The sequence below is a fragment of the Lichenostomus cassidix genome, chromosome Z, assembly GCF_008360975.1.
Source record: "Lichenostomus cassidix isolate B80296 chromosome Z, HeHo_3.0, whole genome shotgun sequence".
Lineage (NCBI taxonomy): Eukaryota > Metazoa > Chordata > Aves > Passeriformes > Meliphagidae > Lichenostomus > Lichenostomus cassidix.
Window position 1 is genome coordinate 48,833,263 of NC_139511.1, and position 130,125 is coordinate 48,963,387.

The window sequence follows — 130,125 nt, forward strand, 5'->3', positions numbered from 1 at the left end:
GGCTATCACATTAGCAGCAGCCTCAACAGAAAGGCCAAAGCCTGGAAGGGCAGAGGAAATGAACTAAGCTCTTGCCCTCCACAAGTAATCTTTCCAGACCATGGTGGAGGTACAGAGGCTGCAGATGCTGTGGGAAGGTTTAAAGAGCCACTCTGAGTTGTGTTCCGGCAATGAATACCAGACTGCAGTCTCTGATCTGTTGTGTTAACATTATATTTATCTTTTGCAAGCATGGAATTCAATTCACTGCACTTTCAAAAATGTGTCTTTTAGATAACTCAACCCTAGAAATGTACATGTTCTCATAGTTTCATATCAGCTTTTTGCATGGCTGCCAAAAGCCTTCACACCCCCTTGCCTAGCCCACCTGTGTAAACACTAAGAAAGTTTCTCTTTGTGAAGCACAGGTAGAGTCTTGAGGCTTGATAATGAGCAAAAAAAGAGACAGAGAAGTTCTTTGCAATAGATGTGAGAAGGCTCTGCCCCAACCATGTTGCTGTGCTTTACAGGGTAGCTTTTGCACTTCTCTTTCAAATAATATTTGTTTCAAAGTATTGTATGGGACATGTTCGACATTTCTGACCTAACTGAAGTTTTTAGAGCCTCTTTAAATGCTTTCTGATTCAATGGCATTGAAGAAGGCAGTGGGTATGCAACAAATACTGCCATTCATCTTATTGGCCTTATTCTGTGTTCCTGAACTGTGCTGAACAACACATTTGTGTACAAATGCTCCTGTCGATTTCAACCATACAAGAACATACGTTTAACCATACGAGAACATACTCAACACAAATCCAGACCATTCCTCCTATTTTTTCTTTCTAGGTTAAATGAGAGAATGGACATGAATGCAGTGAAATTGGAAAAAGCATTAAGCTTCTGGGAGAGGCTTTGTGGGCATGATCTGAAAGATGGTCTGAGGAACATCCAAGTATAAGGTCTCCTAATCAGTGCTTCCAGGATGGGCTCTCAAATTTACCGGTTAGTGTTACACACTGCAGATTTACCAGCCTTATGTGCTATGAACTGGCCTATTGAAGAAGAACAGTATGTTTCTTGTAGAAATTTAAATCACCAAGCACATCAGTAAAAGTGTGACTGCCTCAGAAAGCAGAAAGACAAATAATAAGTCACTTTCATGACACCCCACAGCAGAAATCCCTTCCATAACAACTTGTCACAAAAATTATGATGAGAACTCACTGTCCTTTCACCTCGGTACTTATTCTTTTTTCAGAGAAGTCTGGTTCAACAACCATTTTCTGAAGTAAAACGTCTCTGGAGTCACACCACAGACCCATTAAGAGCTTTTTGGCAGAGAGTTTATGCACCAACTTTGGCCTGTGTACAGTGGCCTTACCAGGATTTTCATGCCCAGGCTTGCTCATGCTTGGCAATGAGAAGACAAATAACTGACCCAAGGAAGAGCTACTATTCAGCTCCTGTTCCACTTCAAACCCAACCCAGCACTCAAATCTCTCATGCCTGGCAAGCAAGAGAAGTTCCTCTCTATATCACCTGTGGGCTGTACATGGCCAAGGGGTGCTCAGGCCCTGATCTGGAAGCGAAAGAATGTCTATGCAACTTGCTTCCTGTGTTACATGACTGAATTCAAGCTTTTAAAAGAGGTTTATTACTATCCACCTCTATTCTAGACACCACCTTGAGAGCAAGAAATTCAACTTTTCTCTTTAGCCAGAGGCAAAAATACTTCAAATGCTATTGCAGAAGAATGTAAAAAAAAATTAATTATGGAGAAAATCATGTCTACCAGGCTTTCTTGTAGGTCTTGTTTAACCAAAGAAAGCAAGCTGTGTCAAGCAATGTACTAGAGAGCATGTTTTAACAACTGCAGACTGGAATGTTACTTTGCCCATGTCATGTTCCAGGACAGTGAGCACAAGGAGGGCAGGTTAATACATCTCATTCATTTCTATCCATTTTCTCCCCAGCTAAGGGGAAAGAAAAGCATTTCAGACCATAGTCTAGACATCGCCTCCCCTTTTATGAATCCCTAGAATCATTGGGGCCTTTTTGCAGAGAAAGGTATATAGCACTGTTTAGAAGAGAAGTTTTTCAGACAGATCTGAGGAGTGACAAGTCAGAGCTTGCCTACACTGTGAATGCAAGGGTATTGTGATATTTTACCATACTCAGAAGGTATAAAGTGATGCAGTTACCTGAGCTGCTTGGATGCATTTGTGGAAGGGAAAGAATGCATGGACATGCACCCATTTTTACTTCTTCCTGATGCACAGGGAAGTCCTGAACACTTTCGCCACTTGGAGAGATGTAGGGCAATTTGCCTGCTTGGTACTGTTTCCACTTTAAGAAACAGCTTTGTGCATTACAGAAGAGGTTGTAAACAGCAACAGAAGTCCTGATTAGCAGCAATAATCGGTAGCATATAGGGTTGAACTGGGTTAATCTGAAACTCTCTAGGCATTTTTAACATTATTCACACATATGAAAAAGAAAAGATATCTAGGTAATGGAACAGCACCGTTGTTCCTTCAGTTGCTGGCCAGCAGTGGTTCTAACTGACATCTCTGAAGTTCTCAAGAAAATTGACAATGAAATCAAGGCAGGAATCATTTGGCAGTCTCAATAGTCCCAGGTTAAGAAAAGAAAAGCCATGGAATGTCAATCTGTAGAGTTTCGGTTTCTCCTAACATATTTGAAAGAAATATCTTTCAGTAAATATCTTTGACACAATGGTACATGTGACTGCTTATTGCATCTAGCATCATGATTGTTTACTTCCTCCTAATTTGAGCCCACCTTTTCTCTCTGTGTGCTCTTTTTGAAGCACTGCAGGGGCTGCAGGTCTGGCAGAGCAAACAGCCACTCTCCACTTGTGCTTTGTTTCTCACTGCAGAGTCCTCCCATGGCCAGCACACACTTCAATTTTCAAGTGACAGGATTTCACCCTCAGCCTTTGGGAAACCAAAGGTTGTAGTGTCCAAAGATAAGAACATGTTGCTGCATAAGATCTTTAATTTTCCCCACCCACATGTGCAATGTCGCTTGCAGGCTAGAAATGACAAAATGAAGCAGGAGCACCTGCTCCTAGAGAAAGAAGTTGTAATTGCCTGTTATAAACCAATCAAGATAATTTAAATGAATGAACTTGTTGTAACTAGTAACAATAACTACTCAATCTATTTTTATGGTCTTACGACACAGTAAGTCTTAACTGCACAGTGTAACTTTAAAATAAAATCCCATCTTGATTTTATAGACTGAAATATAGTTATGCTAAACAGGCAGGTAGGTGAAAAGGAGTGTCCTTTGCTACTTTTTACCTAGGGCATTGGCTTAGATCTGCTGCAGGCATTTCTGATGCATATCAGCAGGTAGAAGACTTTGGCAACAGATAAATTCATTGTCTCTTTCTTTTTTTCCTGCACATATCCATAAGGTATACAATACAACACAGAGTACCAGTAATGTACCTGTTTGCTGACGCTGTTGCTGGTTTTCAATACTCTTTTTGAGTTTGGTCTCAGGTCGCACATGTCAACAGTATTGTATTTGCAGTGGGTTATTTAACAACGTCCCTTTACAATCTGGTATTCCACAAGCCAGGAAGAGAGAGGATGTGAAAGTACAAAATGCATCTCTGTTCCCTCAGAGTCCTTGAAAATATACACCAGTGAATATGTTTTCCTGTCTTACTTGATCTCGAGTCTTCTTTGAGTCACACACACATGCACATACACAGAATGTGGAAAATTACGAGCGAAGCTGCAAAATCATCCACTCTTGCGGTTAGGAGCTCCTGTTAAAATCGGAGGCGTCATCTAGTGGGCACTGGGAGAAATGGGGATGAGGCTGGTGGATGCTTCAGGAAGGCGTGAGCAGAGGGTCGGAGCAGGGATGCCGGCAGTACCGCTCCGCGGTCAGCGGAGGAGAGCAGCGAAGACAGAGGGTCCGAGAGCTGCGCTGCAGCCCTGTCACATCCATCCCAAACACCCGGGAGCTGCGGCAAAAAGGACTCGAGTCTCTGATTTGAGCTGTGCGGGTGATAAGGAGTCAGCCCTAATTCACGCTTGATACGAGACTGAGAACACATGAGCTTGGGAAAAAAAATCAAATTTGTATGGTGTCTTCAAAAGGAATGTAAGAGAGGAAACCACTCTTCTTCCCTCTCCACAGTTGCTGAGAATGAATAGTTTGGTTTTTTACAAATCCACAAATGGCAAGGGGATGCAGAGAAAGCAATGCTTCTGAGGGTGGATCATCACCTAAAAGAACTACTTATGTTTGAAAGAAAAGTCATCCATTTTTTCAGTGTTGGTATTTGTGCACATTAAAGGGTGACTTCATTTGCAGTTATTTAATTATTGTCTTTCAAATCTGTGTCCCCTCAAGCATCACGGCATCATTATTCATAATATAGGTGTTATATTGGATGGCAATAGCAAAAAACATTTTAAGACCTAGCCAAAGATCATCCTAAGATTCAGATGGCTATGCCTTCAGCTCTCAGCTATCACCAGAGGGAAGCACAGCCTGTCTGTTCACAAATTTGAGCTTTATTACAGCAGCAAGCAAAGCTGATAGCGAGTATTAATCACCATGAGAAAATGCCACAGTAGAGAAGGGGGTGTGGGCTGTAAACTGGCTCTACACATGTAATAACTGTGCCCCTGCATAAAATATGTGTTTTAAGCAGCCATGTGAATGCCATCAGGCTGGGAATGTGTCTGCAGTGCTCACAGTGGCCAGTCCATCCAGACTGCGACCTCCTGGCACACAGCAGCAGCTGTAAAGGGTAAGGGCAATTTCACTGGGCAAGAACACAAGAGCAGATGCAGAGCTAGCAACACCAGGCTGAAAATCATACCTTGTGTATCCTCATGACCCATGCCCGTCCACATGGAAACACTCTATCTGCTAAAGTCAGATTACTTGTGATATATAGGAGGCTCACCCATATCTAGCATGAAAAGCTCACAGGAGGATGATAGCACAATGATACAACGAACTCAAGTCCTACAGCCTTAGTTATAAAAGACACACATTGTCAAACTTGAATCAGAGTAATATTACCAAATAGAAAATAGTGTAGCTCAGGGAATAGGATGGATCTTTTAGTGGTCTTAAGGCTCGGTTACAGCTCAGTTGAGCACAACTTGCTGAGTTGAGAAGAGGTAGAAGCAGCCTTTGAGAGAGTAAATACCTTATGAGGAGTGTCACAAAGGAGTAGGATAGGTCACTTGAAGTATCGCTGTCAGAGGTATTAGCAATAATGGTTTAATATGAATTTATAAAAATGCAACTTATCAAAGTTTGATGGCAATGTCCTTTCTATTACTTACTATGTGGATGAAACATACAAAGGCACGTTGAATTAGAATCAATTTAGAATTATTTACACCAGAGACAGAAAAGGGTTAAGGAGACCCTTCCACTGAGTCATGAAGTTCAGAGTGGACTGCCTAACATTCTAAACTGCTGATGGAACTTAGGTGTTGCTAGGTCCAGTCTTAGTCTCAGACTTCATCAATGGATTGCTTCTAAAGAATGCTGTGTGCATACATCATAGGGGGAAATAAAAAGAGCTGTTAGGGAGAGTATTAGTCAAGCAGCCTACAGACAGCACACAAGCATGTAGAGAAGAATCTTTTACCACAGCACAGAAGCCCTTGCACTAGGAACCCCTATAAAAGGTGGGTTTAAGATGTCTGTGATGAAGGAGCTTGATGCATGAAATATATGGATGTGACAAAATATGCCTGAGGAGAACTGGAAGGCTATATAGTTCTGGACAGTGGGCACAGCTTAGGAAGGAGTGGCTGCAGGACTAGAAAGGCAACAGAAATTTTATGGTAGTAGCAACTAAGGGAATGCATGGTGCCTCAACCATTTACTGGCAGAAAAAATGCTCAGAAGCAAGGAACTCCTCCTCATCAACTGCCATCAAAGCAATTCCTCAGGCCCATCTAAATTGTCAGGGAATACAGCTCTTGGGAAGGTGGTTGTGCTCCTTTGTCTCTCATTGACCAGCAGCACTAGCCTCGTGTTGTACAGCTGGTTTCAAGTTTGCCTAAGAGGTCAGCTGTACACACCCCATCTCTGGCTGCTTGGCATTTCCCTGTTGTGTCAGCCAAGGCAGTGTGAGTACTGAGATCAGGGGGAGAACCTGAGAGACAGATCTTGCTCTGGTGCTGACTGCCTGCAGAACGCAGAAGAGTCAGAGGCTCATCAGCCCTGCTGTGATTTATTAGCTGCCAGGGCCATATCCACAGGTGCCAACGACAAGCCCAAATTATAATTTATATGTCAGTTCCTTTGCCCAATTTGCTGCTGTTCACTCTAAAGAGAACCACTAAAGTGTTTGTTTCAGCTAGAGGAACCTGAGAATTTGTTTGCCTCTAGCAAGGAACCTGTGAATATTTCAGGTGGGAGAGGGAAGCAGCAGGCTTAGATAGTCTCTGAAAACATGCAAAAGAGACTTTCAGCACCAGGAAGATGTCAAAGGAGAAGCCATGAGGAGTTTACATATAACTCCTTATCTGGGCAGTAATAGGGCAGGAGCAGCAGGGATGCTCTCCTATGTTATCCCTACAGCTTAGTTTAAAAGTTTGCTGCACTTCAGACCTGTTTAACTTTTTCTCCCTTTAGCTATCTAGTCACAAAGCACAGTTTGTATATACTGTAGAAGAAATGACGCAAGTAATCACAGCCCACAACCTGATATTTGTGCTAACAGGCATCAAAAGGTTAAATTCCTAGCGCAGACATTAAACTTGTGACTATCTAATCTTATTATAGAGAGATTATTTGCTACTCTCCTACTGCTGGCCATCTCACACAGGGAAGCGTGATGAGGGTGCCCTTTGTGCCTTGATAGTGTATGTGTGCACACAGCTTTCTCAGTAGTGCTTTTAAACACCTCCCAGTCTTTCACCCAGAAGGCCACCTCTTGTACCACCTCCCTCAAGAACCCTTCAGAGTTACTTGAGGGCACGAGATATTAGAGCAGCCTCTAGCCCCATCTCCATACTTTGGTTGTAACCATATTTTGAGCAACTAACCTGTTTCTGGTAATGTAACTCTGTAATAAAGAATTTTCAGAGTTTACCCATCTCTGTTAAGGCTAACACAGCTGTACAAAGTGGAGCACAAAAGTGGGATTTGTCTTGTCAGATTCTTCCAACAAATGTAGGAGGCTATAGAAAGCAAAGTGGCTTCAGCAATTCCTGTATCCTAGGAGAAAAAAATATTCAGGAAAGTGAGTAGGGAGCTGAGAGCAGAAAGGAGTTGCTCTGCATACTGAAAAAGAGCCCATAAATCAATACCTAGACTTTTCAAATTTAGTTTTAAAAGTAAGCGTCTATACACCCTTCCTGTTGTCACACTAAGTCTTCCATGAGACAGTAAGACTTCTGCTGAGATGTTCAAGTTCCCCACAGAAGAAGTCAAATGCTTTCTGACTGACTGCAGAATCAGGAGGAACTGTGAGGTGTTGTAAAAATGTGAAACTCATTAAAATCATGTCCGTCTCTGAAACTGGTAGAAGGAGGTTGGATTTAACTGAAATGCTTTTTTAGCTAAACTAAGCCACTGGAGGAAGGTTAACACTATCATTTTCAATGAAGTGTTGCCCAACAAGACATAAATATTTGTGTGCTCTTATATAGTAAGGATCTGTTATGGGTACAGATAAATGCCACATTTGAACACCTTCTGGGGTGGGAACATAAACAGTGGGAAGCCCCTGCACCCTGCTAGCAAGGACCCTTGCCAAAGATAGACATGGAAAATGTAAATTGTTTTCTTGGGAGCTCTTGAAAAATTTATTTTCTTTCACTCTGTGAGATTGCACAAACTCTGAATGCTGTCCTGTGGTCAGCTACATTTCCCTCTAGACAACAAATGATAATAGAAATATTTCTTTGGAGCAGGTGTATGCTCACGTGTAGCATGAACATATACATGTGTAGGATGCAGTATGTTCATGTAGCTGGATTTCCCAGCTCCAGCTGGGGCACGCTTGAAAACTTTCATCAAAGCAAGGACTGATAGTATACTCAATAACAGTTATTTCACAAATCTGTTCTTTTGGAAGTTTTGACATGCTGATACACTGCAGTTAATTTAAATTTATTTTGTTGATAATATCTTCAAATAACATTTCCCCATTCTAAAACCCAAGCCTTTTGTGATTAAAGCTATTTGATAACAACGTTGCCTCGTAAGTGGGAAGGTAAAATAATCTGGGAATGAAACATTGTATAGGGCTCAAGGAGGCTGACATCTGAATGTACTTAGTGGACAGGAAACTTTTTTTTACTTTCATTTCTTGCTTCTTTTATCCTTAAGCTCAGCAATAAACTAGCACTCTATGGTTAAAAAGTCAGGAGAACAGATGTATGGTATGACTGTATCAGGATCTGTATTTCACCTATGGGGTGTAAATTATAAGAAAGTCCTTCGAAGAAGCTTTGAGAGTATCTAGCTAGATTTCATTGCAATTATATTGCAACAGTAAAGTTGATTATTATAATTATTATAATTCCAGTCACTTGATTGCACTGAAGTAAACACTTCAGTCAAAGTTCATTCACAGTTCACTATTCAGCTTGTTGCTTTTAAGGTGAGTCCTGAAGAAATTTCGCTGAGCACTGCACATGTTCCAGTCAGCTCCAAGCCATGCTTCTTATCAGAGGCCTGGCTGGACTGTGCTAACTCTGCAAAGCATTTGAAGGCCAAACTACACCACCAAGCATCATGAAATACATGTTGAGGATTTTGGTGTTAGCAGCCACATGCTAAAGTAATTTTACAAGGCTCTTTTCTTATCCCTGGCTTGTCCTCCACTCTTTTCATGTCCCTTTTGAGAAGGAACACATCTAGCTATTACAGCATGTGGAAGCTTGTTTTTGTTATGTTTGGTTAAGGTTATTTTGGCACAGAGGGTTTCGGATTAGCAGTGAGAGTTGAAATGTTTCTGTTGGGTGTCTGGATGTGGCTCTGCCCTGTGGTGTGGTGCTGGGCAGACTGTAAGACAAATCTCCACACCTCACTGAAGCCTCTGGTGAGGCATTTGTGACACCAGTTGAGAACAACTTAGGTTGAGGGATCTATTCTAGACCCTGCTACTGCCTGCTTCACCTTGTTGTCCCAATAAGGCACCTAGAAGTCTCTGCTCTCCCCTCAAACTGCTGAAGAACCCTCTCATGGGATGGAACTTCCTACTGTCCTTAAGAGGTATTTTGAGTTGTCAGAGCAAAAAAAAGGATACTGTGTGTTTGTCCCTGAAGTCTGTCAATCTCCATGCTCTATGCTCAGTAGGAGATGGTAGACAAGAGAGTAAAATGGTGAACAAGCTTTCCCAAAGCACAGGGATGTCTCTCCTGTTAGGCAGGACACAGCGCACCGTGCTGCCTCTGCCTAGGAGTAATATCAGTGCTCTGGAAATTGGTATATGTGCTGGGTGAACTGTGAGGGTCTTGCATCACTTTGTTAATACAGTGATCCATACAGACAGAGGTGAGGATGCCCATTTTTAAGAATTTATTTGTCTGAGCGTGCTTCTTCTCAGCAGGAAGAAGTAGCACATCAGGCTGCTAGTCTGGCAAGCTGATACAGCAGCTGCATTCTCAGATTTATGCTTTCCTTTCCACACCCGAAGCCAGTGCATTTACTAGGCCTTGGGTAAATGTTTCATGGCACCAAGGCTTCTTATCCCAGAGCATTGTCCCACCAAACTGTCCTTGTTTGTGGAGTGCTCTTCTCCCACCTTGCAGGTAAGGGTTGGAGAGACAGGTTTCACCAGCAGCTTTGGAGGGAACCGAACTGAGCATTCAGGTCATTCCAGACCCACATACATTGATTCAGATCTCTGGAAGCTCTTGCCTTTTTTTCCAAATGCCCCATGGCAAAAAGCCAAAGGACCAGCACACAAACTCACCATGGAGTTGTCTGAATCAGAGACAGGAATCCTGCTTGCACAGGATGTTGTCCTCCTGCAGCCTGTGAAAACAGAGCTGAAATATGGTAGCCATCTCTTTGTTGTCTAAACCAAGTTTTACAGTCTACCCAGATCTGGAATGGCTAGCAAGAGATCACCAGATGTTGACCCTGGATGGCTTTCTAAGATGCAACCCTTCTTGAGGGTAAAAGTTTTTCTTAAGGAAATGGAACACATCTTGGTGCTTCCATATATTATCATACTAGTTTTTCCTGTCTCCTGGGTCCATGAATTTGAGCTATTCAACTGGCAGAGACCAAAGGAAAGGCCAGAACTATTCTGAACTCTTTCAGAATTGTTCAGCCCTTTTCTTAGGAGCAGATGGCCTGTATTTACTTCTCACTCAGTCTAAATACTCACCAGTCTCCCTGTCAAAGTGAGGAGTTGCCAAACAGTGCTGGAAAATATGGTAGTTTCCACACCACCATCATGCTTTGTTCAGCAATTTAAACTCTAGAAGAATTTAACAGGCAGATATTTCCAGTATCAATGCTCTCTTATGATGACTTGGCAGAAGCTAGCTAACTTCATCTTACGTGCAAGTAGTGTCACCTGGATTTGCTGAACACAGGATTTCTGCCCTTCCTGGAGGTCCAAACACCAGTCCCATTATTCACTGTGTCTTCTTTTAGCAGACATTTTTAGCATTAAGATGCAGTGCATGGCACAGCAGATGGCCTTCATTTTCTTTGAACTTCAAGTCCAAGATTCTGCACGTACCTCAGCTTTTTGCCCCGTGGTTTTAATCACCCAAACACTGTAGTTGTATTTGCTTAACACAAGAACACATTTCCTCCATATAAAACAACAGCAAGGAGAGAATGGTTCAGAATAAATGTAGGAAGGAATTAATCACAGCAGCTGCTTAATAAAATATCAGACATAGGACTTAGGGTTTTTTGGGGTTTTTTTTTTTGCTTTGAAAATTTAAGCCACATTTGGAAGCTCTTGAGCAAACAAATGGCACAACAGTTTGAAGATAACCATTTCCATTTAAGCAAGCACAATAAGCAACTGCAGAATGCACCATACAAGCATTTTGGAAACGTGCCTTCTGGGCTCAGCTGTTAAGTCCAAACAAGCACTGGAAAGCACAGTATTTCAGAAAACCTCGAAAAGGCTTCTGCTGAAAACCTTCATTATGTCAGAATACCAAGGTCTTCTAACAAGTGGCTGAGTGAAGATAAATATCTCTGTTTCATCTTTGACAGCAATGGCAATTGGGACAATTATGACTGCAGGTTGAAAGACTGAACCCTATATTTCATTCTACTCTCATGGTGTTTTCTGAAATAACATGTCAGAGGAACATTCACAATTGCAATATATTCCATACATTTTCTTGTATAATCAGTACAAAAGAGACTCTTTGGATGTACAGTCACTAGGGACTAGTACCTACCCTGTTTTGACACAGATACAGTATGATCTTTACCCTTTGCTGTAAATTGGCTCAGAGCACATCTTTATGTGTCAGCTTTGCCTTCTCGCTTTCAGATGTTACCAGCTTCCAGCACTATGGAGCTGCTTTGCAGTACATGTGATTTTCATTTTACACATTTTTGAGTTTCTTCATATGCCCAAATGAAAAAGCCAGCATTCAGAGACATCACATGGTTTTATAATACTCTCTGGTGGAACTTGGGGTTCAGAACCTAATGAAGGGATTATCCTCATCCACATGTGGTATTTTGCAGCTGTAGGAGATATGTCATTATTCCTTGTTTGTTTTGCAGCTTCTGCACAAGCATGCTGACCTGGTTGCTTTATAGAAAGCCTTTACAAGTCACTCTGGAGCAGGCTGTCTTGCAGCACAGGAGCCAAGTCCTAAGAACTAGTAGTGCCGGTAATCAACTGCTGACAATAATAAAGGGAAGCAAGGAACCAAGCATTTATGTTGGAGGAGTCATTGGTATGTCCTAGACAGAAGGAAATATCACGTGTGACAGGAAAGGAAGCAGCTAAGGAAGGTACCTCGGACTAACAGCATGGGATTGACATGAGAACAAATGTGGTTTTAACACAGTTTCTCAAAACATTCTACTTTACTTCCCTTTGGAAACTATTCCAGTTCATTTGCATGTAGCAGCATTCTCAAGGACAGCAAGTTCAACAAGTTTCACATATACAGTATGTTGGATAAAGGAGATACACCACACAGGTGTCTCCATGCCTAGAGAATAAAAGATGGGAAGGAGCCCTACTTTTACGAGTTGTGTTACAGAGAATCCAGCTCAAAGACAGCCTTCTGCTGGGACCCTGGTTTCAACCAATGTGTCTTGAAGAAAGGCTTGATTTGCAAGTGTCAGAGTGAGTGTCAAGCAAAAACTAAAGCAAAAACAGCTAAGAAAACACCTGCAAATCTCCTACTTCTTCTGTGTCTGCTAGAATGGTATTAAGCCATATCAACTCATGCTTAATGCTGAAGTGTGAGCTGCTCTGCAGTGAGCAGTAAGAGGTAGCAGAGTGCAAAGATTAGTTGTCTTTTATTATTGCATTGCAGGGGTTCCCCCTTCCCCTTCCCATCTTGCTCCCACAAACAAGACACCTCTGAGCACACTGCTTAGGAGTAACACCAGAAGCTGAATTAAGACACTGCTATAAGGACCCTGTTGTTAACATATGTATGCTTTCCTTTCTGTAAGCCTGGACTTGTTACAGGTTGCCATAAATTACAGAAGATCGTGCACTCAGCATAACCTCCTGCTCATATCCTCTGTTAGACACAAACCCCTTTATGGTTAGCTACACCATCATGGCTTTGAGGTTAAATTATTACAAATAATGCTCACTGCCCCATGGATTCACTCTCAATTTTTCTTAGTTCAAAATCTCTTAGGCTCTGTCCTTTAATTCTGAGCAGGTAATTTAATGGATTGAAGAAGAGTTTTATCCCAAAAACCTTTTTCCTCTCTGTTCTTTGCATCATGGAGCCTCTGACTAAAGCCTCCATATCCAGCAGGGCATGCTCCCTCACTGCTACCTCCACAAGTTGTCAGTCCAGAATTGCTGCTCACACAGGGCATAGCATTAGCAATTTGTAAGCAAGTGGTTTGGATGGAGGGGATAATCCAATGTCTGAAAATCTTAAAGATTTTTGACTGAAATAGCTTCATCAGCATGCTCCAAAACTGGCTGCCACCCACGCACTGGCTGTGGCAGCAGCTGGCTGTCCCCCTGCAGCCAGGCTGGAACTTAAGTTGTGGCTGTGCTCTCCCTGCCCAGCTGGGCCAAGCACTGTGAGAAGTGTGTGGGTGCTGGACAGCTAGCAGGGCCCTATTGCCATTCCCCACCTTCTCAAATGCCAGGAAGAAGGTGGAAGCCTGGTAGGGTCACCCATCAGCCACTAGGGAAAGTCCCTCTTGTCAGTTTTGATCTGTTTTCTCCAGTACCTTTATGCCATACAAAGACAGTTTCCAAAGTGACCAAGTTATCATATCTCTTTCTGCATATCCCAGAGGCTGACTGATGGCAAAGCAATTTCAATGCAAAGGCCTCTCTTCCTCGACTTAAATCCTAGACCAGTTTGCCAGAGAGAGAATGGATATCATTTTAAACTATGACTCCTGTTTTCTCCATCCATTTATTAAAGAGTAATATGGAAAGACACAGTGAGAGATGACATGGACATTGTTTGAAGCTAAGGGAACTTCCTAGCAGAGAGTTTTTCAGTTGTGCTCTAACTACTTGAACTTGAGCCCAAAATTAAGCTTTTGCATCACTTTAAACCTCTCAGGTTTGCTTCAGTGTACAGTATGGTTGAGGATATGTTTTTAGAATTTCACAATTCCTTTTTTTATTTTCTTTTCAGACCTTGCAGTATTAGAGTCACAGAAAGTAGCTTCCTCTTGCTCTTGCAAGAATCAATCCTCATCTTGAATGTAGTATGCAATGATTTAAGGAGAATTTCTTTAATTACAGTGAAAATGGCAGACATATTGGAAAATGCAAATCCTTCATGACATGTCCTGAGTCAGGGTGGCTTGATGGACACTGAGTTGACCAGAAAGAAGCAGTGTGTTCTTTGGAAATTATGTCCAAGGGCATCCTGGTCTGCATTTGGCAGTGTTGCCAGCACATGGAGGGAACCGACCCCTCCTGTCTACTCAGCCCTGTGAGACACATCTGGAATACTGTGTTCAGTGCTGGATTCATCAGTACAAAAAACACACTGGAGTGAGTTCAGCAAAGGTGCCTTGAAGATTGTTAAGGCACTGGAGCATATCTCATATCAGAAAAGGATGATAGAACTGGGCCTGTCCAATCTAGAGAAAAGAGAGCTCAGGCGACCTCATCACCGTATATGTATGGTGGAAGCAAAGAAGACAGATCTTACAGTGGTGTCCAGGACCACTGTTCCAGGACAGGAATAGGGACAATGGGCACACACTGGTATACAGGAAATTTCACCTAAACCAAAAAATCTTTTTTCTTATGCAGGTGCTTGAACACTGGAACAGGCTGCCCAGGGAGGCTGTGGAGTCTCCATCCTTAAAGACAACTTTGATCCAATATGAATGTAGCCCTGAGCAACCTGCTATGGGCAGGAGTGGCACTGGGCTCCAGAGCTGTCATCCAGCCTCAGTACCACCACAGTTGCCTCAGTACCGCCACAGTTCTACCTGCAGTTCCATCACACAGCACTAAGTTCCAACTTCTAAATGTATTTGAGAATATACTAGAGGAGCTAGTACTGCTTTATAGGATGAGGACAGTTGAAATTATAATAAGTGTAAGTAAAGTTTTGAATTAAATGAAAGATTAAATAAAATGTGGTTTTGCACATGGGTTAAAGTGTAAAGCTCCTGTACACTTGTAATCTCCAAGATGCTTACTAAGCTCTGACAATTTTTTTTTTTCAGTTCTCCATTCATGCATATTGCTGCTTTCTAAAATTTCCTGAAAGGGGTTGGATTTACCTATATATATTCTCTCTGTATCCATAGTTCTGGTCTTTCTAAATCTATGTTCCAACAGTTCTATGACTACTTGCATCATCCTCCCACAGAAGACCAACTCCTGGTGTGATTTTCAAAACCCAGAAGCAAGCCAGCTCTGAAGGTGGACAGTTCACCCATGTCTTCTGTCTGACTTTAAAAAGGGGAGACTGGCCATGGCCAACTCATGGAGGAGATTGTATGGGTAGATGAAAATCAGGAAGGGTCTCATGTGTGACACTATCAGCTCTTGAGACACAAATAAAAGAACTGTAGGGCATACATGGTAGTAGTTCAATGTACCTGTCTCCCGCCCAGCTGAAATTACAAGGAATGAGTAAAAAATCTTGTAACTAGTTTAAACCCAGATTTGACCAAATGTGGTAAGGTATAGATGCAGAGGCTGTCAGCCAGATAATGAGACTGTAAAATGTAACGTTCCTAAAACCTTTGTATCTCTTCTAAAATTATTTCTAGATTCCATCCTGCGTGGATAAGTGTATGTCTTACTGGGCTTCTGTTGGTGTACATATCAGTAGGCTTTCCTAGGCAGATTTTTGCTTTTCCTTAGGTGGAAATTATTATTTATGAAAATGGGAAAAGAGCCATTGCCTTTTTCCAATGTAAATTTTCATTCTTCCAATTCTTCCAACATCATATCTCAACGTAACTGAATACAAGGAACCACTCCTTTTTTTGCTGTTGGGTCACTGTGGAAGTTTTATTTATCAAGAGGGATGCTTCCTCCCATAAAACACCAACAGGTTCCTGTCCCTCCAGTCACGCTGACATTCCTGTCACTGGTTTCCACCTGCCCACACATGATTCCCCAGCAGGCTTTCTTACACAACCCACAGTCTGTCCAGGTTTCAATGCAAGCAAACAGAAAATGGCTGATCACTACTATCTGAGCTAAAGGAGGCATTATGTGACTTTATGCTGTTCAGCTGGCAGAAATTCAGAGGAGAAACTCAGTGATACAGTGAGGATCTCATACATCATAGGCAATGATGCTAGTGCTAGCTTTCACATCAAGGTCAGCTGAATGGGACGTGTTTGGTACAGAAACTGAAAGGCTTGGTCATGCTGACAAGCTGTCAAATTAAAATGAGAGCATACCTCCTAGTTTTACACCCAAAACAAAGAAAGTGAGCCAGTGTCAAAGTCTCTAATTCCAGAACAATAACAGCAGGGATCTGGTTTATGTTCAGGCTCCAGAGCTGTTAACTATACAAGGACTTGCTCCTTCACAGTTGGCCAAAAATTGACTTGCTGTTAGGACACCAACAGGATGAGGAGCTCAGACTGCGACACACAGAGAGGTCTTCGTCATAGCAAAAGGACAAGCAGACAGCACAGGGTTATCTTATTCTCAGGCCAGAATGCAAAGGCATTCCAGATGATTTCACAGGTTTTGAGTCTTGACACCAGCTGAGTGACTTGTGTCTGGTTATCCAGTCATCTTTCCTTGATATTCCACAAGCCAAGCATCTCAACTGGCTGCTTCAAAGACAACTAAGACAAAAAACAATTTTAAGGCAGACTTTGTGTGAGGTACCAGTGCATGTGCAGTCACCTCTGAGAAACCAGCAATGGAGAGAGCTAGCAAACCACCCTATAGAGCAGGGACTCTCCCCCTACCTTCCACAGCCCCCATCTCAATTTTCATGCTCTCAGTTTTTATGAGGGACAAGCACAGTCACTGCACCAGCTGCCAATAATCTACCTCTTCTCCAACTGGACCCATTCCTGTCAAAGCACTACCGAAAGCTGTTGCTTCATCTTTACTTCCTAACACTGCATCACCAACACTGAGGTTAAGTGTTTTCCTTGCCAAGGAAGGGTACTAGCATCCACTTTCAAGAGCCCACTTCCAAAATTTGGAGTCAAGCTCCAGAATTCCATATGTTTAGGGATTACTCTTACATAAAAGATGCCAGGATAGAAAGCTGTTGCTTTGTCCTGGGCCAGGGGAATAAGTCCAGGCAATAAGCCAAGCACTGCGTGGGGTGCTATTAACTCTGAGTTCCTCTAGTTGTCTATATTTATACACTTCTATTCACCTGTAAAAAATTTTGTCTCAGCATGCATATGGAGGGCCCGTACTTGCAACAAGTTACTGGTTGTCTCTGACTATGCCATGACCCAGGCATGCTGTTTTGCAGACCTAGAGAATAACTGTTCTTCATACTACTTTCCACAACTGTTTTGTGCTCCTCAGCCAGCAGATGTTCTTGGCCTCCTGTCCAAACTCCAAAAGTTGAACTTCCTAAGAGGCATGTTCCACCATCACATGAAAAAACTGTGGTCAGAAGGGGATCAGAAGAGAAATGTAACCTGACACCCATAACTTAGTTACAGCACAAATGTGAATCTCATACTCAAACAAGTTGCACTATACAGGAGATACAGGCATCCACACACCCAAAAAATGTCACAGAAATTGTGTTTAAGAAGCAGAGAGCATAGGAGAGCACAAGATACTTTAACAGCTGACTTACTGCCAGCAAGACAGTGGCTTGCAGTAAGCACTGGACAGTTTAAGAGAAATGGCTTCTCCTCTTTTCCATGAGTTTGCACAGCTGCACCAGCAGATGCAGACAATTGGCTACTTCTGCTCTAGAGAAGCTTACGGCTTAAAGAGGAAAGAGTGCTATACAAGCACTGCAAAACTGTGGGAGGAAAACCATATGCTGTCTGAGAATACACTATCTTGCTTGAGCTACTAATCGTCCTCTCAATGAGTACTTTATACTTTATACTTTTAATAAAGGAAAGGAAAAAAATCTGGATTCAACAAGCTTTCAAGGTGAATGAGAAGTGGGGCTCAGGGTCTGTGAAAGAAAAGGAAGCTAAGTACAGGGTGATGTAAAGGAACTGAAGCAAGACACGAGCAAGTGACAGTAAGAAAGGGTGGCCAAATGCTGACTCCAGTGACACTTGATTTTTATCAAAGCAAAAATTTGTCCAAGTCTCATCTCAGTTTTTTTCCAAAAGTAATAGAAATACCACTTTTCTTCTGATGAGTAGGATTTGAGTAAAAAATCTGGGAGATAAATATATTATATATAAGACTGTGTTGTCCTGGGTTTGGCTGAGGGAATAGAGTTAATTTTCTTCTCAGTAGCTGGTACAGTGCTCTGTTTTGATTTTAGTATAAGAATAATAATGATAACACACCAATGTTTTAGTTTCTGTTCAGTAGTTCCTCCCCTAAATCAAGGACTTTTCATGCCCTGGCATTGAGCAGGTTCACCAGAATCCATGAGGGTGCATGGCCTAGAGAAAGGATCCAAACTGCCAAAGAGCCATTCCACACCACAGAATGTCATGCCCAGTAGATGATTTTTGCTGGTGGACAGGCTGGGCAATGGTCAGTGGGTGTAAGTAATTGTATTGTGCATCACTTGTTCCTCTTCAGTTTTATTCCTCTGTCTCTCTTCTTTTCATTACTATGACAACTTTTACAGAATAGTTGTTGTTGTTGTTGTTACAGTTATTATATTTTATTTTGTTTCAATTATTAAATTGTTCTTACCAATCCATGAATTTTACTTTTTTTTTTTTTTCTGATTCTCCTCTCCACCGTGGAGATGGTGGGGGAGTGACTGAGCAGCTGCCTGGCACTTACTTGCTAGCTGGGGTTAAACCATGATGTGTATATATAAATATCAATCTATACATATATCTATATATAAATGCTTGAATTTTTTCAGTTCAATTTTTTCTTAAAAAGCTCAGGTACCAGCCTGTCAGAAGGCTTTGGTTTTCTGGTCTTTTTTATTAGGAGATGAATAAAGACAAGTGATTTCCTGGAAAAATATTTCAGATGTAAAATTGAACAATGTTAGATGCACACACTGTCAGAAAAAGAATTAAAAAATGAAGGTCTAATTCCAGTATCTGGTATTGGTTCAGTACATAGATTGTTGAACTTTCTTTCATCTGTGATCCTAGTTTATACCAGCAGCTTGAAAAACAAAACAAATCATACTTTTAAAAACAAAGAAAGCCCTACTTAAATTAAATTCCCTTGTTAACATTTAATGTTCAACTAAGCCAAAGAAGGAAACAGTGGTGAAAGCAAACAAATATGAAGTACGAAGAATTTCTCTCCATTTATTCCGGGGAAAAGCTGCTTAACTTGGTCTGACTGCTAAACAGATTAGCAAGCAGATTCAGCTCAAGCAAGTTAAAACTCCCTCTAATGGCAACTGGATAAAGGACAGACTTCCAAAAAATGAGAAGCATCTCACTGTATTTTAAACCTATTTTTCACTAAGAAAATATTGACATGCATTCTTTTGAAAAGCAAAGCTTTAGCCAGTGCCCAACATGCTTTTAAATTACAAGTTTGTTACATTCCTGACAAAATTTTTATTTGTTTTGTAAGATGTGTTATGTGAAAATGCACACATTATGTAAAACGTGTTTTCTCCAACCTGTTGCTTTACCAAAGCAGCATAGAAAAACACTCAGGAGATGACTCCTCCCATAAATGAAAAGGGTCCTGCTATTCTGCAACACCATTCCCAATGGAAACACTAAACACTTAGATCACTCAGTTTCAGAATGAGGAATTCACAGGCAAAATAAGCATTTCACCTGTGCAGGGCATTTATTAAAGTTAGAAAATATTACATGCCACTCAAAAATAACAAATAGAAACTGTCCCTAGAAAACCATGAAAATTAAGAACAAACATCAACTGCTTTCAACTCGATGAGTACTGTCTGCAGGATTAAGATGATAAGGAAGCAAAGTAACTAAGGGACTGCCAATTAGCACTACATGTGCTAGCAGAGACATATAGGGAGAACTTACAAAGTCACTAATTTAGAAAGCTGCAAGCTCTGTCATAATGAGATCTGGTAATGCCTTTTTCTATAATCCTGAGGCCATTTCAGTTCTCAGGTAAATTTTATTGGTTATTTTCCTTTATTTCTGTCATCCTTGCACACAGACATGGGATTATAAAACTGAGAGACCACTACTTGATTTTTCATTAGCAGTGATGATTTTGTGCATCTTTTCTACAGCCTGAAGGTCATTTCAATTACTACAAAACAACAATCTCAGCTTCTTGCTGCTCAGAAGTGAAATGTTCTCAGAAGGGAAGTATTTGATGGGTTGGAAATTGAAAGTAAAGTGAATGTAACATTAAAAAAAAAAATTAAACTGATTTTAAAAAGCAGAATTTTTATTCAAAAACTGAACTTTAAAAAATGCTGGCTTTTTAGTAACAGAAGCTTTTATAGAGATGTGTGGAATAGACTAGTCTTTTATGCTACCATGCACTATCCCTCCAGAATGAGAAAGGCACATGGACTTTGATCCAAACCTCACTTAAGTAAATAAAAAGTCTTGTGAATTCACACCAGCCTACATGCACCATTGTTACTTCTTCTCATAGTTACTGGAGGTTCAAAGTAGAAATGACTGTTAAACCTAGCAACCTAAGTAGTAAGTACATTTATAATGGCAGATAGAATAAAAAGTGTATTTTGAAAGTAGGGCAGACTTGCCTGCAAGATGCTGGAGACAAGAGAGAGATGAGTCTATGGCTGTAAGCAAACTCATTTTATTGAATGGTTTGAAGTGGCACTTAAAATAACAACACTTTACAGTCTGTACATGTGGTTTCCATTTTAAAAAATTAATTTTTTTCAGAAAACATGCATATTTTTGTACATCATTTTGAAATAAAAGAATGCATTACCATTTACTGCAGAAAGTCCTCTTTAAAAATCTTTTAAGATATAAGGCAGGCAGGAGCAATTCTGCAGAAGGCAAAGCTTAGAAACTCTTTACTCTGAAGGTAAAATTTATTCATTCAGAGACATTAGTAGCTGCAGAAGAAGGTCGTTTAAGGATGGATTCAACTGAAAATGACAGTGGCTCAGTTGCTGAAAGTTTTGTTGTGGCCTGTTTGACCCTAAAGAAGTCTTTTGCACATTTGTCTACAGTAAACTTGTATTTTTGGTTCTCTTTAACAGCATACTCTCTGTATTTCTTAGAAGTATCTTCAAAAGTCTCCTTCACAAATGACATTTTTAACTCTGCTGTTGGAGTGTCAGGAAATGTCTGATGGAACAGTGTTTCAAATGCACTGTACTTAAGTGGTGCAGGGGGTTTGGTACCATTTTTGCTGATCTTGCTTAATGCCTGTTCCTGAGTAGACAGAGAACCCTTATCAGAAATCTGGGAGAAAGTCCTTTTTGGTGGAGAGAAAGCCCTTTTTGGTGGAGAGAAAGCTGACCTCTCACGAGCTTCCTGATGAAGGCACATTATCTCATTACGTGACTGCTGAATGTCTCGCGTGTGAGTCAGAACAAATGAATTTTCCAGTTTTGAAGCCATGATGTCATGCTCAGTGTTTGGACAGTCCTGACTTTGTGAGACCTTGGCATCCCAACCTGCCCCAGGTTTGAGCGCTTGGACAGCAGTAGCATTTAACAGGCATTGCTGGTAGAGGAGAGCATCACTAATGGGGCCACATTTTGGCCACACTAAGAACCTAGAAGACAGGGGATACTGCCTGTAGGTAGTAGCTACACTGACATTTGAAGAAATTAGTTCCATGTTGCTAGGTCCTGAATATTGCATCGTTACATCAAGGCAGGTTGGTAAAAAATTGGAAAATTCCTTGTTTGGATTATCAACTTGAGCAGTGTTGTAGGCTGTTTTATACAAATTGTATTCAGCTCCACGCACCATACGGTTAGGGAGAAAAAGGGCAGCTGCTTGTGTAGCTTCCATCATCTCTCTCTCTTTATACTCTCTCTCTAGCATAATGTTCTCCAACTCTTTATCAGCAAAAGCCCGTCTCTTTCTCATCCTGTCACTTACAGGAGGTGGCAAGGGCGAATTCCCTCCCAGGTAAGAGTCTGTTGGAATAGGACGGTAACCTAAAAGAACAAAGCAGCATTAGGAATGAAACCATTTAGGAAAGACATTAAAGCTGGGTTAGTACAACAGCTCCATGAGCCAGTCCCATCAACCACTGAGCACTTGCCTCAGACCCTGGTCACCATCAGCTCCTACAGAAGTCACCATGGCACAGATGCTTAGCAATCAGGCACATTCAGTTCCTCAGCACAGATGAACAAGCCCTGCTTTTTTGGCATATGTAGTACCCTTCAAAGCTAGCTGATCAGTAACTTTTTATAAAAGCAGTTCCAAACAAACAGATCAATGAGGGAGGGAAAAAAAAAGAAAAAAAAAAAAAAAGGCAAAGCTCTGCTGTGTATTATGACTGGTATTCCATCATGAAGCTTAAGGAGAGAGATAACTTTTCATTTTTAGCACGTATGGGAAACAAAAAAGTTTATTTCTTCTGAACTAGAATTTCAATAAAAATTGAGTTCCCAGTTATTCAATAACCAAGTTACCTGGCTTAATTTAAGATAACATATACGATCCAATCCCACTTGCTCTACCCAGACAAGTAATTCCATTAAATTAATGGAACTATTTACAGGAGTCAGGAGAACAGGGCTTTACCTGTTTTAACCCCCATTTCTCTCACACAGGTCTCCCCTTTTCCAAGGAAGATACCTATATCTACAGCTGGTGTCTCTCCTATTTTCTAAAGATGAATTGCTACGCACACATTGCTAGAGATGGTAGAAAATCACGAGGAGAACTAGGAGAAAAGAAAAGAGACAGTTAAGATAAATTAGAGGAAAGAATACAGAAGAGTTTTCAAAAGAGTGAACTCTAGATGTAAATTAGAGGTTTCCAAAAGGACCAAATATTAAGCTTACACAGGCAAAGAAAAGAGCTTTCTGTTTCAGAAAAAAAAATAGAATTGAGAAGTAAAATGATTTATAGGGAAACAGTTTGGAAAGTAACTACAGTAGACATAGGAATAAATATGTGCACGATCCCAAGAGGAAGTGGGGAACAAAATACACCCTTTCACTAAAATACCTATCTTTAAAATGTCATTCTTCTACAGTTAATATTTTAGACAGTGAAAAGATTGAGCACCCTAATATGCAGCTCGTACTATTGATAATGTCGCAAATGGTACTGCTGTGTTAGGCATTCAGATAAAAAGAGAAAATTAACTAATGCATTCGTTTGCTGATAAAAATACTCGCGAATAAATTACCCTGCGAATAAACTACCCTGCACTGAAAAACGCTGCTGGGTAGCCATGCAAAAAGACTACCAGCTTGTAACAGTAACTCTCAAATTTCAAACTACCGTTGCTAGCATTTCAGGCATTGTTTTGGACGGAGAGGGCAAGGAATTGAAATTCTGCCACATCGATTCAAGCCTCGAAGGGCAGGAGCCTCGGTCGCCCGGCGCTGGCAGCGAGGCGCGCTTTAGCGCTTGTTTCGGGATAAAACGCTGCATTTCATGCGCGATCCCCAGCAGACGCACCTCGGACGGGCGGTCAGGGTCTTCCTGGGGCAGAGCAGGGTTTCCCCGCTGCCAGCGGTGCGCCAGGGCAGAGGACAGCCGTGGAGGGGCAGGCGATGCGCTTACCTTCCAGGATGCTCTTGGCCAAGAGGCTGGGCGTTCGGACGTGCCTCTGGTAGACGGCTTTGCGCTCCAGACTTGGCTGCTTCCCCGTCAGCCCCTTCTTGTCCTAAGACAGGATCGGACGGCGCCGTCAGACCGGGGCCGCCCTTCCCGGCCAGTCCCTTCCCGGCCAGTCCCGTCCCGTCCCGTCCCGTCCCCCTCACCTCGGTGGCCTGTTGCCGTCGGAGCGCCACCTGGGCGGCCATGACGCGCTGCCGCTCCACCACCAGCAGGCAGTTGGCGCACTGGCAGTCGCGCCAGCGGCAGAACCGCTTGTGTCCCTTCAGGCACGACACCACGCCGTGGTTGCGGCACCGGGCGCACTTGGGCGTGCGGCTCAGCTTCCGCGGTTCGCCCCGCCGAGGAGCGGCCGCCGCCTCCTCGCCTTCTTCCTCCTCCTCTTCCTCCTCTGGGCCGGTGCTGCCGCGCGGCGCGCCGGGTGCCTCGTCCGGCTCCCCTTCCAGGCTCTCCACGTCGATCTCCCAGTCGACAGCGGCGCGTTCTTCAGCCATGGCTCCTCGGTGGCGCAGCTGCAAGAGAGGGGTCAGGCCGCCCGCCCCCGCGGCGGAACGGCAGCCGGAGCGCGCCCGGCTTCCGAGGTGCCCGCCTGCAGCCCCGCCGAGATGCACCCCCGTCGGAAATCACGGCAGAGCCCGCCTGGGATGTCGTCTTCTCCCTTACTGTCAGCTTGGGTCTCTTACGCACGACCCACGCGGGGCTCAGTTTAGCCACGACAGACGCCTTCCCCCCTCCCTGCCACCCCGGCTTGCGAGGAATTGTGATCGCCCGCCGTAGGCAGGAGCGCGTCTCCTGCAGCAAAGGATGCGGGAGGAACAGTCCCAGGGCAATGCCTAGCGCTGCAGCACTGCGAGTGTCAGGTCTCCACAGGGTCCTGCTTATTACAGGAGCCTGAAAATCCTCCTGCCAGCTGCGTTCAGACTTGGGAGACAGGCAGAAGACAGCTGGACTTCACACATCGCCCCTGTCCGCTCCAGCAACCAGGGGCAGCATGGGCTCCTAGAGCTCTTTGCGGAAGCTGCATCTTCAAATCCCCACCTGCTCCCACACGACCTCCCCTTGTTCCTCGTCCTTGCTCTTGCACACTGCACTTACCAAAGGCAGGTGGTGCAGGAAGCACGCAGCCCACAGCTCCCCGCAGTTCGCAAGGCGCCCTTCCCAAGACCGGCCGGAGACAAGGGACTCCCGATTCCCGCACCTGGGGCTGGACAGGACCCCTGGCAGCCGGGACGCCGCACCGTCGGGGGAAAGGCTGTTTGGCGGGCCCGTGCGGTGTGCCGCTAAGGGAGAGCGCTGTCCGCGCCGGGGATGGCACCGAGCTGAGCCCGCCGCGCCCGCCCGAGGAGCAGCGCCCGCCGCCGCCGCCCCGCCGCGATATCAGCGCCCGCCGCCGCCGCCCGCGCCGCCCATTGGCCGCCCGCCTCGCGGCCGCCGCTCCCATTGGCCCGCGCGGCGGCAGCCCCGCCCCCCGCGCGTGTGCCGGCCGCCGCTCGTGGGTGCGGGCGGGCGCGGGGCGGAAACGGGAGCGGCGCACGGTGCGGTGGTGAGCTTTCATTTCGGGGCGAAAAAGGAGAGAGAAAGGAAAGCGAGGAAGAAAAAGTAGAGCCCCTGATTATGGCAGCTAAGAAACACGCTCCGCAGGCGAGCGGCGTCCCCCTACTGGAGGAGCTGGCCGGGGGCGCAGTTTTAAGAGTCTCAAACAGCCACCGGGTTTTTCGTTTGCGGTCGTTGCCGTTGCTTCACCCGGGAGTAGAAGGTACGCGTCGCAATGGCCTTTTTTCCCGAGCCCGAAAATGCTGCGAAATCCTTTCCTTTCGGGAATTAAGGCGAGGAAAAATACTCGTATATTTTTTAACATTCCCTCCCTTCATTGGGAACGTTTTCCACCGACCACCTATCTGCAAAGTAACTTTCTTCCCGCCCCTCCCGGACGGACGCTGCTCTTTGGGAGCTGTGTAATGTCCGTTTTTTCCCAAATCAGAGAGCGATCGAAATTGTGACCCACAAAGTCTCAGTCGTGCCATTGAGAGGCTACAGTTCCGTGCTTCCACCGCTGAAAATGGCAATTCCCAAGATGCAGAAATAGACAGAATACACCACAGCCACGTTCAGCACTGGGCAGGGGAAAAACTGGTGAATCTAAACGGATTTTGCCCAGGAAAAAAAAAGTAAAGACATGTGGGAGAGCACTAGTTTCCCACCAGTGTGTACTGATTGAAATCTAACGATATGCAGAATATATGGCCGCAACTCGTTTCCTGAAAAGGGAAAATATTTCATCCTTTCCCTGAGAAGCGCATGTGTGTAATAAATACTGACAATATTCATGTATATAATAAACGCGGGCATCCACTCACGGTAAGCACACGGACCAGCTGCCGGACACCGGTTCGGCACGGAAAAACCCTGCTCTTGCAGCCCTTCGGGACAGAGGCCACAGCGCGAGTGGCGGGCAGCTCCGTGACGCGGCGAGGGCCCGGCGCCCGGAGCTTCCAGCTCCGCTGCAACCCGGACAGGGCACCAGCCCTCCCCTTCGCCCAGAGGTATGCGGGCACCCGCGAGGAGGGCGGATTTGTCACCAGGGAGGTTTGTCCTCCTCGGGCGGCACCGCCGGGAGAGCGGGGAGAAGGAAACGCATCCCCCGACGGCAGGTATTATTATTCATCTCAAAAGAGAGCCCGGCTACTGTTTGACTTACAAGCATGACTAAAAGGCAAATACCCAAGGAATTCCACTTTCCCCCTTGGGGTCCCTCTTAAAAGGCACAAGCATGACAAAGGACCTGCTAGGTTAGGAAACAGAAGTCGCCTTTGTCTGTAAACCGACACCAAATTACAAAGTACGATTCTGCGGTCCGCTGGAGTAAATTACAAAACAGTTCGCCTCCTGTTTACTTTATCCACAGGGAGCTGTGAAACCCAGCCACGATTTTAAAACTTGTTTGTATAACTTTCTTCTACTCCCGTTGTTTGCGCTTGGCTCCGCAGCGCTTTTGAGCTCCCCTCCAGCCACTCCTCTCTCTCCCGCTTGGACGAAGAGGTGCCTCTGCCGTCCTCCGGCGGGACGCACCCGCGGGAGAAGGCGGAAAGCGATCTACGGCACTGCCGCTCCCACCCTCCTGGGACCTCCTCTCCCATTCAGTCCTCCGTTTTGGGCCGCGGTGTCAGCCGTGCCCGCTGTGAGCTGACATGGGCAGGTGCGGCGCCGTGCCGTGCTGGGAAGGACGCTGATTTCCACGCGAGGGGAGGCTTTGAAGCCCGCGATGTGCAGCTGTGCATCCACCTGCCCCGCATAGCGCTCCCAAGCTCAGCGTTCCGCCATCGCGTCAGCCCTGGTGCCTGCGGGTCCCCGTGCCTGGCGCCGAGACCTGGGCCCAGGGTGGCTGAGGTGTTCCGGGGCTCCTTCAGAGCCTCCGCCGCGCACCTTCACCCTTGCCTCCCCCCGCCCCGAGCGCTGCCACGGGGATCCCCCCGGGAGCCTCGCTGCCCGAGGCGGATGGGCATGTGCCAGACCCCGAAGGGGACCGAGGATGGGTCCTCAGGCCTCGCAGGCGGCGGCGGGGCTGTGTCACTTGCAGCAGCGCCCTTTCCCGAGGGGCGGAGGAGCAGCCCCGGGGCACTGTAAGGGCTGCACCCTCGCCTCGCCCAAAGACTAGCGGCCCCGGGGCGGCCAGCGCTAGGCCCTGCTTTGCATCATGGCTCTGTGGGCAGGTGCAGGTGCAAGTGCCGCAGTCCCTCGGCCTTCCCAGCCCTCCCTTCCTCCAGGGAAATTTATTAGCGAGGTTAGGGCAGGCTAACCAAACGGCAGCTCCGGGCGCAATTTACCAGGAGGAATGCTTTGATCCTGCCCTCTCTCCGCAGTGTCGAGGGCAGATTGCGATGACAAATGCGGAGGATCCCAGCCGCTTGTTGGGTCAGAGATGTTACCGTTTAATCTGAAACAAATTGCTCCTGCCTGCGCCCGGCCCGCCGGCCCCTTCCTTGCCTTCCCCGGGTCCCGGTGCCCGAGAGGAGCTCCCGCCCTGCCTGCGCGGTGCGCGCCCGCATGCAGCGCAGGATCGGGCCCGGACCGAAAGGTTCTCCTCCGCGACTTGCCGTAAATTTGCTACAGCGAAGATGTTGACATTTTGCGGGTGATCTCAACTGCGGGAATTAGGGGAGGGGTATCGGGAAAAAGATTTTTTAAAAATAAGAAAAAAGACTCAAAGACATTACCTTTTCCCATATTATCCAGTCAATACAAACTGTGATTTCTTTTGCAGTTTCCTTCCATTAAAATGTGGATTTATGCATGTATATTAGACTCCCACCGTCTCTTGTAAATAGCAGTTAAGTAAACCCTAGCACTAAAATAAACCTGGATAAGATTCTTATCCACAGCATAGACCTTTCTGAATTTCTGAATTGTACCCTAGAACGTTTTAAACAAGGAAGTTTTTCGGTTTGGAGTTTTTTGCGGTTTGGAAGGGGTTTTTTAACTTTCTGTTTTAAGTGAGCATTTAATTGTTTACTCTTTAAATATATTGCTGCCTAATATATTTGTAGGGAGAGTCAGGGGAGGAATTTTCTGTTATTCCTGTATGCCAGTCAAATAGATAAAATAATTTTATGAGGATAACATATTATGAGGAGGTAAGAAATGTTGAGGTAATATATTCATTATAGCATGAAATGGAAGAAAATTGTATTGAATGTGACAGTGATACCATTGCCTTTGTAAGAACTATTGCTTTGGCAAGGAGGGCAAGGGTTAGCCTCTTTATAGCAAGGCTTGCTTATCGTACCAGGATAATCTTCTGTCCTACTAAACTGGAATGATAGCAAAAGTAGTTTGGGTGAATGGAGCAGAACTGCCACTTCTGACACAGTTAGTGAAAGCCTGACAGAAAGTCCAGAGTCATCAGTGAAAGCATTCACATGGACATAGACATCTTTGGATTTGGCACAGAGTGCAGCAGAGTTTCCCATTTACACTCCTCACCCTGGCAACTGAGCTCGCAGGAAGGAAGAGGGATGAACTGTAAAGGATGGCCAGCTTTATTCTCTGTGGCTGGAAGCTCTGTTTTGGTACATCTGCTCACTGGGGATGTACCAAGGGGCCACAATTTGGCCCATGCCTCTGCAAACAGGACCACAACATCCTGGTGATCATTCGATGAAGCAAAAAAACCACATTTCAGTGAAATAGAACTGCCTCTTCTGCAGCCTCCAGATTCGTGGCCAGGGGATATGAGGGCAGACCTAGAGAGACTCTAAGTCCAAACCAGTCCAAACCCATCCCCATAAAATCCTGTGCTAAAATTTTGAATTTAAAAAAAAGGGGGGGAGGGGGAGGCAAGAGGAGGGTTTGTGTGCCATTCGTATCAGCTTTGCTGTGGCTCATAAACAAGGCTGCCCTGTGGTTTGCCAGCATTTAATAAGCCAGTAGACGTTTGGCAGGTCTCTTACTAAAATGTACTAGAAAGTTGGATCAGCTCTCAGCATGAATATCAAGAATCCACTATGCAAGCAGTGAGCACAGCAAATTGTCAAGTCAGCAACTAATGTACTTCACTATAATCTTCCCAAATGTCTTAAGTAGTTTGGCAAATCTCTTGTTGCAATAAATTCTAGTGAAGTTTTGGGGTTTATTTTTTTTCTCAGCATATGGCCTTAAAAAGTTACTTAGCCAAGAATATTTTTAGAGTCGATGCAGAGTTTGCTGGAGATGTTTTCTCAAAATTTGTTTGCACTCTGGCAGTTTTATTCAAATGTCAACCAGATGCAGAAAGTGTGGGGGTTGGGGTTTTATTTTACAGTCCTGGAAAGTAAAGGTCAAGTTTCTGCAACATAAATTGTCCTTTTGATTGCCATATTTTAGCAGAAAAACGAGAAGTCTTACTAGTAAGCTAGTTTGTGCTGTTTTGTTTTGTTTTGTTTTGCTTTGCTTTGTTTTGTTTTGTTTTGTTTTTCTTCCCTCAGGATTCATTATAATCGTATGCAAAATATTTTAAATGCCAATAAGACACCTGCTAAATCAAATAAGTTGGGTAGGCTATGCTGTGCTTAGCAGTAAAAGTTCAATCATGTAACTGCAACTAGCCAGATTGTAGCATTGCAGTCTCTGAGCAGCCCTACTGAAATTAATAGGATGACCTGAGGTAGCAGCCAACATGAAAAATAGCATCAAAATCTGGCATTGTATCAGATAAAACAAGCCAACCAGCGTTTATGGGTGCAGAGTCCCCTTCCACAAGACTTTAGGTGATGTTTGAGGTAGAAGATATTTCTGCTACTATACAAATAAAATCAGAGCACTTTGAAATCCTTTTTCGTATTTTTATTTTCTTCTATTTTGGCTAGTACTTCTGCAATGGCATGGGGATAATCTGGGAGAATCAGAAAACACAGAGTGGACAGTGAAATAAGTATGTATCTTTAGGACCCTGGAAGAAGAAGTCCTTCACTGAAGGTCGTTTAAGTAACCCAAACAGAGTGGCAAAATTTTTTAATATGCCACACTTTGTCTGAACAACATTCCTGCCAAGCATTGTGGAGACAGGATGAATATCACTCCTTCCAACCTTTGTCTCAGCCACCATCATTGGGACCTCTGGCTCTATCTAGGGTCAACACAAATGGAGGGCTGACAACAATGTCACCTTCTGAAGGGGTGGTATTGCCACCACAGGAGGAGAAGCTGGTGCCCTAGCTGAACACAGCACCTACCTGCTAGGGGACATTTAGGACCATCTCATTTGCTGTTTCTTTTGCCCTGCTTTTGGTGCACTTCTTGTTGCAGTGCTAAGAAGTGGCTTTGCACGCACTCTTGCTAGGCAGAAGTTTTCATGATCTTGTGAATTGTCCCATAGCAGAAGGGAGCTGAACTGAAGTATCCATTCTTTTTCTGACTTATACCTGTGAAGAGGAACACAGGAGCTGTAACTGCTTCAAACTCATTTCCTCTCACAAGGGCACCTGCTTATTGACAGGCTTTGGTTCTTGGAATAGATCCTGGTCATATCTCTAGCCTGAGAACACCCTTACCAGGCATTTAACATCGTAGCTCAAAATGTCCATATGTCAGATTTATCTGGATGCACCATTTTTTTAAATCATCAAAGAGAAAGCAAGCAGTACGTCACATTATTCCTACAGTAGACAGATCATTGTTAGCATGGAATTTATTATGAATATATATTTAATGAGTGCTGTGTTTGTTATTATAAATTTATTATTATAAATAATAAAGTCTAGGTGAAAATCTAAGGCATGAAGTCTTCCTGAAAGGTGCAGTCATTGAGTATTCTGGGATCAAACTTTTCCCTTCATTCCACACAGACACCCCATTGAAATCCTTGTGATTAAATGGGCATAAATCTGAGTTTAACATATTGCAGATGTGTATACATATATTAAGAACATTAGATGCATTGTACTTTAAAATGCCATTTTGCTTATGGTATTTTTTCAGCACTTATGATTACTGGCAATAATAAAAAAGACTATCCCACAAAGTACACTAAGATCATATGACAGGGGACACTGTCATCTACTTCATGATTTAATATCCATAACACTTAGGTAATTCATGATCTCTGGACATCGAAGATCATATCAACTATGCAGAGCGTCAAACCACTCAGTGCATAAAATGAACCATTTCTAGGAGTGAAGGTCTATAACCAGCTCTGCCCTGCTGAAGTCAACAGAAAATCTCCTGTGCCAGCTGGGGGGGAAATCGGGTAAAGCCCACATTTAATTAATTTTGCCTTAAAGGAGAAGACCACATGCTGTTCAGAGATTCTGCCTGCACTCTATGACCAGTTCACTGGTAGTATGATCCACAAAACACTGGGCTTAAAGAGTTTCTCGCCAGTTCTTCTTTGACTGTTCAGCTCAAAAAGGTGAGAGAAGCTGCTGTGCCACAGGGCTGGGGCAGAACTGTCTTGTTGACTTTGTTCTGCGCATCTCCATCTCCTCTGTGACTCTCACCCAAAGGATATATTCTTTAGGGGACACTTCCCTGGTCTATAGGGGACATTATTCATCCTCTGCTGGACAGCAGCACAGAAACACTAGCACATCAGCCAGAATTTCCATCCAGTTGATACCATCTGGTTTAACCATATACTAGAATCCTGAATGACACACATTCAGGATATCATTCAGGATATATATCGGGGGATATATACCTATAAATTACTAGCTCCCTTTTTTAAATAGTGATGAGAAAAGTCTTTCAAATACATTTATGATAGCGAGACACACACAAATAAGTGGTTCAGGAAAAAAATTATTAATCTAAAATTTTTACCAATAAGTAAGAACATGTGATAATGTGTCCAAGGCCCAAGTTGTTTGTAGTGGTGTGCTTACTTGCAAAATGAGGCATCACTCCAACAACACACCAGATTTTCAGGCCATAATGATGAAACCAATGTTATCTATAATCAGCCCACCAAATGATGTGCAACAATAGGAGATACACCCTAGCCTCAAGTGCTGGTGAGCAAATTCTACTTCATTCAGACAGAGGCACCATAAAATCCTCACCATGAAATTGTGGAAGTAAGCAGCAGCTTGCCCATAACTGCCTCAAAGCCAGATTGCATCCACTTAGGGATAAGTGCAACATAAATGTGATAATCTCTTGCTGTCCAGATTCCTTCCAGCTTATCTTTGGCTATACATCATGCAACTCTTAAAATCAGTGGAATTATCATACATTAAAAGGACCATATTGCAGGTGATTGCAGGAACATGACTGTCTCTTAGTACAAGAAAAAAAATTCCTGGGATCTAGAAATAAATGTTTTTCTAGTCAAGAATGAATTTAATCAAATTTTTACTTCTTTTTTTTTTTTTCCCCTGCCTTTTCTGCTGAGGAATAATTTTAAGCCTGGGACAATCATACTAGGAAAGGTTTAAGAGCAATAAGATTTTCATCGCAACTGAACTGCAAATAATGTGGATGTAAATCAACAAGTAAGATCTTATTTTCATTTGTGCAGGAGCAGAATGTGCCCCCCCACACAAGGATATCACAAGTCAGTGGCCACTCTACCTGTGTTATGTGTTAAGCCTGCCTGCCTAGCAGCAGGTAACACACACAGATACTAACAAAAGTAGAAAAGTCATTGTACATTATTTGAGAACTCTGTTCCATGATATACCAGAATAATAATGGACAATAATAAATGAGAGTCCTCAGCTCTCGTCTTTGGCTGAATAGGTCTAGCTGAGTCAGAAAAGACCGTGTCTCGTTTTTCCAATGTGTACTTTTGTTAGGTCAATAGAGAGACTCTTAGAGAGTGGTAATGTGAGCTGGGTAATGCGTGCAGGTTCTGGGGCTTTATTGTGTCCCTGCTATGTTAATTAGTATTAGGAACATGATGGATTGGCAACACATGTATTTTCTGAGTCTTAAACCAGCCCTGAGAGTTTAGCACTCCATTAGTTACACATCACAGGAACACAGGGATGTTTACTTTAAAAAGTATCACTTACAAGAATGAAACATTCTAATTCATTCCTGATAGGGTCTGTTGGGAGCCCCCGCCCGACATTCAGGTCCTGCCGGAGGATGCTCCAGCCCAGCCCAGGGTCACACTGGGAATCCCACACCAAAAGTTTCTCCAAAGCACCTCTCAAGGGAGTGGGAGATGGAGAAGCACCAGCCTGGACAAGCAGATATTTTCTCTCTGCAGCTTATCTGGTAGAGAGGATAGGAGCCAGGAGATTGGTGTGAAGTGAGTAAGACACACCTCTCAGTGCAATTCCTCCACAGAAGAGAGGGCAGAGGAATAGACACAGCTGTTTCCTTCCCCTGGCCCTGACAGCCCTCTAGCCCCAAGAAATGCAACCATACCAGCATACCAGCCAGCAAGAAAACTTTCTTCTCTGCATTCTGGAGGTGCAAATCAGCATGAAGGAGACGAAATTCCAAAAGAGACTCAAACCTCACAAAGAGCCAAAGAAAAATGATAGCGAGAGAGGCTGAATACAATTTTTTCCATAGCCAAAGCAAACAAAATGATCCTTCTATGCACCAAATAGCATAAAACCCTCAGCTCTGCTCCCTGATGATGTGTCTCCCTGGAGAAATTCTATGAAGCTTCCTGCCCTTCAGTAGTATGGGAGAAGGTCACTTGTCCCAGGTAATTCTTCCAAAGAAGCACTGGGACCTCTAAAAGACAACAGCAGTTCTATTTCCTCTTTTCATGCAGTCACTCTTTCTCACTACCTAGCAACCTCTGGAGTCTCAGGAGCAGCAGTCCTCTTTACACATACCTTTATTCCCCATCCCAATCTCCCTCACCTCAAACCTGGACTGACAGGTTAATATTTGTTTTCTTACTATTAATATTAAAAATTCTGTCATAGAAATCCGCAAGTATGGCAACATAAATCTAAAAAGAAAAAAGACATCTTCACCTTCTAGCAAATCAATCAGTAGCTACCAATTTTGGAGCCATTCTGTAGTGCTGATTTTGGCAAATGTCCTAAAACAACTTTGTGTTCTGAATGTATGCACAGGATTATCTTTCATCATTCCAGTTACAGTGGATAGCAATTAATAATTAGCAGAGTGGGCTCTGGTAGAGTCATGGACCTGAGGCTGGTCTGATACTTCTCATTTGTTTCTCGGCATGACTGACAGGAGCTAGAAGCCAATGACTTGTGCAGCTAAGCCTGAGAACAGTAGTAGTTGTAATGAGCTGAGCTGACTTTCTGTATTAAAGCATATGTGTTGCAAACCCCTGAAGTATGAATCAAAATGGATTATTACAATCAGAAAAGAAGCATCAAAACAACTTCTAGATGGTCATTGAATATTTTCACTCGACAGACTATGATTTTATAGTCAGTTATGTCTGTGTAATCGGACTGAGAGAATTTAAGTTAATTATTCATATCCATGAACAGGATTTGTTTATGTCTTCCTGGCCACATATTCTGATCTTTAGACAAAGCCACTTTTTCCTGTGTTGAATTCTCTACAGATTAGAATATGTGGCCTAATGAGGCCAGCAGATTTTCAATTACCATGTGAAACTGTCATGATCTTGGTGATCTTGCCTTACCAACAGTCAAAAAGAAAGGCTGCTTTAAGTGGAAAGCTAAAACTGGCTTCTGTATCTTGGTGGGTGCAAAAACATTTTTAATATATTAATATTTCTGTATATTATTTTAACCATGTTTTGGTGCAACCATTCTCTAAAGAGTCCTCTGATTTTATTTTTTTTTTTTGGTGAATAAAAGGAGTGTTGGCAGTGCTGCTGTCCTCAACTACAGAGCTAAGAGGCAATTCAAAATAATCAAAAAACAACAGCATCTAAAGGGATATTTTTCAGGACTGTGTCACATCCTACAGTATAGAGTACGTCATCACAGCTTGTCTACCTTTCAGCTTTCAGACCATGTCAGCATCTGAGCAACAAGTAACACACCAAGGACAAGCCAGATGTGCTGGTATAAATGACCAATTTGTTATTGTTAAGGAGAAGCCAGATCAGCATGTGGCAAGGCACTTGAGCACTGCAGATCCCTTTGCCACCTCTTAGTACATCACACAAGAATGATCAAAATCAGGAGGATGACGATCACATCTCACAGCTTGCCCTCAGGCAAAGCCATTCTTGCAGTTGGGCAAATGATCCTTCAGCTCTCTAATATTAGCATATTAGGAGTGCAAACTTAATAACTTGCATTCTGCATTGAACCTTACACACCGCAACCCTAAAACTTTACAGCAGCCTCCTAGCTATGCCAAAACAAAACCAGGCAAGTCCAATCATAATCCTTTGCAGGATGTTGTGCTCTGTAGTCATTTCCTGCTTCTCACATGTAAAGGTAACAGACACAGCTAAAGAGGCTGAAATGAGCTTTATGCCTTGGCACATCTCTAATAAAACAAGAGCCTTGATCATATGAAGAAAGGGACAGTTCTGGGATATAAATACTGCAGCACTTGGGAACTGCTGTGGCAAGCAGAACATCTGTTTATTACATTTTCCAGTGTTTTATTTTCAGTTGCCCATGACGAAGAATCAGAACTTTTACCAATGCAAACCATGCTCAGTCATAAACACAGAACTATCCTTTTGAGGTACCTTGAGCATTATTAAAGCAGCAGCTTTATTATAGGGGAGTCACAGAGTCAGCAATCAGGACACAGGAAAGACAGTTTGAGAACAGGCCACGTTTTATGGAGAAAGTATTTTATTCACAGGTGAGGGGATTTATTTTGTGTGAACACAGACACTTTAGGCAGCATGAAGGAGAATTTTGAGAAAAGCTTCTTGTGGTAAAACAATCTACACTGGAGTTCTCCCCAAAATCCCTATAACGATATTAACCTACTGACACTCATCTCAAGGAATGAGTTTTGGTAACATAAACTTCACTCTCTGTTGTATGTTAGCTCAATATCACTACTGAATGAGAAGGAGGATGTGTTCCAAAAAATGTTATTGCTAATGGAAAAATCAGAAAACACCACTCAGCAGTGAAGTCCATAAGGAAATTCACTTGAGGCCACATCCAAGGTATTACTATCCTTGGTTTAGCCTTCATTTTATGTGCACCAGTGAAAAGTGTTACATAGTGAACTCACTTCACTGTATTGAAATGCTATTTTATTAAATATACCCTTGATGGGTCTCTGGGTCAGCCAATGACCTCAGAATGATGCAAGCATAAAGCGAAGCAGTCATCAAGTAAAATGAAGATCCTATTCAAACTCAAACCAAAGCAAGGTATCTCTATGCAAAAAAAACACTGGTTGACTCTACTGAGAAGGAACCAAATACAAGTTTAGAAAATAAATTTATTTATAAAACTAACTACTTTCCAAAATCTTGCACATTGGAGACAAGCAACCAGGCCACAGAAACTGTCTCACAAAACACCTGTGGCCTGAGCATCCACAAAAAAAAGGTTCACAATGGCAGCAAGGGCAGAACAGACCAATGTGAGTTTCTTGTACTGCCTACTTCCTAAGCATAAAGCACAAGACCCAGAGCAAATAAGAAGAAAAGTACTAGACATTACTGCCCTCTGTCCCAACACTAAATATTTGTCAAAAGTGCATGTGATTAATTGCATCAATGCAAGAAAAATGTCCCAATGCATATTCTTCCCACATTGCAGGAAAATCACTGAACTGGCCAAATAGTTATTGTTTTGGGGTTTTTTTCAGCAACTAGAGTTACAATGGGAATTAGCAGAAAAGTAATGGCAAGGGGAAATTCCTATGCTGTTGAAGTGAAGGGTTTAGCTAGAGAGAGGGATGTACAAGAAAGGTTGGTGGCCTGCAGTTTCCACGGCTCCCTGCCTCCTGATAAGACACTCCCTACACATATTCCAGACACAGAGATAGTTAAAAGTACAGTATATGGAACCATAGAATCACAGAATGGTTTGGTTTGGAAGGAGACTTTAAAGATCATGTAGTTCCAATCCCTCTGCTGTGGACACGGACACTTTGCACTAGACCAGGTTGCCCAGAGCCCCATCCAACCCGGCTTTGAACACTTCCAGGGACGGGGTATCCACAGCTTCTCTGGGCAACCTGTTCCACTGCTTCATCACCCTTGCAGTAAATAATTTTTCCTAATATCTAATCTAAACCTCAGTTTGAATCAATTGCCCCTTGTCCTGTCACTAAACGCTCTTCTGAAAAGTCTCTCTCCGTGTTTCCTGTTGGCTCCCTTCAGGTACTGAAGGCAGCAATTAAGTCACCCCAAAGCCTTTTCTCTTCCAGGCTAAATAACCCAGATTCTCTCACACTTTCCTCGTAGGAGAAGTGCTCCATCACTGTAATCATCTTCGTGGCCTTCTCTGGACTTGCTATAGCTGAATGCCACACATTTTTCTTATATTCTACTTCACTAGATGCTATAATTTGGGAGGGGGAAAGAATGGTGGAGTCCAGGTTATCTCCTGGCTGTTTCTTTTCTGAGAGCTTTAGTGCAAATCTGTAATTACTTGTCTTCCACTGGGAATTTCTCCATCGCCTCCTGGCTCATTTTTACCAGGAGAATACACTGGATATGCCAAAGCTCAAGGTCCTGATTGTATTCTAACTTGTGGATAACATGACTGCATTTACTCCTGCACAAACAAGACATTCAGCATGATATTTAAGCCCATATTTAAGCATCAAAAATCCCGAACCAAGAGGAGCAGTGCCTAAACTGGATTTGTAAAACTTGTATTAATACATAATTATTTCTAAATATAAAATCTAGTTTATACAGAGGGCATGACTTACTGTTTCATACTAAAGTATTCAGCTGTGTTATCAGAAATAGCAAGTAGGGAGGTTGGCTTTCCTAAGCCGGTACTTTGCCTCTGTACAGAAAAGAAAACAGAAAAAGTAGTATTTCACAAACTGGGAAACATCCCACCAGCACATCAAGCCCAAACAACCTGTCCTTCATTCAGAACTGAGACCTTAACATTGCCAAATAGCAAGACAGTTAAGATATATTTAAGGTAAAGGGAATGAAATTCAAGTCTATCAGGAGGATTATTTCACAGGCAGGGACATAATAGGGACTGTCTGGTATAGAGGAAAAGATAGTCTGGGTAAATCTTGCTTTCAGTAGATACACTAGGCATTACCACAGGCACTTTGTTTTGACTACAAAATGTTTGTCATTTGAGAATGTGAAACAAACTGCTGCATCTGGCATTAATTCCACTTTCCAGGCAGACTTACAGTTCATCTTCTGATACAGCACGCTGAAATAATCTAGTATGGACTATAACCAACAGAGATCAAGATAATAAGTAGAAAAAAAAGAGGCTTGAGATGTCCAAGACAGAGGTAACTGGGAAAAGGTTTAAATCTTCATATCAAAAAGAAGATAGCAGCTAGTGGTCCAGCACAGACAATCTCAGTTGAAAGGGTATACATATCACCTTCATATTCATTGACATTGTTAGACATCTCTAGACTGGTCAGACACTAATTAACCTTATCCCACTGACATCATTCAGCTGCTGAGTAGCAAGAAAAATGTAGCATTTTTTTACATACTGAGGAAAAGAATAAATCTCTTGAATGATAAAGGAGAAGGGCAATATTAAATATCTTGAAACCTTGATACACTAGGTGAACCAAAGGTTTGTCATATGGCTTTGTCCTAGTTCCAGCTGGGATAGAGTTAATTTTCTTCCCAGGAGATGGTACAGTGCTCTGGTTTGGATTTAGTATGAGAAAAATGGTAATACACTCATGTTTTAGTTATTGCTCACTAGTACTTTCAGATTCCTGTGCTCCACCAACAAGCAGGGACACAAGAATTCCTGTGCTACACCAACAAGCAGGGACACAAGGAAACAGCATAGCTGGGACAGGTGACCCACACTGGCCAAGGGGATATTCCATACCATAGAACAACTTCATGCTTAGTATATACATGGGGGACAGCTGTCCAGGAGGAGCTGATCACAGGGGACAGGTTGGGTGTTGGTCAGTGGGTGGTGAGCAGCTGTACTATGCATCACTTTTTCTCTTCAGTTTTATTCCTCTCTCCCCCTCTCCTTTTCATTACAACTGTTATTATTGTTTTTACCAGCATTATTGTTAGCAGTGATGGTATTATATTATAGTTTAATTTAGTTTAGTTTAGTTTAGTTCAGTTGGAATTTTTCTACTGTTCTTATCTCAACACTCAAGGTTCACTTTTCTAACTGATTCTCCTTCCTGTCTGGAAGGCTGAGCAAGTGCCTGCATGCTATTAAATTGGCAGCTGGGGTTAAACCATGACAAGCTTTCTCAAGCATTCCTCCTTTATTTGTTAGGCCTACTTCCACGGTCAAATAGGATAAATGAAATACCTTTGACATCTTTGACTGTTTGTGAGAGAGGAGTTCTAAGAGAAGCTGTTCATGTGCATGAATATGCATGCAAGACATATGGGAATGTGTTGGCTCTTCCATTCCATTGTGGGAGCTCCGTGCTGCCTGAGAGTGGGCAGAAGCTGCAGAGAAGCCAGTGCCTGCCATGGTGCCTGCGTCTTGTCTTTAGGTTGGAAAAAACAGATCCAAGGGAGAGGGAGCCCTGGTGACCCTCACGCTGCTGCCCAGTCGTAGCCACACTGAGCTGATCTCCAAAGCAGACCCCAAACCGACCTCTGGCTGAGCTGCCAGAGCCACACAGAATTACAGAGGGACAGACCCATCCCTCTTTATTATAACCTTACCCAGCTATAACATCGTCATCCACCCACAATGTCAGCTGGCCAAAATGTCACATGGCCACAACGTCATCCAGCCATAATATCATCCAGCCATAATGTCATCCGGCCATAACGTCATCCGGCCATAATGCCATCTGGCCATAACCTCATGTGGCTGTAACATCCCATGGCCATAACATCATCACCCAATCGTAACGTCATCCAGCCACGATGTCATCCACTCATATTGTCATGTCATATTGTCATGTGGCCATAACATCATCCAGCCATAACATCATCTGGCTGCAACGTCCTGTGGCCGTACCGTCATCACCCAGCCGTAACGTCACCCAGCCATGACTTCATCCCGTCAGAACATCCTCCGGCCGTAACATATTCCGGCCACAACGTCCCGCAGCAGTAGGGCCATTCCTGGCTGGCGTGCACCCGCGCTGTGACCGCGCTGTCACTAGGTGGGGCCATCGGCTAGAGGGAAGGGGGGCGTGTCACACAGCCGAGCTCTCTTTTCTTCCCGTCCCAAGTCAGTCACCACTCCTTAGCCCTTACAAATCCACCCAGTGTTTGGCTGAAATACAGCCAGACCGTCTTATTCTATGTGAAGATAAGGCCATGCTTCTGATGTCCAGGTCATGCTGTACAAGACAGCATTTACTTTAGGTATTTGTTTTAATAATATATATTACATGTCTGAGTAATATATGTTACAGTCATTTGCAACTGACTTTTTCCCCTCTAATCTCAACTCAGGGATGAATTCAAATACAGTTGCAATTCCAGACATTTGGAAGGGAAAAATATAACTTATTTCCCGAGGAACTCTCAAGTATTTTTTATGCACAGTTCACATTTTTGCCTGAACTTGTATTTTTCCAATTTAAGGAGGAGAAGGGAACCCTGGGCTGAATGACTGCAGTCACCAGTTCTTCAGCATCACTGATTGTTTGGGCTACTGGTGAAAAAAATAACAATTTGAGTTCATTCAGGCAGCAATTTTAATCCTCTGCAGATGAATTAAAACCAGACCACAGTAACTAGCTGACTGCACTTTTAGGCCTCAGAAAGTGTGCAAAACCACTGGAGGAGTGGTGCTGCAAAGGAGATGAGGAGTCAGAGTGGAGCCACTACAAGCAGGACAGTGGTGATTATTCTGCCTCTCACCACACCCACCACCACAGTTATTTCTCCTATTGCCAGAACAAGAGAACAGAAAAAAAAGAAAAATTGTTGATACAATGGAGAGCAGTGATGGCCAAATCAGGAAATAAATGAATGTCAAACAATAATTCATCAAGCAGGGTGTTTGCTTGAGTTTTTCTGTATTAGAAAATAAAGCAGTCACCTGGGAATTTGTCATATCTTTTCATATACATACACCATGCAAGTCTGCAAAAACTTCACTCGGTGAGCTTTCTGGGAGAGGAGGGAGGCATGAGCACAGCACAAGGAGACCAGCTCCTTTCAGCACTAGCTCTGGTATAGATCGCTTTGTTCCCTCTTCAAGGCAACAGCAATGTGGGCATAAACTCTGATAGCTCAGGCTTGGGCCTGGCAAAGACCCACTCCCCAGAAGCCATTGAAGGTCAGAAATTATTCTTTCCCTCCCCCCCTCCCTCCCTCCATCCTTCTTCATGTGTTTCAAAGCTCTGCAAAGCAACCCGAAATCCAGCCCAATTCCCATTTGTCTGCAAGGGCGGTAGGGATTTATGCCTGTAGTGTGTTCACCAACATAGGTGAGAATAGCAAATGGAGATAAGTATGGGTAAGTGGAGCTAATGCTCTCTTCCCTTTGGAGCTTTAGAAAACTTATCACTTTTGTTTTGTTATATTTTTGAGAAAAATTCAAAATAAATTAACTTCTCCCTCATATGACCCTTTTCCTGATAACTAATTATTTGTCAATGGAGATACAAGAAGCAAAGTATGTGGGGCCAAATTTCCTTTTGTTTTTATCTCTGCAAATTATTAGAAAAAAAGAAATTACAAGAGAAAGACCAAGGAGGAAAATTCGTAACTTACACACAGCTGACCATAACTGTACTAGTGACTAAGCCACACGGTCTAAAATGTAATAACTGGGCTGTGAGTTGGGCCAAATCTATGAAGGGTATTAAAGTCTCCTGAAAAGGGTTTTGCAGTAAGGATGGAGCCATGTAGAATAATCTTCTGCAGTTTAGGAATGTTTCTCTGAGAAAGTGTTGCTTTTTCATGCATAGAATATATAGCTGTACCAGACATTAGGCATTGGCCTTATTTTATTAGAGAAAATGATACATTAAAGGTGAGGACAAACCCATTCCTGTTCCCAGGGAAGCTGCTAGCTGTGCAATGTGAACAGCTGCAAGCACCCTCCAGGAGCTTGTTCCTAGTGAGTGAGTCAAGAGATTAATATGCAGAGGCAGAAAAACCTACATTTTTATGACAGCACTCCCTCAGGTACAATAGCCTGTCAGGATTGCTTCTGCACCCCTTGTCCAGGAATCATTTAGCCCTTATAAGTGATTAGAACATCTAGATTTGACAAGCAGCATGGAAGTATGTCTCATTGTATTTCTGAGTATTTCAGTGTCTCCTTTATGTTTTTCTGTATATGGTGAATTTTCTCTCTCACTCTTCCCAGTTTATACTCACCACAGCAAGAAGGGATGCCAGCAATGTGCAGAGGGACTAGGCTCCAAAAAATGTTGTTTCCAACGTGGCTTTGAGCTTTACTGCATGCCATGAAGCAGGAAAGCTTCTATCAGTTACCACAAGCACCTTCCCAATCACGCTGCTGCCACACTACTTGCTTCACGCTGCCTTTCTCCTGTGACTTGTGCCCACTCCCGAGGGGCTGTAGCCCCCAAGCTGTGATTGTACTGCTGGCCAAAGTGCCAGAGTGTGCTCAGCTTCCCTAGAGAGAGCAGACCAGCTCCTCGTCAGCCTGCACACCTCCCTGAGCCACACAAGTCCTGGAAGAATTAATAGATTTCATTGTGTCTTAAATTCTGCTTTCTTACTGTTCCTCAACCTTTTGCTGACCCATGTATTTATTGCCTTTGGGGGGGGAAAGGGCAATTATTACAATTTTATCACAAGATTTCTGGTTTTATCTAGGTGTTACAGAGGAGAAAGTTGGAATGTAGGAAGTTCATAAGCTTCAGAAGAGGATGGAGGAAAGAACTCAAGCACTGTTTACCTTAGGTCTCACAACTTTTAGCCATTTCATGACAGTTGTTTGCTCAGGGCTATCTCAGAATAATCCTGAGGTTTTCAGGGGAACTCTCCTGCTGAAGGAAATTCAGCCATTGAAAACTGTAGCCTCTCTCCCAGAGAGAAAAAATTAGAAAAAAAATCTTACCATACATGCTCTGGTAAACACTATGTTCTACTCTTATTTACAGAGCACTTAAATTCTTTGAGCATTTTCAGATAAAAACAAGTAAATCCTTGTAGCAGTTACCTTTATCTCATGGAGAAGGAAAATTTCTCCTCAGGTTTTAGGGCAGAGCAATGATGTAGAGCTTGCAAAGTGATAAAGTACACAAAGAGATAAAACCACACTCTTAAGCTGCTGTAAATATTTTCTTTCTGTTGCAGTTTCAGAAGAGCTTGGTCTCAGGCAGCAGGCCTCTGAAGTGCTTCTCCCTCTGTAGAGGCCAAATCTTTCTATACATACTATTCTCTGTATCCATCCTCTACAAGATCTGCTTCCTGCTAGTGATCTAAGGGTTGGATCCTCCACATCATGTCAGGGTTCAGCTGCTGTACAGGCTTGGTGACTAGCTGTGGCTATGGTATTCAAGCACTGCTGCTAATGTGAAAATTAATGAAAGTTATCTGTAGTGAGGGACACAACTATTAACCAAGGTTCCTGCTGTAGCAAGAATGCAACACTGAGTCATGCATGAAATCCGTGACAGTGCAGAAATGCTGCAGGGAGCACACTAACGAAACACCATTTAGGGTAAAAAGTCTTTGTTATCTTCCTGTGGCAGACTAGTGTGAGAATGTTAAATACTGTATTAAGTTAGTTTTTATAGGAAAGATAAAAGAATGATGTGTCGGAGTTAAATGTCCACTAAAATTGAAGTTTAGATAGTATGCATTCAGAAATAATTTTATTTTCCAGTAATGACAATATGCAATATCACGTAAGAAATGAAATTGAAGAATTGATCTTATTCTTCAAATACAGGATAGCTTCAATATTAAAATTAACATATAAATTTAGCATCAATCTTATTTCCCCACTCATGTCCGCTGAGTAAATGCACATAAAGAATGAATCACTGAAACAGTATACTGAGAGAATCAAAGTCATTTTTCAAAGATGTCAGCACAAATGTGAGGTGAGCCTGTTCACCAAGCACGCAACAAATATTGCAGAGGTGGCCCATGAGACCCATAAGGAGCACAAGTTGGGGACCCCTGGGGAAGCAGCACAACACCAGCAAGGACAAGGCAAGGGATAGTTTGGCACAGGACATCCCCACTGTGCTGTGCTCACCCCTGCTGTCCCTCTGACTATTCCCTTATCTACAGGTGTGTGAGACACATTAGGGCTCTCCATGGCATTCCTTTGTGTGAGAAAATACTATTGTTATAATTTACATCACTGTTGGCATTAACCACCTTGTCACAGCTAGAGCTCAGCCAGCAGGGATTTGGCAATGTGCCTCTGGGGAAGCAGCCAGCCTCTGCAGAGCCCACTGCACTGGTGTCTGGCGGGTCTGAGACCTGGACACGCAGAGCTGCAAGCAGGGAGAGATTCTTGTGGCGTTGCCCGGAGAGTTGACAGTGAAATCACCTCTGTAACAGGAGAAAAAGCAGTTCTGGGGCACCCCAAAGAGGCTCCTGAGCGGCTGCTCAGACAGGAGCAGGAGCTGTGCAGAGGGCACCAGGCTGAAGGTCCCGTGCTCCAAGAAAGCCACAGCTGCTTTAGCACCCAAAAACGACCTAAAAAAAACCCTTTAAAAAACCCCAACAACCCGTTGGATTCTGACATCCAGCAGAGACCTCGCCAGGTTCAAGCCATCTTACTTGATGCTTGAATTTTTTCCTCAGGGGCTTCTGAGCATCCACGCTCCTAACTTCAGCCCCTACATCTCTTCTTCCTCAGCATAAACTACTTGCTCCGACAAGGAGATACCCTTGTTAGCCACAAGATGGAGCTGGGAAACGCAAGTGTTAGGCGCTGCCCTGGCAGGCCACCTCCCTGGCCCCGCGGCCGTGGGGATGGCAGGGCGCTGCGCCGTGGCGGGCGCTCCGCAGGCCCGGGAGCAGGCCCGCTGCCGCCAGCTGCGGTGGCACGGCTGCCACCGAGCTCGGAGCGAGCACGGCCCGGGCCAGGCGGGCCACCGCAGCTCTGGGGAGGGTGGGGCACACGGGGCCCCGGCAAAACGGGCTCCCTCGGCCCGCGGCTGCCCTTGCTGGGAGGGGGCCATCGATGGGGCGGGCAGCTCCCACCAGCATGGCGAGGCTCTGAGGAACAGGCGCCAGCATCGTGTGGGCGGAAAAGGTTCCTGCCAGCGTGCCAAGGGATCCTTAAAAGTTGTATCTGCCCGTAGTGCCCGCCTGGACAATACAGCGGGATAAGCAAAGCAATTTCTCAAAGATATTTTTGGAGGCCGACACATATTTTTTGAAAAAATTCACTCTTCTAGGTAGGTATAATATTGTGTGGTCAAACAAAAATATTGTTCGACACGGAATTTTGCATTTCGTATTTTGAACAGATATATGTTTGCTTTATTTAAGAAAAAGAAGTATTGGTCAATTGAATGAAAAGTTATTTTATAACACCATAGTCAAGGATTATTTTAACTTGTTTCCTTCTTCAGAAAACCACTTGTCACAAAAGATAAAATTAGAAAAACCATACCGTCAAATCTCCATTTTTCACAAGTGTGAGAATAGTTCATTCCATGCTAGCCAAGGGTCACCTTTCTTTGAAAGATGTGTCCCAGTTCCAAGATGCCAAAATTCTGTTCTCTGAAAACATGCAGACCATAGAGGGTATGTGCTGTTGCAGGTACCACTGTTTGGTCTTTCTGCTGAAGATGGTTCAACCTCTGTAGCAAAATAAACACAAACAAACAAGCAAAACAAACAAAAAACTCAGCTGAGATTTCATTCCATGAACAGGGATGCCTAAGGTTTCTGCAGGAAGGAAATCTGCTCAAAACTAGAGCTCCTGGGCCTATCTGCTCTTATCTAGCCTTTAACACTTCATTTCTCTATGGTGTTGGAGCACAGTGTTTCACTACCTCCTGCCTTTCTGTTTGCAATATGTATTTTACATATTACTTTTCTCTCTGGAGTGGCTGTAAGATCAATTGGTTTACAAGTGCCATGTGAATGCAGGCAAATCTGTCAGTACACAACTGAAACTCTGCATTTAGTAAAACTCCAAATGCCTGCACATTTACACTTCCATAAAGGAATTTTTTTCCTCCCTTCCTCTGCTTTTATGTCTTTGTTCTGTAGCATATCTAATAAAATGCTTTTTTGAACAGGTTGGAAAGTTATGCAAGAAAAGGTATCTTTCAGTTAATTTATCCCCTAAGGAAAATAAAGTCATTATTTTATTCTCCTTTTTGTGCATATTCAGTACCTTTATAAAATGAAAGATTCACTGTGTGCACAAGATTTACAGAACATGAAATGCCAAATGAGAACACAGGCATTCATATCAACAATGACACCAGATAACATGCCTGATACATCTATATAACAGTTTTAAAGCCCATCTGCTTCACAGTCCAGGGTGACCTCAGCCTTTTTTTGAGGTGTGGGACTAATCCATACACCTAAAAGACCAGAGAGTCATTTCATCTGCATTCAGAGGTGTGTTTTGTAAAAGTCCATTATCAAGCATTTGCAATCACTTGTGAACAGTTGAAAAAAATAACACTAAAACCTTAACAAACTTCTAAGTGGACATTAAACTTAGTGGCATTCCTCATCAGGAGCAATTCCTAATGTTACTCAGACACACATAAGATATGCAGTGTAATCAATGCATGCAATCATGCAATAAATTGTTCAAACCATTACTTTTCTAGATTTAGGGAAGTTGCCCTTTGGCTAAACATTATTTTAAAGAAATGACTGCTATTATATCCTATTTCCTTTTTTTTCTACTTCTACAGTATAGGAAAAAAAGATGCTTCTGAAGCATTGGGAGAGCCTTTTGTTTTCTGCTTTCTGTGATTGTAGCAAGCTCTGCTTTACTCAGGTGAGCTTAGAAGTGTCTGCAGTACAGGTATAAGAGACCTCAGCTTTGCTGATGACAACTTTTGCCGAATCTCAGTTGCAAGTTACAAGGCAGGGAAGCAAAACCTGGACTTGGAAAAAGAGGCTTCCCCTGACTGCAGTTGATGGAGCTGGACATTTTAACCTCGGCTGAGGACTAATCAGCTCTCTATCTTCAGAATGTTATTTGCCTAGTATAAATGACATAAACCAAGATCATCATCTTAGTTTATTTTTCTAGAGTCCTTAGCATGCTACATTAACCTGACAATGCTTAATCTGGTGTTCATTTCACAATACACTTCATGCAATTCACAGCTGTAATTGGTTTTACACTGACATTACATATTTCGACCTAGTCATGGGAAAAGAATAACTCTTAATAATATTTCTCTGAAATGTGTCCAAGCTCAAACGGCACAGAAGCAGCTCATGTTAGTTGCATGTGTGTATTTCTTTCTTCTGCCTTTTCTTCCACTGCAAGAATGATCACTGGCATAAGATTATAAGGTCCTTGTTTTAGTCCATTTGCAATTGAACTATGTTTGCTTGATTTCTTATGTCCTGAGGAGTTCTCTCTTATAAAACAGCATTCAAGTATTCTAGTTTAACATCCCCATTTTTCTGAGTTAAGAAACAAAGTAGACCTTGGGCTTCTGTTTCCATTATGAGTCTTCTAGAGTCCCATAACTGGTAGCCATAAAGTCCTCCTTTGTAACACACACTCAGCACTAAAGCCAGAGTATTGCTATTTGGCATTATCCAGTGAAGTGCAAGAAATTAAATAAGTTACGTCTTTATTGCTATAGTACAATATCAAGCAAAGTCACTTTTTAATACAATTGCAAGAATTTCATAGAATATGTGTCCCTCCTCTTAGGGGCCAGTAGTTCAGCTGCACTGTGAGTATCGCTTAGCTGTCACATGTCAAATGTTGGTCTAAGAAGATGTGTTGAGTATTCTTGAGTCTGAAGAATCAGATCTTTCCTCATATTCGTCTTCTGTGTAAATTGGTTGCTTAGACACAATAGGACACCCATCATCAGGAATTGAGATCCTAGGATCTTCTGACGAGCGGGAAGGAAGGACAGGTGAGCTTCGGAAAACACTGGCTGAGTTGCTAGAGAAAGGACTGACATATTGGGACCGCAACTGGTACTGCTGCTGCAGTGTCATGGTGTTCCACAGGGTCACATCATTGGGCAGGAATGGGCTGGACTGGTTTCTTGCCAAAGTGTTCCTCAGCATCAGGGGGTAGCGTGGTGGTTGAGGGAAAGGGTGCTGCAAAGGTACAGCCAGAGGATTTGGCACAACATTACTGGAATCAGCAGAGAACCTCAGGGTGTCGGGAACCCTAAATGCTGAGCCCACAGACCATTTGGAAGATGAAATTGGATAAGAACTCAACGTGTGTTCAAAAATATGCCCATTGGAAGGCAAAACAAGACCATCAGATTCTGCAGGAGTTCTCTCTCCACTGACCACTGAAGACCGGCTGGACAGGAGGACCTCTACAGCACTCACCAGATCACCGCCACACCCCTTCAGGATCAACTCTAGCACAGTTGGTTTTTGGTTGGGGAAGATCTTTTTCAAGACTTCAAGTGGGGGCCTGTTTGCTTTCAAACTGAATGGTAAAGAAACTGTCCCAGAAGGACCTTCTATCAGGAGGTGGTTCTGCTCTGGGTGGTATTTGGGACTGTCTGGACGGTTCTCTGTGCTCCCACCATTTTTCTGAACTGCAAAACCAACCTCATCCACTGAAACAATTTCAGGGCTTTCGGGGTTGAAACAACTTTTGGCTTTAGTCATGTCTGGGGAACTCCTTTGGTCTGTGTCTTTGTCACTGTAAGTCTCGGCATTGTCTGTTCCACTCGCATCACCCAACCGCTCCTCATTCATGTCTGCAAAGAAAAGTCAGAGAAGTTAGCAAAAAACTGAAGCCAAAGTCTTTACGGAGATTTGGGGATGCTGTCTTCTTAAAGTGAACAGACCAGGATCCTAAGGGGAAAAAAGTGGGTTTTTTTAAGAGATCCTGCAAAAATTAAGGTATCTTTCAAATGTCTCATGAGAATAAAACTGTGAAAGGATAATGTGACCTGATCTAGGCACACTTTGTCCCATTCTTCCATGTGCAAGCACAGAAGCTGTGGTCATTTTTCTGCTGCAACATGCTATATCAGTCCTTTCTAACTGATACAAGGCAGCAACACACCACCCAAATGCAAGCTTTCTCAGAGGAACTTCAGCACTTTCACATCATAATTCCTCACTAGCACCAACTCATTGTCTGTGAACTGAAAGAGGGCACTTAGGAGACAAAAATTCCCTCTGCAGCTCCAAAAGCATTGGTGGAACCACTCCATTATGATTATGGGCTGAAGGTTTTAAAAGTCTTCAAATAAATCTGTTTATTCCAGTTCTGGCTCTGAAGAAACTGGTTCCTCCTATAGAAATTGGCTCCTCCCACAGCAAGAATCACAAGTTTTTCCTCTAAACCCTTAAGCATGACTGGTGCCTTGTCCCCTTCAGACACATATTCTAGAAAAATCTGGTTTGGAGAGGACCTCTGGAAGCCATTTGGTCCAACATCCTCTTCGAAGGAGCAGCCTTAGACAAAGAGCAGGTTGCTCATGTCCCTACTCAGATGAGTTTCAAATAATTCCAAGGATGGAGACCCTACAATCTCTCTTAGCAATTGTTACAGGTATCTTGCTTTCTGTGTGCTAAACTAAGAAGGATGAGAGCTGATTATGGAGCTCAAAACAAGCCCATTGACCTTGGCATCTCCAGATGGACACTCAAAATTCTTTGGTAATGCCTGACCAGCATATGGAATCCTTTGAAATAAGACTGTTTGACAGCAAAAAGAAGGCAAGAAAGCTTGCTTATGCAAAAAGGGGTCAATATCCTTGCTTGAGATCGTTCATGGTTATTTCCCAAGAACACAGTTCTGCTGGCTTTCCTCATAGAGCACAATGATGATATTCTTGGGAAGCATCAATGCATGGGGAGAGGATCATTGTCCAAGGTGCAGCTGACAAAGCCTGCTTTAACTGTACAGGGTAGTGCTTTTGAACATACAAATGTGAAAGATTGTCTGCAAAAACCAATGCAACTGTTTGCTTGGTTTTCCAAGTCCCTGGTAAACACCCCAACTGGATAAAGCAGCTGTTAGAAGCAAGAAAAATTTACTAAAATGTACTGATGGATCACCCCTGCCCAACAGAGATGGAACAAGTTAGAGGTGTGCAAACACCTGAGCCTCACTGCTCACCATCTCCTGCCTTTCTCTCACCCCAGGAACAGGCAGGGCATCTCCTCATCCATTAGTGGGCTAAGTTTAGCATTTAACAGATCAGCGTGAAAAAATACTATTAATGCAATTTATCTATCAGAGAGAAAGAAGTCAGGGTCTGAGCAAGCCTGAGCTGAGTGAGAAGCCACTATGCACACCACAATCGGGGCTATAAATAAAGACGAGATCCTAGCAGAGCACAGCCTGACAGTGTGAGCATGGCAAAGGAAGGTTCTCCTCATGAGGATGGCTGTACCTGGCAGAAATGATGGGCCATCCTATAGAGTTGTGGGATGCTGCTAATCTGAGCATTTGTGGAAGGTTAGTGTGTAAGTAGCCAAGGAATACAGATGCTGTTACAAAGATCTCACTCTACTAGCAGGATAACCCATTTTCGGAGTCGGAGCTGGTTTTGCTCTCTGTGCAGTGGAAATGAGAAGCAGTAACTCTGCATGTGCTATGTTACAGAGAAGGCCATGTATGTTTCCTCTTTCTCATACACTCAGTGCATCAATCTTGCCCTAGCAGCCAAAGCAGAACGCAGGAATTTTCTGCCGACAGCAAACTGGCACAGGTATCATTTTGAGGAGGTGCCAAGACATTGGCATAGTTCATCCATTATTTGAGAAAACGTGAGGCTCGAGCTACCTTTCCCTTCTAATGCCTTCACTATGCATTTGTTACAAATCTTGGTGAATGGACAATTTATACATTGAAGTCTTAGCGGGCAGTCTGAGGACATCTTACTACCTTGTCCCTGTCTTGCTGGAGTTAGAGAGGCTGTTAAGGGAGATAGCCCTAATTTCCACTTAAATAGATTGTACTGTGGTGACCAATATTACCAAAAGGACTGAATGCAAGGAGAACATATTTCAGAAATGAATACGTTCATGCTCCCATTTACAGTGTATCTTTATGGGATAAGAACATATACCACTGGGGAGAAAATATATGTTTATTAAAAAAAACACAAACAAACACCCCCAGATCAGGAAAGATATTTCTAATATATTCCCTGATCCCTACAAAATCCTATTTTCAAGATATTTCAGATTTACTTAATTTTCTGTATCCTTAAAAATATCCTTATGAGGTTTGCCTAAAAATTATTCAACAAATTTTGAAATTCTGAAACTTGAAATTCTGAAAACTCATCCCACTGAGTTTTGCATCTTTATCATCAGGAGACCGCACAGATGCCGACTCTTAGCTTTTGCACAGGGACAATCTCCTCGTACAGCTCAGGTGACAGCGGCGCATCTCACCGGGCTGTTAGACTCACGGGGGCAGACTCGGAAAAAAAGATTTCGGTGATTTAAATCAAAGTACTGCTATTAACACATGGAGAATTACCCTCTGTTGGCTAACACTGAGCATGGAGGCTGTTGTATTTTTCCCTCTGTCTTTCTGAGAGCATTTCTGGCTGCCGGTGTCAGGCGGCTCCGTGCCCGGGTTGGGGCGGTACTCGCTGTCACACCCCGGGGCCCGAGCCGGTCGCACGGCAGCTGGCCGCTCACCCGGCTGGCCCCCCGTACTTCCCCGGCTGTTAGGCGGTGTTTTAGCTGCCTTTCCCCTGTCGAAACACCGCTTCCCCGCTATGCTGTGGGCTTGGGAGGACCAGACGCGCTCCGGGGACTGTCCCCAGCCCTTCATGGGAACGGCCGCAACCGGGATTTTCGTTTGTTTAAAATTGTCACGGAATAGCCATTGTCAAATAAACAAAAATTTGTGAAGATACAAAAGTGCCATCGTAAAATAAACAAAAATTTATGAAGATACATTGTAAATGTCCCTATGCGGGTACTGAACTGCAGGAATATTGCATGCATGTATTAATTATAAATGTATTTTCCCGTACAAAAATAATTTTGTATTTAAAACGTACAACCTACTGCTCTTCACCAAAGCATTGTCTTCTTCATAACTCGTCAGTTTCACAGTAGGATGTTCTAGGCTTCATGAAAGAAATCTGGTCTTCAGATATTTTTTACGTTTGTGGGATTTGGGTGTTGTATATAGTTCTGCATGAGGTTTGAGGTTTTTTGCTGTATTTTTGTTGGTGGTGATGTCTGGTGGGTTTGTCCTATTTTTTGATTTTTTTTTTGGTGGGGTTTGTTTTGCTTGTCTGTGGGAGTTTTTGTTTTTGCTTTTATTTTTGGTTTTGTTTGGGGGGGGGTTGTTTCCTTGTGTAGTTCTGGGCTTGGGTTGTTTTGGGGGGTTTTTTTGGGGGGGAGTGTTTTGCTTTTTCTCTGTGTGTGTATGTGTGTGTTGGAGTTTCAAACGCCTGCATTTCAGTATCCAGTGTCCAGTTTATGATTCCTGTGAAAACTAGGGAAAGTGTTTTCTTACTGATATAAAAGATGGGGAGTAATAATATGCGTGCAGAGACAGTTATCAACACAGATCTACAGAGATGCAGTGCAAATACAGATATGCTTGAAACAGAAGAGTGAGAGAACTGTAAATGCATTTACAGTAAAATACAAATTAATAAATAAAGCTGATATAAATTTGGCACAATATTTACCCCAGTTCTCCTTGACTATTTGTATACTAGGAATCATGAGTCAAACGTTGTAAAGGAGCCAAAGTAAAATAGATGAGAGAGAAAAGCTTTTCTCCTCAAGTTAATAACTTGTCTGGAAAACTTGGTCTAATATTTTGGAACCAGATTTGCTTCCTCGATTTTTCTACTGCTTGACTTCCTGTTAAGACTGCTTGCTCTTTGACTGTTAGAACCACTCTTTTCAGAACACAGGTTTTCTTGTATCTCAAAAGTACCTGCTGGTTTCCTTACTTGTATTATTAGGAAAGACAGCTATGAGAACAAGCATAAACACACAAAAAGCTAAGACTACATTTTGGTGGGGGTTTATTCGTTTGCTTTGGTTGAATTTTTAGGTTGGTGGGTTTGATTTTTTTTTTGCTTTTACTGTCTGTTTGGAGAAGTGGGGTGTTTGATCCCGGTTGTTGGGGTTTTGGTTTTGTTTTGTTTTTTTCTTTTATTACTTTCATTTCAGACTTTCTTCCCTCTATTCGAAGGTCTAAATATTCTGTAGGAGACTAATCACTATTCTCAAATTAACTCAGAGACAGGTTTGCTGCATTAAGAAGCTGGCTCTGAAAATATCAGACGGCTGAATATAGCATTTTGTTGCTCACAAGACTTGTTAACTACTACGAAGAGAATTGTAACATGCATTCATGTGGGCAAGGAAAGTTCATTAGCACGGTATCAGGAGGCGGAATCATTCCAGGTTAGCAGAGGCAGATGCAACAGGGGTACTTTCTAGAACAGAACTTCACAACTGTCCCACCAAAATGGCCAGCTGTGGCAAGAATAAAAGCAAACGGATCGGATTTTACCATACATGGGAAAATATCCCCTCTTCAGTGAAAAAGAACCTTTTCATGAGAATAATGTCCTCGAGGCGGAAGCGGGTGTGTGTGAGTTTTAGAAATCGGGTGGATAGGAGGTTCATCTTCTGCTTTTATGACGATTTTAAATGCAGTTAATGGGGAGAGGGGAAAGAGAAAGCCCTGCCGCTCAGAGCACGCAGGATAGCTGGAAATAAACAAGTTGTGTGGTTAAACAGTGTCTGGTGGCAGGTGATAGGAGGAACCCACCCCTAAGGTAACCATTTTCTGCTTTGCTGTCATGCATCCTCATGTTCATAAAAAGTGGGGTAAAAACCGTCTGTGCCAATCAGGGACCAGGGACCAAGCGGGTGAGGTCTGTGTAACCAGAAAGGCTTCCCGGTGGTCCCGGGGTTCTCCAGTCCCCCCAGCCCAGCCTCACCGCGGGCGAGAATGGGGGCAGGGGCAGCGCCGAGGGCCTTGATTTATGGAGATCTCCGTTATGTTTTGTTGTCTGTTTGTTTGTTTTTTCTCTCCGTAAAGCTGTTATCAGAAAGTGCTGACTGGCTGGCAAGGAAGAATTTCTCATCAATACACTTTGATTGTATTTTGCAAACAAAATGCCTGTTGCTTGGTAACATTTCACTTGAGCCTGACCTTCCCCAAAAGTTATTGCTATCAGATTCGATTTACACTCTCCTCCTGTGATTACTGTAATCTTTTAAACCGGGAAGTTCATATATCAGGGGGAAGGAAAGTTGAGCATGCAAGTTAATATCGTTCCTACCCGACAGATTTATATCGTACTGGCGGATAGGAACTTTCATTTTCTTGAAGAAGCCAAGGCACGTTTTTTACCCTTCTCTCTCCACCTCCCTGGTCTTACCCCCCGCCACCTCCAAGCAGGGAAGAGGCCCCGGCCAAGCGCCGCCACGGGTGCAGAGAGCGGAGAGGGTTCGACCAGTCAGAAATTTGGGCAAAGACCACCCAAACCCGGCCCTACGGTGCTGCCAGCAGAACCCGGCCGAGATGCGGGGGACAGGGGTGCCGGAGGGACAGGAAAGAGGTGCCAAGGGCCGGAAAGGGGAAGAGGATCCCAAACCACTGGCATCCTCGCCACACTGTCGGACTCGGCCGTGCCGCTGCCTCGTACACGGTGTGTGTCTGCTCCGGCGCTGGAGGAGCAGAGCCCCATGGCGGGGTCCTGGTAGACGCCTCCGTGGCCGGACTGGCTCCACAGCGCCCAGGGTTCTCCATTCCCCTCTCGGGGCACAGTGTAAAATTTTTTCAGACTTGTCAGCGGAGCGCACTGGGCTGGCAGCGGCCTGCCTACCGAGCATCGCTATCGTCGAAGACTACCAGCTGCTGCTCAGACAATGGACGGAATGGGACAGTGGTTCCGAAGCACTAGTACTGCCCCCAGAAATATGTATTACCTTGTATTACACTCACAAGGTGCCCATTGCAGGGGATGGTTTCAGCACCCCCGACCTGTCGCAAGCCGCCCCGATGTGACCGGAAGGGATAGACCTGTGCGGGAGGACTGGGTTGCCCCGCTCATTCCCTGCCACCACCACATTTTCCCCGGTCATCACAGCCCTGCAGAAGCCTTCCGGCTCCTGGCGCCGCTTTTGTTCTAAGGATCTCTGTACAGGTTTTGTCCTGGACGAGGTCCCGACGCCCGGGGTGCGGGAAGCCGGGCAGCGGTTCCAGCCCGGGAGCGGGATCGGGAGAGGCAGAAAGACACGCGGGACACGCGGCTGTAATCCACGCGGGATGGGCCCGTTCCCAGCCGGTCTGGCGAGCCGGACCAGCAGCCGAACGTCGGGGAGCTGGCTGGTAGCGGCGACGTTCGATGGCCCCCTTCACTAGTTTCTGTAGACACGATCCTGGCTGGGGAGCGGGCGGGTCACTGTGCAGCTCCTTTCTTTTTAAGAGCGACAAAGTGCACCCGACAGAATTCCTGTCCACTCCCTTCCAAAGGAGCCCGTCGGGTGAAAGGGAAAGCCTTCGCCTTTCCTCTTTCCAGCCCCCTCCCCCGAGACCCGACCGCCGGGAGCCCGGCCCTCCCTTTCTCGCCTGCCCCGGTACCGCGGTGCCCGGCCCGGCCTCACCTGCCTTGGGGAGCGGCCCCGGGAGCGCGGGAGGCGGCTCGGCGGCCCAGCGCAGGGCGGCGGCGGCGGCCAGCTCAGCGGGGGCCCGCGGCGGCGCGGCGCAGGGCGACGGCCCCGGCGGCGGGGTGGGTGGCTCGGCGTTGCCCGGCGGCCCGGGGAGGGAGCGCAGGGAGTCCGGGAGGAGGCTCTCCAGGCTTTCGTTGGCCTGCTGTCGGCGGAGCGCCACCTGCGCGGCCATCACCCGCTGCCTCTCGATGATGAGGATGCACTTCTCGCAGGTGCAGTCCTTGAAGCGGCAGTAGCGCTTGTGGCCCTTCAGCCAGGACAGCACGCCGTGGTTCCGACACCGGGCGCACTTCGGCGTCCGCTGCAGCGGAGCCCGCGGTGGCTGCGACACCGGGCCGCCCATGTAGAGGTACGGGGATCCATAGCCGTTCATGCCCGCGGGAGGAGCACAGCCGGCTCCGGGGCGGAGAAGGCCTCAGCGAGGGCGGGCGGAGGCCGGGACGAAGGAAGAGAGGAGGCGGGCGGCTCTGCCCGCGGGCTCTCCGGGGGGCGCGGCTCCGACCCCAGGCCGGCGGGGAGAGGCACCGCCCGCCGCGGTGGCACCGGCGGGCAGAGTGCTGCCGCCGGCCGGAGCGACACTGCCGCTGCCCGCGCCGCCCCGCTGAGCCCAGAGCCCCTCAGCCCGCCCCCCGCCCGCCCCCACCGCCACCCTCCTTCCCCGGCGTCGACAGAGGAACTGAGGGAGAGAAAGAGAGAGGAAGAGAGGGAGGGAGGAAGAGAGGGAGGGAGGGAAGGAAGCGGGGGGAGCCTCTGCCCTGCCGTCGGGGCTGCGGCGATGAGCGTGCCGCGCCGAAGGGGTTCGTCCCCGAGAGACCCGGGACCGCGGCTGTTGCCACCCACCCCTCTGCCGCCGCACGGCTCACCCCCCGAAGGCAGCTGGGGCTCAGGGATGAGCGGGGTCTAGGAGGTTTCTCCGGGCTCTGCGTCGGCCCCACCTCGAAAGCCCACGGGACACCGGGTTCGGCGGCACGGTGCGTGGCTGCTACCGCCTGTGGCCCAGCGCCGCCGGGTGTGGCGGGGGGTCGACATTAAAGTTTTATCAAAGTTTTGCAGCCGTGAAGAGCTGCCCGGAGCAGGAGGTGCCCTGGACCAGGAGCTGCTCAGAACAACTGCGCTGAATCGGGTTGCGGCCGCGTCCCCGCGGGATCGCGCCGCAGAGCTGGAGAGCCGCGGTCGGCACCTGCCCCATGGGGTCCGCTGCCTCTCCTGCATCCCGCGCCAAGACAGACACCTAAACGTAAACGATGGCTATAGAAAGGGCCGTGAAATTCAGGGCAAGCCAGGTTGCTGGAACCTAAATGATATGTCTGGTGCAGCGGACTTGTAATGTTCTGCATCTCCGGACGTGGAGGGGTTTCTCGCTGAAACACGGGTATTTCCTGTGTGGCAGCGAGAATCGTGAGCCCAAATGTAATATATTGCTGAAAAAAAATGCATTTTGGCCGGGGGGGGGAACAAATTTACTGCAAGCGTTCATCTGCCCTCGGCGTAGCGTCCGCGGGAGGGCAGGGGCTGCTGCTTGGACCTGAACCCATTTCGTTGTCTCAAGATCTCCCCTGCTCTTCCCGAGCATCTCTACACTGTAACCGCTACACGAAATAAAGTATTTAGCGAGGCTATGTAATTAGGAAATCAGATTTAAAACTCGGGAAGTATTTCGCCAGAGAGAATAAAAAGCAGTATATGCTACGAAGGTATTTGCGTGGTATTTCATTACTAGGCTCTTTTCTCATTACTTTTCTACTTCTAGAGGAAGAGCGATTCAGCGCGATCTTTCTCCTCAGGGCCGTGCGCGGGGTGTGAGAACGAGCACTGCATCTATTAACCGCACCAGGAAGGTGAATCGGATCAGATACGGGGAACAGTGCATTTTCTCGCAGAGCCAGCAGAACACAATTTTTTGTTGCCGGGGTGCATGCACTGAACCCGGATATCCCTGCAGCTCGCAACTGGCCTCCTCCGCGGGGCCTCTTGCACACTCGTGGCCCGCCATTGAGGGGAGAAAAAGAAACAAGCAGACCAAACATTAAACGAGCACAAAATTACGTGAAAGACGATGCGCACCCATCCTTGGAAATCCGTTCCCTCAAAACGAAGAAACCACGTGCCAATGCCTGCGGTGGGGGTGGTAGTGGTGGAAAACCCTACTTCCCCACTGGCAGGAGAGGGTCCTGCGGTGTGCTTCCACTGCAGCAGCTGGTCGGGTGGCTGCCGGATCCCGAGCCGAGGTGCCCGGCGCGGCGGTAGGCTGGCTGAGGGCCGGGGGCCCCTCTCTCGCTTGGCTGCACATCGGGCGTTTAGGCTGAAATACCCGTTTGATATAATGCTGTAATCCTTTTCTCATATTTGATGGGAATGGTTTCCATGTCCTAGTATTTGACAACATCTACCCATAGGGCCAGATTCGTATTTATGTTAGCAAAACGTCCCCTGCCTGAAAGTCCATTGTAACCCAACACCTGACAAGCCCGGTTCCCATTTCTGTTAGCCGAAAAGGTTTATTCAAGCACATAATGGGATCCCAGCAGAAAGCTTTTCAGACGAAGGGGCGATGGTAAACTGCACCACATGAACTCCGTTTCCAGGGCTATTAAGCTTTTAATTGGAAAACAGCAGAGGAAATTTCAAGGTGACTATGAGGTGTTAGCAGTTAGCGCCCAGAAGAATAGACCGAAAGAAAATGAATGTGTGAAACATATGCTGCAAATAACATTTAGCGGAAAGGAACCGAGTCTACCAAAGGGCCAAAGAAACCCCACGGACCGGGCAGGGCGGAGGCTGGGCTGGAAAATCAAAACTGGCCCGAATCCGCTGGCGTTTCGCTGCTTTTCGATGTAGAGCTATCCGGAGGACACGGCGCTGCCGCCCAGCCGCTGGAACCTGCCGTGAGCCGCTGGGCGGACAGAGGCGGTCGAAGGGACTGCCGTGCCGGGGTGCCCCGCGGTTCCCCGGGTACCGCGGGCGGAGGGTGGGGCCGGGGGAGTGTTCGCTAGTGCTTGCACTGCTCTGAAGTATGATTTTGGGGAGAGAGGGTTCGAGAGAAGCTGGTCACCGTTGAGCGAGTGCGAACGCCAGGATTAGTTCACCTCGCCCGAACTGGTTTAAGGCATTGCCCGCGTTACAGGGGGGACAGGAATAAATTATGCATGACTTCCCGCTCGGAGAGTGACTCTGGGTGTCTCTGTGCTGGTACACAGTAAGGAGGGAGAGGAGCAAAATGCCAGCCCTGCTGGGCGGTGTGGTGGGGCGTCGCGCTAGAGCGAGGCGAAACTTTCACGGAAGACTTTGAGGAAAATGTGAATTCCGCACAGGATCACGCAAACCAGCTGTCAAAGCTGCCTGGCGAGGGGCGAGGAACGCGCTCTTTTGAGAGGAGTAGCGTTAATAAAGGTCACTGCTTACCAACCAGCTAGAGATACTTGGGAAGAGGGAGACTTGCAGTACGGTGGAAAAGCAAAATAGTAACAAACCAACTCGCACCCCCAACCACAAAACACCGAAACAAAAAAAGTAACACAAACAAAACAGTAGCAACAAAGAAACCACTCACAGACACACACAAACCAAACAAAACCCAACCAGACCCCAAACCGCCTCAACCCCCAAAAAAGCCTGTGGAAACTCTCTGTGCTCCGTGCACACCCCCGTCAGCCCTGCTCGGAGGAGTCCCAGAGGTCAACAGGCGGAAAGTCCCGAGCCGTGCAAATAAAGAGCGCCCACGGACAGGCGAGGGGGAAGTGCCAGCGGCGCGCAGCCGTGCCCTGCGCGGTCACGTCCTGCCACGGGGCAGCGACCCGGGCCGGCATCCACCTAGAGCCGGCGCTCCCAGCTAGAGCCACTGTCTTCCCACAGGAGGGAGCCCAGGGAGTTCTCCCCGCATCTCCCCACTCTTGGTGGAGCGAGCATGTGCTCCCCGGCCGTCCTTCGTGGGTGATCTTCTCCTCCAAAGTTCTCTCAATGCTGAATGTGAATTATTCTCTAGAACTCGGTGCTATAGGCAGGATTTCCCCAGTCTTCTGAACGATGCTGTTTGTTCTCCCCATAACTTATTCCCAATGTCCTTCTCACCAAACAGGTCCCACATCGGTCTATATAAAGACCCTGGCTTTTTTGCCCCAGTCCCCGCTTCCCCGTGTGCCACAGCGGGCAAATCCTGCCTCATTTGTCCCTTGTCTGCTCCCCACGAGGCTCGGCGACGACAAACAGGCCCAAGCCGCCAGCACTGGCGAAGGGCATGCAGCCGCCAGCGCTGCCCGGCGCAGGGCATCCTGCCCACCACGGCCGGCTCTCCCGCGGGAGTGAGGCAGTCCCTCGCTCCCGGAGGGCTGGCCGAGCACGGGAGCAGACCCTCCGCACCAAGAACGGGCCGGGAGCATCGCCCGGGGCGGCTGCGAGACAGGCCGGGCAGGTAGGTCGCTGCCGCGGCGCTACACCCCTCGGCATGCCTTGCGCCCGGGGAGGATAAGGGGAGAGGGGAAGGGAGTCGTGAAACGTTCTCCAGAAATTAAGAAGCTGTGTTTTAATAGGGGCTGAGGACTGACAGCAGGGGTGGAAGCGAGCAGCCGCCTCCGTCCCGGTCCCGCCTGCCGTGCCCTCCGGGGAGCCGCGCCGCCGACACGGTGACGGCAGCGGCAGAAGGGCACGGAGCCGCGGGAGCAGGCTGACAAGTGTGATAAAATGATCTTCCTTAACTAAACTCGTAAAGCACTGGGCTATAAAACTCAATCTTCTGTAAAATCCAATTAAGTCATTATCTGACTGATTGTATCTTTAATTGAAAACAGAAGTGACAGTAAATTTCTGTGATATATCAGGATCAATCGATACCGCTATACGATTCAGCCTCAAGAAGTGATTTATAATGTCAAACCTATATAGGTAACTCCACATTATTCTCTCTAAAACCACTGGTGGATGAAATTAAGAGTAAGTGCATTTAATAAAAAACAAGATGGTCAGGTTATTGATTACAACAGATGGGGGTGAAATCAAATAGATGTTTTCAAAGCACAGAGCGAAGAAAATACAAGTAATTTCTTTTTTTTTTCTGTTTTAATACAGCTCACCAAATATACACACAAGAAAATTCAGTCATCAATAACATTTTTATTTCAGGTACAGCTGCAACTACAGAGAACAATGAATTTTTCTAGACTAGTTTCATTTCGGGTTGGCTTTGGTAACACAAGGAAAGAACACCATAGGCCATTTTTAACAAAATAACAAATGCCAAAATTCATGGCAACTCTTAAGGGACTTATTTACTTGCAGTTTAGACTGCAATCTAAGGCAAGGCACTCAACTGTAATATGCAAAATATGTTAATCTGGCGACATGAGAAGAAAACTCCCAGACCAAGCAGCAGCGTTATGATGTAAGGAACCGTTAGGAATATGTAACGGGATGATGTTTCCCAGAGATGAGTCCCTGCACGGGGAGAGGCCGGCACAGGACTCCCACTTATCTCGGTTCCCGCTACCCCGAGCCCCTGCCCGCGTTTCGGCGACACTCTCTTCGCCTTTGCCCCAGCAACAGCCCCCCACCCCTCAGACGGGCAGCGGAGGCACCGCGCTGGCTTCTCGGCGGCAGGAGACGTCAGCCAGCCCTGGCGGCGGCGGGGAGCCCCACGGCCGCTCCCGGGGAAGCTGGCATCCTGCCCCGCACCTGGGAAGAAGAAACCAAACACCCCCCGCCCGTCCCCCACAACCCCCAAGCAGAACAAGCAAACCGAGAACGCTGCCGCTGTACCTCCCTGTCCCGGGCGAGGGCCGCCGTGCCGCGGCTACTCGCCACCCTCCTGGACAGGGCTCATCGAGAAGCTGCCGGGCTGCGCGGGGGGCTCGCACTCCAGGTCCCCCTTGGTGCTCCCGCTGCTGCTGGACAGGCACCCCAGGCCGGAGTCTTGGCTGCTGGGCGGCGAAAACACTGCAAGTGAGGGGAAGAGAGAGAAAAAACACAGTGCCTGAGACATCCCCGGACCCCGACCAGAGGAGACCCACACAGATTTCCCCTCTCTGGGAGGAGGGGCGAGGAGTTGTCCCCTTGTGCATGTTGAGGTGCTGGTCTCCCTCCTCTCGCCAAGGTGAATGCAGCGGGAGCAATGATGAGAGGGAAACAACTTCAGGTCTGGGGGCTGTATCCCTCCACCCATGAGAAAGTTACCTGCATGCAGACCTAAGGCCCTGCCTCGGGCAGCCCGAGGCTGAGGCCAAACATTACAGAATTTAGAAGTAATACAGTACTAGGAACGGTTGTAACATTGCAATTTGCAGTAGATACAAAAACCAAGTAAAAGGGTCTCTGACCTTCCTAACCTTAGATGAGTTGAGATCCACCCCCAACACTCCCTTCCTGCCTACCGTGAATGTAATTAAGGGGAAGCTGCAGTGGTAATTTCTCTCCTCATTAACTTCCTGATTGGTTTCAGGCTCAGGATTCCAGCGGCCGGCAGTTTATCACCAATTCCAAATGGCCAATCGTTAATACTAATGTTTGTGTAGCTAACTGCCAGCATCTGCCACCGCTTCTTGTACAACAACAATAGTGAAAGGGTAACATTAGTGCTTCCCGTGTTAATTCAGATTCTGTTCATCAATAGGAAAATCTATGATGTAATTAGCAAAATGCATCAGTAGTTGAGGCAGTTGGAGGGAAACTAAATCACAGTGGGAGCTCCATGAGCCCCTGACACCTTTATCATCAATACTATGTTCTGGATTTTAGTGTTTAGTGGAAAGTATTACCAGCCTGTGGTCTTTTAAAAGATAACATTGTTTATAGCCATTGTTTGTTTTTTAGAAGCCATGATGAATCTACTACAACTGCACAAAACCAAGGAATATGGATTTGAAGCTTAAACTCTGTCCTGAAATCACAGAGCTGTGCCTAACCGAGCAGCTCCTCCTCACTTGAGCCCTGGGTGCTTGTGGACTCTGGGGACATCTAGCACACCTGAAGTTCAATGAAAGAGATGAGGTCAGGCTTGACTTTGACAGCCAGTTAAATCCAACAGGATTCAAGGAAAGTAAACAGCATCATCTGGGTTTAGCCCACTACTAACGAGAAAATTAGAAATACTGTCTTAAAAATACACCAACATTCTGAAACCTAAGTGGTGAGCCTGTAACAAAATGTTAACCACAAGCAGTATTGTAATGAGATAATGCGCAAGCGGAGCAAGCAAGATCACGTGGAAGCAAAGAAAGCAAGACAGCAAGTTTTAATGGAACTTGCAAACTGCGAAGTCTTCTAAAAACAGACTGAAAAACTAGAGCACAGAGCATGCATTAAAGACGAAGGTAAAAAGCTCAAACACAAGGAAAAGTCTTCATCAAAAAGACCACCAGAAGACTGATGACCACCACAGAAGGGACTGACGCATGCGCAAAAATGATGAAGTTTTTAACCACGACATAGCTTTATGCAGATATGAATATGCTAATGATATGTTGTAACCATGATGTTACACACAATCATATTTAAAATGTAACCACAGGCTAAAGACAAGTCAGTGAGTTTTGTGGCAGAGCGATCCCACTCAATCCCGGGGCTGAATAAACAAATACCTGCTCTATAGCCATCTGACTATAGAGTTTTATTTTCTTGCCTAGTTTTCAGGCATCAATTCCATTTGTGTAGTATCCTGTGTTTCTGCAGTAACTTCCACTTGCAGCTCAGCTTCCAAATTTGTCCTGTTTTTAAACACAACACCAGTTACCAAGAGATGGAAAAGACATTATTAAGCTGACATCACACACACCATTTTTACCTACTTAACCCACGCATACACAAAATAGCAATTTCCATTCCTCTCAGGGAGTTTTGACTATTTTTGATATTGCAGAACCTGGCTCCTTGATTTAATGCAAGTGTCTCCTTTGATGTATATAAGAGATGACTGAGGCTCAAACATCACTCTGCCAAAGCAGACTCTATTATTGTCTTTTAGATCTGACATAAATTTTTTAACTCCAGTGAATGGGATATTAACCCTGTATTACATATTTTCCTAGCTAAAATACAAAGAAAAGAATACAGTACTTAGACATGAGGGAGTGACAAGGTAGCCAAGGCTATTTCCAGCAGTTTTTAAACATCCTGCAGATGCTGCTAATTGGTTTAATGACACAGAAAGAGCACTCTGGTCTGCAGCATCATGTATTCCTTTGCTATGCAGTCAAATGCACGGAACAGCCAAACAGGTCTCCAACCCCTCCATACCTGAAGTAATCAGTGCACTGCTGGAAGAGGGCACTGATTTGCACTGACAACAGGCTGGAACAGCACTTACAAAACCTGAAGTCAGGAACAATTGTTTAGATTTTTACTTTTTTTAGCCCACCAATCCTGAAACCAAGAAGTGCTGCAGGGTCAGAAATGCTCCTTGTGGTTTTCAAGAGCCAACTCGCTCTTGCTGTAAGAACATACCAGGAGATTCCTAAATTGTGTGTTTCCTACCTTTCCTTTTTAATGTTTAAGCAGGGTTGGTGGTGAGAGTCTAAAGAGGAGTCACATCTTCTCAGAGTCTGGAAGAGGATACCACTTGTCTTTTCAATTCACTTCCTCTATTAAGTCATTTTATCATGGCCCAAGTGCTCCTAGGACTTGAACCAAATGTAAATATGCAGATTATAGGAAGTAATTGGAACAACAGAGCAACGTTTCTGCTCCTCTGCAAGGGAAGCAGCAGAAACACTCTGTGGCCTGGTCTGCACCACACTCCCACGATCTGAAACACACACCATGCACTATTTCAGGTGAGTATCTTGCTGGGGTGGTTCATGCTTTGACTATTACGTAGTGACAGAACAGAGATTCTCTCTACACCACATGACAGCGCCTAAGGGGAAATCATTTACAGAAAATGCAGAATCATGTCTCTCCCAATGTGTCCTCCAGACTACCTTTAAGTTGTGGCTGACACCAACAGCAGCTTTTGTTGGATCTGGCCAGGTTTGGCATCAGGAATCATCTCTTTCTCCAAAAATTATATAGTAATGCATCTGGTGTCACCTCAACAGCACTGGCTGGCTTATGGGCTCAGCTCTCCAACTCTGAAAAACTCATTCTTCTCTGATTTAGCAAAGCCCAGTGTGCGAAGGTTTAGGACTTCCTGTGAGGATTCTGTGTGTTCCTGGACTCCAGGACAGAAATATGAAAGAAGTGATCAAGGCTAAAATGGATTTTTTTTTTAGAAACTGTGATCTATAAATCTCTGTGACAAACTTTCAGAAAGGCTTTTTTCCCCCCCAAATGCAAAGAATACAACCGAAAACCCATTCAACATGCTACAGTACAGATATTAAAACCCTACCACAGCAAAACTGCCACTTTGTTTTTGTGGTCTATTTTTTGAGCAACTCCATGTTAGTTTAGTATAAACCTGAGGAATGACACAGAGGGCAACTTTTTTTTGGTAGAGAGACAACCAAATCTGTTTCTCAGCATCTCAAGAGGTGGCTCCTAAGTCTTCTGGACCAGTGAAGCTGCACCAGTTTTTCCACCAACTTCCAAATTTATCACAGTTTTGGTTATTAGACAATTTGGGCTACATATACTGGTCTCTGAATATGCATAAGAGTATTTAATGAAAGCCACAAAGGTTTTAAAAACTATCTGGCACTACCAAGATTTATCTCTAGCAGATTAGAGTGCTACTTCTGTATCCAAACATGCTTTATCTAACAGACCTCCACTGCAGTCCAACCACCGAAGTCAAGCAAGGTGCAGTAAATAGATGCAATGCTGACAAAAAGTGCCAAGATACTCAGACTGGGACTTGTAGCTATAAAAAGGCAGCAAAAAGGAAATAAGCAATTCTGTTCCAGTGTTTTAATCACAGAGCAATAAAATGTAGAAATTCCAAGTTCAAAGAAACAAAACCCATGTTCTTTTTGATTTAAGTAGATGAATTTCATCTGTTTGAGGCTTGTGGCTGATCCTCCCACAGTTGTTACACAGCCCTTATCTGTGTAAATAACAGTACCAGAATTGGGTCTGTGACGGTTTTTAAAGATCATTCCTTGATCTAATTACCTTTTACCTTTGGGAAAGCACCTGAATACTTTTGAGCCATATGAATTGGAAAAAAATTCAACTAGTATCACACAGGAAAAAAGTCAGAAGGGATCCCAACCATGAACACTAAACCTTATGTCTTCTGACACTGGAAACTGCAATGACTTTTAACTTGAGTGATCCCTGAAATTCAATAGACTGAACACAATAATACACTTTCAGTGATGTGAGAAATCAGAAGGATATTCATGCTTGAAAAGTAGGTATTTTCCTGCACTTACATTTAAAAAACTATTAAACTCTAAATAAGGAGCAATTTGAAAAGATTTGAAGTTGAGTGGTACAATTAATTTTTTAGAACTCTTTCACCTTTCTTAGGGAAAAGGAAAGTGAGTAAGCATGTCAGTCCCACACACTGCTAAGGCCCATCCACTTGCTCCTGGTGTCCCCACTTGTGTGTGAGCACAGCCACATATACAGGGTGAAGAACCAAATGCCACTGTAAGTTTGATGGCAGGGGAGCATCACTAAAGCCTGCCTAAGTTTTTGGCACAACAGTGGACAGGAACTGCTCTTCATAGTACCTTATCCTCCGAAGAACTTTCCTTTTGCAAATACCACTGTTGTTGCAAGCAGCAACCTCCACTCCAGGCTACAGGAATCCCATATAAAGGTTCTTGAAAACCAAACCAGCCTGGGAAACCACTGGCAGTCAAGCCAAGAAGCAAGTCATGATACCTACACGAAGGGCAGAATGAGAGAAAACGGCACCAGCATCCTCCTCAGGATACTAACCCAAACCACTCTAAGACATGGTGGAGTGGCTGGCCATGCTAGCTGACATGGTAGCTTGGAAATAACCACAGATCAAATCAACTTCAAAAACACCACCCAGTTTCCACCCAAGCTGAAGGTAGTACTCTGTCACTCTACCACTCAGATTGATCCCAAAGGGCTGACTCTACCTCCCAGCATCAGCAAACAACTTGCCATGCTACAGCCAACTACAGAAACACTATGATAACCGCCTCATAAAGCATTAGGTCAAAAACCCAAGCCAAATAAAACAAAACCCCCCTGAACAGTTAGTACTGCAAAATGAGGCACTCACAAAACTATCAGAATCCTCAGCTGCTGTCTCAGCAACCAAGAAGACATACAAATAAAGAGAATGGGAGAAAAGCACAATTTTCCTATTGTGGAGAAAGCATTAGAATGGCAGCAAGAGTGTCAAGGTCTGTCCTTACTTTGCTGTAGATGATAAGATGGGCAAGATGCAACCTCGACATAAACACACGGAGGGAGGCCAAGCTAAGCTATCCTAAATGATCTCCCTTCTGAGCTGGTTCTCGTCTTTGGGAGTGCCTACCCTATGTTCCCCAACGTTCAACTCTTTAAGCAGAGTTAATTAACAAATGGTCAAAAAGAAAATCTACCTCTGCTAAATCTCTCATGTGATCCATTCCCGTGTGAATGCTCTATTTAGAAGGATGGAGGACCATTGACTTACACCAGGTTAAAAAAATTATCATTAGTAGCAGGCTATTCATAAACCAGCCACGCAATGGGCTCAGTCTCATACTCTGGTACTCTGCTCTGTGCACATCTATGACACCAGCAGTTAAGAGCCTATGGGTCCATGGGCTCCTGCTAGAATGCCACAGCGAAGCTGCAAGTAAAGTAAGAGACAAACTTGAATCAGCTGTGTTTTCAAGATTTTCTTTAAACACTACAATTCCAATTTTATCAGGCTGCAGTAATGCGTGTTTCTGAAGGACATATGCACTTGATGAATCTTCAGTATCTTTTATTTCTTTTGCTTCTACTCTCTATGATCTAACGTAAAAAACCTCCAAATTACTATGTTTTTCATTACATCTCTTGCTCAGGATGGCTGCTAGGATGAAATGGTTCTTCCTGAAAATTCCTGCCAACATCTGCAAGTGCATAAATGTGCTATGTATTTTCTGTACTGACTGTCCTTCTCCTCCCCTCCCTCAGGCCTCATCACAAATCTGGACCAGGGGACAGCTCGCACAGAGACAAATACTGGAAGCTCACCTGAAGCCAAGGGTTTCTGCTTGCTGCAGCTGGTCCCCACAACATAAGTGTGAGTGAAGACTTCTTCGCAGCAGTATGATGCACAGTGAAGTGCATCAAAAAGTGCACAGCAAAGTGCACAAAAAACAAGGAGGCTGATACCAAGTAGTTTACAAGGGGAAAAAGAAAACTCAGCTATAGGTCTGCCTTAAAACTGAACTCCACATATTACTCTGACCAGCTGAAATGTCTTTTTGACTTTTCCTTCTGTGCTTACCACAATGAAGACCAACTTGCAAAAAAAGGGGAGTGATGCTCCTTTTCTGCTTTGCATACTATTAACACAATGTAAACCTGTCCAGTTCTAGAAATGTTTGTCTGTGGCTATTTTCCTGCTGACAAGAAGTTGCAAGAGCAACAAACTGAGCTGCTTTTTGATACAAAAATAAAAATAAGCCTAAGGATCTTGAACCAAATGCACACTCCATCTGTGTCTCTTAAGACAGGTGTATTATTTTCACAGTACAGCCCTTTGCCCCTTCTAAAACACCCACCCTTGTCACTAACATTTAAGGCAATTAAGATTATCTTGGATGCCCAAAGTAGGGCACATTTACTGTGTATTTTCAAATAGCATTAATTTTTGGCATTAGGAACTCAGGATAAAAGGTAAAGATCTGAATAGAGATCTTTATTCAGTATGCTTTACCACGGATTATCTCATTCTTTTCCAGTTCATGCTTGTACTTTTAGCAACTAAGAAGGTAGGGCTATAACTGATGTAATTAGAAACCAGAAGCTGGAGAAAATATCCTCCTGTTGACTCCCCCACCTCTGGTTTTAAATTCTCTTACAGTAATATGTGAAACAATCAAACAAGGCTTTGCACTTCTCAGTCCCTACCAGCTACACAGGGTGCAAAGATGGTATTTGGGAAGAACAGGCTTTTTTTTTCAGACTGCAAAACATACCTTGAAAGGATACCCATTTTCTGCACAGCAGCTGCCCTCCATGCTCACATACACAAACTGGAGCAGAGCAGAAATGATAGACCAATATTATCTCTTATCACCAGCCTCACAATCTGTGGCTAACTTGATCTCATTAGGCCACTGCTGCAGGCTAGGAAAGATGAACCATACCAGAAAAACTTCAGGAGGATCAGGTGTGTTGAGATGAGCACCCTGGCTTTGAATGACTGAAAGATGACAATTCAGCTGACAGAAGCTCATTTTCTGTCTGGCAGAAGTGAGTGGTTACCTGCCTCTTGTGTATGTACTCACCACAAGTGCTTACACTGCTGAGTCAGGTCCCAGCCAGGTACACTTCCACAGAAACCTCCCCTGTTTATATTCCACTGCCAGGAACCCTAATGGCTAGTTCTCTCAAAAAGAAAACATAATTTTAATCATTTCACAAAGACTTTTGTGCTGGAAGACATGATGCAAAATGCTCTCCAGAATCTCAACATAAAGCAGGCATTTCCCACTGTAAGGTAAGAAGGTAAAACCGGCATTTCTGCAGGACATTTTTGAGTCATCTGTAAGTGAAAACATTCTGTACAATTACACATAAAGCATGACAACTTCAGCCACAAAAGAGCTGGGATGAAGTCACAGATTTGACCTATTTTTAACCCGGCAGTAATACTACAAAGAAACGCATGATGATTAAATGAAGAAGGCATCTCCCTTTTCCCTCCTTAGCCTTCTCTAGTCCTTTATTTAATCCCTGTGTTGTCCTGGGCACACAGCTGCACAGCAAAATGGGGAACTTTTAATGAAGAACAGGTGTTGTATTGCCAGTACTGCAGAGATGCACATGCCTCTCCCTGTACCTCTGGACCAACAGACCTACATCTGGCGATCCTTACTTTCCTCAGATATTCACAGTCCACCAGAGGAACCAATAGTTTGCATGGCTGGACTCTACACTAGAGACCAACAGGAAATTTTGTAAAACAGAAACCAAGCTGTCAACAAACACTTTAAAGCTTCAAGATCAGAAAACAACCACAGAAACATAGAAGGAGGCACTGATTTCCAGCTAAGGCAGGTTTAGAAAGCGGCTGTGAGGGATATGAAGTATTTGGACATCTGTCTCTAACTGAGAAGCAGCAGGGAATCTTAGAGGAATTAAGCCATTGGCTTCATCATGTAACAAGACTGTGACAAAGCCAGGACCTGGAATCTATTTATTTCTGGAAGTCAGATACTACTTCTCTATTCCACACACAACACCGGAGACTGATACTCCATCAAAAAAAGATGTCCCTGGAGTGTTACACTCAGAAGACTGACAAAAGACAGGCAGCACTGAGAAAAAAATGAACTCCAAATCTACTCTTTGGATTGTTTTTCTTACTTATATAGCAATCAAACCTTTTTCTAACAACAAGATTAAAACATAAATATATCAGTAATTTCTTATGAGAAATACACAATTATCTTGCCAGCTCCTGGTGCACAAGCCCAAATTCCTGTTTTGGGCATTTTATCCTTCTGGAGGTTTCGCAAAAATTGCTGTGCTATGGGGCCAAAGTCGTGGAACTCCTGACACTGTCCTACTGCTGGGCACAGTAGCAAGGCAGGTCTCAGCATCCCACATGACTCTTCTGTGTGGCAATCTTTGAAGCCAGATCCATGAAATGAACTGTGTTTAGAGACATTTGTTTGGTTTGAGGTTTTCTCCCCCATTTAAAGAGAACAAACAATTCCAAAAGTAAGAGTCTAAAAGAGGTCACATAACCACGTGAATGGGCAGCAACCCTTGACAGCAAGGGTTGAAACAGCACCAGACTGCCTACAGCTCCAAATCTTTGACAGAAACCACAGAATGGCTTGTTTGGAAGGGATCTTTAGGCCATCCATTTCAACTCCGTTGCAGTGAGAAGAGACATCTCGAACTACATCAGGGAGCTCAAGAGTCCCATTCATCCTCACCTTGAATGCTTCCACAAATGTTTCCACCCACAACTTCTCTGGACTACCTGTGCATCTGGACAACCATCATCATTGTAAAAAATTTCTCCCAACATCTAGTCTGAATTTACACTCCTTTAGTTTAAAAGCATTATTCCTTGTCCTATCACTACAGGCCTTGTCTGTCATGTCCTATCTTGTCTGCCTCTCTAACTACAGAAAAGCCCCAGTAAAGTCTCTCTGGACTCTCTTCTCCAGGCTCAAAATGGACTCATCATCCATGTGAGACTGTTGAGGAAAGAAGGCCAGCTGGATCCTCTGTTTGTCCTGTTCTAAGTTTGCAGAAATATGTGATTTCAGCAAAAACAATCAGTGAGTTACCTATTTCCAGATAGAAGTTTCTATCAGAACAATTTCCAGCCAGCTCTAAAGAAGAGAATATGGCACTGTCTCTTGGCACCCTAGTCCCCTCAGGCACAATTAGGTGACTTCATGCTAGTTTTCTGGAGACTGATTACTGTCAATCTCCTCTGGGGTTTGCATCTTCTCCTGAGCTGATGACACAGGTTTTCCATACATCCAAACACCACATAACCAACAGATAATGCCACACAGAGGTGACTGAAATGGACACCAACAGCTGCTATTAGTGGCAAGGTAGTTGCACACGCTTATCACAGCTGCTGCGTGGCAGCACACAGGAATGAATGGGCAAAAAGCTGTTTTGTGGATTGATTGTTGACACTAAGGGTGCAAATGGAGGTGGGGACTGCTTCCTGTTTCATGAGAAGACCTCAAAAGACCTACATCTATCTCCTACAGCAACACAGGAGACAACTCGAGAGTCTCGACTCCGTATCTGCTTCTGGGCATCACTACAATACAGCTGCCTTTGTTTTCTTACAATACATATTTTTAAAACTTGTCTATACAAGAAGTTCCTTGTGAATAATTACCTTAGAAACACCAGTTGTCCTACCTAAAAATGCCATTTGCAACAGCTGCGGCAAAAAAATTTTTTTAAAAAACATTAATTTTGAAGGAAAAAGTGCACTTGAGGCTCAGGATAATGTTATCAAGTAGCAGAATATGTGGAGAGTCAAAAAAAAAAAGGCACTAAGTTTCTGCCTTGTGTAGCTATGCTAAAGCAAAGAAACAGGATTCCAAGAGCTCTAACAATCACGTATAACCTTTTGGTATTCAGCACAGAAATCCAGAAACAATAGTAATTTGACTGAATGTCTCTCCATTTCTGGGTCAGAAAGGCCATTAACCTTCACTAGTGTAGAACAAAAAACCAGTTTGCACAACACCAAGACTAGCCATGTAAATGTAAATGTTAATTCTGGTCGCTTCACTTTATATTTTCATTGTTGCCAATGTCACTTTCAATTTATAAAACAAGGATGAAATCCATGCCCACTGTCATCAGTCCTAATGCTCAAAGCATAAGCAAATAGCTAATAATGATGGACTCAGCTCTTTCAGGTTTAACAATTCAATTTTAGAAAATACTGTTGCAGTGCAACAGTGCTATATTATACAGCTTTAAAGGTTTGATTTTTTTTTTACATAACTTGCAAGCTTTTGGAAATCAAGAGATTACTAAACAATCAGTCTAAAATGCTAGGTCTAATGCAAGTGATCTGTTATGGTAAATACAATGTATTTTTAACTTGCAAATAGACGTACTTACTTTTTAAATTCTCTTGTAATGCAAGTGTCTCTTGTTGGGAAAGGAGAAAACAAAGATCTGCAACTCACACTAGTCTAGCAAAAGGAACACGGGGTACAGGAGGTTTGTCACTGACTTCAGCAAGACTGTCCTCACAAATGACTGTGTCCAAAATTGATTAAGAGGGAACAACGAAGAAGCCTTATCATTTACATCTTATGATTTAAATGACTGCAATTTAAAAAGCCCAGAAGGCTTTAAACTGACTTAGTATTACCATAGCATTACCATTTTTAACATTGACTTTAATTTGGATGCGACTTCAACAGATCTGTAGTAAAATGGTTCAACAAGTATTGATGAAATACCCAGCACAAGATGGGTACATGCATGAACAGAGTAAAAATGTTGCTACTTATTTTGAAGTGAGATTTATGCCCTGCAAAGTTTAGCAACCTTGCTGCAATAAGTCACAATACTTGAGTAAATAGGGACAAAAAACAGAACACAAAACATTTCTGAGGTAGTCAAGTAAGTTAAATGAAGTTTCACACAACATTAGGCTTAAGACAGACCCACTGCATTTATACAGTTGTATTTATATTCATTTCCACGAACACAACAGCAGTAATGCTGAGCATGTGCCATCAGCTGGAGGGCACAGGCTGTGTCTAATGATGCTGCTGGTGCTGCCAGCTGCATCTCCACAGGCCTGCTGATGTCCTACAGCCCACCTGGTGGGAAGGTCAACTCACCAGTATCCAGCATTTTCCTCTGGGTCCTGACAGCAGCAGCCTTGCTAGGAAAAGGCCAAAAACCTTGGTTGTTTTAGCTTCCTACAAGGGCGCTAGGTCCTCTTGTGCCATCTTTCCTTACTAATGTTATTGGAATGGGAGCAAGTGTAGATGACAAGTTTCAACATGCACTTTCCCTGCCCTCACCTGGCACTCTCTGAAGTCCAGACAGTGAACCTTAAATCATGTTTAAGTGGCAGAAAAGTTTTAAAAGACATAAATAGATAAGCAGAAAATCAGAATTTTATTATTATCTGCTGTAGAGAAAATTTTAAAACAGGTTTCTGGGCTCAACCCAGACAGTGGTGAGTGTATCAAAGACTGCCTGCCTTCAAGGAAGTCACTCCAACACCCCATTCTCAGTTGATTTCAACAATGTTGAATGCAGCTCTGGTTAATAGGAAAGTGGTTCGACACTCTTAAGGGCAAGGCAGGTAGGATGAAAGTAAGCAAAAAGTGGAGTTCATTCTGTGCTGCATCATACCATCCTGCTGCAACCCACATGGACACGGAGTGGTGAAGGGAGTCAAGAGCACAGGCTACAAGGTGCTTCCACTACACAGGGTAGCTGAGTCTTGGTGCTGTTCAGGGTCAAGACGTGTTTTCTCCTCTCCCAGAAGACAAGGAAGGCCATCCTACTCCACAAATGCAGCTGACAGACACAGCAGTTGAAGGCAGAAAGAAAAGCAGCTGAAATGGTCCAAGCCGGAAAGTTAAGTCACAGCTACAGAGGTCAGCCCCACAGCTAAGAGACAATTACTTTCAAACTAGGGGCCAATCCGCATTCCTCTCTCCTGATGCCTTTTTAACTACAGTTGGGCAGTTGCAAATTCATTTCAGGTAGTCCCAGGGAACTAATGTATCCACCTAGCAGGAATACACCAGATGCCTCTTAACAAGCCAGTCTTACTTCTCTCTGATGTAGACTGTTGGCACAAACCTGCGTGCAGTGTTTATGCCTTAGAAAAATTAGAGATTGAACCCACAAAATTAAAGATCCTGAAAGCACTTGTGACTCAGGGAAGCATTGAAACAAGATGAGTTGGTAGAGACAGCTTTACGAACTAGATGTCCATTTTTATCCAAGGGAGGAAACAGCAAAAACTAACATGAGCGAAGTCTTAGTTTAGAATACTTAGGAAACTTTATACTATATTTAGGGATACACAGATAGCTCAAATCTGAGTCGACTGAAATTTATCAAAATGTATTTTATACACTCAGAAGCCAATACAAGAACAATCACTAAAAAATCTAGTGTAAACAGTCATTCCAGGATAGGAAAACAGAACCCTCCTTGCCGTGTCTGCAATTGCTCTGAGACAGAACTTGAAAGGCAAAATTATTTATAAATGATCAGGAGAGAGCTCTCGTTGATTTTTCTTTTTCTTTTATGTCCAGAAAGGCAACAAAACTACTGTCCAACAGGACTAGGAACATCCTTTCACTTTCAGCAGTCTAATACATGATTAATGCGATGCTTGGAATAAATAAACAAACTACACGCAGCATATTGGGTGTGATTCAGACCTCAGAAAATCTTCAACTTGTGAAACTTAACTGATTTATCAGATACCATGAGATAAACATTACGCACAGAGCTTTGAAACTGGCATTGTAAAATTGTAACAAATAAGGGAATAAATGCAAATATATAAATGACGTTGTTAAAGACAGAACAAAACCATAATTGTTGTGTTTATTTCAAAATTAACTGCAGGGAGTCCTGTGTTTAACCTGGCTCCCACTTTCCTCATCACAGATTAAAATGAATCCCAACAAATTAAGTGTTTGATACATATTTCAAAAGCAATCTCAAGATTCTGTCGGACTTTTAAGAAAAGCTTTTTTCAAAAACAAATGCTCCCCCAAATCTCTTCAAACATTTTTAAAGGGAGCTGTAATCTGTGCACACAGGCTTTCAGCTTTTCTCACATCAGCCTGCAGGTACCAAGTACAGAACCTTTGGCAGCAGAGCTGGGGTACACAGCGGGGAACGGTAGGGAGCTGCTGGCATTTGAGTTGTGGCTGCACCACCCTGTGTGCACTGTGACACAATGGGAACATGGTCTACAAAAGGCAATCAGTGGTCAACCACCCTGGCAGAAACAGAAACCAGGTCTCTTCAGTCCCCTCAGAACACTGACAGCACTAAAAATACAGACACCCTCCTAATTACAGACAGTAGAGCTGAGTCCCTCTCATATTCTGATTATTCACGATCAGCACTTATATATGATCATAATTGACTCGTGGAAGCAGTGAGGGGACACAAATACTTTTACAGCACACAAAACAAGTTCACTGGCTTTGCAACAGTACAGCACGACAAGTCTGGTATTTTTCCATTTTTCCAGTGAAGGAATACTTTGTCTTGGTCTTTGTGTGCTCTCAGTAGTGCAGACTACCAAGATGTCAGAAGCAGAAAGCAGCTGTAACACTGGCATGTCTGATCTACTTCAACAGGTTTGGAAGAAATGAAATGTAATTTATTACAGCCTATTTATCTCTGCAACAATTACCCTTCAAAACCCGAAGGAGAACAATGTAATTGAAGGTACATGCCTTCTTCCCTGCAGAAACCTCAAACAGCCTCAGGCAAGAGCCAATACAGATGTAGTACAAGGCATTAAAAGAGTGTTGGATGCTGTAGCTAGCAATTATCCTGGTATTTAAACAAATCTATCGCTCATCAGGAAAGCGTTTAGTGCAGTAGTCGGAGCGAGACAGGCTGACACGGAGCACAGCTACTTAACTGTCCCCTCCAGCGATTACACTTTCTCAACCTGAGAGTCATGTCAAATTAAATAACTACACATTGACTTTTCACTTCTATAAACATTAAGGTATGATTGACAATTCTTGGATGCTATAAGGTAGTCATTATAATCAGCCAACACACTGTTAGCTAATTTGCGGTGTAGCTTTTTTTTTCCCTATTCTAGGCCATTTCTTTTGGACTATTTTTACAGTGTCCTATAGATAACATCTGCTCTGACTCTTGGCAGGATCACCGTAACAAAATGTCACTGCTAGCACAAGATCTTTGTGTGAGAAAACAACATACAATTAAGTGACTTGTCCTGGCCTACAAAATACCTTTTCTTCTCTCTCAATCCTGGCCCACACTTACCCATTTAATTCAAATTTGAAGATGTCTGGACAGTCACAACTTAGACAGGAAAACTGCACTAAATACTGTTAATGTGGCATCTAGTCTATTTTTCCTAATTCCTGCCTTAACTCATTCAAATCTCTTTGGCCTACGTAAAGTAGACATGGCAGGAGCAAGGAGTCACCTGGCAGACTGGGAAATTAAATTACAACCTCTACAGAAGTGTTCTGAGTGGGTAATCATGAAGACCTCAAGCTTCGTGAGGCTGTTACAGCATCCCTGTGACAAGACATCACTTACTAACATCTGAAGACTGCAGCTTAATGAAGTTACTAGGAATCGAGCAGATACATAAAGAAGTTAAGGTTGTGAAGAAATACACCCCTTTGGTTTTATATGCAACATTGTGGTGCCTGAAAGCACTACGTTTTCAGTGACAGTTTTACTATCTACCGCACTATTTCAAGCCACAAAAGTAAAGAAAAGTTGTCCAAACTTTACCATCTCAAAATAAAAGGAGTAAAAAAATTCATAAATAATACTTAACACCTTTACCACCACTGCTGTCAACCCCTGCCCATCCTCTGCCCTCCCTCCTCTCTAAGATACCTCACCAGATTCGCTAAAGACTCTGGTCTTTATTTTATTTCTGGGAAATTTAATTTCCCAGTCTGCCAGGTGACTCCTTGCTCCTGCCATGTCTACTGTACATAGGCCAAAGAGATTTGAATGAGTTAAGGCAGGAATTAGGAAAAATAGACTAGATGCCACATTAACAGTATTTAGTGCAGTTTTCCTGTCTAAGTTGTGACTGTCCAGACATCTTCAAATTTGAATTAAACGTTTATTAAAAACATTTGATGGGCAGGCACACTGATGGTTGCCAAATTAAGAAAACCCATTAAGTAAAGAAGTAGGTGAGATCAATACTGTATCATTAAGCTAATTACGAATACAAATAAGACTAGAATGCTATTAGCAAGCCTGGAAGCATCGGTACTTACCTGAAGCTTTACCTTCATATTGGCTGTAGCAGACCAAAAGGTAAAGTTGACAGTGTTGGGATTTTTAGATAGACATAACAAATCAACTAAATAAAATTAGTACTAATGAACACATTTGTGAAAACTGTTCTGAGCTATAAAAGTACAATTTCATTGCAGGATTAGCACTTAAAGCCAAAACAAGTGTAGGAACTGAAAACAGCTGAGGAGGACAAACAATCTCTCCTGTCTCCTAGTCATCTCTATTGTCTGGTAGTAACAACTGCAGTCCCATCCCTTTTTGCACTTCAGAACTGTATTTAATACCTGAGCATGGGTCTCAGAAATCTAAAATTAAATATAACAGTATTTCAAATATGTCTCCCTTCTGGTTGAAAAGTCAGGCAATAATAAAACCAAAAGACTTCCGTGAAGATTCTAGAAAATGCCAGCTTTGTTTCAAACTCAGAAGATAAAGCAGCCACAGCACTGAAGACAGTGAAATATAACTTAATTCACAGGCTTTGCAGACCTGCACTGAAATAAAAATACAAAATCACAGGAAGCACTTAAAAACTTTGCTGATCTGTCTCAAGTATTTTCTTTTTTTTTCATCAGGTAACTACCACCAAAGTACCTAACTTTTACTGAAGCAAGTCGTTGCCCTTGCCTGTAGGCCAACCAGCACAGTGCGCTTTCCAGTTTATGCAGCCATTACTGTTTATCTCCAGAGGTATTTCTGACCACCAGATCCCCAAGACAGCACACATATCTTCCAAGACTCAGTCTCAGTTTACTGATACACGAAGTGTCCTGCTTATATTTTGCACTGACTTGCCACTTTGGAATTGGACAAAGGCACCGACTATTTTATCTTATTCTCCATGACCCTGTGTCCACACTGCAGTTGAAAGGACTAACACAAGCAGGGAGAACATGTGAAATCCCAGCACACAGCCAGGTGTACAGTAACTTCTGTGGTTTTTGTGTTTTGACATTTCTGCCTACGTTTTCCCGAAATCTTCTGCTCAAAGCTTCATCTTCCAAGCTCTAGGAGACATTCACACACAAGAAGTCCTACAAAACCCAAACTTTTTAAGCTCTGTTTCACTGGTTACCAGCCAACTGTGTATCTCCACCATAGATAGAAAACTTTCTGAAAATAAAATTTTTTGAAAATAAAAGGCTACTTCACTGAAGAGAAAATGCTAAAATGCAGCATTTTAACAAAATGCTGAAATACTTATTAAGTAACAGCATAAACATAAGACAGGGTCCCACCAGAGAAATGTGTATTTAAGCATACATAGTCTTCTTTGTATACAGAATATGCACATAGTGTATGTGTATCTATATATCCATGTATATCGATATGGGCACCCACACACAAGTGCAGGTATGTGTAGATAATATATATAATATATATAAAGCTAACTTTCAGTCCTCAGAAAACAAAAGCTATCCCCATATAACAGCCAAATTCCTACATAACTCAATTTCGACATCTCATCTGGTGTGAACTGCACTCATTCCTAGTGTAAACCCCAGCGCGCTCTGCAATGATATACTGTAATGTCACATCGCAATCTGGATTTACTATAAAGGGCTGCTGACGAGTTTCAGAGCAGTAAACATTGCTGCGAGGTGTATTTCACACTGAGCTGGTTTTTATGAAGAACACTTCACCGCCCAGCCACGGCACCCAGATGATGAATGGTGAAAGATGCATGACAAGCTTCATCATTGTTTGTAAATCTTAACTGTTCCTGCTCACTAACTCTGCAGGCAATTTTCAAAGACAGCGGCCGACAGAAGGACAGCACAGCTTTCCTGAAGGTTATTCAACTTGTACTTGGCCTGAGCTATGCCTGTGAGGAGCCCTGGAAATAAACTCGTCGGCTACACTGAAGCATAGAATTAAAAACGTTTGATGGGCAGGCACACTGATGGTTGCCAAATTAAGAAAACCCATTAAGTAGCCTTGGTGTCTCTCCTCTACCAAGCCCCACGGGGTTACATACATCATGTGCAGGCAACATATCCTGGTATTATTTACACATGCAATATAAATATGTATATTTATAAAACAGGCAGAATGAATGATGGGCTGTCTGGTCCTGCTCCCACATGACAATTCCCTGTTACCCTGTGCAGTTACACACAGGACCCCAACATCCCCCAGCAACTTTGCCCACTGCTTGTATGAATGCTACTTCTCTTCTCTCAGAAGTTTGCTTTTGTGACAGGGGAAGGAGATACAAAACTACTCATGGCATGTAAGCATGGCAGTGGGAACAGATGCTGCCCTTTTTTGTTTCTTCTGAGATCATTCTGGGAGCAGCACAATGGACGGCAACAACCTCTCAGAGTCACAATCTGGCTCCCTGCAAGAGGCAAGGCCAGTCTGTACTACAGAGCCTTCTTCTTCTTGACTTCTTCTTCTCCCTTTTACTTCAGAGCTCAGTAACAAATGCTTCTTTTGCTGGAGTTTCTCACAATCTGCACAAGGTTACTTGATAGGCAGAAGAAGCTGCAGAAGAACTAGCTCAGACCGAGACTCTCACCTGAGCTGAGAAACTGGCACGAACTGCAAGGGGGTGTAGACAGGCTCTCATACACTGAAAAGATTAGAGCTGAATATGGAGCTCTCTTTTAACCAGCCAAGTTACAAGGATGCAACTGCACATTAAAGTGAAGTGAAGAGGTGAGTGCTATCACTGTTACAATTACAAATCATGCCTGGGTAATCACTATCATCCTGACAAGACATCTTCATTTGTCTTATCACTTTGTGGGTAAGTCTGATAGCTGATTTCTATCAATTTCTGTTGCAGTGGGAAAAATTCTGTAACCAGAGGTAATAAAATCAGAAAATCAAACCCACACCAGGTGTAAAAGAAAGCAGCTCAACTGACAGTGTTTAATTTTTCCAGTGAAGGACCCAACACCCTTCAAAGCGTGAAGAAAAATCCCACACAGTCTCATCAGCTGTGGTTAACATCCACCATCTTACATAAAGAGCAGCTTGTCTATGCAGAAAGCCCTGCAGTGCAGTGGGTATAAGCCACTGGTCTCTCAACATGCAGTTCTAAAATGCTTGTAACTGCAGGAGGCACTGAGAAACCTCCTTCTGCTAAGAGAATGTAAAGCAGAAGAGGGAAGGTGTCCAGGGAATGCTAGCAGAGCCATCAGGTATTTCAGGATAGCACCCTGGCAGGTGGACAGAGAGATGCTGATACCCTATGCAGGACCCAGTCCTATCAAGGTGGCACCACTCTCCCACTGCCTGCTCTCTACTGCAGCCTCAACAAGGCTTTCCAAACTGGGACTGGTGAGACATTGCAAACTTCTTTTCATAGAAGGAAACTGAAGAAAGTAGAGATTTTAGCAGTACAAACAAATGTATTGCTTTGAATCTGTCACCTGCCTTTGCCAACAGCACCACTGATTTGAGCTTCCTCCGAGTAGAAGGATTTTCCTCAAGCCCTTGTTTCACAAACTCAAAGCCGGCAACTCGTAACAAAATGCAGGCCTCAGTTTCAAAGACCCTGCATCCTTTGATGCACACAAAATACTAAACAATGAACAAATACATCCTATGAGAAAAAAGTCTTTCTCTGACAACTATCCAGTCTAACCACCCTTCTTGGTGCACGTGGTTTTGCAGGTGTGTGGAGATGGGGTGCCACTGACATACGCTGAGGGTTCAGCCTATCCCACTCTCTCTTATTAGGATGCTGAAAAATGAGAACATTGACACACAGTCGCTTTCCACAAGAGCTTAATTTTCCTGCTAGGGGATGCTAAAGCCTCAGTCCAGAAGCATCTGTGTTTCTGCAAAAATAGGTGGATAGCCTTCAAAAGTAAAGTTTTTTCTACTGCTCTTGCAATAGGACCAGCAGCTTCTTCCAGACCAAACAGCAAGGGCTTGTCTGTCACCCTGACATGAATCAGCAAAACCTGTGAATCAGCAAAACTCATGAAACAAGCCTGTAATTCTGCCATCATCCAATGCAAAGCTGCTCTGTGTGCCTTTGAGTGAGCATAACATGTATGTTCCATTTAGAGAAGAAACTACTAAAATGAGCCTTTTAATCAGGACTGAACTAAAGCAGAATGGAAAATAAAGTTCGTATTACCTTATTTCCAAGAATTCCCACCAGTCCGTATAAAGTTATCTTATTATTGCTCACATCTTCACTAATACAACTTCATTCAGAACACAGACCAGTAGTTCATAAAAAGGCTTCAATACAGAGAAAAAGGAGTTACCAGAACTTATACTGAATATGCCTCACATTCTCAAATGTATTTTGACAGCTGCTGTTACAACTACTGAAATTATCAACTATGAATAATACAGCCATGAATCACAGTTAGCAACCTGCTTAGTTTAAAAGATAAAATAGGGCCATGCTCAACAACTGTTTGTTCAAATTTTTATTGAAAAAATAAAATTCAAATTTTTATTGAAAATGACATATTAAAAAGTCATTTGTCTAAAGAGATCTATAAAACATTGCAATGAGCATGCAAAACCAGCAATGTAATTACGGCATGTAGAAATGCAGCATGAAATCTGCTCACCACCCTTGTAATCAGTGCCAAAGGGAAGCTGCATGCAGCATAGCCATTGAGAACTGTAAGATGCAAAAATGAGAATGCACCAAAAAAAAAAGTTGCTCCAAGTTCAAGTGACTCACTTGAACTAACTGTTCTAGACCTACAGATTTATATCATTACCGCTTTCTTCTTCTTTTGCATTATTTCAAAATCAATTTCTAAAAGTCTGACGTAAAGTGAAGGTGGAAACTAGAAACTTGAGTTTTTAGCAAACACTGCTTGCTCTTTCATCATTAAGGACAAATATGCTTGAGTAGAGGTTACTTTTTAAGCAAAAGATGCACAGACATACATACATGACACACGAGTTAAATACTGCTGAACTTCTGGGTCCAAAATTTTATCCTCCCCATACACTCTGCTGCTGAAATCCCCTCCAAACTTAAGATGTATTTCTGATGATGCTCTACGAAGAGGTGCACAGGAAAGGAGAAGTGGTACCTCTCATACCTGACAACACCTGGACCGCCTGGGACTGAAACAGCTACTCTTAAGCTTACAGATTGTGGCTAGCCAGCTTACAGAAGAGAATTTGGGATATTCACTACAACTGTTCCCCAATTCCCAAGTGCTGTATTTGTACAGCTCTGTCAGTGCATCTTCCCAGCTGGCTGCAAGTTAAGAACAGAGAAGTTAAGATAGAGGCTTTTTGCTATTCTCTGCGGTAATTTCTCAGCCATATCAAACCAGCCTGCTTCATTTGCAGTGCTGTATTAGTAACTTCGATGCTTGCAGAAAGCAGTTCAGGTTCAAGGACACAGTCTCAGTGACCTTTTGCTTACCAGGACTTCTTGACCTTTCCGATCCTACAGGTAGGTACCACCTGTGGTTTGAAGTGTTACTTGTTTGGCACGGCATTCATTTCAAGGGCACATGCTAATGTAAAATAAGATATATAGGAGGCTGCAAAAAAAGGGGAATAACTTTGGTGCACAAAAACTCAGCTGGAAAGAAAACATCCACACTTTGCATCTCTCTAGCATGTTTTGGGGGCACATAGAATTCCTTGCATTCCAGCAATGCCTTGACAAAGTGAAACTTTTTATCTTAAGCAGGGAGACTGCTTCCAACATGCCCCTTCTTGTGGGCCTGCTGGAAGAGGCTCTTTACAGAGCTGCTACAGATTGGCCAGGCTTCCCCTATGGCTCTGTACTGCTGTTGACACAGCATCGAAGCAGAGATGCAAGGCTGAGTCCTTAAATGCAGATCCTGGAAATATCTGTGTCACTTTCATTTCCACAACTGTAAAACTGGGGAGACCTGCTATTTGAATTCTAGAAGGGACTGTGAAAAAAATCTTTTAGTGCTGGAAGCTGTCATGCTGACAAAAAAAACCCCTATTACCAGAAATGTTCTTTTTCATAAAATGGTGTTTGCTTATTTATACAAAACTGCTAGTGTTTTCTCCATCTAAGTATTATCTTTTCTTACGTGTGTTTGGAAGGACTTTCAGACTCCTGCTTAATGTTTAAGATGCAAACACAGCACTGCTTCAGTGCTTCACTACTTGTGTTTCCAACTACCACAACACTTTAGGAAAGGAAAATAAAAAATTCAAATCTGTCCAGCAGCCAGAACAAAATTTTAAATGCAAGAGATTGTTTTCACCGTGGCTAGACATGTAGTGTAATTGTCTCAACATTTCACACAATGATGACTTAAGAGGAGGTTTTACTCCATGCAAACTTTAGGACCAGGTAACTACTCTAAAATCTGAAGTGTCTGCAGATACAGGGATGTTTATCCTTCGCATCTTTCTAAATGAATGTTATATTTTTCTGCCACTTTCCCAAACCCAGGAAACACTTTCATAGATACGCAAGTGCTGAAACTTTACACAGTGGAAAGAGGACCCAGAGTGAGGCACGTGCCTTGCATGTGCTTTCTTGCTCTCTCAAACCAAGGTCTTGCACAGGTTATTTCACAAGTGTAAGTGCTGGAGAGGCAGTGGAAGGTATTAGTCTCATCTGGGCAGTAAGCCAATCCTAAAAAGGCTCATTTGAAAAAAAACACAAAACCAAAACCAAACAAAACAACAAGAACAAAAACAAAACAACAAAACAAAACAAAAACCCACTCACAAAAACCAAACAAAAACCACAAAAACCAACAAAACAAACAAAAAAAATCCAGTAACAACAAACAAAAAAAATAAACTAAACAAAAATCCACAGAAAAGCCCCAACAAAACAAACAAACAAAAAATCCAGTAAAAACAACAACAACAAAACCAACCAACCAAACAAAACCAAAACAAACGAACGACCAAAAAAGCATGCAACTGTCCCAGAGAAATCAATGGGAATAAGGTACTTGGCTTTTGGAGATGAAATAGCTTGTTGTACCCCACTCTCATTTCCCTACTTCTCAACTTGTCTTCCAAAAGTTTTAAACTATGCTTTGCATGCACAAGACTTTAACAACAACTTCTCACATGGACTTTCCTCCCATTGCTCCTGCAGGAAAAAGGAGAAGGAAGTATTCTGCAGTACTGAATACAAAATCCACCTACTACCTAGAACTTACTGTCTAAAACTTAAAACTTGGTTTTAAGTTTTAGACAGTAAAACCTGAGAAAGTCCTCTAAAAGGGGAGAGAAAGTCTGAGAAAGTCCTCTAAAAATATTCTTTTGCCATTTGTCACTGGCTTATCAACTTTTTCTCCTGATTTTTTCCCAGTTTCTGCTGAAAGGACAGGAGCTGTGCTTAGCTAGAAGCAAAACATTTCATTTGGAAACACTTCAGACTGCAAGGAGGTTGACTGGTGGTATTTTGCCACTCAGAAAATATCAGTCCATTACTATACGCAAAACACTGTAACATTCCATGACGGTCCTATACAAGTGCTAGAAGTTTCCTGAGATCTTCACATCATTGATAGAAAGACAGACAGTGTAGATCAGTGATCTGCTAGATCATCTCTCCTCCCTTTTATTGTAACTGGTCTAAGCAGGCACTTAACTTACCAGAACAAAATTAATTAAATGGTCTGACTCAAATATCAAGATAACACATGAATTGGCAAAGCCTCTATAATGCTGAAGTTGCAGCTGAAGTGTGGGTAATAGACTGTGTGTGTGTTTTGTAAGACCACTGCAGATTCATGCCTGGGAATTTAATAGCCATTTTTACTAAAGATGTGCACTTCAGATGTTTTGAAAATGTGGCTAAAAAAATCAGGTTTTTGACCTGTAGCTCTTCTAGGCACATTGATATCCTTCTGCAACATTTTTGGGTTAACAGTACATAAGTTCTCACAGACATCTCAAAAATATAGTCATAAGCTTTGCTGCAGGAGTTTAGGTGAAGTTTCACAGTCTACATTATATACCAAATTGGATTAGATGATCCTAATGTTCACTTCTGGATCTAAAATCCGTAAACACTTATATTTAGGAAGAATGGAAGCCTCTGAGCATGCTTATCACTTCAAACAAACAAAAGGAATGAATGAAATATGATTTGTTTCTTTAAAACGTGCACTAGAGTTGTCTTCAGCAACGAGCAACAACTAACCCTGAAGAAACGTCACTAGGCTTCATAGCAGAGAAGTCAGGCACTGGACAAAGAGCTCAGCCCAACAATCAACAGAGAAATATTTAAGGATGTGTCTTTTGTAGGAGACAGCAACTGCAGTATGTGCAGTCAGTACTTTGGGGAAACGACCCACCCTAACACACAGGATCCACTCAGCACTCACACAGGTGACAATAAGAAGGCAAAAAAGCCTCTAACTCCCTGAGGTCTGTGAAAAGCACTGGAAGAAAAATGTCATGGAGAGTAAATAACGTATTTACTGGGCATATTATCTTGTCTGTAGACAGAAAAAGTAAAAACAGTCATCTCCTCCAAGAACATGCATAAGAAAAGAGAAGATGTTTCTAAGAAGCCTGTTGGCTATGATCCTGCTCACAGGCTCAAATTTCTTCCAGAAACATTGGTGCCTCTTTCACCCACTAGCTCCCTGCTATGGAAAAACACTTCTTCAGAGTCTGGAAAATGCTGTTTGATCTCAGTAAATTACATCTCACTGCTTGTCGGTTTCTGATTGATGGTGTAACTTAGGGAACAATATCTGTGTGTGGAATAGTGTCTGGAGAAGCAGTCAGGGATTATTGAAAATACAGTATTTATGCAGTTTAAAAATCAGTGGAACATTACGTGTAATTTTTTTCTAGAGTGATGAAAAATTACTGAAGTGCATTTGGGAACAAAGGGTATAAGGTCTTTTGTCTATTTTTAAAAACACTCGCCTGGTAAGACTTCTTAGTGAGTTAGTAGTGATGGATGCAAGAAAGAGTGTCAACCGCAGTTGAGCATAAAACCAAATGCTTCTCCAACCAATGGGCAGAAAGGAAGACGTCACTGTTCATTGGTGGTTAGAAAAGAGGGAATAAAATGAAGTGGAAGAAAAGAGAAGGAAAATGAACCAAGGATCACTGATTTCTCTAAGCCATTTAAAACTACTGGAGAAGGAGGAAAAGTCTAAGGTTTCATCACACCGTGTGTTGTTTCTTCATCTATCTGATGTGTCACAGTTAGTTGGAAGACTTTCAGACACAGCCACTACGAAATAACAGCCACCTCCTCAACATAAATGATTCTAAAGTCAGTGAGTATCAGGGTTCAGTGCCAACTTACACAAGCCACAGGTATGACTTTACAGACGCTTCACCTTCCAAAACATCATTTGAATCCTTAGGTCACAAGGATTGTCAGGACACAACCACAGAATACAAATGGAAACAGACACCACAACTTCAGCCACAGAAAGACCATGACTGAAAACAATTATGGAACCTACACAGCATACATCCTTCCACCAGACAGAAAGAGAAGAAGACTAATTTAAACACGGAAGGAGACCAAAGAAGCATGGGAGGATGGATGCTGTTACCAGTGTAATAGCAAAAAAAGACTCTGTAAAAAAAAGCAAACCAGAACAACCCACTAAAACCTGGCAAGTGTAAAGTAAATTAAAATAAATACTTCCTACAGATCATACAACATTGAACTGCCAAGTTCATGGACTGGTACGGAGAAAACAAAATGTGTGGAAAGCTTATTGTCCTGGCTCAGGCTACCTTTGAATGCTGAAGATTTTGTTCTCTGTTTCTCTTCTTGTGTCTCTAGCATCAGTTACTGACCAGATTCAGTGATGGAGAGGCAGCTCAGTGGAGGTGGATTACTCCAGACTCTGTGAGCACCTGTGTGAGCACTCTGCTACAGGAGTAAGGGAGCAAGGAGGAACAACGAAGCGAGAGAAACACTGTCAAAACCACAGGGTAAATTCACCAGTGCTGGAAAGTACTGCACATTACTGTAATCCTTAGGAGGGCATGAAACACAGTATGGAAAGACTGATTTATCTGCAGTAGTTTTAAATAAAATGGAAGGAAGTCTGTAAAGGGTTTCATTATATGGTTGGGATGCAGGAGCAGTTCCTACATACGGTTCAAAAAGAAAGCATGGCAGAGGCTCAGTGGGAGGCCTGTGGAAAAAAACCACAGACAGCACTTCTGAGAGGAAATATTATTCTGAGGTTGGAGCAAAGATCATTATTTGCTCCTGTGAGAGAGCCAAGCGGTAAGCACCAAAGACAGCACCTCACGTGACTGTACAACTTAAGAGATACACATAGGTGGAGAAGGTACAACTGACTAGACTACTGAACCATGAGGCTTCTGAAGTACAAGCTTGCACAACTGCACACCATCGTCAGCCTTATCACCACACTATGAGCCTTCCAGAAATCAGCCACTATCTCTAAAACAGCTACTTTCTGATGCTTAGCTTCCTTCCCAGCAGCAACCCACTCCTCCTGAGTGCGGGTCCAAGGCAAGGTGGTCCCATGCACCCCAGTGGGTGTACTTACCTCTCGCTTTTGACTCCGAGGAGGAAGGGATGTCCTCAGAGGTCAGAATTTGGGGGAGGCACATGGGAGCACCAACCCCCTGCCCCAGGTAGGAAGCAGGTGGGTAGTAAGAACACATGCGGTACTGCGAGCTGACAGCATGGTGTCTCTCCATGCCCTTCACCTGTTGGGAGAGAGAAATAAACAGCAGCCTGTGAAAGCCAAGCCCCAGCGCCACAGGAGCACCCCACTACCCACCTCCCACCCCCTGCAATGGCTTTGAAGGAAGTCACAGTGGGTGGGTGGGAAGTAAAATTCTGACATGCTGGCCTTGGGTTTTTGGTTTAGTGGGTTCAGTGTGCCCATACTGACCAGCTACAGGTGGCGTGGTATGGGATGTGACCCAGCAGCAGCACCAGCAGCATACCTCTGGGTGTTTTATCTTACTGCAGATGGAGATACATCTGGCACACGAGCAAACACCCTTCACTGCAAGCAGCCTCCTGCCAAGTCCCCAGATTACGGCACAGACAAGTGTATACACCTGGCCACTGTCAGAGGTTAAATGTCCATCCAGCTCCTACACCTCCCCAAAGATTAACCCATCTCAGACTGGTGGTAATTGCTCTGGGTGGCTAAGGCAGACAGTCCTATCAACTGACTCTGACAGGACACCTTCCATGGCATTGAGCGCACACACACACACACACACACGCACGCACGCATTTTCTTACAACACCAACACACACACACACACACATGCACAAACAAACACAGTTTTTCTTACAACACCATTAGATGGGAAAAATATTTTCCTGAGTTACCAAAAAAGATCACATCATATTTAGACTACACAGGAAGCCAGCAGTGGAGCCACAGCTGGACACGAGCCAGCAGGTCTGCCATGTCAGCACAGCGTCCACCAGACAACCCCTACTCCCTTTCTGCAGACTGCAGCAAACTGGCAACACACAGAAATCAAAGATTATTCTACTCCAATGGCCTGAAATAATGCAAACTGATGTCCTCAGAGAAGTAGCAATGCTTTTTTTGTGTTTTATGAAAGAACTACCAACTACTATTGTTGCAAAGCCCTACAATGCAATGTGGCCTCCATGCTCCAAAAAATGTAGCCAAAACACTTCACAAGATTAACACTTTTAACAGAAAAGGTACCACTAGCTGGTTTCCCTAAGTACGCAGGGAAGTGAATGATTGAAAGACAGAAAGATTCTGGGCAGAGACAAAATATCAGAGTTTTGATAGTTATGATAGCAGCAGTGCCAACAATAATACACACCCAGCTATGCCATTAGACAATGTCTGTGTAAGCCTTTGACAGCAATTGTTTGACAGCCTTTTTAGCTATGTCTCACCTCAGCTGAAGCAGCTCTGCCTGCACCACTGTGGCTCCCTCGGGTCGCAGCCAGCTGTGCCTGGAGCCCTGCCCCATGGCCACTCCCAGGCTGCAAAGCTCAGCACCAGGGAGCAGGGGAGGCGGGTTGTGAACCTGCTCTCCCAGATGGCTGCCCCACACCAGCAGACCTCCAGCGTCTGGTCCTGGCAGTAGGAGCCACCAGCACCTCCAAGAAACAGCCAGAATGCAGTCACTCCTTGTTTTCCAGGGGTCCCCATAAGAATTCTGTATTCATTTTCATATGCCTAGCTGGAAATAACGTGGTCCAAGCCACATAAAATCCTGTTGGTACCCTCTGAGGCAGGTTTGCAGTGAGATTAAGTGCAGAGAGAGAGAGAATGGTGGCTGTTCACAGGAAGCAAAGTGCATCTCTGGCCAACTTCTGACAGCAGCACAGTTGCACGTACTTGCACGTGTACTGAGGGACTTGCTTTTAGCCTGTGCAAGTCGAAGAGTTTTTCTATTATAAAATAAAGCAATACTTGAAATTTTTGGTTTTCTACCTCCACATGTAGACAAAGTTCAACACGCACTGAAGTTTCATCCAGAATAAACAGTAAATTGCTCCTCCAAAACTTAATGAGTCATCCTGAGGAAGCCTGAACTCAAAAGAACCATTGACATCTCCTCACGTCTTCTGACAAAGGGCACTTCTCCTCTTTGGAAACAAGACTCCCTCAACAAAACCCAGGTGGCCTCTGTGCAATACAAACCGCCCAAAAGCACAGTCTGAAGGGTATTTTGAATCTGCACATATGCAAAGCTAAGGAGCCAAGAGCTCTAGAAGTACCGGGGGAAAAAAAAGTTAGCAAACTCCTCTCTGCCTGCTGTGTTGCACACACTGTCTTCCTTCCCTTGGTGGGGCAGGGCAGCATCCACGGACCTCCCCTCACATCTCCACCCCTCCCTTGTGCAAGGCCATGTGTGCACACATACAGCTGAGGGAAGGCTGGCTGCAGGAGACAGCATTATTTCAGCTGTAACAAAATGGAGGGATCACTCCCTGGCACTGAAGCAATCATGCGCACGTTTCCCCTCCCTGTACAGTGGATGCAGTGATCCACCTCCTTTCAAAGCTTTTTTAAGGGGTTTTCTCCATTTCTTAAAAAAACAACTCACCTAAAATCTCTAGATGCAATGAATTATTACTACTATTATTATTAGTGTGTGGTAGCTGGCTAGCAAGAGACATGTTTTATAATCTTATTACCCACACCAAGTCTATGAACCACAGTTCGACCGACAGCCAGAGACTTGGCTCTGCAAAGAATATGCTGTGTATTAACCACCGAAGAAAATCTAGAAGCTTTTGGTTTTGTTTTATTAAACTACTTAGAATCCACACCACAGTAAATCTGAATCATAAGGTTTCCTTTTTATAGTGCTTAGCAATCCTATTTTACAGTAACAATAAAAAAGCAACCAGTTGTAAAAAGTCTTGACCTTAGCACTGCATTAAAAAGAGGGCTTAGGAGACCACTACCAAATGAGAAGGGACATTTGCTCTGTATTAAGTCCTGCAGCTCTGTGGAATCCTTGCAGGTTTTTGGGTGCCAGAAAGGGATATCAAGAAAGCGTTGGGGAGGCCCTGGCATATTCAGATTATTTTCAATCTGGGGCAATCAGCCTTCCAAATGCTACAGTAAGGCAGAAGATTTGGGATCCTGCCCTAGGTCCTGTCCAGGGGGAATGCTGGGGTCATGCAGGGATCACAGGAGGAGAATGCCTGGCCTTCTGGGGTCTCCATCTGCCTCCCTTGCCCCTTCCAGCCCTACAACAAAGCTGAGACAGGCATGAGCTGGGACAGTCGCACAATCCACTCTGGTTTGTATCACTGCAGACTACATGCCAAAAGAACAAGGCATATTTTAGGTGAGCAAGAACTGTGGAATGGAAGGGCATGCATTGCTCTTTGCAGAGGGCAAGCCAAGTTCCTAAGTTGCTTCCCTTCCAGCCACACACTGCTTGTGTCCCGCTCCAGCTGCAGGACTCACCCAGTACCTCACAGACTTTAGTGGGAGACATACATCCTCAGAGCAGCACAGTTGATCTATGCAACATTTGCAGGTTCTCCTAAATTGTACAACACAGCACACACCTAGTAATGTTTTGAAACATGTACTGCAAGCAATGGTAGGATGCTTACAATTCATGAACAAATAAATATGGCTGATTAGGAGCCCACAAGCGTGGTGGAAATTCTTTCCCTGTGCCTTGTAAAGCTACTGTGAGGAATTGAGAGGCAGCTACAGTCTGCCCTTGCACAGACAAGCTGGCAACAGGACTTGATCATCACTGAGCAAAACAATCAGTGCAGCCCTCCAGCTATGTCCAACAGTGACAGAATACATAGCAAAACACAGGGAAAACATGAGAAAAATGCTCTTGCATCAGACCATTCCTGTGAAAAATCTTCCTCAACAGCTGGTGGAAGGGCATGTAAAGCCCAGCTCCTCCTTCCAAGCTTCTGGCAGCATCTGCATAACCTCTACATACCTTCTTCATGAAGAAAGGGCTGATGAGAGGAGGTGGCCAAACCAGAAACAGGGAAGCGTCAAAGCAGGCACGAAGTGGTGACTCACTTCTCTAGCCTGGGAAACGAGAAAATGGTCCAGTCCTTCCCAGATACTTACTCAGGCAAAACATCACCTGTGTAATTCTTTCATTTGCAGATGAAAGAACTGAGCGAGCCAACGTTATTTTAGCAGCATCTTCACACTTTATATTTGATCCTGACAATGGGGCTTATTTCCAAGAAGGACAAACAGGACACTACTCCTGGGTGACAAGGGCTGCAAAAATTTCAGAGCAACGCAGGAGATCAAACTGCAATCCTTCAGCTCTGCCACTGATGTGCCACATGATCTTTACCCAGGATTTCCATCCTTTTATCTTACCCATGACTCACCAAAAGCTTCCTTCAACCAAATTCAGTAATTATGGAAAAAACAGAGAAACTCCTGAAACCTCTGTCCTGATTTTGAAGTCAACTTAAGTGGGCATAAAATTGCATTTGTGTCATTGCTTGCAAACAACAGCATTCACAGTATGGTTTCTGGCACAGGCAAGAAGGCATCTGCTGGTCAATGAAATAGAAATCCAGACATCTATAATCTCCGCTCTGTCACCTGTGAGCTGTGTGATTGTGGCGAGTTATTTAACACTTCCCTGCCTCAGTTTCTGCAGTTATAAACCAGGGTTGCTGCTACTCTCCCACCTTGCAGTGCTACTGCCCATGTGGTGCCCCCTCACAACTACTGTTGCACTTACGCTGCCCATGGTGTTTCATTCCTAAAACCTGCTAAGCATGTTTTCCAGTACAAGGAAAAAATGAGTCTATGATACCCTGCCTTGACTTACTTTGATTCTAGCACAGAAAATACAAGAGACATCTATATTTGTCCCTCCTTGATAGACAAACTTAATTAACCTTTGCTATTCTGTTCCAACCTATTCTTTTAGACAAAGGCAGTGACCCATAAACAATATGTTACCATCAGAATCTCAACTGCAGTGACACCTAGAGATATAGCCCTATCAGCAGTATTGGAAAATAAACCACTTAGATTAGCTCCTCCAAGAATTATGGATTGCATTCATGTCACACATGAGCTGTCAGAAACATTAGGATACTTTTAGCATAAATCTGTAGTGTGAAGGGTATGTTATGAATACAGTATATGATTCACTGCTTACACATAAAATTGGGACTGTCTTGGGTGACTTGCACAATGTGTATATATTTACACACACTTTACACTGACTTCTCGAGAGTAAGATTGCAATTTCTATAAGAAAGACAGGCTTTTTGGAGGAAAAGCTGGGCCAGAAACCAGAAGCAGGTGGCAGAAGTTGAAAAGAGCCACCTTTTTTCACTATCAAGTTGCTAGTCTTCAAACTCCTAGCTGTCCTATCACAGCCCCACTCTTCTGGATTTAATAAAAGACAGTTGTTTAAAATTTGGTACTTCTAAGAAATCCTTAAAAAGCAGTTTCCTACATCAGCAATACAAAATATTTTGTTTCCAAATGGTATATGTAAACCCCACATTAGAAAATTTCCCAGTCTCTCAAAAATATTTACTTTTGCTCCAAACTGGTTTAAGGAAAGAACAAAAAAGTTTAGGTTCTGGAATTCACAATACTGGTTTGCCAAGCTGCAGTAAAAGTTTAAAAAAAAAAAATTAAAAAGGAATTGCATGAAATTCTGAAATGTGTCCAAAACCTCCACACCAGCCTTAATCTTTACCAGGAGCAGTACCCCTGGAGTTAGGAGAGTAACAAAGAAAAAGCAGCCACTGGTCCTCAGATGTGAGGGCACATTCTGCATCTTGTTGATTTTTAATGATTTAACTGTATGAAGCAGAAGTTTTAACATTTTTGGGGTGATCTTGGCTCACAATGAGTCCAGATTAGAGGTGCAGTGTGGATCGTGCACCAGCAGTTTGCCAGCTTAGAAAATCAGGTCAGATTAGATCGAGTCGTGTCCTTCAAGGTTTTACTGTTGCTGTGATAGAAAAGGCTGCAATCACCCCAGAAGCATCACCTTCCAAGTACACCAACCTGCTCTGACCTGCAGTACTTATGCTGGCAAACTGATTTTACTGTTAATTGGATTGAATGCACACCAATTCCCATTGTAATGAGCAATTACAAGAGCTTCAAGGGAGACTCTAGATGCTCACACAGGACTGGTGTGAAAGGAGATGTACAGTAACCACCAGATCTGCTACATTTCCTCCCAGCCTAGGCTTGTCTCTTCCTCGGGTGCAACACCAGACACATCTGATTATCTGCCTTAGAGCTGACAGGAGCAGCAGAATATAAATGACCAAAAGAGTTTCAACCAAAATAATAATCTTCATTATGTTTATCAAATCATGATGGATACAGCTTCTGGTAGGACTGCATATAGATGAACAAAACCTACAGAGAAATATATAAAATACTTGCACCTCTATGAATCCACTCAAGCATGCAAGCCTCTGCAAAGAACAAAGACTAATGAAATCTGACATTAATCTACATTAAAGATTCAGTGATTCAGTTTATTTGCCAATGCTCAATGATGCATTAATCCTCATCTCATCCCACACACACTCACATGTTTCCTCCCTGGCTATTCTCTCTTGCTCCCTAAATTCTGAAACAGCAGACAGCTGGGCTGCTCAAGGCCTTGTCTGCTTCCAGAAGTTAGCTTACTTCAAATATGCAATTTTCCCTGTGTGGTGATGAGTGAGCCTTCACCAAGGGAACTTGGAACAGCCAGGTGTCTTGTCTACCCATCTTAAACTAGAATATCTTCCAGTGAGCACACGTTGAAGAAACCCTCTTGTGAGTTCACACCTTAGCAAAACTACTGCCTGCTGTAACCAAAGCTGCCCTGCTTTGGTTACAGCAGGCACTGCCTAGCTATGATTCTGACAAAGAATCAAAAATCTAGAAGTTTGATCAAAACAGTTACAGCAATACAAGTCAGATAGGAAGATTCACTCATACTAGACTCTGGTTAAGAAAGCCTGTACATGTAAAAAATAAATTAAGTGAGTACAAGCAGCCCAGCAGAAGTCCCTGTGTAGGTAACAGCTTTCTGTTTCCCCTGGGGAGGATCAGCAAAACATCTTGAAGGTGTAAGCAAGGTCTGATTCCTCTCTGAGGATCAGGCTTTGAATGAAACTCTCCTTTAATTCCTTACTGTGCTTGACAGAAAAACTCACTAGTTATTCATCCTTCTCCATTTAACGCTATTTCTATGATCTTCCCTTGCTGGTAACCTCCATGCACAGAATCAATGCTCAACGACGTGCAGCAGCTGAGACCTTGTTCCCCTTGTAACAAACCATCTTCAGTGCCACATAGGGTTTTACAAGCTCAGCATCCCTGCACTCACTGCCATCAAATATTTTCTAGCTTAGCTCTCGCTGAAACTTCTTGTGGTTATTTGTGCAATGTTACGCTGTTGTAAGAGTACGCAAACCCTATGACTCGGAACTCTTCCAGCATAAACAATCCTACTTGTGTATCAGTCTGAGAAACAGCTTGTAAGTTACGTAACACTGACCTTGAACTACACTTAGCCCTACTGCACAGGAGAAGTGCGTTCTAGTTGTAGGACATTTAGAAGGTGACGAGACATCACTTCTACTGGCAGAAAGCAGCACCTTTATTCTCTCTGCACAGACATCTAACCAAAACAGCACGGAGGGATCCCAAAAGGTTTGCCCTGAAGAAATGAAAATCCTACATGAGGTAGATAATTAAATTCACATGAAGGTGAATAAGATCGTGATATATCCCACGAGGGCCATCCACAGCTTTGAGCCTGCTGGTGGAAAGAAAAAAGTCCTTTTAATAACAACCACCTCTTTTTTTCCTTATTTACCTCTTCAGTATCTCACTAATTTGAGTAGCACTTAAGCAGAAGTTAGTTTCTGCAGGGCCTGAAGAGAAAAAATAACAGAAACCATGCAACTGTTTTTATTTTTTTAAGGGGTGTGAAAGGTTCCACAAGCAACAAGCGATCTCACAAGTGAGACACAGACTCTGTAAGCCAAGACTTTTTATACAAATGACAGTACGTGATAACAGAACCACGCGGACACCACATCTTCATTCCAAAGTTTAACATACTTTAACATACTCACGTAGCTCTTCCTCAAACACTATGTGCTAGGTGGAGTGTGGGACTAGCAGACAGCACGAACATTATTTCCACAAGGCAAATGTCGCCACCCTTCATCTGTGTTGTGATGGCGTCTCCATGTGTCAGCAAGACAAGTGCTGCAAATGTTTGAGAAGTAACCCTCTATCTAAAATACTCTGCTTTACCAGGTCAACCCAATCAACTAAAATAAAAGAGTTAAAAAAGCATTTGGCACCTCACCCCATCACCATGCACAAAATCCTGTAGCTTGCCTTTGACTAATTTTCTCCTGGGTCTGGTGATCAAATCCACCAGCCAGAGACGATACTATCAAATGAAAACGTGTACCTTCATGTATCAACACACTGAGAAAATAAATTTCTCATGGTGTGGTCTGGCACCCCAGAAGGAAGAGAGACAGCTCTTTATCCCATACAGCTGTACTCATGGCAAAAAAAGGGACATGGAACAGTAATAAATGCTACAGTAACTGTAATCACCCTGGTGCTAGTTTCAGCTCCTCAGTATCAAAAATTAAAATGCCCTTTTGGAGCTGGGCCCTGTGAAAGAGAGGCCCGGCTAGAGAAACTCTCTGTCAGCAGACGGGATGACCTATGTGTTCCCTTATGCAAGGAGGTTCTGGTGGACATTTCACTGTTGAGTGGTTTCACAACACAGCCTTTGCTGAAGCAGCCTGCCCTCTCTTGATGCTCTACAGAAGAGGTCTGCCCTCTCCTGTCCTTAGTCAAGGGACACAGGCATACACACACTCAGAGGGTATAGCCTTACCAGTTCAATCTCAGATGGAAAAAGCATCTCTGCAGTCCAAAACCAAACAGTCCCAGAGTCACTGAAATGTTTCCACTTTGCCAAGAGTCTCCAGCATTGGCAGATTTCCCCTTTTCCCAGTTTCTGACTGGTACCAAGTTGGTGGCTACAATTATCAAGTCCTAGAGTGAGAGGGCTTGATTTTTAGGATATAAATATCCTAACTAATGTACATGGATCTCTGGTTTGAACCTCTCAGGTACTGCCTGAGGTTCATGTGAACATGAACTACACAAGTCAAAATCACAAGCTCTGGAACTGTCATTGCCAGAACACACAATTAGCAATACACCATGTCACATTCAGCCGATTGCCACCAAACCACCGCACAACAGCATGTTCTCCTGGGTCACCTCAGAGCCTCAGATGAGAAACATTAAAAAAACATGTGCTTCTGAAGAGCAAAGCCTCCTGGAAATCACACCTGAGGCTCTCAGGATGTTATGCTGGCCAATTGAGTTGGACTCTTTTTCTGGAAAACAATCCATACTCAACTGTGACATAATACAGACGATAAAATCAAGTGAGTGCCCTTTGTGCTTGTGGCACATAACCACTGTCCAACTATGTAATTGTTTTTGCTGTGCGGCATTGCAACCACCCATTCTGTCTAACTTTCTTAAAATAGGTCCCAAACCCACCCTGGAATACAGTTCTGGTTTTGCAGTGCCACAAAACCAGCAAACACGAGGTCAGAGACAGCCCAAGAAAGAGCTTACTGTCCACCTCACTCTTCCTCGTAACTCCTCTGTAAGATCATACCTGCCACTGTTTTCCTGACTGGCTCGGCATGTATGATGCTGGGAGACTTCGAAGGCTGTTCTTCATGGCCGACCCTACAATAGTACTCCCTGTCTCACTCGAGGAAGGCTCACTGGCCACTGCCATCTGGTACTGGGAGTAGTTGTACAGGTTATTGTAACAAGGATACAGAGACGGCTGGTAAAAACTGCTGTAGTAGGCGGAGTCCACGACCAACTCAGACGTGCTCTCCAAGTGCCCTCTGCTGGGGATGGAAGGGATGTCCTGAATGAGCATGCGTCCCTCTGGAAAAGAAAAAAAAGACTATTAACTTTCACCTTCTGATGAGCTACTACTCCTCCCAAAGGCTGGATAGAGCGTGGTAAATAAGAAGAAGTAGGAGCTGAAAGCGAAACATGGCTGGGTGTTTGACGGAAGCTGAAGTGCACCAACAACTACTCAACGTCCAAGACTGTGACCTACACACACCACAGACCGTATAAAAGCAGACAAAACCAACAGCAGTTTAAGACAATGCTCAGAATCCTCAGTCAGCACCAACGGTGGCAATAACAATTTACATCATCTAATTCTGTAGTCCCCTATTACTTTTTAACCTGTAACAGTGTGCCAAGTTTCTTTTAACCCTCTGGAAGCAGAAAGGATCTAGCAACAAAATGACTCCTCTCAACCAGCGTCCTGAAGGTGAGAGGACACTTTCTGAACATGCCTCTAGGAAGGGCAAACAGCCACAAGGTAAGAGAAGTTGCAGCAGGGGAAGTACCACATGATCAGCCTAGGTGTCCCAGAAACCCACATGCCACCTGTGAGCAGTGATGTCCTCAATCCTTGCTGAGTCTTCATACCCAAATTTAGCTCCTGTGTGTACCTACAAAACCACAGAGCAGAACAAGATCCCCCACCACCAAAAGAGGAGAGGAGAAGGGTATTGCTCATGACTTGCTGTATGCACGCTAGAGTGTTTCCAGAACAGAGATCAGCAGGCTGCACTCCCCACAAGCAAGGTCTGCCTCCCTGTCATTCCCTAAGTTGGGGCTGTTTCTCAGACAATGTTTTAAGCCATGATTTCCCTACTCTACTGTCAACCAGCGCATTGCAATATTTGCAAGAATGAAAAATGGACAGTGCTTGTTGGTACTGTTGCACAGACAAGCTCTCTCTTGAAATGCAGCATCAGTTACATCATCAAGCTGGACACAACAAAAAACTGCCACAATCTTACACACATTTACAAGGGAAAAAATTGAATATCTAAAGCCCACCATATCTGCAGCTCTGGTTCCAGTCTGCATTTCTGTAAACCTGCCCTGTACCAGTTCTCTGTAAGGAGCTCCTGTTTTTCCCATGGTGTTGTCCAACTGTTATGTGGAGGAGAAAACCATGTGGCTTAAACCACCCTGATGAACTCCCAAGAACTATCAGTATGGACACAAAGCAGCATGGGCAACAGACACACAGGAAATAACAGCCCTAAAAGACATTTCCTGCAGGCTTAGTTTGTTTTGGATCTTGCTGTTGGTGTACCTGTATCTTGGTTACTTGCCTGTAGAAGGAATACGGTGGTATTCACCAGCCTCTGAGTTGTGACTGTACTGTGTATTAGCTGCATACTAGATCCAACCATCAGTTTTACCAATTATTGCCATTTATAATGCAATTGTGTTTCACTTCTTCAGCAGTAATGAAAGCTTTCTGCAAACGTGGATCATCTCCTTACAGGTCCCTAAATTAAACAGTGCCCCCATTCAATTCTCACTGACATTCTGTTGATATCAATTAGATATATATGTTTATTAGCAAAGAGTGTTCTATGCCTTCTGCACTTGATTTTCCTGCAGAACCAGAACCTGCTGGCTTTGTTTATCTGGAGTATTTCTCAAATATGCACAAAGAACAGAAGTGCCTGCAATGCCACAGAAGACTTTTCACAGTTTCTGCACCTTCATTTATATAATTTTTTAAACTGCTATTATTCTGCTTCTGGGCAAGACTCGGATCCTTTTGTCTGTGTCTTTGATAAAATCAGAACTTAGACCACTGGCACAACACAAGCCTGGCTCCCCTCTCAAAATTTACCTCTCAAATAAAGCTGCATTCCAATTGCTCTGCTTTACACGTTGCAAAATACAAGCCAAAAGCAAAATCCTCCAACACATTCCTTGCTGGGATACAGATTTCATATGACAGACACATGCAAGGCAGTTGTCTGCTGAACTCCTGACAGGGCTATATTAAGCTGCACAAATGCACCATTTCTCCTAAAACCTATGCAGTGTCTTTCAATTTACAGTGCATCATTAGAAAGGCTACTGCTTAAAAATATTAAAAATACTAGCACCAGGAAGATGAGGTCTATTTACACCTACATGATCTGGACGAGGGGATCAAGATTATCCTCAGTCAGTTCACAGACAACACTAAGTCAGGTGGGAGTGTTGATCTGCTGGAGGGCAGGAAGGCTCTGCAGAGGGAGCTGGACAGGCTGGATCATGGGCCAAGGCCAATGGTGTGAAGTTCAACAAAGCCAGTGTGTGCCCAGGTGGCCAAGAAGGCCAATGTCATCCTGGCCTTGATGAGCAATAGTGTGGCCAGCAGGACCAAGGCAGGGATTGGCCCCCTGTACTCAGCACCGGTGAGGCCACACCTCAAATCCTGCGCTCACTTCTGGGCTCCTCACTAGAAGGAAGCCACTAAGGTGCTGAAGCATGTCCAGAGAAGGGCAATGGAGCTGGGGAAGGGTCTGGAGCACAAGTCGTATGAGGGGTGACTGAAGGAGCTGGGGTTGTTCACCCTGGAAAAAAGGAGACCTCAGGGGGACCTTATAACTCTCTACAACTGCCTGAAAGGAGGCTGTAGCCAGGTTCGGTTTGTCTTCTCCCAGGCAACAAGTGGCAGGATGAGAGGACACAGCCTCAAGGTGGGTCAGTGACAGTTCAGGCTGGACATCAGGAAGAACTTAAGAGAAAGGGTTGTTAAGCATTGGAATGGGCTGCCCACTGAAGTGGCAGAATCACCATTCCTGGAGGGTTTCAAGAAATGACTGGATGCTGCACTAAGTGCTGTGGTCAAGATGACAAGGTGGTGATGGGTCAAAGGCTGGACTTGATGATCTTAAGAGGTCTTTTCTAACCTAAATATTTCCATGATTCTGATTCTGTAATATGTAGGAAAGAAGAGCCACTTTAAGTGCCAGCAGCTTAAAGGAAGAGAGGGAGAAAGTAGCAGGTTTTGTTGCAAAGTTTGGAAAGGTCTTATGCACTACACTTGCTAACATGGGACAAGATGGGCCAGGCTAGAACAGAAACCTACCCATAGCTATCATCCACCAAATCACACAAGCATTACCGATGCTTCTGTGATGTTCTAGTGGCTGTTAGTGCTACAGCTCCCTCCTGAAGAGCAGCAGTGGGAGTATTTTGCTGCATTAAGAAGCAGAAAAACATAAAATGCTTTCTGATCCTTCTTTTCTCTTTCTACCTCCTAGCTGTGGTTTGGGCTACCATAACTTGGCACCAGAAGTGCAAAAGGTTTGACTAGTCACCCACTTTCTTTTATGTAAGTGCACAACACCCACCAGTGGTTCAGAGCTCAGGGCCATTACAGACACACCAGAAGTACCCGCTGCTTTCTTTCTGCTGTCCCTCCATGCTCCACTACCTCCATGCTCCACTACCTTTCTACTGTCCTCCATGCTTAACACTACCATCAGCTGCCATCTCCTGGTCTCTAGAGCCTGGTTCATTCAGCCACCCATGCACCATATGCATAAATCCCCAGGTATCAGCAGCCTGGGGCATTTTTCTCTCATAAACCCAGAGCTATGAAATCCATGATCCTCGTAACATCTCTGGCACGCAACCCTTCTGAGCTGCAGGGCTACACCACAGGGATGTGCCCCAGCAGATTAACAACAGAAATAGGAGCCAGAAGAAAAGTTCAAATAAAGGGAAAGACACATCCAACTCCTTGATGAACTAGGACTCTTGTGCCAGCACTGGAAATACATCTGTAAGAGCTAGTTTTCCCTAAATCCCATGACATCATGCTTCTGAACATGGAAGGACAGACCTATAGGAATCACTGTTTCTAACTATCTAGCTGGGGATCCTCTGACTGGTCTTTTTTGGCCTGTACCTGTAAAGCTAGACTTGTACCTACAGGCTGAACCTTCCTGCAGCCTCATCTGCAGCAGCTCAACCAGCAAAGTGTTCTCCTCGAGGGAGGCTGTCAGCCTGTGACTGTTTTCTGCCAGCAAGTAGAGAATACCAAGGCTAAGAATCCAGCTTTCAGCTGACTTTCTTCTTTCTTCCAAATATAATCAAACACAGCTGAATGGCTCTGCTGGCAAGAAGAGGGTCCTCTCCTGCCTCAGAGCTTGCAGCATTACAACACCTGCACATGAGGGTGCAATTTTTGAGAGGAATTAAGCTCTCAAGGCAACCCCGGCTGCACTGTCAGGCTCACACACTGTCCCTCCACCTGCACTTTAAAACATGAGATCTGCTGCAGGAGCTGGGCTCATGCCTTCGCTGCCTTCACTCTCTAGATGGAAAAAGTAGGAATGGCTCCTGGGCCTTTCCCTTGCTACTACACACAAATTTTAATATTTTGGAAGTTGCATATAGGACATGATCAAATATAGGACTGAGCCTGTATAAGGAGGTATGGAAATTAGAATAAATAGTAACAGAAAAACAAAGTGGTTGAAATTCTCACTCAGTTTTTGAGACACCAAATCTACTATGTAGGGCCATCACAGGCTCTCCATCTGTGAGCAACACTCTTGCAAGACAACAGTACTCCTTGATGCAGCTGTGCCCTTGGATCTCTAAGTTCTTTTCTATGTCTGTACTAATTCCTGTAGAGAACCGATGCTACTTTTTTTGCACTATGTACACAGTGTGAAATATGGCCCACTCTTTCATAGAAGATCAATATGATGCACAATAAATACTGTTATTGATCTCGCAGTGGTGTAGACAACTCTCCAGCTCTATGGCATATTAATAGTAGTTAACCAGTAATTCATTTCAGGGTGGCTGGTATTTTCTTCTAAAGAAGGTGAGTACTAGGGGTCAGTTACACATATAGGTCTTTTACATTCAGTAACCTATGATGGGCTTCTGCCTTCGCTTAGCAGAGTACAGTGAAAAACACTGGTCCAGTCCTTGGCTAATGTAAACCAGTCTCAGACCATTTACTTCAATAAAGCTATGGCGATTTACACAAATTGCGGATATGCATGGCGAAATCAATGCAGAGGCCAGTATATAGATCATCTGGGAGGAGAAAGGAGAAATTCCAGGTAATTTACAGGAATTTCTATCATAATCTCTTTTTCACAGATGCAAATGTGTTTTTAAGGACACATACTGAGAAATACAAACACTGAGATTTGAAGGCTGCATAAAAGCACGGAGTATCTTCTATTCCTGCTGGTACTATAAAGGGCCAGTTTTACATCTTACTATATGCTGACAACAGTATTTTAAGTATGTCTTGGTAAGTCTCTGATACTGAGGTCAAATGATGTAGAGCCATACTATTAGACTTTCTAAGCATGTAAAACAGGGTGGGACACCAAAGTGCCTAATGAGAATGGTTACTGTACCACACAGAAATATGAGGGAGATTATTAGTCAGCTTAGGACAGATGCACACCAGGAACTGTTTTATATATCAGGATAGTAGAGCTGCATTTCAGTGTCAGGGAGCACACAGTAGCATGGTTCAATTTACTCATGTGGCATTAGACCTGATTAGTCTCCATCTGCCTGTATGTTCCAGAAAACGGATTTGTATATGCACTGTGACAATTAAGAGAATTTCACTGCCCCCATTTATTGGCACGAGTTCTTGTATAAACCAGTGGTTAACCATTTTTATTTTTTCTATGCCCACAGAGACTCTGCACGTACATGGCTCTGCTGTTGAAAATACAGAGCTGTGACTATTCAAGTAACACACTGACTGGAAGAGCAGGTAAGCATTGCCCAGGGAGTGAAGTTCAGCTACTGATACTGTAGTTTTCAATTCAGAATGACTGTTTTCACCAATGCAGTTTTAATACCTTCCTGCAAACCAGCTTCTGCAGCAGGGTCAGTTACGCCATTAAAGCACAAAATATTATTCAGTCAGGAAACACTTGCCTTCATACCTCAAAAGAATCCTGTATCTGTACCTGACAATTTCTCACTGTTCAGTACCTAAAGATTGATACACTCCTATTAGCTGGTTTAGCAATATTAAGTCTTGCAATGCATTAGTTTAGTTCAATTCATAGCTGGCTTTGAGGTCGGACAGTAGCCTTGAACAAGGCCAGTGTGAAATCACTCCCTAACAGCATAATCAGGAACTCTGGTACAATGTGTTTCTCCCACCAGACAACCATGACAGAGCTGTTTCAGATGTCAAAGAAAGCTGGCACCATTACTTTCTGCTGAGAAACTCTGCCTCCCAAGGAACAAAACCTGCATGTTTGCCCTGCCTTTCAGAGGAGTATTTCTGTTCTCTTCCCATTAAAAGTTGTGGATTATCTTTAGTTCCAGCATTGAACTTTTAGCTTGATATAAAGTTAATGTGCTAGACAATGTTCATTTCAGGCAAGGCTGTGGGGCTGTGTAATTTTCTGCCACCCCCAAAAAAGGCCATTATCTGTAATTACCCATTACCATGCATAATTATTTCTTCTATTCTGGTCTATGGCCCCCTGGACTTCATGCTGTTACAGCTCACTGCATTATCTTATCAAATTTGTTAAGGAAGCTTTTTTGACCTTTTGATCACTTGTCACAGCCTATACAAAAGCCTGCAGTAAATTGTCTAAGCATGTAGTGTGTCATTTATTATTGGTACCTTGCACAGTGATACCACACACAATATTGCACATGAACACCTTCCCTGCTCCCACTCCCTGCTTTAGATAAAATAAGAAGAGGAAAGGAAACCTCTTCAGTAGGAGAAGGAAGGGAATGAGAAAGGGCTGGAGTTTCTCAATGGGAATTTAAGGAACTTGACAGCAAAAAGCAGCTAAACCTGAACATAAAGCTCTGAAGAAGATCCCAACTGCTCTCCTCTCCAGTGTCACCTTTTCTCTTTCTCCTCTCCCTCCAGAGAGTCTATTTCATCTTGTTTTGTTTTCCCAGCTTTGTAACTTGCTGATCCCTGCTTTTTCACACAGAAGTCTGTTTACTGCTCCTTTAGTAAGCAGAACACAAATCACCCCACACCCCATTCACAGATTTGGTTAATGCAGTATAGGTTCTTGAGAGACAAATCTGGTCCAATATGGCATTCACAGGTATTGTCCTTTATGGATACTGACGTGAGTGTGCAAAGAACCAGGATTTTGTCTTCACTGCTCTCAAAGCTCCCAGAAAAGGACCAGGCAGTGATCTGCATCCCAGCACTATCTGCTTCAGCTAACAGCTTCACTGCACTACAAGTCCACATACCATATGTCCGCCTTCTTCCGAAGGGCACTAGAATTGGAGGCGACAGAGAAGCAGGGCCCTCAAGAAAACAGGAGAGCTAATGACCTGTTGTCCTGACTTTTGTCTTCCCCTTAGTCCCCTACTTATCAATATATGCCAGAGGGTGCTTTATCTTAAAACCTCTCTCTTAGGTGCCTATATGAATAAAATTCTCAACTCACATCCCTATCTGCAAAGATGTATTGAAGAAATTAGGAAACTGTAGTACAAAAAAGAGGTTTTGGTGCTTTTGAACTGCATGGTTAAATAAACTTCCCAAGAATCAGCAAATCTGAGATACTTTTCTAACATCATGACAAATAAAATGAAACATCAAGGATCAGGTATTTACTTTGGACCAAAAGTGTACAGTATGAATTTCTACTGTAGCACTAGGTATGCAGAACCATGCCTTTCAAACCTGTCAGTGAAAGCCTTCTGCCTAAAAGCAGACTGAAAAGATGCAGACTTCTAAAAGCAACCTGTAATTCAGTTCCTAAGAAATGGCTAGCCAAGGCACTGCTGTGAAGATAAAATCTTTCTCTGTGTTTCTCCAGTTTGCAGATCTCTGGTCCTTCACTGTGCTGCCTCTCAGACAGTGGGGAGGTGGAGACCACTCTGCAAGCAAGATGAGCCATCAAACACAAGTGACAAGGAGGGTCAGCAGAACAGGAGGGGACCCTGTCTTGGAACCTGGTTTCTCAGATGTATGGGGTTCTTTTACTCTGATTCACCTATGGAAAGCCACGCCTGCAGCACTCCAAATCATTTTGACCAAAAAGCTTTTCATAAAACTGTCTTTTCCTCCCTCCCTCAACTGCCAACATTACGGCCCTACCCTGAGCTGAAGCACCAAAACTGGTGGTTCTTTTTCCTTCTTGCTCAGATTACCTTCCCGAACAGTCCTGGGCAGCCAGCTGCGCTCTAATCTACTAAAGAGAGATTGAAAAGTATCAGGTACCAGCCATATCAGGCATGTAGGCTAACAGCAGCTATGTCTCCAGGTTAGGAATACATAGCATAGCCAAAACACCTTACTGACACCACACCACAGTACCTCTCCAACCCTAACCAAAAATATACACCATTGTTCTCAAAGCAGGAATGCACATTTAAAACAAACAAGGAAACAAACAAACAGAAAACCCCCATGCATGTGGTCTAACAATTCTGAGCCTCTTGCAGGCCCTCTGGCCTCTTCCTCGGAACTGAAGTGTACAAGGGCCAATCTGTTCCACCTCTTTATCACGGCTATGCCTTATCACCTGCCAGCTCCTACCATGCTTTTCACCTTGTCCCACCACGGCAAGACAAAACAACCAGTCACTGCAGCTTTCCTGCATCAGGTCTGATAACTAGGGCTGTATGGACGTCCCGAAAAATCCCTTGCGAAGTGCAGCTGCTGGACTGTGAGTTCAGCTGGCATCATCGGTGAGGAGCAGGCATAAGGGCAGCAATGTCTGCAGGCACAGGGCATGTGTCCCGGGGGCAGGAAATGGCTTTATCTGCAAGGACACCAATATCTGTGCTCTTGTGCTTCTCAAGGGTTACTTGACTGGAAGAACAATACCCAATTTCACCTGGAAGGAATTTTTTTTTTCTCCCCTCTAGGAATAACTCCGGAGTGGTCTTTGAGCAAAATGGCATTTTTCCAGTTCCACTTCTGAAAGGCTAAACCAGTTCTAAGTGGAACAACTGATTTTACCAAAACCGAAACCTGCCAGAAAGAGGCACTCTAGGATAAATGTTATGCAAAAGGGACAGCACAATTTGGGGAAAGTTGAGAGACCTCAGAATTAAGGTTATTTCCTACAGTCTTTTTTGAGCCCTATGGTGAATTCATAGGATTCTGCATCCCCAATGCTGCTGCTGTTCACAACACAAAACCTACTCCATGAAATGACACAGAACACTGGAGCTGGCATAGCCTGGCAAAGCATAAGGAATCAGAACCATCATGCTGGAGATAAAATAAAGCTTATGTAAGTGGAATACTAAAGTGCAAAATAAACTGCTGACTTTCACTCCAGCAACATTTGCCCTGGTCCTTTAATGATTCCTATGTCTCCTGCCTGAGCTCTTCCAAGTTCAAGTCCAGGTGGGTGGGTCCAAACCATGGCTACATACCCCCACCACTAGCTACAAAGAGATACCTACTGAAGGGTTTGAGCAGGGAAACAGATGTACTTCCCTTGCTCCCTCGCCTAACCTTCCACTGATTTTGGTTCAGTATTCATTTTGAGCCCACCTTCTGGTATACACCATGTTCCCAGGGAAGGACCACTAGCACTAGGTCCATGACCATCTCACCAGATTTCTATCACCACGTATGTGCCTAGAAGGACTGTGCCAGTTTTTGGTCATCCTCTTTCATTCAGTATCCCCCAGGACCACCAGCTGTGCACTGACAATGTTTATTGGGGATAGACTTCTCCACGTTTCACTTCTGGTATGGGTTAAAATGGCTTTTGCTTGCATATGAGCTGTCATCTAACCAAGCCTTCCCGCAATGCACTTGTGTCTTCTGCAGTGCTTGCTACTACTTGCACCTTTCCATCACCTACCAACCTGTGATGATGCCAGATTTCCTGCCAAGATACCAGTGGGATGATTACAGCAAAAACCAGGTTCCTGTGAGATGCGAGATGCCTCCAGAAACACCACTGTGTTAAGATTCCCCACTCAGACCCACATTTGCAAATGAATAGGATCACTCTCCTTAAAACCATGTAAAACATACAATACTGATTTTCTGTCAGTTCAGGTTCCTAATCAAGGTGTCAGGAAATACAAAAATCAAATGCAGGATTTGTGATTGCATTAGGACATCATTTCACCAAACAATTTTGTAACAATAAAAGATTACCAACTTAAAAGAGTCTTTACTCATAAACTTCTGTTAACTGATGTTGTGCGAGCATCCTTTAACAGCTGCATTTCTCCCCTTCTTGCATATTTCATTTTGCTGTGGATTGTTCCACTGTTTTCAAAAAACTGATGTCAGGCTGATGGATTTGCAGCCACCCACATTCCCACACTCATTTTTCTTGAAACACTGGCATGGTATCAGCTTTCTTTCAAGATTTAGGAATTTCCCCAGTGTTAAAGAGACTTACTGGAAATCAGAGTGGGTCAGGTTGGAAGGGACTGCAGTGGGTCATGTGGCCCACCCACTCTGCTCAGCAGAGTCATCCTACAACACATTGTACAGGATCGTGTCCAGACAGCTCTTGAATATTTCCAGGAAGGGAGACTCCACAGATCCTCAGCCAAGTTGGGGTTTTTCCTCTTTTTTTTTTTCACCTAATACTGCATGTGAGTTCTCCAGCCCTACGGATTTTCAGTTCCTCTCAGGACTGAAATGTCGCCATATCCATATACAGCTATAATACTATCAGTCCTTTTCAAAGCAAGGATCAAGAAAAATTATTGAGCATTTCTTCCTATATTCCATATGTAGAGTTATTATTCCATAATGGGTGAAATTATTGTTAACTCTGTGTGTTTCTAACACAATTTAAAACCCTCCCAATTTTAAGATTTTTGATTAATTTTAATCTTCACACAAACTTGTATTTCTAAAAAGAAAATGTGATTTGTGTGGAAAAAACCAAGGAGAGAGCAATTTCATCCAGAAGACTGCAGCTTGGCATAGTAAGTTTCTCAGTCTTACACAGAGCCCCAGTCTAGATCCAGCTAAGAGAAGCTGAAATACCTCTGATTTCAGTAGAACTGGAGAAGGCACATTTTGTTCACATTTAGTGAACACTTAATAAAAATGATCTGCTGCCCACATTTAGTATGCACCTTAACAATCCTCCTAATATAGCAAAAGAAATAAAACCTACAGAAAACAGTATTTTATTTCCACAATTAATTTAAGCTCCAGGCTTTCAATAAGACATCTACAGCAGCAAATTCAACTTTCAATGTCTTCTGTCACTGACTACAGCAGAGTAGTCCATCTTTTTATGTGAGCTGGGGGGGGGCAATGCTTGTTCTTTCTTTTCCTGCACTTTTGGTCATTGTAACACAGCTACAGTGATCTTACTCAAATCTTTATTGGCAAAAAATAATTAATGGCTTTGGAAAAGAAAATACATTCAAAATCTTTGAATATGGCTTCGACTCTGTGGAGGTGCTAGGCACTATTTTAATGCTCCAGGATATGTTTGTCCACACTGATCTGAGACACCAGGATTATCTACATATGTAAAGTTATTAGCATGTGTGACAGCTAACAGGATCAGGACCAATAAAATCGGTGCTTCAGAAAACTAGGAGCATGAGAAACAGGGACCATTTTCAATCCTCAGTATAAAAGCTGGGAGCATGACTACTGTGTGTGTGTATCTATGTATGCATGTTTACTGTGTGTGCATATCTATGTATACATGTTATTATTCACCTTGAGACACATGATTTGAGAAGGAAATTTACAAATATTTAACTCTTTGTGTTCAGACATCCAACATGCTACTGAAGTGAGTAATGGAGACAAAAGTAAAAATCAACACAACTTTAAAAAAAAAAGAAGAAGAAATTAAAAATGACAGGAAATTAGGAGAGCAAACCAGATTTCTGGACGGTGATGGAAAACAGCCCAGACACTTGCAGGGGCAAAGAAGCAAATTCAGAGGCAGAGAAAGAAACTTGGTGTGGATTAAATCTAAAGGGATTTAAGTCATTAACAAGAGATCAAAGAAAACATTAGAAGGGAGGGAAAGCTTTACAAGTGTCTGAGATAGGAGACCTTGGAGGAAATATGACTAGGATAAAATCACTATGGCTTACACTAAAAATAATAAAGGGAGTAGGATGATGGTTGGAATTAGCTGGAGTCCATGCATGGTTATAAGCCATTACAATGACAGAAACTCGAAAGGTTTCTAAAACAGACCAACTAGAAATAACAGGAAGGCTTTTTCACTCTACCTAATATGTGATGCAAAAACTAGTATCAGGAGAAGTGACAAAACACTGCAGACACTCAGCAGGCCTGAGCAAGTGAGCAAGAATCACATACATGTGCATAACTTTTGTACACAACTCTCAGTGTAGCAAGGATGCAACAACATTTGCACCCACAAAATCTGCTTCAATGCAAATGTAAATTGATCACTAATGACTGTTGTTCATGCATAACTGACAGAAATGCAGAGTGACTGGAACTACAACTGCCTAACATCTACTGAGATTCAGCTGTGCCCATTACTACAGACATCCAAATCAGCAAATAGTGGTTTATTCTGTAAGCAATAAAATAGTACTACTAAAGACTAGAGACAGCAATTAAAAAAAAAAAAAAAAAGAAAATCAGATGACCAATCTCACTGCAAAGGAAGTGAAGCTCAGTATTTCAGTATTTAACTGACTATCTGCAAGCTCTTCAAGAAAACACAAGACAGATGTGCAGGAACAGTGTTTGTTATTTAAATAAAGAAGTCATTCACAACCCTGATTAAGACTAGCAGGTACGCAAACTCAGAAGAAAGTTTGGTAAAGTTGAATGAAACAGAGGAATTAGAAGAAGTGTACAAAAAAGTATTCCTACAAAAGAAACCTTCAAAACTGCATTTTAACTCCCATGTTATTAAGTGGCAAATCTACTGCAAATGGAAAATGGGTGAACAGGCTGAAATAGGAAGTTAGTTGATAAATTAAGCAAATGAAAGCAGTCTTCAAGGTACAAGAAAGCATGTGAAACAAAATGTGAAGCAAGCAATCAAATCAGTGCTCAGTTAGGGAAGCGTGCAGTACTCCTCACTCCTCACATCTTTTCTTTAAAACAAAGAGCCCCACACATTCAGAGAAGTTAAAATAACTGTTTCAAGGACACAGAAAGGAACAAGAGGTTAGCTTCAGATAGCATAATAATGTGCCCACGGATAGTAAATTCTTAGAAATTCCTAGTACATTTTCTGCTCCTGCTGCATTCCTTATCTCAGTGTTCATAGTAACACAGATAACTCTCTAAACCTGAATGCACATATGCGTATGCCAGTGCGACAGAGAGCTTCCAAGGCACAAAGAACAATAGGATGCGCTGAACAGCCCTGATTCCTTAGGTGGTAAGAAAATCTGGTGGTAGGACACTGTACATGGCAAAGTCTGTCCAGCACACAGCAAACACTGCTTCGCAGCTATCTTGATCTAACCATAGCCCTATGTCTGGAAACCCCACGCGGTGTGAGAAAAGTTGGAGAGCAAGATGCTGAAAACACATAAAGCCCTATGATGGAAGTATTTCTGAAAATTAAAAAAGCCCTAAAAAAAGTCTACTCCAAATCCTTTGGGGAAAAAAAAAATCTCTTCTGAAATGAGAAAGAAGGATAGAAGTAACTGCTGAGCTTCCTGTGGTTTTTTTACCTCCATCTCAGGAGTGAGCAGCCTTTCTCTCTCAAAGTAAGGAAGCCTGGGTAGGTCATGATTGGTCCCTGGCACCCTTGCCTCCTTGGCACGCTGCAGAAAGCGCTCCCGAGCCCCTGCCTCTGGTGAAGACAGCCCTAGACAAGACTCGGAGTATCACCTGCACAGAAAAAGAAAAGCTATCTTCTCCAAGGTTTTTCCAAAACTGTTCACAATTCTATGTGTTTTTACACTTCCGCTGCAGCTTCACTTAGGACTGAAAGCCTGATGGGAAAAATAAAACTTCTTAATTCAGACTTTTAGAACTGCTGCTTTTTCTACTTTGTTTCACCAGTATGACAGAAATACCACTCTTCTGACAAGAGTCTGTGCCTCACTGAATAAACATGTCCAGCACTTCAGACATTAGCTCAGTTAAAACACAGGCACATACACACGTGTAGGCATGCAAAGCTGCAATAATGAGTATTACTGGAAAAGACGAGTAAGGAAAGTGCAAGCTTTGCAAGAGAACTGGAGAATTAACTGGAAACATCTAATCAGGGATGCAGAACCCTGTAACATTATGATTTATTTAAGGCAATCAAACAATGGCTAGAGGCAATGAATCATAGAGGAGATGACAAAGCTGCAGGAGATTTCCGTCATCTACTTTAACCTGCACATTGATCAGAGTTTACCCCCATATTAATCACTTGAGATCATAATCTAACACACTCCTAAACACCTCTCCTGATTATGCTTCACTTACCCCCTTGTCCTTATGCAGGTCACTCTGTTGCTAATTGCACTTCTAGTTAGGAAAAAAAGTGTCTAGTGTCTAATTTAATTTTGCCTTTTTTAGTTTCAAGCCGTTGCTCCTTGTTATGCTGTCTCAAGCACTGTAAATAATCCCTCCCCCTCCTCCATATTATTACCTCTCAAATATTTATAGACTGTTTATATCCACCCTTAGTCTCCTTTTCTACAAGCAATGCATCATTTTTGTCATCCTTCCCTCTATCCTTTCAGATTTATCTATGTCCTTTTATAATGAGATGCTCAGAACTCCTCTACTATTTTCCCAAGTACAGTGAACCCAAAGCAGCAGAGAGAAGCTGAAATGCCCACTGCTTCTTGCTTCATAGGCAATGCCTTTTCACACAGCTCAGAGCAAAACACGTTATTCTGAAACGAACTGAAAATTACAAAGCCATGGCCACCACACTGTGGAGTGCTTCATTCATTGCATACCTGTATCAGTCAGGAATTTAACAAGCCTATTAAAGACAAGTTTTATCCTACATCAAGGAAAGATTGGTCAAAGCTCCCATAATATTTACTTAGTCCAGCTTGAAAGAGATTTAGTAACTAAGAAAACTACTATACAGGCAGAAGACCACCTCCAGCAACTGCTTCCCAAAGACAAAATCTAACTTGCGCTGTGGAAATCGTGTTAATCCAAGAGAGGCAAGTCCAAGTTCACAATCTCTTACAAGAGTCACATGCAAATGTGATTCTTTTTCTGTCATCTTAACTGCAATGAACTGGAGAAAACCAGATAATGATGATGATGATGATGGATTAGTTATTCACAGGTGAAGGATGCAATACTTCTCTCTTCACTAGCTGTTACAATCCAGTAAAGAAAGGTAATGTTTAACTGTACTTCTTATTTTTGAACACAGATTTGCTGACTGTGGGAGAAGTCAGGGAAAAACACCAGGAAGCAATGGAAGAAGGTGGCAGCACCAGGAGGTAGCCAGTAACTAAAGCTGGTAAAGAAGCAGCCACGGGTGCAGCAGGAGAAAATCATCCTTAGAAAGTAGTGAGGAGACCAACGGAAGAGAAAAGAGCAGGGGGGTTGACTGGTAACCACTGCAGACCCAGCAAGATCTCTGAGGGCATGCAGCCATGATGTTAGTCCTGGCACAGGCACGCAAAGCAGCTAATGCCCCCTTCTTACTGCTCAGCCCTGCAGGGGCTGCTGCCACCTGAACTATCAATCCCCTCCACCACCTGTCAACCCCTATGATGCTAATTATTTGTTTAAAATAATCTACCATTGAGTATTACTAGGTCAAAAGAGTCAGGATTTCTATCACAGGCTTGCAAATGCTTATCAGTATTGAGGCTGGGTGAATGTCGAATTTCAGTATGTTGACTTCATGTCAAAACAAGGACACAGAAATTTCAGAGATTCACAGAACAGTTTAGTTTGGAAAGGACCTTTGGAGACCAGCTGGCCCAAATGTTACTCAAACAGAGTAACAGAGCCAGCTTCCCAGTTGGATCATGTTGCTTATGCACCACGCAGCCAAGTTTTGAGTCTCCCCAAGCAGGAAGCTTCTCTGGATAACCTGTTTCAACCCCTAAGCACTCTCACAGTGAAATGGCCATGGCAGATTTCTCATGATCAGTTGACTAAAATGAGGCTTTTCCAATGAAACTGAAATTCTGAAAGCATATGTCACTATACGACAAATACTTTTAAAGAACGTTCTTTCAATAAGAAAATTTCTTCACTTTTTTTAAACCAGGCTATGGTATCTTCTGATTATAACATCTAATTTTTTTAAATTCATCACCTAAGGAGCACAACCGCAAGATCATGACATTGATTTTTGAAATCACAACACAGTTATCAAAAAAGTAAAGAAGAGTAAAGAGTATCAAAAGAGTAAAGAAGGCCTGGTAGGGTTTTCACACTAGGGCACTGCAAATTCAAAGGGATCTTGGTGCCATCATACATTAGGCATTGTATTACTGCTGACCCCAGTATGGCCTGTATTTATGAGCATATAAAACCCATTCAATTTGTCAAAGAGTTTCAAAATGAAGGCACCACTTACGTTAGACAAAAAAGTACTATATTGTTTCTGTCATACATAATACATGTAACAAAGGGAAATAACAAATACAAGCTTACTAATCACAATTGCTGAAAATTATACGTTTGTCAGGGAGTGATACTGAGAAGGCACCTGAACACTCCTGTCATTGCACAGACAACAAGAAAACAACCACAACAGAGCATGGGAGGAGGAGCTAACATTTTGCATCATACAGTAATCCCATCTATACTGGATGCTTCTAAATTGGGCCAACAACACTACCAAGCAGCAGAAAGAAGGGGTGCTTTTCAGCACCTTCTAGGTGATGTACATTGCAGCCACTCCACTGCCAATGCCAAACATGACCTTAGTCTGTGATGAAGACCAAATATAATGACGAAAAGGTGAAATCCTTCCTTCAGCATTAGCAGCTTGCTTTTTTCAGCAAACTCTAAGGTGTTTAATGACCACATCTGCCTCCCCTCTCTGCACCCTGGTGACTTCTAACTATTAAAATGGCAGAGGCTCCGAACTGACACAGACCCCTGAAGAATACAGGTGTTATAAACTGAGCATGTCTGAAAAGCACAAGCTAAATGCTTCACCATAGTCTTTTCTAAATTTTGCACATCTGTTAACCTAACAAGATATACCTATCCTACAAAAGGAAGGACAATTACTTCAAATGCACTGGAGTAACAACTTTTGCTGCTCTGTACAATTAAATGGCCTTTTCTTTCAGAAACCTGCAACTTTTTAAGAGAAAACGCACAGGAACAAAAAATTATGTCTGTAAGACATTCTACAAATGCCCTGGGACCATGGTCTGCTCCCTTCCTTCTACCCTGCAAATTCTCAGTTTGTTTTTGAGTGGGAAGATACACTCCATCCAAAGTAAACATGCTTGACATGGTTAATGCTTAAACACCTATGTTATGACCATGGTAATTCATTTTTCTCCTTTTCAAAAACAGCATGTCACAATGGAATCTGAAGAACTGCGTCCGGTCTCCAGCTGTCATACTGTTTCTGATCTGCTAATAAAATGGATACAGCAAGCAATGACTCTCTCTGGCACTATGTCTGATTTGTGTGACTCCTTCACAAATTACTCCTCTGCTGGCAAACAATGCTCTGCGTGATGGAGTCCAAAAGAAGAACTGCTCTCATGAAGCCAAAATCCTTAGAGAAGGAACAGAATTACCACTGTCCCATCACCTCTTGCCCAATCTCATGTGAGTCATACAGGACACACTGCACTCCCAGGAGCCACTGCTTCCCCTGGGGCTTGCAGGGAACTGCTGACTCCCACCTGCCATGAAGGGTTTCACCTTCTCTGCTTGCTTTAATTACTATAAATTCCTGAAAAATCAGCACCTCAGCCTACCAACCTGAGACAATGACACTTGCTCTGATGGGGTCTCTCATTTTGCTTGCAGCTTATGGTACCAATAAAATCATAAAACAGCAATACAAGAATCCATCAAGTACCTGGTTCTGAAATAACCCAACACCTAAAGCAAGAACTTCATGTCAAATGGCAATTTCTCACCTTGAAAAAAAAATGGTTTTTTACTAAAAAAAAAAAAAAAAGGACAAGGATATTCAGGCTGTATTCCTCACCAAAGACTGTACTCAGACACCTGGTAAAGCTACCCTACAGGCGTGGATAAATGCAGAGCACTTTCTCCAGCTTCAGAGTCAGCATGCAGTCACTGGTATAAATTAAAACCCATGAGTACTTACACTGCCTTCAACAGGTGAACCTACTAAAATTATGAGGGACATAACTTTATTTATACACTGTAGTCACCTTTGAGCTAAGCACAAATGTCTGTTGCTACTCAGGTGCCTAAAAGCAAAACTGTGAACATGATTTCCTACTCATTCACAGACACTTCCATCTCTGGTGACTGTGTCACCAGAACAATGTGGACCCTGTCTTGATTCTTCACTGAAATCACATCTTCTTTCTGGAGATGAAGCTGCCTATTTCAAATGTTGTCACTCACAAACAGTTATTTAGTAGATGGTAGTTATTTAGTAAAATACTTGAGAAACAATGTATTTAAATTGCTCAAAATCCATTGTAAGAAAGATGAGTGCTCCGACCAAAAATAGTCAAGCAATTCATATTACTTTAAAATTAGGCATTTTTATGCTTTCAAGTCCTTATTTGAACATGTGAATTGCCTTAAGCTTGTATGGTCAATGTTTTTCATTAAAATACCATCATTTATTCAATTAATTAGCAGTTATGAAAATAGGATTAATAAATTAAATACTGTCATTTAAAAAACATTACAATCAAAGCTTACGCCAGTTTTGTCAACAGTAAAATTATTTCATTCTTTGGCCTTTCCGTGTAAGCAAGGATCTTCTTGTTCTCCTGAGTTACACACAATCTCTATACATTACTGAATATACTACTTTAATCTTTAGCCAGGTTTTTCCATGTCTATAGACAAAGCATGCAGTAATGCAAATACGAAAGGAGTAACTGCATCAATTCAAAGGTGACACTAACATAATGAAAACAAAAAAGCTAATAAAAAGCTATTTATTGCTTTATTAAGCAGTTCTTTCAAAAGCTTCCCAAAAAATTCCTCTACAATGGTCTGAAACTGCATGTCTGCACTAGATCCAACAAATCCATCTGACAAGACTTTTAATGGCCTGCAAAACAGAATAACATCACCTGACAGATACACACACGCACTGTCCTTTTATTAGTTAACGCAAGGCCCAGTTTAGAATCATCTGGGCTGACAAGTATATTCACCTGTATTACTGACATGTGCATAGATTATTAAAAATGAATGAAATTTCCTTCTCCTTTTATCTCTATTTGTTTGCTGTTTTTTTCTGTCTAGACACAAATAATCAATTACACCAGCTTCTTTCTTATATATCTTCAATCGCTGTATCTGCCAGGCGTAGCTAGAAAAGGGGAAAAGCAATTTGCATAGGAAAATCGTTTTGCCTACAATCTTCACTTGCCTAGCATCTTCAAGTCCCATCTGTGCTTAGCTGTGCTTTCACTGAATCTACAGACAAATACTGTTTTATGTTATTGTTTTTTTTGAGTTTTGTTTTACAAGCGTGAAATGCAATACAATAAGCTGTAGTAACAGAGAAGGACTAAATCAATATTTCGCAGTTCATCACACCATGCACACAGAACCAGTGTGCCACCACATCAAGTCACGTAAGATGTCTGCTGCTGCGGTTAATGACATTAACTATGTATTTGGCTTCTATACAGTTCTGAAAACTCTTAGTTCTGAAGAAGCTACGCAGCCAGCCAAAACCCACTTACCATGACTGTGGCAGCAGTAGTATTTTGGGACAAAGGACAAAAGCTTCCCACAATTCTCTACTTGCAGTCACACACTCTATTGAATTTTATTACAGCACCAGCCTGTATAAAAGAAATTTTGATTTTCAAGTAATAATAATCAATTAAAATATGAAAGACTGATACTGGATTCTTCCCTTATGCTCACTGTACCAATAGTACAATGCTGTTGTTGGAGAGGGGACTTTACATAACCCTGTCACTGCAAAGAGGAGAACAGGTGCCAACAGCAGCCATAAGCAGTGCTGGCCATTGCTGCCAACCATGAGCATTGCTCTGCTTTACCTGATGGCGTACTAGCTGCTGTCATGGTTGTACTTGTTGAGTGCATTGGGCTGCTGCTTTCCAGTGAGAGGCAAGAGCTGCCACCACTGTTCTTCTTAACAAACGTCTCAGGGACACTGGGCAGGGGCACTGGGTGGCTGATTCCCAGCTCCTCTTCCTGAGCTTGCTGTCTTCTTAGTGCAACCTGGGAACAAAAGACAAGACATAGTGCATGCTCTTTGGTTTTGAGCACAATTTATATTGGCAACAATGAAAGACTCAGATTCAAAGCTGGTTTTTCACTCTTAGTACTTCTGAATAGCATTGATCATAGAATCATTAAGACTGGAAAATACCTCCAAGATCACTGAGCCCAATTTTCAACCAAACACCACCATATCAACTAAACGACAGCACTAACTGCCAGGTCCACTCATTTCTTCAACACCTCCAGGGATGGTTTTTCCAGCACATCCCTGAGCAGCCCATTTCAGTGCTTGACAATCCTTTCCATTATGAAATTCTTCCTGATGCCAACCTGAACCTCCTCTGGCCCATTTCCTCTTGTCCTGTCACTGGCTGCCTGGAAGAAGAGCCCAGCCCTCACCTGGCTACAACCTCCTTTCAAGCAGTTGCAGAAGGTCCCCCCTGAACCCCCTTTTCTCCAGGCTAAACAACTCCAAGCTCCCTCAGCCACTGCTCAAATGGCTTACTCTCTAGGCCCTTCACAGAATCCAGGCAGTTGGTAAAGGAGGGTATAAAGTTATCTAAAACCAGCCCCTTTTTGTGTCCAAGCACAGATGAATAAGCCTATGAAATGCTGGTGACAGACACATCTTCCTCCACCGAGGCCAGATGAAGACTTATTACAGCTGACTACACTCCCCCAATACAGCTGCTCCTGGGACAAGCACACTGTAGAAAGTGTAGCCAATAGCCTCCTCTCTGCTGATACGCAGATGCTGGGGTTAAGAAGTTAGTCTGCTTGCAGGGTTCTGCTGTGCTTCTTATCAATATAAAGCAGATGTTCAGGAGGGCTTATACCTGCAATCTGCTGCTCTATCCAGGTTCTCCTGCTAGGTTCCCTGCTGGCTCTTTGTTGGAAATGTTGTCCTTCAAGGAAATTTCAGCATACAGTACATTGTATGCAGAGAGCCATTATGGAAGAAGCATTGCAAATGACCATTAAAAAAAGGGTAATATAAATAAAGAGTACCATCCTGCAAGCATCTCAGACAGCATCATACAGATTGCAGATATCTGGGCAGGCCTGGAGAAGCTGGAGCTTCCTATTTCTTTCCCAACACTAACCATGTCCCAAAGCCTAGCTGGCACTGGCCAAGCTCATAGGCACTACACAGTCTGGACATGGGTGCAGCCAAACCATATTCATTGCTTACAGACAGCCCCTTCTGCCTCATCTGAACTAGATCTATTTAGCACATCTGTCCACCCATGCAATACATGTCTAGGAGGTATATATGACACTGCTACAGCTGCCTATCCTGCTACTTGTCAGGTGATTGATTTCCATCTTTATTCGAACCTTGGAAATCTGTTCCAGATTACAGATTGGGATCATGGGCTTTTCTTGCCACAAATTCTCCTGCATATCTTGGACAGGACTTCCCTATATTTCCATGTTCAACAGCAACACTTTTTCCTATCAGAGATGTATAATACTAATAGAAATTAGTATTAGCCCTTGCAATAAGAGACATCCCAAACAGAAGGTGCAGACTTGCAAACACCACTGTAACTTTGACTTCACAAGCCAATAACCTTGACCTGTAAAATTCCACCAGCATCAAGAGGCTTACTGCAGAAATATATCAAAAGGGGAAAGACAGACTTTCAATGTCTAACGCCTACACAGATAAGGTTTAGCTAGGGAGGCTTTCAAAGCCACTTTCAAATAGGAGGCAGGGAAGAGAATACCCCCAGGAAGGCCATCACCAGAGCCTGATGAGCAGCAAAAGAGTCTGTTTTGGGAAGGACTTGCACGGGGAACACAGCACTTTGTGCTCCCTTCCCCGAAGCAAACAGCAAAGGGTTTCACTTGTATTATTCCATGGTTCACACCAGACAGAAAAAATGCATGTAACTCGGGCACAGCAATTTCTGGACTGCCATACCACCAACAAGAAGAAATTGTTTCAATGAACGAAAACTCACTCCCGCTGAGTTCTGAGGACGTTTTATATACCTGCACTGAATAATAGAATAAAAAAAGTGTGGAAGAATTTAATCCGAGGCTGCTTAGGTTTTCAAAAGCTGTTATCCCGATACACACTTTACGCGGGATCACGAAGCGCTGAGCGCTCAGGAGCTGCAAATGGATGGGTGGGTCTGGTATCTCTGCCCTTATTCGCACAAACACCTTGTCAGCCTGCAGGGGATCATTTGCACTAACGAGGCCGTGTAATGCTCCTCGCGGAGCTGAAGTACTCCAGCAGCCATTACACACCCAGGACTCCTCTTAGAGAATTTTGCAAGATAAAGATCAAAATGGCTAATACAGCCCTACACCGACAATGCCAGAGAGTTGTAACTTCAGCAACGCTACCCAACGAAAAAGTTAGTTCTACTCTCAGCAGGATGCCGGTAGTTTTCTTAGCGCTCAGAATACGAAGCCCTCGTTTAGATTTAAGATGATGCACCCACCCAGCTATTTGCAAAGCTACTACATACAAAACTTGGAACAATGCCGTTAAAAAAACCCAAACAATAAAAAGTTAGCAATGCGCTCAAGTAAAGCCACCCAGCATCAGGAATCGCAATTACACCGAATCTGAAACCACCACCGCAAAACATACTCGATAAGAAACTAGTTGGCTAGATAATTCATTATCTACTAAAAAGCAAGCTGGAAAACGGCCACTGACGGTAGCTTAGGTCCCGCTCTATGCAGATTCCACGGCCGCCCGGGAGCTGTCCACCGGGCTGGACTGTACCCGGCTCGGGGCGGCGCGGTGCGCTCGGCTGTGCGCAGCTGAGCGCACACCGCTGCCGCTCGCCACGACTGCAATCCCCCGCGCCTCTGGAGCATCTCCAATTTTTAATGAAAAAAAAAAAAAAGAAAGACAATTAAATAACTTAAGAGAAATTCAGCGAAAAAGTCTCGCTAACATAAGAAGGCGGCGGTGTAACTCCTGACTCCAGTCCGGGACGAGGCTACCCGCGGCCGCGGTCTCGCAGCACAGCGCAGCTCGGCGCGGCCGCTCGGCCCCGACGGGCACGACACCCCGGCGGCGGCAGCGCGGCGGGCGGACAGCCTACCCCGCTCCGGGCACTACTCACCTGCGCTGCCATGACGCGCTGCCGCTCGGCGATCAGGCTGCACTTGTTGCACTGGCAATCCCGCCACATGCAGAAGCGTTTGTGCCCTTTCAGTGGCGAGGAGTAGCCGTGGTTGCGGCAGCGGGCACACTTCGGCAGTCGCGGCCGCTTCTTTCCCGCTGCGGTGGCGGCCCTGTCCGCCGGGGCGGCCGCCATGGGGGCCGCCGCCTTTCCGAAGCTGCTTGCCTTGTCCCCCGGGCCCGCGACGTCCGGGGGCTTGCTGAAGGCCGGGGTGTCACTGGGCATCGCAGCGGGCGGGGGGCAGCCGGGCGAGCGGTCGGCGCGGTCCCGTCCCGTCCCGCCACCCCGCGCGTTTTGGCGGGCAGAACCCGGCGAGCGTTGCCCCTCCTGCCGCGCCTCCCCCACCCCTGGCTCCGGGGGGTCCGTGCGACCGCGAAAGCCTTGCTACCCCGAGGGAGCGGCTGCCCTTTCCTCCGCGCTCCTCCCTCCCCCACCAGGCCGGCCTGCGGCGGTAAAGGCGGGCCGCGTCCAGGCGGGTCCCGTCGGATGCACGGCGGGACGGGGGTGGGGGCTGGCCCGGCCCGAAGCCCGGCCGCGTGGCGGAGGTGCCGTGGGGCTCGGCTCGGTGGCGCTGCCCGAAGGTACCGCACACAGGACGCCCAGAACCCCGTTCGGGGACGGCTCCGCGGCCGCCCTGCGGCCTCTCCCACCCTCCCTGCCGGGCAGCGGCCAGCGCAGGCCGTGTCCGCGGTGGGGATGCCCGACGAGGTCTGAGACAGCAAGGCGGAATCGATGCGGAGAGGCCATTTTTAAGCCCAGTGGTCCTCTGGTTGGGCAGGTCTGGTTTGGGCAGGCGACCAACATGGCCTGGCCCAGTGCGACGCCCAAAGAAAACACCCAACTTGCTGCGCCTCAGCTGCTTTTTACCGTGAGGCTCCTGGCTTCTCGCTGGAGTGCATCCCCCCTTTACAGGTTTTCTCACACTCGCATCCCGCCATGTGTATAAAGACACCTTGATCGATATCTGTGTGGGCAGGTGATTCCAGGAGGTCTAGGGGCAAGTGAGAGCGCGGTGATAACTCGGTAGCCATCGCTTCTGGAGCTGGTGTGGGTGGCAGAGCAGCTGAACTCTGCAGGGCAAGACAAGCGAAGATGCTTTTATTTTTACATAGGCCGCCCTTACAACTTGGCACTATGTGATTTATAAATGCATGCAGCTCTACAGATATTATTTACAGTATTAATATTTCCTCTGTTACACCTTTAAATCTTTCTGGGCTCAACTTTAGATGACGCTATCTTCATGCTGAAATGAAACTATTAAATTACATCTCAATCTAAGATGAATGACAACTGTCAAATGAGTGACTCAACAGAGATGAAGCAGAAAGCACCTGAGATTATGTGAGGCTGATTTATAAAGATTGCATAAAGATTTCTATAACCCCAGTGTCATGACTCAGCATATCAGATGGCAATAAGTTACAGTAGGTAGAAATTTATTTCTGCTAGAAGAAGCCAAGGAAGGCATCTCTTTCTTTGTGATCAGCTAACTCCAAGCTAATTCTGCTCAGACTGAGCCTCTGTGCTGGAAACAGTGAGTGCCTATCTCAGCCTGAAGAAAGCCCCAGATCCTTGCTTGATGCTTTGCATTAGCTTTTAATAAATGACATTTAAATAACTTTTTCCTTCATAGTACAACATTGGAGACATTTATGGTGCTTTCCATCCTCCAGAGAGACCTCATTCAAACATTCCTGTTAAGCCCCAGTTGCAACCAGTCAGGCTGTAAGTGAAGGCCCAGCACAAACTGTGTGGACTTGGTTGTGACCATCATTCAACTCACAGAAACTGAAACTTTCTCCTTGTGTAACTCTGCTGGGATTGACATTTGTGATGTCAGTAACTGCACATTTTCCCACAAGACAGAAGAAGATGAACACAATGTTTAGAGGAACAAAATTAGGATGTGCCTTTACACATAGTGGTGCGTATCACTAATATTTAAGGAGATGAACAGTGCAGGCATATTTAGCTTCATATATCAAAACTTAAAATTCCCACCAGAATGAAATAATTTGAGATCTCAACTCATATTGGCATTGATCCGTTTTCAAAAATTGTTTAGGAGCAAGCCTTGAAAGTGAATATCTAGTTTGTTAAGTTCAGTGCATGGTGGAGCACACACGCAGTAATATTTTCAGGTGCTCCCCTGCAAAGTGGCTTAAAGTCAATTGAAAATGCAAATTAAAAAGTAGATGAAAGGAGGCTGAATCAAAGTAACAATGAAGGTAAAATAAAACCCAACAAACTCAGATAGGAGAAGAAAAGGCACATCAGAAATGACAGCAGTGGTGGAAAAAGAGAAAAGAGAAGGACAGTGTATAAAGTAGGCAAAGACAGAGGAAAAATAATAGTCACCAGGTGCTTATATATGACTTTTCACTAGAAACTAAGTTGGACAGCTATCCTCAGAGATGAATTACAGGATGCAAAAAATGCAACAGGTCCAAGAAGAACATTCATTCATCACTCTTTCATGTAACTAGTATTTTGTACTCCTGCTTTTTAGACTAACTGCACAGATCTTTATTATCCACAGTGTTGCAGAACCTACTGTACAGACCAAAATATTAATGTTGTAAGTACCTATCTTGTATTTTGTGTTCTGGATGAATATCACCAAAATATGTAGATGTCTGATGAATACAAATACATGATTGATCATTTAATAATGGATTACTTTAGTTTTGCTAGCTCAAATCACACTTTGAGTATGCACTTAGAGTGCAGTGTTTTTCTCAAAAATTTTTATGGGTATTTGGTGAGGTTGACAACACATTGCAGGATTTGTCATCTGTGGAGTCATGAAGTAATAGGAGATGGTCATAAACTGCCATTAGTGCTAAGCCGAATCACAATAACCTCACTGCAAGTCTTCAGGAAATTTAGTCATTCATTTAGTGTGTGTCTGGGCATCTCTGCTTTGGTCTGTCCAGTGATGATGTCAGTGATTTAAGATTACTGCAGTTTGCCATCACCTTTGCAAATAACTGTAATTAATGTTTCTGATTAAAAAAAAATCAAAAGGCATTTTTATTTTGTCTTTTTTTTTGTCTTTATAGATATCTGATAATTGTCCTTTAGCTTTAACTTTTTCTTTAAAGTACAAAATGTCATCTGTTAGTGATGATCCATCCTTTGCTGATGCATGCCTTTGGCTGATCCCTTGAACCTTGCAAAAATATTTTATTTGCTAACAAGATTATTGTTTTGAGGGACAGATGTGAGCAAGCCATGATCCCACCACCACATTGGTATGACTGAGCAATCCAATAGAGAGATCACAAATTAGAAAGGGTTTAATTCTAACACTGTTGCCTGGAAAGTGAGGACCTTGAGTTTCACAGAAGTCAGTGGGGTTGAGTGCATTTCATTTTAGAGATCTGCTAGACCTGATTCTGTTTAATTTTTTGTTTAATTTCTTTTTTTTCTGTCAGTGGGTCAAATCAGAGGGTTTTTGAGATATTTTTCACCCTGACAGATCATTTAATAGACTGTATCCCTAGGGCTGGTTGTGGATTCCCAAAAGAGCCTTAGCTGCAGGAGTGGTGAGGGATAAAAGATAAAGTATGCACACTGCCAGTCTGCATTGTTTGAAAACATTGACGTGTCCATAAGCATTCTGGACATTTTGAACAAAATATCAAAGACAGCCAGAGGGAGTCAAGCAAAGGAGGGAAACCATGCCAGCACATTCCCTGAGGCACTGATAGGAGCTGGGAAGCTCCTCAGTGTTGAACTTTAGTGCTTGCCTGCAGCTTTGGATGTCTTGGCTGCCCTAGAGCCATTAGCTTAGCAGAATAAACAGGTGTAGAGCTACTCTCATCTCTACTCCTCCAGCTATGTCAGTTCACACATCCGTTTACTCATGTGAATCATTGGCTAGGTTTCGGCTCGTTTACTTGTGCAAGTAGTCTCCCATGCAGATGTATTTGCTGGAGTGACAGACATCATCACGACTACTAAAATGCTTGAAAAGATACTTCAGGAAAAATCCAGTAGGTGGCATAAATAAACCATGCATTTTAATTTTTTTTTTTACTTTCATTTGTACACTTGTGCAGTTCTCTTTCATCCATTCCTTATTTTAATCCTCCTTTAACTTAGAGGAAAGTTTTGTCATTTGGCTCTTAAAACACAATCCCCTGGGCAAAGTTTTGTATTCCAAGCAGAGGATTTTCTCTATTACTTTTGGCAACTTACGGGGTTTTGGGTTGTTTTTTCCCCTACCACTATATTTATGATTCTAACAGTTTCTGTTCTCAGGTTATATGTCTGGGACTGTCGGTACCACAGCAAAAGGAAAGGGTTTCTTATGGGGCATATAGCTGAACCCAGACCTTGCCTTGAAATACTCAGTATTTACAGGATTTTAAAATCAGCCTTACAGCTGCTCTCTCAGACACTTCTCTGTGATGATACATAGAGTGTTTGCCCCAGTTGCATTACTCCAGCTCAGTCAAATCTGCTAAACCACTGATGGCTTTTGCTAAAAGTCAATTTAGTCAAGATGAATCTTTCATTCAGACTTAAGATTTCAAGTGATTCAGTCTTCTTTGCTCCAAAAATGTTTCTATGGCATGGGCATTTACAGATAAGGAATTTCAGTGTGCTACTTGGCTCTCCTCTCAAATTCCTTTTTCGCTTGTTGCTTTTTTTTTTCCCCCTCTGGTGCCCAGGGCTTCACTCTCATGAAGTGAACAAGTAAAGCAATTTATAGTGCTGCCACCATTTGGCTATTTGCTGTTTTTCCTCTGTGAGAGTAAGGAGAGTCCTTGGGATGGGGGTCCACAGCTTCCCAACAGTGAGCTCAGGGCTACCTTTCTGCATCAGGCTGAAAAGCTGCTGTGCCTGTCTCTGCTTACAAAGACCACTCGTTGTTAGCAAGGTGGGACAAATTGTGTACACTCTTCAGCACCCTCAGTTCATGTTCTTTTCTCTTGGTACAAGTCTATATGCACTGGAAAGATAAGGTGACAGGGGACCCTTCTCCAAAGGGTGCAAGAAAAAATGTTGGCAGGGGGCAGAAAACAGCATCATATGTGTCTCAAGTTGGAGAACAGGCGTGCCATAGCAGGTGACACACTTTAATGGCCCCTGAGGCCGCGAGTTTATTCACACTCTGCTTATTGATATTCTCCCAACATGTGGAAAGAGAGCCTTCACATCAATAACTTCAGATGAGCCACAACTAAGAAAAGCCACCAGTGATGGGTGCCTAAGCAGACATGTTTGTTTGCAAGATACACACTACTCAGAATCTCGAGTTCAATGGTCCAAATGTCAGGGTTATGGTAAAAATTATTTACATAAAATCAAGAAAAGCTTGCATGTTACATCAAATGGCTCTTCCCCTTCACAGCTGTGAGCCCAGCCAATGAGGTGGGCCCACACTGCTCAATAAAAACAGGATTCACTGGAGATAAAATTCGCTTTGTTACATTTTGCCAGATATAATACAAAACCAAAGCAGTTTTCAAGTTCAGTGAAGCAAATACAATGGAGATATTTTAAAAATGCATATGCTTTTCATGTTTTCACTCTGACTAGTTTTATTAATAACACACATAAAGAAGAGGAAAAAAAAGCTACCATTTTTTCACTAACACCTACATTCTTTGTTTCCCCATTTGTTCATGCAAATTGCAATAATTTCATTGCAAATGTAAAGGCTGAAGAAAACACAATGTCAGCTCCTTGGAAATTTCAATCATTGTTAATAATTGACTTGGATAGCTATTTGAAAGCATTATTAAGTCCAACATATAAAATAGAAGTTAAAAAGCGAGTGTGGAGAAAACCACTGAATTGCTCCTTCTCAGTCAGTATTCATTGTTCATTTTAGGCACACTTGAAAATTAATTGGATCCAGTGACTTAGAACATTGAAGACTCTTGCATGACTCATTAAGCTGACATTTCTAACATTCCTAATTCACACAGTAAGAATGATAGCGTCGCATAAGCCATCTATACATTTGAGCTCCTTCATCAGGGTAGGACTACTGAGGAGAATGCCCTTAGTTTTGAATATCATCATCAATTCAGCTCTAAGACATCTGTAATGGAGCTGAGTTTGATAGACTGCCAGAATATGAAAAACTAAGCTCCAGCCTCTTAAAAATAAGCAACACAATTAATTGCTAATTTTTTATTTATGGCCTTTAATGTTTTAATGGATACAGTTAAATTTCTACTTCGCTGAGCAAACCAATTGGTATTCAAAGGAAGAAATAGATCATTTCAAATTATAAAGCACTTGCTTTATTATCTATATCTTCTTTAAATGGTGCAAGTTTTTACTATTTTGCACTCTTGATCTTCAGAAATTTAAAACTGCTGAAACTCCATGATTCTGAAGGATAGTTACAGCTGAGGTGATGGAAGGGGTGTGTTTTCCTATGTCAATTTACTATTCATCCAGTTTTTTAATTTGTGTGTTATTATTTGTTGTGCCTAATTCTGATGCTCAATAGAAGCGAATTTATTGTTACAATATCTCCTTCTGAATTTATTTTCTTCTTTTTTCCTTAAGATTAAATAAATATATTTTTCACATAATATACTGCTCTCAGGGGAGCATTCCATTAGACTTCCCCTTAAAATCAGTGAGTCTAGCACACATGCTTCAGAGCAAAGTGTTATGTTGCTCTTTCCCCATTTCTTCCTGTTTCCTGAGAGAAACCTTGCAGATCCACTGAGTGGGGAATTGCCTCCAGACACAGCTGAGCTCTTCCAAATATTTTAATCAAAGTCAAATGACTGTTACTTAATCAGCCGTGCTGTGAAGTGACTTGATGTGAGCTGCTGACCTTTCACATCTAGCATGGGAAAGAGGCTTTCTTCTTTGCTGTCAGCTGGCCTCTCTTCCCCTGCAGCCTCTCCTATTCTAGCCTGCCTGCCCCAGAGCCCCCAGCGCAACTGTGCAGTTCAGAGGTGACCTTCTGCCCCAAATGCTACCGACAGTGCATTGGGTCTTCCCATCTTCAAGGGTTTGCATATTCATCCTACCTGCATGCTAGGAATCCAGTTCAGAGAAAGGACCTGGGAGATCCAGGTCCCAGAAAACCTGTGCCTGTCAAGTAAAGATATTCTTAGTGCTACCAAGATACAGATAATCGGAGCACTTAGTTGGCTTCCTTAGGCAACAGTTTTCTTCTTTCACTTGTGTGTTGGTCAGCAGTGTTGGGATTGATGATCTCTGTACATCATAGATGCACATTTGCTAATTGAGACTAATTGCGTTCCTCTAATACTGTTGGTGAGAAGCTGGTAAGGAAGATGACACCCTGTTACAAATTATTTAAACTGCCAAGCTATTAGTTTTAATTAGTCTGGCTTTTGTCTAGACACTGAGATGCCTTGAAAGGTGATGGAAACATTGTATGAAAACTAATTAGTTAGACACTTTAATTTTCTGTCTTTCATATGCAAACAGTGCCATTTGTAGATGCAAGAATAAAGATGTTCTGAGCCCAGCTCAGCCATCCCAGCTAAGTGTATGAAAATATCCACACTGTCTGAGTAAAATCTTTTAAAATGTCCTCAGAGTTTGAAATTGTAACAGATAGCACATGAGGAGGTTGAGAACAAAGAGTATCTTCTCTGCATGTTTTCTTAAGTCATTATTTTCTCTTACCTGTTTTCAAGAAACCGAGGCATGGAGATTGCCTTTTCACTGGAAGGCAGCTTCTGTGAATCCACAATAATGATGTCTAAGAAGATTGTTCAGTGGACATCTGAGGTAAGTAGGGTACATTTCTATTATTGCCTGGGTCTCTATTATAAACATAAATCCTCTCTGCAGGATTCGCTGTGTTTTACTGTCTGATACATACCTTAAAAACCTGCCTGGATATTCACTTTGCTTTATGGCCCATCAGCTTGCTGATATTCTGGCCCTCTGGGTGAAGAACACATGCCATAACCGACTTGGGGTAGCTGTTTATTCTTATGTGCTCCAGTGAGATTCCTCCTATCATTTTTTTCAAAACAAACTTTAGGAATAAAGTGAAAATTACACGTACAGACACACATATACACATTTAAATTTTTTTTTTCAAAAAAAATACTCGCTTGGTTACAATCATGATATTGTTAAAGTAGGAGCTGTTACCAAGTGTGGCAATGTTATTGACAAAGAATATCTTGCACTTACCTTGTATTCCTATTCAGAAAGATATCTAAAATAATTATTATCAGTATTAACTTCTAGGGGGTACTGATTACTACCTAAGATGGTCAAAATAATTGATGCCCCAGAACAAGTCATATGAGATTGCACTGTTATCATACTTCAGAAGTGGACCAGTGATGGTGATGGTGGTAAAGGGAGACAATGGAACGATGGAATTCAGGAGTGCACTCAAAGTTCTGGTTCATACAACCCTTCTTCTAACAGGGAACAGAAGGAGTGATTTCTTCACACTTAGTTGTATTTTGATGCAATTGAAGTGGTAGGAAAGACAACCTCATTATGATGAGAGACTTATTTGTTTACTTGCAATCAGCAATGCTAGAGAGAAGTATAGGAGGTAGGGATAGAAGAGCTGCACATTTTCCTTCCAATTCTTGGGTCATGCTTTCCCAAGGCTTCATTTAAATCAAGGCTAAGTTTCCACATCCAGTCTTCTCTCCACCTTTGCCCCACCAGTGCCTCAAGAAGAGACATGGCAGTTCAGGATGACAATCTAGGCAATTCTTGTGGTGTTGTTTGTGCTTTTTGTTTACTTTTAAAATCAACACACTCAGCTCTGCTCAGCCACAGAAGAGGATCAGGTTTGCTGTCTGTGGCAGGCAATCAGCTACTTCAGGTACTTTCAGGCAGTCTATATTACATTTCAGGATCAATTGATTGGAACAGCTTAAGTATTTATATGTTGGAGAAGCATGTCCAACTCATCTTGTTTTCATGTTTCTGCCATGTTGCATGCCAGCAACAGACTATCGGAACCCCTGTTCTGGTCCATGGTAGAGGAAAATCTGTTTTTCAGGTTTTTCCTGCCTTTGAAGAACGTTTTCTCTTGCAGGCTTGAGGAGAATAATACACAAACTTTCCTGCAGTTGGAAAAGGGTTTCAGACATC

At 43.6% G+C, this 130,125-nt stretch overlaps 3 protein-coding genes and 1 long non-coding RNA gene across 4 annotated transcripts; 1 reads left to right on the forward strand and 3 right to left on the reverse strand.

Moving 5' to 3' along the window:
- Positions 1-5,583: 5,583 nt before the first annotated feature.
- LOC146424846 (uncharacterized) lies at positions 5,584-14,577 on the forward strand. The gene is made up of 3 exons (XR_014846994.1): positions 5,584-5,678; positions 11,722-11,897; positions 14,426-14,577. It is a non-coding gene; the product is annotated as an uncharacterized LOC146424846 (long non-coding RNA).
- Positions 14,578-20,483: 5,906 nt separating this feature from the next.
- On the reverse strand, positions 20,484-24,827 carry DMRT2 (doublesex and mab-3 related transcription factor 2). The gene is made up of 4 exons (XM_085042519.1): positions 24,568-24,827; positions 23,619-23,984; positions 23,419-23,521; positions 20,484-21,830 (listed from the first exon to the last, which is right to left on the reverse strand). The coding sequence occupies exons 2-4, from the start codon at positions 23,964-23,966 to the stop codon at positions 20,752-20,754; spliced, it is 1,530 nt and encodes a 509-aa protein (XP_084898645.1). The 5' UTR covers positions 23,967-23,984; positions 24,568-24,827; the 3' UTR covers positions 20,484-20,751.
- Positions 24,828-43,801: 18,974 nt separating this feature from the next.
- On the reverse strand, positions 43,802-56,105 carry DMRT3 (doublesex and mab-3 related transcription factor 3). The gene is made up of 2 exons (XM_085041992.1): positions 55,667-56,105; positions 43,802-48,801 (listed from the first exon to the last, which is right to left on the reverse strand). Exons 1-2 carry the CDS (start codon positions 56,103-56,105, stop codon positions 47,837-47,839), a joined length of 1,404 nt encoding a protein of 467 aa, XP_084898118.1. The 3' UTR covers positions 43,802-47,836.
- A 4,713-nt stretch (positions 56,106-60,818) lies between these two features.
- On the reverse strand, positions 60,819-121,590 carry DMRT1 (doublesex and mab-3 related transcription factor 1). The gene is made up of 5 exons (XM_085041991.1): positions 120,979-121,590; positions 117,700-117,883; positions 97,403-97,686; positions 87,775-87,937; positions 60,819-61,657 (listed from the first exon to the last, which is right to left on the reverse strand). The coding sequence occupies exons 1-5, from the start codon at positions 121,261-121,263 to the stop codon at positions 61,515-61,517; spliced, it is 1,059 nt and encodes a 352-aa protein (XP_084898117.1). The 5' UTR covers positions 121,264-121,590; the 3' UTR covers positions 60,819-61,514.
- Between the last annotated feature and the right edge of the window lie 8,535 nt (positions 121,591-130,125).

Excerpts from the sequence above, each read along its gene's own strand:
- DMRT2 (XM_085042519.1), bottom strand. The coding sequence starts at position 23,966 with ATGGCTGAAGAACGCGCCGCTGTCGACTGGGAGATCGACGTGGAGAGC. Across the intron at positions 23,522-23,618 it reads GACGGCAACAGGCCACCGAG|GACAAGAAGGGGCTGACGGG; the intron begins GTGAGGGGGACG and ends ATCCTGTCTTAG. Across the intron at positions 21,831-23,418 it reads GGCCAAGAGCATCCTGGAAG|GTTACCGTCCTATTCCAACA; the intron begins GTAAGCGCATCG and ends TTGTTCTTTTAG.
- DMRT3 (XM_085041992.1), bottom strand. The coding sequence starts at position 56,105 with ATGAACGGCTATGGATCCCCGTACCTCTACATGGGCGGCCCGGTGTCG. Across the intron at positions 48,802-55,666 it reads GGGGCCGCTCCCCAAGGCAG|ACATGAATGAGGAGCGGTTG; the intron begins GTGAGGCCGGGC and ends TTTTCTTTGCAG.
- DMRT1 (XM_085041991.1), bottom strand. The coding sequence starts at position 121,263 with ATGCCCAGTGACACCCCGGCCTTCAGCAAGCCCCCGGACGTCGCGGGC. Across the intron at positions 97,687-117,699 it reads AGCAGCTAGTACGCCATCAG|AGGGACGCATGCTCATTCAG; the intron begins GTAAAGCAGAGC and ends TTTCTTTTCCAG. Across the intron at positions 87,938-97,402 it reads AGTCAGGAAAACAGTGGCAG|GTGAAGGGCATGGAGAGACA; the intron begins GTATGATCTTAC and ends CTCTCCCAACAG.